The sequence below is a fragment of the Scyliorhinus canicula genome, chromosome 16 (genome assembly GCF_902713615.1).
Source record: "Scyliorhinus canicula chromosome 16, sScyCan1.1, whole genome shotgun sequence".
Lineage (NCBI taxonomy): Eukaryota > Metazoa > Chordata > Chondrichthyes > Carcharhiniformes > Scyliorhinidae > Scyliorhinus > Scyliorhinus canicula.
In genome coordinates this window covers 62,999,543-63,111,203 of record NC_052161.1, presented here as the reverse complement: position 1 = coordinate 63,111,203, position 111,661 = coordinate 62,999,543, and the positions used below count along the sequence as shown (strand labels likewise).

At 47.0% G+C, this 111,661-nt stretch overlaps 1 protein-coding gene across 4 annotated transcripts; it reads left to right on the top strand.

The window, feature by feature from the left end:
- The first annotated feature begins 2,276 nt into the window (after positions 1 to 2,276).
- On the top strand, positions 2,277 to 110,632 carry minpp1b (multiple inositol-polyphosphate phosphatase 1b). 4 transcript variants are annotated; one of them, XM_038773816.1, is made up of 5 exons: positions 2,277 to 3,225; positions 36,366 to 36,463; positions 38,663 to 38,796; positions 88,687 to 89,038; positions 97,860 to 98,648. In XM_038773816.1, exons 1-5 carry the CDS (start codon positions 2,439 to 2,441, stop codon positions 97,869 to 97,871), a joined length of 1,383 nt encoding a protein of 460 aa, XP_038629744.1. In that variant the 5' UTR covers positions 2,277 to 2,438; the 3' UTR covers positions 97,872 to 98,648. The 4 variants fall into 4 exon arrangements, with proteins under 4 accessions (XP_038629744.1, XP_038629745.1, XP_038629742.1 ...); XM_038773817.1 differs by having other exon boundaries at positions 88,687 to 89,042; XM_038773814.1 differs by lacking the exon at positions 97,860 to 98,648 and adding an exon at positions 107,122 to 110,632 and having other exon boundaries at positions 2,278 to 3,225.
- The last annotated feature ends 1,029 nt before the right edge of the window (positions 110,633 to 111,661 follow it).

Sequence of the window (111,661 nt, the reverse complement as noted above, 5' to 3'; positions counted from 1 at the left end):
ACCCAGTGTCTCTGTACCTCCCAGTATCACCCAGTGTCTCTGTATCTCCCAATGTCACCCAGTGTCTCTGTATCTCCCAGTGTCACGCAGTGTCTCTGTATCTCCCAGTGTTGTCCAGTGCCTCAGTATCTCCCAGTATCACCCAGTGTCTCTGTATCTCCCAGTATCACCCGGTGTCTCTGTTTCGCCCAATATCACCCAGTGTCTCTGTACCTCCCAGTGACTCTGTGTCTCCCAGTATCACCCGGTGTGTCTGTATCTCCCAGTATCACCCGGTGTCTCTGAATCTCCCAGTATCAGCCAGTGTCTCTGTATCTCCCAGTATCATCCGGTGCCTCTGTACCTCCCAGTAGAACCTTGTGTCTCTGTAACTCCTAGTGTCACCTGGTATCTCTGTATCTCCCAGTGTCTATGTATTTCCTAGTGTCACCCAGTGTATCTGTATCTCCCAGTGTTGTCCAGTGTCTCTGTATCTCCCAGTATCACCCGGTGTCTCTGTATCTCCAATAATCACCCAGTGTCTCTGTATCTCACAGTATCACCCGGTGTCTCTGTATCTTCCAGTATCACTGGTGTCTCTGTATCTCCCATAATCACCCAGTGTCTCTGTATCTCCCAATGTCACCCAGTGTCTCTGTATCTCCCAATGTCACCCAGTGTCTCTGTATCTCCCAGTATCACCCGGTGTCTCTGTATCTCCCAGGGTCACCCAGTGTCTCTGTATCTCCCAATATCACCCAGTGTGTCTGTATCGCCCAGTGTCTCTGTATCTCCCAGTGTCTCTGTATCTCCCAGTGTCACCCGGTGTCTCTGTATCACCCGGTGTCTCTGTATCTCCCAGTGTTTCTGTAGCTCCCAGTGTCACTGTATCTCCCAGTGTTTCTGTATCTCCCAGTGTCACTCGGTGTCTCTGTTTCTCCCAGGGTCACCCAGTGTCTCTGTATCTCCCAGTCTTTCTGTAGCTCCCAGTGTCACTGTATCTCCCAGTGTTTCTGTATCTCCCAGTGTCACCCAGTGTCTCTGTATCTCCCAGTGTCTCTGTATCTCCCAGTGTCACCCGGTGTCTCTGTATCTCCCAGTGTCACCCAGTGTCTCTGTATCTCCCAGGGTCACCCAGTGTCTCTGTATCTCCCAGGGTCTCTGTATCGTCCAGTGTTGTCCAGTGCCTCTGTATCTCCCAGTATCACCCGGTGTCTCTGTATCTCCCATAATCACCCGGTGTCTCTGTATCTCCCAGGGTCACCCAGTGTCTCTGTATCTCCCAGTGTTGTCCAGTGCCTCTGTATCTCCCAGTATCACCCGGTGTCTCTGTATCTCCAATAAGATACAGAGGTGTCTCTGTATCTCCCAGTGTCACCCGGTGTCTCTGTATCTCCCAGGGTCACCCAGTGTCTCTGTATCTCCCAGTGTCATCCGGTGTCTCAGTATCTCTCAGTGTCACCCGGTGTCTCTGTATCTCCCAGGGTCACCAGTGTCTCTGTATCTCCTAATATCACACAGTGTGTCTGTATCTCCCAGTGTCACCCAGTGTCTCTGTATCTCCCAGTGTCACTGTATCTCCCAGTATCACTCGGTGTCTCTGTATCTCCCAGTGTCACCCAGTGTCTCTGTATCTCCCAGTGTCACTGTATCTCCCAGTATCACCCGGTGTCTCTTTATCTCCCAGTATCTCTGTATCTCCCAATGTCACCCAGTGTCTCTGTATCTCCCAGTGTCTCTAGTATCTCCCAGTGTCACCAGTGTCTCTATCTATGTGTCACTGGTGTCTCTGTATCTCCCAGTGTCTCTGTATCTCCCAGTGTCACCAGTGTCTCTGTATCCATATCTCCTAGTGTCACTGGTGTCTCTGTATCTCCCAGTGTCTCTGTATCTCCCAGTGTCTCTGTATCCATATCTCCTAGTGTCACTGGTGTCTCTGTATCTCCCAGTGTCGCTTTGTCACCCAGTGTCTCTGTATCCATATCTCCTAGTGTCACTGGTGTCTCTGTATGTCCCAGTGTCTCTTTGTCACCCAGTTTTAATCGGTGCCAATTTGTATTTCTTAGTGTCTTGTATCTCAGTGCCTTCTTTCATCGGTATCGTATCTGTGTCGCTGCACCTCCCTGATTCACTAACGTCCCTTGTCTCACCCAATGTGTCTCCTTGTTTTAATTGGTGCCAATTTGTATCTCTCAATATGTCTGTATCACTCTGTGTCTCTGCACCCCCTCTGAAACACTAACTTCCCCTGTATATCCCAGTGTCTCTGTGTCCTCCTGTGTCCTCGTCCCCCAGTGTCTGCTGGTTCAGAGCTGCTTCCGGGTGTGCTCATTGTTTTGAGGTGCTGCTGAGCCGGGCTGATCATCCGTGTCCGGTTCGGGTTGTGCTGCTCCCCGGGCTGGGCTCGCTGTGTTCCGGCCCTGTTGTCGGGACTCTTCTCTCACAGCCTCGGAGCTGAAATGCTGCGGAATCTGTGGCTCCGGCTGAGCGGAGCGGCTCCAGCTCCGGGGCCCGGCAGAGCTGGCAGCCGGGGCTCGCTGCTCATACTGTGGGTTAGTATCAGACTGTGCGCCGCCTCTCTTGGCCGACCCCCCTGGGCTGAATATTACGGCACCAAGTCCAGGTATGAGGTTCTGAGCGGGGTCTCAGTGCCTGGCACTGACTGGCTGGCACCTGCCAACTGCACCGTCTTGCAGGTAAATGCCCTGATCCGCCATGGCACCAGGTACCCGACCAGGAAGAATGTGCCCCACATGGTGGAGATCCACCAGCTGATTAGGGAGCAGGGTGACCTGGGCAGCAGCCTGGTACAGGCTCTGGCAGGCTGGCATATGTGGTACAACGAGCGCATGGATGGAAACCTCCACCCGTTGGGCATCTCTGAAATGTTCAAGCTGGCCAAACGATTGTCCGCCAGGTTCCCGGCTCTCTTCGCTGTGCAGAGTTACAGAGAGAAGAGGCTCAAGTTTCTGACCAGCTCCAAACACAGGTGCGTCAACAGCACCAAGTCTTTTATCCAAGGGCTGGAGAGCTACCTGAACCTGTCAGACCAGGAGGGCGGGCAATGGGAGGTCAACGATGGGCTGATGCGCTTCTTTGACCACTGCGAAAAATTCAAGAACCTGGTGGAAAATAATAACACAGCTCTGCATCAAGTGGAAATATTCAAGAATGGTCCAGAGATGGAAAGAATAATGAGCAACATGGCAAAGAAGCTTGGCATCTCATCCTCGGCTATAAACACCAGTAAGTATAGGACTAACTAATCAATTTAAATAAACACTTTTAAATCTTTAGTTAATGCAACAGCAAACTGATGTGACATTACATTGAAGTGTGACTCCCAATCTGGTACCATAGTTCTCTGTGACTCCAACTTTTGTCTGATGGGCAGGTATCACAAAACTGCCATTCATCTTTAATCCAACTTTGAGGTTAAAATGAAAGCAAAATGTTCACATAAAATGAAATAAATAAGCATGTAAATTATGAAAACAAATTAACAGTTCACAATCTTCATTGAGAGCCTTTTTTAAAAAAAATGTAATTGGCAATTTATATTACTGCGCCATTTCAGCAATCGGCTCACACTCAGGTAACCTATTTAATTTCAACACCAACTGTCAGCCACATTGCATCGGGCATGCTAAAAACCCAGTCCAAGGCCTCAGGCCTATGTTTAATAGTCTCTTCGATATAATTTTAGCTCAAAAGCAAAACAAATTGGAGAAAAACAATTGAGCAACAGTTGGAATTGCCAAGGAATGTATGGTTACATATATCACTGTGTGATTGCGTTTATTTTACTTAAGTTTTGTTCACAGGCCTAGTCACAAGTTCTCTGTTGTTTCAACAATTTATCAGCCGAACATCTCTCTTGACTTAGTTATTCATATGGTCTTTACATGTACCCCTGCATATTCTCTTAACATGTAGTGCAGTATTCCTACAGTTAATTTTGTTGTGTTCATTTGTGCAGTTGAATGCATTTGAATAGAATTCATTCAAATGTGTAACTCAAGGTTCACAGCACATTGAAGTGCATCTGCTGTCTGACTATGTTGTCAAAACCTTCAGACATTTTCTTTTAAACACAAATTGTTTTCCTCACATGTCTCCTGGTTCAGTTGTAAGAATAATTTAGCTTCTGATCTGTGCCGATTACAATTTTCAAGTTGCAGAAGTGTCTCTCTTTAGTGGGGCTTTGACGCAGATCCAATTATGAAATGAAGCTCGTGGAACCTGGCAATCATTTTCCAGCCACCCAGGGTGGGTTGAAACTGCCAGCTCTACCGTGGAAGTAATCACAATGTTTAATTGCCCCTTAGGGGAATCACTTTTCAAAACCAAAACATTGAGGTGCATAACACCATCAAGGTTGAAAAGAATAAAAGAGGTGAGTCAGAAATAGTGATTTGGTGTTCTTAAGCTTAGGTTTGATAAGATTTTTAATTTGTCAGAGGCATGAAAGGGGTACTGGGTTTAGCAGGGTTTTTTTGCATCTTGAGAAAGAATAAGTTGGACAAGGGCAGATTACCATTCAGTCTTAAGTTTGGCACTTTGGAAGAACATTGGATGGGGTGTTTTGAGCTTTGACCATTACTGCTCCAAAGTATCGTGAAAAGCAGAACTAATCTAAAATGACTAATTATTGCTGCTTCTCCTGGCTCCATGTCCTGCAATTAAATGACTATTCCCTTCTATTGACAGAGATATAAACACTGATATATATGATATGTAGACAATGCTTATTCTCTTGCATCGTTTCAGAAGTTTGTTCTATATCAGTGAGAAGTATACACAGCACAGAAACAAGCTTTTAACCTAACTGGCAATGTCAGTGTTGATGTTCCACAGGAGCTATCTCCCACGTCTCATGATCTAATCCTATCAGCATTTTGTTCTATTATATTCTCCCTAGCATGTTTATCCAGCGTCACCTTCAGTGCATGTAGAGCGAGCAGCTCAGCCAACGTTTCCATGAAAAACCTGGAATTTAAAAATAAATAGTTATCACTTTCAGCAAGCTGAAACCAGGGCAACATCCTCAGCAAGGCTGCCTGTTTGGATTCATCAGCAGTACAAAAGACACTCATGTGCTGTAAATCTGACTCATGAAAAGCTTGAACAAATGGCATCCAAATAAAATAGAATCAAATGGCCCTCCAATCAAAGCCGAGTTCTGGTTATCAGTTGCACAATGACTCCAGGACTGTGAAGTGCTGCGACACAATACCCCATGTGACAGTACAGAGAAGCTACCAATGTGGATTAAAAAATAACCAGGGCATCCAAATAAATGCTGAATAGGATGCTGCTCTGCCATGTTTATTCTACAAGTGAAGAGGACTTGTGTAAGTTACTCCGACTGACTGTTTGCACAGGAGGCGGATGATGCGAACCATCATGCTTTCCTCCAGCTTGGGAGGGGGTAAACACACTCTGCTGAGAGAGCTGAATAGTTAATTAGATGAGCTGTTGAATCTGGTTCCTCCAGCCCCAGTTCAATTTTCTATGATTTCAGGGTCCTTTAGTACGGCCAAAGCAAACAAGTGCAGCTGAGGTACTGAGTGTTTGGTGAGTGAGAGAGTTTGGTGAGGGGTAAGGGGGTGGTAGTTTCCGTTTGCTTTTTCTACCATTCTTACCCTGTAGGAATTGGTTCTTACTCTACTGCAGGGAAATAGCTATTTGGTGAGTACCTGGTAAGTGGTAAGGCCCGTTCTAGTCCTGAGGTTTAAAATAGTATACATACTGGCGGTAAAGTTTAAAAAATGAATTTAAAAGCAACATAAATAAGTGAATAATATAATGAAGTAATTAATTAAAACATATTAAGGATGCAGGGGCAGGGCAGGTGACGGGCAGGGGTGGGGCTGCACTGTTGCTTCACAGCACCAGGGTCCCAGGTTCGATTCCCAACTTGGGTCCCTGTCTGTGTGGAGTCTGCACGTTCTCCCCGTGTCTGTGTGAATTTCCTCCGGGTGCTCAGGTTTCCTCCCACAAGTCCCAAAAGACATGCTGTTAGGTGAATTGGACGTTCTGAATTCTCCCTCTGTGTACCCGAACAGGTACTGGAATGTGACGACGAGGGGCTTTTCACAGTAATTTCATTGCAGTGTTAATGTAAGCCTACTTGTGACAATAAAGATTATTATTAAGTGTCAAGGCTGCAGCATGTGGGGGCTCTTGGATGCCAGTGTGATCAAGGACAAACACACCTGCAGTAGGTGCGTCTCAGAGTCATTCAGCTGGAGGTCCATCTGCAGGCACTGTGACACATTTGGGAGGGGGAAAATTACCTGGATGCTTTGCACCAGGAGGCAGTCATACCACTTAGCATAGAGACTTCTGATTTGGTCAGTGTTAGGGAAAGGAGGGTGTGAGTGTGGCAGGCAAGGGGACTTCAAACCTGGAGTGTGAGCCTCTGCAATTATCCAATAGATTTGTTGTTCTCTCAGCTTGAATGGATGAGAGTGAGGTCTGCAAGGGAGATGAGCAAAGTGATGCTTGGCACCGTGGTACAGGAAGCTATTCAAGTGGGGGGAGCAAAAATCTATATAATGGCAGTAGGGGACAGTCTTTCCCTGCAGCAAAGAGCCAGAGTCCAGATGGCTGCATTGCCTGCCCGGTTCCAGGGTTGGGGACACATGCTCAGGGCTGGAGAGGAACATGCATTGGGAGGAGAGGATCTAGTTGTCATGGTCCATGTAGGTGTCAATGACATATGTAGAACTAGGAAGGTGATTCTGCATAGAGTGAGGAGTTCACTAAATTAAAAAGCAGAACCTCAAAGGTTATAATGTCTGGATTACAACCTGAACCACGTGAAAATTGGCATCGGGTACATACAATGAGAGAGATGAATAAATGGCTCTTGGACTGTTGTGGGGGAAGTGAGTTCTAGTTTGTGGGGAACTGGCACCAATACTGGGGAAAGTGGGGGCTGTACTGTTGGGGTGATCTACACCCGAACCATGCTTGGGCCAGTGTTCTCGTGATCTGCGTAACTGGGGAAGTAGCGATGGTTTTAAACTAAATAATGGGGCAAGGGACCAAATGTTGGCAGATGTGGTATATCAAAGAGTAGAGACAAGGGAAGTGAGGAAGATATTCATATGGGAAATGATAAACAGAACATGACAGAAAAAGACAGTCTAAGAGTAAATTGATAGATAAGGACAGAGGTTACAGAAATAATAGGAGAAAACCTAATGTTCTGTATGTGAGCGCATGTAGCGTTCAAAACAAAGCTGATGAACTGATCGTGCAAATGGAGATTAATGAGTATGATCTAACAGCCATTACAGAGACATAGCTGCAGGATGGTATAGATTGGGGCCTGAATATTGAAGGGGAGGTGGCTTTAGGAAGGAATAGAAGTTAGGAAATGGGGAGAGGTGGTCTATTATGCAAATATGGCATTATCACAATATGGAGGAAACCAAGATATAGAAGGTGTTTGGCTAGAGATGAGGAATGATAAAGGCAAGAAGCCACTTGGACTGGTGTACAGGCCCGCTAAGAGTAATCGCACAATAGGACAGGGTATCAAAGAAGAAATAATGGGAGGTTGTCTGAAAGGTACAGCGATTATCTTTTTTTAAACTAAAATTTAGTGTACCAATTCTTTTCATTCCACTTAAGGGTAACAATTTAACGTGGCTAATCGGCCTACCCTGAACACCTTTGGGTTGTGGGGTGAGACCCACAAAGTAACGAGGAGAATGTGCAAACCCCACACGTACAGTGGCCCGGATCGAACCGGGGCCTGGATCGAACCCGCGTCCTCTGTGCCCTGAGGCAGTAGTGCTCAGCATTGCCACCATGCTGCCCCCGAGGTACAGCGATTATATGGGGGATTTCAATCTACACCGACTGGGACTGAAATAATCAGATGGGCAGAGGTAGTGTAGGTGAAGAATTCATAAAATATTTTCAGGATAATTTCTTAGACCACATTCTGAAGCCAACCAGGGAGCAGGCTATAACAGACCTGGTATTGTACAATGAGAGAGAATTAATTAATGACCTCATAGTGAAAATACCCATAGGTAGCAGTGATCGAACAGGATTGAATTTTACATTAAATTTGAGGGAGAAAAGAGTAGGTCTGAGACGAATATTTTAAACTTAAATTAGGGCAATTATGAGGGCATGAAAACAGAGCTAGCAAAAGTGAGACGATACAGTGGCACAGACGTTAGCACTACTGCCTCAGCACCAGGGACCCGTGTTTAATTCCAGCCTCAGGTGACTATGTGGAGTCTGCATATTCTCCCCATATCTGCATGGGTTTCCTCCGGGTGCTCTGGTTTCCTCCCACAGTTCAAAGATGTGCATGTGAGGTGGATTGGCGATGCTAAATTGCCCCCTAGTGTCCAAAGTGCGCAGGATGGGTGGGGTTACGGGGTATGATGGGTGACTGGGCTGAGGTAGGGTGCTCTTTCAACGGGTTAATGCAGACTCGATGGGCTGAATGGCCCCCTCCTGCACTGTAGGGATTTTATGAGCTGGCAATTTAGGTCCACAGAGATGCAGTGGCAGATATTTCAGGATATGCAGGATAGATACATTCTAACAAGAAAGTAAAATTCCAAGGGAGGACCCACCATCCGTGATTAACTAAAAAAGTTAAATATAGTATCAAACTTAAAGAAAAAGACATAAAATTGCACAAAGATGGGTGGGAAGATTAGAAAATTGGAAAGAATATAGAAAAAAGCAAAGAATGGCTAAAAGATTAATAAGGAGGAAAAATTACAGTACGAGGGAAAACTAGCTAGAAATATAAAGACAGACGGCAAGAGCTTCAATAGACATTTAAAAAACAGAAGTGTTAAAGTGAATGTTGGTCCCATAGCAAGTGAGGCTGAGGAATTAATAATGGAAAATAAGCACATGGCAGATGAATTGAACTGATATTTGCAGCAACTTTCACGATAGAGAATACAAGTAACATCCCAGAAATGGCTTTAAATCAAGATTGGGAGGGAGGAATTCAAGAAAATTATAATAAAGACTTAGCAAGTCGTTTGGAGCTGCAAGTTGGAACTGCGGGTTGATAAGTCCTTGGACCCTAATGGATTTCATCCTCGGGTCTTGATGGGCCAGTTTTAATTTTCCCAAATTCCCTGGATTTGCGGAAGGTTCCATTTGATTGGAAAATAGTAAATGTAATTATTTTATTCAAAAGGAAGGGAGACAGAAAGCATGAAACTATAGGCCAGTTAGCTTGACATCTATCATAAGAAAAATGTTAGAAGCTATTTTTAAAGACATTACACTAGGGCGCTTAGATCATTTCAAGGAATCAGGCAGAGTCGATGTGGTTTTGTGATCGGAAAACATGTTTAACCAATTTATTGGAATTCTTTTGAAGAAGTAACTAGTGCTGTGGATAAAGTGGGTCTTGTGGATGTACTATACTTAAATTTCCTGAAGGCACCTCATCAAAGGTTATTAGAGAGAAAAAAAGCTCATGGCGTCAGGAGTAACATATTGGCATGGATAGAAGATTGGCTCGCTAACAGGAAATAATGAATAGGCATAAATGGGCCACTTTCTGGCTGGCAGGAATAAATGAGTGGTTTGCCAGATGAGCCAATGGTGGAGCCTTTCCAATTTATAAGATAGATTTGGATGAAGGGACCAAAAACATTGTTGCTAAATCTGCTGGTGACACAAAGATAGGTCAAAAAGTAAGTTGTGAAGAGGAAGGACGTAAGGAGACGACAAAAGAATATAGATAGTTAAGTGAGTGGGCAAAGATCAGGCCAATGGACTACAACGTGGTAAATGTGAGGGTGGCCATTTTGGCAGCATAAATAAAAAAGAAGCATATTCTTTGAGTAGTGAGAGATTGCAGAGCTCTGTGATGCAGAGGGACCTGGGTGTCCGAGTGCCTGCACATGGCGGCAGCCTGCAGCGGCCATGCCGTGCTTCATGGCGGAGGCCACTCGTAGACCCGGCCCAATAAATTGTCCCCCCCACCGCAGCTGCCACGCACTGTTCCGAACGGATGAGACCACATGTGTCCCGCGCCGTTGGGAACTCGGCCAGTGGGGAGCGGAGCATCGGGTGGTTGGGCCTGAGGCTGTCGATATGGCGCGTGGCGTACTCTGAGTACGCTGATTTGGATGGAGCGGAGCATCGCAAAACTGGCGCTGCTCCCGATTCGGTCGGGAAATGTGATTCTCCGGCCGTTCGCAATTTCGGCATTGACGACCGGAGAATCCAGCCCAAGGGGTCGTGGGGGATCATGTGCAAAGGGCGAGAGAATAGCAGCTTTTCCATGGGCTCCGGCACTACTCCTCATTTAAACTATCATTTATCCTGTTAACGTGGTACAGGTGTGCCTAATCCGGGAGTTAATACTCCATAGTGTGTTCCTGGAAAATGTTTGTTGAGTATTTGTGAAAAAAAATGCTGAGGAATCTGAAGAAAGTTGGCGACGGGCGTGGAGTTGTCTTCTCAATATGGCGACCTGATCCTCGAGCAGGCTCTCGATCCGGCGATCTCAAAGGCGGTGCTGATGATGACTATAAGCATAATTAGACAGCAAACTCATATTATTGATGCAGAATATTAGTGTTCACGAGACTGGCCTGTAGAATACTAATAAAAGGCTCAATTAAATGGAGGAAAGAATCCTGAACGTCAAAAATGTTGCTTCCTGAGCTGAAGCTCGCATTCGATCTTTGGAAAACCTGCTGTGTGGCATATCAGAAATCTTGGAAGATCTGGAGAACTGAAGTTGGAGGAAGAATATCCAAGTCGTCGGTCTGCCAGAAGGTGTGCCGGACAAGAGCCCTTTTAAGTTTTTTGAGAGCTGGCTACCACGTTTCCTTGGGCTGAATGAGACGGTTGAGTGTATTTAAGTTGGAAAGGGCACATTGTATCCTGTCTTTGAGGCCTAGCGCCAATTAGTGTCCAGGCCCATAATCATTCACAATGCTTTCACAACTTTGTGGGTCACCATAAAGTTCTGGAGGCGGCGAGGCATGGCGGGATCTGGCTCCATGAGGGGCGAGGGTCTCATTTGTCCAGGATTTCTTGGCGGCAACACAGCAAAAGCATAGAGGCTTCGATGACGGTGGAAAAAAGCTCAAGGCAACTGGAGAGACTTGTGCTCTGCTTTATCCTGCGAACCTGAGGGAGAAATCTGGCAACTCCGTGAAGACATTCGATAATGCGGTTGGTGCCTTGGTTTTTGTGAAGTCCACAGAAGGCGATAGTCTGCAGCTTCTTGAAATACCCAGCCATTCTCCCTGTTACGATGCCTCTTGTTTGATCTTATGCTGTTTTATATCATTTTAGCAGAGAGATGTTAATAATTGAGCACTATACTGAATGATTTCTCCTTATGAATCCAAAGACCTCCATTTATTTGAATGGAAGACAAGCTTTAGCATGTTCCTTCTAGATAAGGGTTGCACTCTAAGCGGTATGGGCCGAGTGCTAATTATCTGTCTTTGCTTCTTTTAATCCATATCTTTATGATGGTAAATTGGCTGTTCAGTATCCTTAACTTAATCATTATAGATAAGAGTGGCGCCATTGCCGGGAAGTGGGTGAAAGGTTCAGGTCATCATGGGTGGGCTCAAAATGCGGGAGGAATATTTGGCTCCCATTCTCTTTCTGGCTCATCTATTCTCCTTTCTTCTGAGGTGTATGTCTCCTAATGTCGTCGCAAATTTGTACATTTTTTTGTGTTGGTGTGTTAAAATTGTTGACTGGATTCTGCAATGGTCCAGACAGGTCTCTTATCCAAGAAAAATATATTATATGGAGTTTATGATGTCTGGTATGACTGGAGATGGGGGAGGTGTGTTTTGGTGCACGCCCAAATGTGGCACAAAATTCCTATAGGTTAAAGTGGGATTGGGTGTGGCAGGTTTTTTTTTCACCTTGTTCTTGACCAATAGTGGGGGTAGCAATTTAAGTCAATAAAAATGTTCCTGTCAAGGTAGAGAATTGTGTGAAGGACAAGGGGGGAGGGGGATGCTGCGTGTGTATATGTAATTGTTTAGGAACTTGTCTACGGAGAATCTGTTTTGTTAATGAATGTGTATGGCCCTCTAAATGATTCCCTAGAATTTGTTATTAAAGTCTTCATGGATTTTGCAGAGCTGGCATTGGCTATTTACTTCGTTGGTCAGGACTTTAATTGTCACCTGGTGGATGAACTCCCAGTAAATTGGGCGGCACGGTGGCACAGTTGCCTAATGGCGCCAAGGACCTGGGTTCGATTCCGGCCTTGGGTGACTCTGTGTGGAGTTTGTACGTTAGCCCCGTGTCTGTGTGGGTTTCCTTCGGGTGCTCCTGGTTTCTCCCATGGTCCAAATATGTGCATGTTAGGTGGATTGGCCATGCTAAATTGCCCCTAAGTGTCCAAAGGTTGGGTGGTGTTATGGGGATAAGGCGGGAGATTGGGCCTGGGTAGGATGCTGTTCCAAAGGGTCGATGCAGACTCGATGAACTGATTGGCTCCCTTCTGCACTGTTGGGACTCTATGATTCTATGAACCAGAAATTCTCCCACCCGACAGACAAGGGCATTAGCGTCAGCCTGTGAGGAGGTGGAGTATTTGGACCTGCGGAGAACACTGCGTCCTAAAGAGAAAGAATTCACTTTTTTCTCTGCTCTTCATCAATGTCATATTAGAATTGATTATTTCTTCATGTCAAGAACAATCTTACAGATCCTCCTTCTCAGGAAGATAGCATTGTGATCTCCGATCATGCTCCTGTTTTCCTTGAGTTTCTACGAGATTGTCTTTCCCCCAACCTGATCTAAGGTCTTGGTGATTTGATGCGTTCTTGTTCAGTGATAAATCCTTTACTATGTATCTGAAGGAGAAATTTGAGCTATTTTACTTGGTCAATTCCCATTCTCATTTAACCCCCTCCATTTTGTGGGAAACATGTAAAGCGAGGGGATTGGTTATTTCATATACAACCAACAAAAGGTGTAGAATGTTGGAAAGTCAGTGCTGGTTGGAAGTTCGATTGACTGAGATAGAGAGGGAGTATTGTAGGAAACCGAATTGCTTGTTGTGGAGGGAGATGAACGCAGTTTGGGTGGCGCTTGATTCCTTGCTGATCCAGTGGGCTGAGAGGTGTTTAAAGTGTGGGCAACAAAAATTGTACGGGTTCGGGAACAAGCTGAGTAAATTCTTGGCTTTCTTGGCAAAGAAGGGAGCCGGTTCTAGGGCTATTCCCTCTGTACGTGATTCCAGGGTTAATTGAGGTTAATTAAAACTGTGAACGTTAACAAGGCATTTATAGGTTTTTATGCTGCATTATAGAAGATGGGTCAGTCTGGAGATGTACTGACACGTATGGAGCACTTCTTTTCTTCCCTCAAGCTTCCTACAGCATCAGAGGGTCAACAGCTGGTCCTAAATGCTCCCATCTCCTAAATGGGAGGTGACTGTGGCCATTAGGGAGCTCCAACCGGGTAAGGTCCCGGGGCTAGAAAGCTTTGGGTGCGAGTTTTACAGGGAGTTTAAGGATTACTGATAATTGGTGTGTACTGCCATTCGTTCGAGGCAGGCTGCGACCACTAACACTCCACGAAGCAATTATTCCTTTGATTTTGAGGGCAGGCAAGTACCCAGAGCAGTGTGCTTCCTATAGGCCAATCTCCCTTCTGAATGTTGATTTGAAATCGCTGTCGCAAGTGTTGGCACGGCACTTAGATGGGAATTCTCCCATTGATCATCCGTGACGATCAGACTGGGTTCTTAAAAGGCTGAAATTCTTGCAATAATGTTAGAAGGTTATTGAATATTATTCAGGTCTTTCAAAAGCAGGCGTTAGAGGATTAGTGGTTTCCTTGGATGGGAAGAAAGCTTTTGATCAGGTGTTTTATATGCTGCCGAGATTTGGGTTGTGAGAGGAATATGTAAAGTGGATACTGCAGTTGCATCGAAGTCCTCTGGTGGGAATGGTTACGGTTGGTTATAGATCTGAGAATTTTAGCCTTCAGTGAGGGACTAGGCAGAGGTGCCCTTTACCCTCGTTTTTGTTTGCATTATTTATACGTAGAGCTTTGCAGAGGCAATTAGATGGATCCTTCGATTTTTGAGCTATACAGTGGAGGGAAGCAGCATAAGATCATGCTTTACACAGCTGACATGCTGCTGTTCATATCTAAGCTGGACGTCTCAGTTCCCACTATTATGGATGTGGTAGATAGATTTAGCATTTTCTCCAATTACAAAATCAATTTTACAAAGTATTAGGCTGAGAGGGAATCTCTCCTTTGCTACCTTTCCATTTAGGTGGTCGCCTTCGGGGTTTACTTACCTGTGTGTTGTAATTACCCCTTTCTTTAAGCAACTCTATGAGGCTAATTTTCTTCAGTTGATTGCATCCATGAGGTGACCCGTTGATCCCCCTACCAATATTGTGGCTGAGTAGGATCGCATTGATTAAGATGCATATGTTGCTGAGATATCCCTTGCAGATGTTGACAATCTTGTTGTCGTCTGGGGTCTTAAAGGAGATTAGTAGGGTGGCATGGTAGCACACTGGTTAGCACTATTGTTTCACAGCTCCAGGGTCCCAGGTTCAATTCCCGGCTTTGGTCACTGTCTGTGCGGAGTCTGCATGTTCTCCCCGTGTGTGCGTGGGTTTCCTCCAGGTGCTCCGGTTTCCTCCCACAGTCCAAAGATGTGCAGGTTAGGTGGATTGACCATGATAAATTACCCTTAATGTCCAAAAGGATTAGGTGGGGTTACCGGGTTATGGGGATAGGGTGGAGATGTGGGTTTAAGTGAGGTGCTCTTTCCAAGGGCCGGTGCAGAATAGATGGGCTGAATGGCCTCCTTCCGCACTGTAAATTCTATAAAATGCTTAGTTTCTTTATACGTAATGAAAAGAAACCACGTTTGAAGTTGACTAAGTTGCAGTTCCCAGGTTTCAAGGGAGGATTGCGGGTGCCGGATATTAAAATGTTTCAGTTAGCCTCTCATCTTCGGCTTATCAGGGATTGGGTCAGGGAGAACCCCTCCTCCATTTGGCTCGATATTGAAGCAGGCTAGTCAATGTATCCTTTACAGTCTTGTTCTTCTACAGGACTTCAAGATTGGGTCTGCTAAGTACAAGAATCCTACAATTAGCTTAGAGCTTGGAGGTAGGTCTGTCAATTGGAAGGAAGATTTAAACTGACTTCCGTGCTCTCTCCCATTCAGGGTAACCTAATTTCCTACCAGTCTTATGGACTGTGGATTCATTGTCTAGAGAAACAGAGCATTTGTAGGCTAGGAGATATGTGGTGCCTCCTTGTCATTCTTTGATCAGCTATCCAGTAATTTGACATCCCGAGACACTCCTTTTTCAGATATCTGTAACTTAGAGACTTTATTGTTAATTGTTTTTCTTTTTTTAATCAAAATTGAAAGTGCCCAATAATGTTTTTTCCCAAATAAGGGGTAATTTAGCGTGGCTAATCCACCTCCCCTGCGCATCTTTAGGTTGTGGGGGTGAGACCCACACAGACACTGGGAGAATGTGCAAACTCCACATGGACGGTGACCCGGGACTGGGATTGAACCTGGGATCTCGGCGCCGTGAGGCAACAGTGCTCGCCACCGTGCCGCCGACTTTATCGTTAATAAGACAACTATGCATCTTGACGTTTTAATCTCCCCGGTGGATAACGTCCTGACTTCTGCGGAATCTAAACAGTTAATTAGAAACTTTAATGACACTTTGTTCTAGATCTGTGTGAGTATATTGGAAACCTTGCATTCTTGGGAAAGAGACTTGGCAGTCAATATTGTTGAAGCGACGTGGCTAGTATATGGAAATATATGCCAGTAGAATTTTGGTATTTAACAGAATTAAGGAAACTTCAAAACATTGCACTGTTTGCACATTGCACAGAGTTTGAGACACAGGTTTGACCCTGCTATATCCTCGATGTGCCTAAAGTGCCAGGTAGTCAAGGGTGACGACTGTGTGCGACCTGTGCAAAAGTTCAATCCTATTGGTCTCATGTAGGTAAAGAACTTGAGAGAATATTTGGCACCGCCTTCGAATTTGATCCTAATTCTAGGCTCCCAGATGGGAGATTTATTGACGTGAATGAGAGAAGGCTGTATAACATCCTAACTTTTGCAGCTTGGAAAAATATCCTCCTCTTCTCCTTTAGTAGTGACAAATACCCTTTGATTCAGAATTGGCATCAAATAATAATGAAATTTATTGCGATGGAGTTCCTGAGTTCTGCACTTCTTTCCAAATCAGATACATTCTGAAAAGTGTGAGAACCCCTATCTTCAATTTATAGGCTCCGCTCCGTGTAACCGGATGCTCCCAAAGGTCTTTCCATAAGCCATGCTTCTTGAATGCCATATTGAATGCATTATACACAAAGGTGTGCCTCTTGTTATGTCATTTTACCATGTTCATATAATTATAGGTTTAGCTGAGTGGGCTAGACAGATGGTTTGTAACGCAGAACAAGGCCAGCAGCGTGTGTTCAATTCCCGTAACAGTTTACCAGAACAGGAGCCGGAATGTGGCGAAAAGGGGCTTTTCACACTAATTTCATACTTGTGACAATAAAAAGATTATTATTATTTTATCCTCTTCCCCCTACACTTTAGCTGATCCGTTGTATAGTTAAAGTCACTAAATTTTCAGAACCATTGTTCTGAAGTTCTCCTGTCTTTTTTTAAACATATTTTATTCCAAACATATTCAACATAGTAGCACAACCCTAACATACAACAGAGTATACAGTTTGCACTCTTTTTCCCCATTTACTCCACACCCCCACCTCCCCGTGACAAATGGCTCGCCAAATATAGCCATGAATGGCCTCCACCGTACCTCTAAGCCCTCCTGCCACCACCTTAGGGAAAATTTGATTTTCTCCAACCTGAAAAACTAGTACATATCTCCCAAGCATGCCGCATCCCATCCAGCAGCTCTGGCGCCTCCGACACCCCAAAGATCACTACCATAGGGTCCGGCTTCATCTCGACCCCTACAATCCTCGATAGGTGTCTGAACACCGCCTCCCAAATGTTTTCCAACTCCTCGCACCCCCGAACATACGTGCATGGTTCGCCGTCCCCCTCCTACACTTCTCACACCTACCTGCTATCTCCAGAAATAACCCACTCATCCAGGCCCGAGTCATGTGGACTCTGTGCACCACCGTAAATTGTATATGAGTCAGCCTTGCACAGGAGGAGGTTGCGTTTGCCCGCCGCACTAAGGCAGTGTCCTGCTCCCCTAACCACCCATTTTTATCCCCAATCCTACCATCCCCTGCCGTCAACCAGGAGCAACATTTTCTCCAAAAGCGTATACTCCTGCACCTGAAGGAACAAGGCAGCTCCTTGCGTGCAAAGTCCCTCACCTACCAACATCTAAACTCACTCCCCTTGGTAGCTTGGACCTCTCCTGCAGCTCCTCTAGCCCAGCAAACTTCCCCTCCGCAAATATGTCCCTGACCTCCTCTGACCCCTCCTCCCTCCGTCTCCTGGCCATCCCATCCACACGCCCCGTCCCCCCTTCTCCCTACCCGGCATAAACCTATGATTCCCACACAGTCATCACTGACATGTGACCCAGCTTAAAGTACCTCCTCAGCTTGTTCTAAATTTTTATGGACGACTCCACCACGAGACTCCTCGTACATTTCCTCAGGGTGAATGGAAGCGGGGCCGTCACCGGAGCCCTCAGGCTTCTACTCTTGCAAGACTCCTCGTCTCTCCTGACCCCAATCTGCCCCTTCCCTCACCCACCATCATCTCCCCTTCTCCACATTTGCTGCCCAATAGTAAGGCAAGAAGTTCGGCGGGAGCCCCAGCACCCCCCTTCTCGCCTCTGCCTTTGCAACAGAACCCTCTTCACCCTCGGCACCTTTCTTGCCCACACGCACCTCCCTATTTATTGTTTTATTGGTCAACCCCCCTCGACCTCAAGTCAAACCCTGAGTGGATCACTTGCCCCACCCACCACTTCCGCCACCTCACCTGATCATTCTGCCGGGACTGCTTAACTGGCCCATTTAGCCCATTGTCACGATTCTCACCAGATGTGGCAGCACGGTAGCATGGTGGTTAGCATAAATGCTTCACAGCTCCAGGGTCCCAGGTTCAATTCCCGGCTGGGTCACTGTCTGTGCGGAGTCTGCACGTCCTCCCCGTGTGTGCGTGGGTTTCCTCCGGGTGCTCCGGTTTCCTCCCACAGTCCAAAGATGTGCGGGTTAGGTGGATTGGGCATGCTAAATTGCCCGTAGTGTCCTAAAAAGTAAGGTTAAGGGGGGGATTGTTGGGTTACGGGTATATGGTGGATATGTGAGTTTGAGTAGGGTGATCATTGCTCGGCACAACATTGAGGGCCGAAGGGCCTGTTCTGTGCTGTACTGTTCTATGTTCTATGTTTCCGCATCCCCTTCCCCCCTTGAGTCCACCATCATCTGCCTCCCCAATCCCCACTCTGAATCGGGCCCACCCAAGATGGCCCCCCACCCCATCCATGACCTAACTCACCTTCCATAACTGCCACGTCGTCTTATCCTCGCCTCTGTCTTAAATGGGCAACATTCATGTTCCTCAGTCTTGGCCAGGAGGAGATGTCAGGTGGAGGTTAGACATTCCCTTTGAGAGAGGGACTATGACTAACATTTGAGTAATGCAAAGTCACTATCCTTAACCTGTTGATCACACAATTTACCATTTCCACTCAAGCAATCACTTATTTTTGAATAAGCTTGAACTGAGAGGATTTTTCTTGTAGTGCTTCATCCCAAACATGACGGCATTGTGCACGTCTGAACATTGCTTGACAATGTTTCAAGTTTGGTATCTATGATTACTCTTGTTGACAATAACAGAATGAGGAGGAGGAATCTGAGCTGATAATTTTTCACTTTCAAACAGAACACGGAGGCCAATTCAACCTGGGGCTGGATTCTCCCCTACCCGGCGGGGTGGGGGGTCCCGGCGGGATGGAGTGGCGTGAACCACTCCGGAGTTGGGCCGCCCCAAAACCGCACCTTTAGGGGCTAAGTCCTCACCTTGAGGGGCTAGGCTCGGCCGGCGTGGTTCCCATCCCACCAGCTGGCACGGAAGGCCTTTGGCACCACGCCATCCGGGGCTGAAGGGATTTTGCCGGCCGGCGGAAGTCCGCGCATACGCGGGAGCATCAGCGGCTGCTGACATCATCCCCATGCATGCGCAGGGGAGGGAGTCACTTCCGCTTTGGCCATCGCATAGTCTATGGCCGACGCGGAAGGAAAAGAGTGCCCCACGGCACAGGCCCGCCCGCGAATCGGTGGGCCCCGATCGCGGGCCAGGCCACCCCTCGGGGTCAGATCGCCCCCCCCCCAGGACCCCGGAGCCCGTCCGCGCCGCCAGTCCTGCCGGTAAGGGAGGTGGTTTGATTCAGGCTGGCGGGACCGGCATTACAGCAGCGGGACTTCGGCCCATCGCGGGCCGGAGATTCGCCAGGTGGGGGCCGCTGACCGGCGCGGTGTGATTCCTGCCCCTGCCGAATATCCAGTGCCGGAGACTTTGGGAGACGGCGGGGGCGGGATTCACACCGGCCCCCGGCGATTCTCCGACCTGGCGGGGGCTCGGAGAATCCAGCCCCTGACCTCTGACTTCCAAATAATTGCTCTGGGTTGGATCAGCTAACTGAGCAAAGATGTGAGATACTGTGTGCCTCCCTGGTCTTTATGGCCCAGTTGCTCTCTGTACAAACCCAGGGGAGCACTTTCCATTTTTCTCAGGTGAACATCAATCCAAAGTGCTGCTAAACAAAGTCATAAGAGCCATGGATCAAGCTGAGGAATACCAGGAATGGAGACTATCAGGCTGATATCTGTCATTGCCACTGTACCTTTTAATTCCGTACATCCTATTCAGCTTCTACCAGAGTGCAATGTGATTTTGTATTACTTTTTCATCATTACTTTGTAGTCCTGTCTGTACTTTTATTTGAATTCTATTCTATACAGGTACTCAATTTTTGTGGCAAATTATGGAAATGTTTTAAAGCTATCAGGAAGTTTGGTCTCCTGCTGAAATGCCTTTTAGTCATCGCCTCTGGTTTAGTAAATGCAGAGTGCTGTGCACAGGTGAAAATATGCAGAATGTATTCTCATCTCACACCACTTGCCCCACAGTTCAATGATATTCAAGCTTCTGAACACTCACTGCATAGAATCCTTACAGTACAGAAGGGGGCATTGAGTATTCACCAACTCTCAAAAGAACACCGTACCTAGGTCCACTCCCCCGCCCTATCCCCCGTGACCACCTAACCTGCACATCAGACACTAAGGAACAATTTAACACGGTCAATCCACCTAAGGTGTACAGCTTTGGACTGTGGGAGGAAACCGGAGCTCCCGGAGGAACAGACACCGGGGGAACGTGCAAACTCCACACAGACAGTCACCCAAGGCTGGAATTGAACCCGGGACCCTGGAGCTGTGAGGCAGCAGTGCTAACCACTGTGCCACCGTGCTGCCCCTGTGTAGTTTTGTGATCACTAAGGTTGACACATAGTATTCACACCACACAAGTTCCAGGCAATAACTCTCTCCAACAAGAGGGAATCCAACTATCTCCCCTTGATGTTCAATGGCATTGTCATCACTGTGAACATCCTGGGGGTTACCATTGGCCAGAAACTTAATTGGACTAGCCATAACAATACTGTGACTACAAGAGTAAGTCAGCGACTGGGAATTCTACATAATGTAACTCGCTTCCAGGCTCCCCAAAACCTGTCCACTATCTACAAGGCACAAGTCAGGAATGTGATGGAATACTCTCCCCTTGCCTGGATGAGTGCGGCTCCAACAACACTCAAGAAGCCCAACACCATCCAAGATGTTCAAGACCATCCAGGACAAAGCAGCCCACTTGTGTGGCACCACATCCATCATCTTCAATGTACTCCCTCCACCACCGACGCACAGTGGAAGCAGTGTGTCTCATTCACTCCCTCCACCACCAACGCACAGTGGAAGCAGTGTCTCATTCACTCCCTCCACCACCGACGCACAGTGGAAGCAGTGTGTCTCATTCACTCCCTCCACCACCGACGCACAGTGGAAGCAGTGTGTCTCATTCACTCCCTCCACCACCGACGCACAGTGGAAGCAGTGTGTACCACCTACAAGATGCATTGCAGCAACTCCCCAATGCTCCATCAACAGTACTGCGACCTCTACGACCGAGAAATACAAGGGCAGCAAACAAATGGGAACGCCATCACCTGCAACTTGCCCTCCAAGCGACACACCATCCTGACTTAGAATGCTATCGCTGTTCTTTCACTGATATTGGGTGAAAATCCTGGAACTCCCTCCCATACAGCATTCTCAAATGTACCTACACCACATGAATTTCAGCGATTCAAGAAGGTAGCTCCCCACCTGCTTCTAGAAGACATTTAGGGTTGGGCAATAAATGTTGGCCGAGCCACCGAAGCTTGCATCCCATGAAAGAATAAAAAAATTCTTGTTTTCTAATTCCCGGGATACAGCCGTTGCTTTCAAGGTTGGTGTTTATTATCCTTCCCTCGTTGCACCGTGAAAGGAGTGGTGGGTCATTTTCTAGAACTGCTGTGGCCGTGAGGTGAAAGTGTTCTCACAATGTGAGTTGGGTGTTCTTTGTAGAAGTTTGCCGTGCCTGAGTCGTTTGCTAGGTCACTTCAGAGGGTCGTTACGAGTCGCCAGTGTTGATGCGGCACTGGAGTTGTATATTGGCCTGTGATAGGTCTGGTCAGCTTGTCTCCTTCCCTAAAGCACCAAAGTGAAAAAGCTGGGTTTTCGCCACAACCTGACAGCCTCACATTCATTTTGCTGCTGCCTTATTTAAACTGCATTCAAGTTCTCAAACGACCATTGAATACAAACTCATGTTCTCCTGATATTGCTGTTAAAACGGGTTGTATTCATCTGCTGTATTGATCTCAAGAACTTGTTCCATTTACAGAGCGAATGGAAACTCAATGAGTTGTTTCACCCTGAATAACCCAGCTCTACCGTGTTCCATTTCCTTCTGTGATTATAAGACAGGAACAAGCTGCACGCCACTAGCTTACCCTCGTCTCAGCCTGCAGATTGTTTGTCGTCACAACCTTCTTGTCTTTTACCGTACTATTTTGAACATCGAACAAGTCCAGACTGGTTTGGAGTCCCATCCCACAGAATGGAAGAACAACTTGTATTAGTTTACAATGCTTTTCACACCCTCGGGCTGTGTAGTAATTGTTGCAATTCAGGACTCATGGGAGCAAAATAACACTCTGCTAGCTGTCACAAACAGAACTGTGGTACATGAACAGATAATCTATTGTGGGTGTCGGGTGAGAGATAAATACAGATTACAACACCAGGGATAGCTCCTCTGCTTTCTTTGAAATAGGCCCATGCAATTTTTATATCCATGGAACCATAGAATCTCTACTGTGTAGAAGGAGGCCATTTGGCCCATCGGGTCTGCACCGATTGTCTGAAAGAGCACTCTACCCAGGCCCATTCCCCGTCCCTGTCTGCATTGCCCCATCCAACCTGCACATCTTTGGACACTAAGGGGCATTTAGCATAGCCAATCCACCTAACCACATCTTTCGACTGTGGGAGGAAAGCAGAGCATCCGGAGGAAACCCAAACAGACATGGGAAGAATGTGCAGACTCTACACAGACAGTGACCCAAGACCAGAATTGAACCCGGGTCCCTGACACTGTGAGGCAGCAGTGCTAACCACTGTGTCACCCTTTAATGTCTAATTAAGAGACAACACCGCAGATAGTGCATTACTGCCTCATGGAATGTCAGCCTTGACCTTTGTGCTCAGGTCCTGGAGTGGGATTTGAACTCTCAGCTGTGTGATTCGGAATGAGAGTGCTACCACTGAGTCACGGCTGAAACCTCAGCATTCAGAATCTGCACGGAAGGGAACAATCAAATATATAAATGGATCCCACAATACCGGCACAATACGAGTAATGTCAGTTAGCAGGTTTGGGGTATTTAAGTAAAGCGCATAAGTTTTAAGTTTTTGACATTTTTATATGCAGGCCGTCAACATTTGGGATGGGCGGTCAGTTTGTTCACATCAGAATCAACCAATCAGGTAGGTCTTCAATAGCTGGAGCCGGGCGAAGGGTGATGCCTTGGTATCGCACCACACCGACAATCAAAGCAGACACCAGAAAATAAAAGAAGCAAAAAAACTTTATAATCGGAATCAATAAGGCAGAAGAGACGAATAAATACATTAAAAACATCACATTCAACCTCAGGGCAGCATGGTAGCATTGTGGATAGCACAATCGCTTCACAGCTCCAGGGTCCCAGGTTCGATTCCGGCTTGGGTCACTGTCTGTGTGGAGTCTGCACATCCTCCCCGTGTGTGCGTGGGTTTCCTCCGGGTGCTCCGGTTTCCTCCCACAGTCCAAAGATGTGCAGGTTAGGTGGATTGGCCATGATAAATTGCCCTTAGTGTCCAAAATTGCCCTTAGTGTTGAGTGGGGTTACTGGGTTATGGGGATAGGGTGGAGGTGTTAACCTTGGGTAGGGTGCTCTTTCCAGGAGTCGGTACAGACTCGATGGGCCGAATGGCCTCCTTCTGTACTGTAAATTCTATGAAAGCTTTGAGATTGTGCAAGGCTCGATGCACATTCAGCCTTATGTGAATAAGAGCGAAGACCAAAGTTAGGGAATAAGGTTAACACAGTCAGGGAACAGATACAGTTATAGAACAGTAGTAGTTTTAAAGTGACTGCTAAAAATTATGTAAGGAGAACAATGAATAAAAGATAAAATTGCCTGTCCTGCAATGTGCAGAGCGTATGACACAAAACGCTGGAGCTGTATCTTCATTTGTAGTGAAGAGTCAGATACAATGGGGATAACTGAAACATGGCCAGATAATGAACTGCTAAATATTACGGGAAGTGACATATTTATAAGAGGATCGAAGGAGAAGAAGAAGGTTGTGGAATAGACACACTAAGTAATGGCAACATAATGACAGCAGAATAAAACTAACATTAAGATAGAAACAGAATTGATTGAGATTAAGAGTAACAAGGGACATTAATAGGGCATCCTATGGACCACCAAATAATGAAAGTAAAGTGGAGGAAGAAATATGGGGACAAATCTATGAAACAAATAAAATAAAAGGGCGATCATTTGTCAACCTCCCTTCCTTTCCAGAGTGTATGAACATGCTGTTGCTTTCCAAATCCATGTGCATTCTTTCCAATGTTATGGTTCAATAGACTTCACAAAAGATAAATTAATTTCCCAGAGACTGAAGCAAAAGATCACAGGACAGGTATTCACAATTTAAGACTTTTACTGCAACAAGCGATCTAAAATTAATATTCACTAAACATTACTCTGTGATAATTAATACACTAAACTGCAGAAAAGGTCTCCCAATTAACTTCTTAACATAACTGAATATCCCACCCTATGGCTCTACGTTCCACTGCGTTCTCAGCTGAAATTCAGCCTTGTGTTTTAAGTCCCAAGCTCTTCCCAGCTTTAAATGGGTCACATTTCCCTGCCCCGCCAGGGTGACTCTTCATATTCTTTTAAACAAAGTCCTCTTCACACAATCTTCTGAGTATAATTGAATGGACTTCAGTGACAAGGCACCCACAGGTGACTCTTTGGTCACAAACTCTCTACAAACTTTATTTTTTTGAAGTGTTGATCCTTTTCATTTCCACCAGCACTCTGCTTCGTGGTTAACCCGAAAACAGTTCTTTTTTCCTGCTTGACCAAGCAAAAACTGTTGTGGTCTTCTTTTCCAAATCTCTCTGGCTGACTGACTCCATTGTGAGTTGGGCTCTTTGGGAGGGGAGGGGGGGAGAGTTCAGGGGTCACGTAGGAATGTGAAGAGATCAGGATGCCATTTTAAAAATGGCATCCTGATTTCCTCCTGCACTGAGGAGTTCTGGCAGGCGGAAACGCCCGACAAAATACGCTCATCAGGTGATTCTGTTCCAATTCGGTTAGATCACGCCCTAAGTCTTTGGCTGGGATGGGAATGGAGAGTTTCTCTCTGATGGAAATTCACAGGACCCTGGCTTTGTTGATTATATAGTCGAGGGTTTCCCAACATATTGCACACCAGGGCGGGCTGAGTGGTGCACGTCCTGCTGTCATATCTGGGTGCCATATTAAAAAGACACCTGGACAGCAACCCAACCAAAGTTGAAGATAAAAGATGGATCTCCTGGTAGATTCTGAGCATAGAAGATGAACCTCCTTGTAGATCCTGAGGATAGAAGATGGATCTCCTGCTAGATCCTGAGGATAGAAGATGGATCTCCTGATCTATCAGTCCAAAGATGGATCTCCTGATCCATCAGTCCAAAGACGTGCAAGTAGGTGGATTGGCCATGCTAAATTGCCCTTCGTGACCAAAAAAGATTAGGAAGGGTTATTGGGTTACGGGGATAGGGTGGAAGTGAGGGCTTAAGTGGGTCAGTGCAAAATCGATGGGTCGAATGGCCTTCTTCTGCACTATGTTCTATGATAGAAGATGGATCTCCTGCTAGATCCTGAGGATAGATGGACCTCTTGGTAGATCTTGAGGATAGTTGGTGGATCTCCAGGTAGATCCTTTTTTTAAAAAATAATTTTTATTAAGATTTTCACAAAATATAAACAACAAAACAATATTAACAAAACAACCGTGGTAAAAACCCAAGAACAACACCCACCCAACTACAAAAGCAACTATAAAATCAAAAAAAAAAGCAAACAACAAAAAGGAAAGAGATAACACCCGCCACATCCAACAAACCCATGTACACAATTCTCCCTCCCACCGAACCAAACCCCTCCCCCCGGGGTTGCTGCTACTGCCAGCCCATTTCCCTACCGTTCCGCCAGAAAGTCCAGGAAAGGCTGCCACTGCCTAAAGAACCCCGGTACTGATCCCCTCAGGGCAAATTTCACTTTCCAATTTGATGAACGCCGCCATATCATTGATCCCGGCCTCCACGCTTGGGAGCCTCGCATCCTTCCACTGAAGAAGAATCCTCCGCCGGGCTACTAGGGACGCAAAGGCCAGAACACCGGCCTCTTTTGCCTCCTGCACTCCCGGCTCCACTGCAACCCCAAAAATTGCGAGTCCCGAGCCTGGCTTGACCCTGGATCCCACCACCCTCGACACCGTCCTTGCTACCCCCTTCCAAAACTCCCCCAGCGCTGGGCACGCCCAAAACATATGGGTGTGGTTCGCTGGGCTCCCCGAGCACCTAGCACACCTGTCTTCGCCTCCGAAAAACCTACTCATCCTCATCCCAGTCATGTGGGCTCTATGCAGCACCTTGAACTGTATGAGGCTAAGCCTCGCACAGGAAGAGGAGGAATTCACTCTCTCCAGGAAATCCGCCCATGTCCCCTCCTCAATCTCCTCACCCAGCTCCTCTTCCCATTTACCCTTCAGTTCCTCCACCGAGGCCTCGTCTACCACCTGCATTACCCGGTATATGTCCGAAATCCTCCCTCCTCCAGCCCACACCCCCGAGAGCACCCTGTCCCGTACCCCACATGGAGGCAACAAGGGGAACCCCTCCACCTGCCGCCTGGCTATCGCCCTAACCAGCATGGACCGAAACATGTTCCCCGGGGGGAGCCCAAACTTCCCCTCTAACTCCCCCAAGCTCGCGAACCTCCCCTCCACAAACAGGTCCCTCAACCTCCTAACCCCTACCCTGTGCCAGCCCAGAAATCCTCCATCGATGCTCCCTGGGACAAACCGATGGTTCCCCCGTATCGGTGCCTCCATCGAGCCCCCCTCTTCTTCCCTATGCCGTCTCCATTGCCCCCAAATTTTGAGGGTAGCCGCCACCACCGGGCTCGTGGTATACCTCGTTGGAGGGAGCGGCAACGGCGCCGTTACCAGCGCCTCCAGGCTCGTGCCCACACATGACGCCGCCTCCATCCTCTTCCATGCTGCCCCTTCCTCGTCCATTACCCACTTAGCACCATCGCTGCGTTGGCAGCCCAATAGTACCCACAGAGGTTGGGCAATGCCAGCCCCCCCCTATCCCTGTCCCGTTTCAGGAACACCCTTCTCACCCTCGGAGTCCCATGCGCCCACACAAATCCCGTAATATTCCTGTTGACCCTCCTAAAAAAGGCCTTCGGGATAAGGATGGGGAGGCACTGGAACAGGAACAAAAACCTCGGGAGCACCATCATCTTAACGGACTGCACCCTCCCTGTCAGTGACAGCGGTAACATATCCCACCTTTTGAACTCTTCCTCCATCTGCTCCACCAACCTTGTGAGGTTGAGCTTGTGCAGGGCCCCCCAGCTCCCAGCCACCTGGACCCCTAGGTACCTGAAGCTCTTCCCTGCCTGCTTCAATGGGAGCCTACCAATCCCCTCCTCCTGATCCCCCGGGTGCACCATGAACAACTCGCTCTTGCCCAGGTTCAGCTTATACCCAGAGAAGCCCCCAAATTCACTAAGAATCCTCATCACCTCCGGCATCCACCCCACTGGGTCCGCCACATACGGCAACAGGTCGTCCGCATAAAGTGACACCCGATGCTCCTCCCCACCCCGCACCAGGCCCCTCCAGTTCCCTAACTCCCTCAACGCCATGGCCAGGGGCTCAATTGCCAATGCAAAGAGCAAGGGGGACAGGGGACACCCCTCTCTAGTCCCCCGGTACAACCAAAAGTACTCCGACCTCCTCCTATTCGTGGCTACACTCGCCATCGGGGCCTCAAAGAGCAACCTCACCCAACGGACAAACCCCTCTCCAAACCCAAACCTTTCCAACACCTCCCACAGATACCCCCACTCAACCCTATCAAAGGCCTTCTCCGCATCTAATGCCACCACTATCTCCGCATCCCCTTCCACAGCCGGCATCATAATAACGTTGAGGAGCCTTCGTACATTTGTATTCAACTGCGTTCCCTTCACAAACCCCATCTGGTCCTCATGAATGACCCCCGGCACACAATCTCTATTCTTGTGGCTAAGATCTTTGCCAGCAGCTTGGCGTCTACATTTAGCAGCGAGATCGGCCTATATGAGCCACACTGCAGAGGGTCCTTGTCCCGCTTCAGGATTAAGGAAATCAGCGCCCGTGACATAGTTGGGGGCAAAGCCCCCCCCCCCCTCCCTTGCCTCGTTAAAGGTCTGGACCAACAGGGGGCCCAACAGGTCCGCATACCTTTTATAAAATTCGGCCTGAAACCCATCCGGCCCCGGCGCCTTCCCGACTGCATGTTCCCTATCCCTTTGACCACCTCCTCCGGCTCAATCGACGCCCCCAGTCCTTCCACCTGCCCCTCCTCCACCCTCGGAAATCGCAGCTTGTCCAAGAAGCGCCCCATTCCACCCCCCTCCACCGGGGGTTCAGACCAGTACAGTTCCCCATAAAAGTTCCTAAAGACCCCATTAACGTCTACCCCCCTCCGCACCACCTTCCCAGCTCTATCCGTCACTCCCCCAATCTCCCTGGCCGCGTCCCGCTTTCGGAGCTGGTTTGCCAGCATCCTGCTCGCCTTCTCCCCATATTCATACACCGTCCCCTGTGCTCCCCTCCACTGAGCTTCCGCCTTTCTGGTAGTCAATAGGTCGAACCTGGCCTGAAGGCTACTCCTCTCGCCCAGCAATCCCTCCTCCGGAGCCTCCGCATATCTCCTATCCACCCTCACCATCTCCCCTGTCAGTCTCTCCCTCTCCCTCTGCTCCCCCCTCTCCCTGTGGGTTCGGATGGAAATCAACTCCCCTCTAATCACCGCCTTCAATGCCTCCCAGACCATCCCCACTCGGATCTCCCCGTTATCGTTGACCTCAAGGTACCTCTCAATACACCCCCGGACCCTCCCGGCCACCTCCTCATCTGCCAGCAGCCCCGCCTCCAAGCGCCAAGCGTTGGTCCCTCTCCTCCCCCAGCCTGAGGTCCACCCAGTGCGGGGCATGATCCGAAATGGCAATGGCAGAGTATTCCACATCCTCCACCCTCGAGACCAGCCCCCTGCTCAGGACAAAAAAAATCAATCCTCGAATAGGCCTTTTGCACGTGGGAGAAAAACGAGTATTCCTGGCCATTGGCCTCGCAAACCTCCAGGGATCCACCCCTCCCATCTGATCCATCAATCCCCTCAACACCTTAGCCGCCGCTGGCCTCATACCCGTCCGGGACTTGGATCGATCCAATGGGGGATCCAGTACCGTGTTGAAGTCCCCCCCCATGATCAGGCCCCCCACCTCCAGGTCCGGAATGCGGCCCAACATGCGCCGCATAAACCCCGCATCGTCCCAATTTGGGGCGTAAACATTCACCAACACCACCCGCTCCCCCTGCAGCTTACCACTCACCATCACATACCTCCCGCCACTGTCAGCCACCACATTTAACGCCTCAAACGACACCCTCTTTCCCACCAGGATCGCCACCCCCCCAATTCTTCTCATCCAGCCCTGAGTGAAATACTTGGCCCACCCATCCCTTCCTCAGCCGAACCTGGTCCGCCACTTTCAGGTGTGTCTCTTGGAGCATGGCCACATCCACCTTCAGCCCCTTCAAGTGCGCAAACACCCGGGCCCGTTTGACCGGCCCATTCAGCCCCCTCACATTCCAGGTTATCAGCCGGATCAGAGGGCTCCCTGCCCCCCTCCCCTGCCGATTAGCCATAACCCATCCCCTGCCCACCACTGGCCAGCGCCCCCCCCCGCTCGGCCAGTTCCCCACGGCGGCAACTCCCCCCGCACCCCTGCAACCTCCAGCTCCTTCCTGGCCATTTCACCAGCAACCCGGTGAACTCCAGATACCCCCACTCAGCCCTGACTCCGCCCCCATCATCCCACAGCGCGGGAAACCAGAGAAAAGCCCGCGCTTTCGCCCTGCCCAACCCCGCCTCCTCTAGGGCAACTACCATTGCCAGTCCGCACCACCAGCTCCCTGCACTCCCAGTTTACCTCCCTGCCTGAACCCGTCCACCAGACCCATACAAAAAGACATAACGACATAGCCCCACCCACCCTAAAGCCAACCCACATCTTGCATTAAACAGAGAACCCCCCCTCCAGAGCAAAAATCAAACACAATTACATTATCATACAAAATCCCCCATCTTGGACCCTCAGTCTGAGTCCAGTTTCTCGGCCTGCACAAAGGCCCACGCCTCCTCCGGGGACTCAAAATAATGGTGCCTGGCCTTGTAGGTGACCCACAGACGCGCCGGCTGCAATATGCCAAACTTCACACTCCGTCTGTGGAGCACTGCCTTCGTCCGGTTGAACCCGGCCCTCCGCTTAGCCACCTCCGCACTCCAGTCCTGGAAGACCCGCACCTCCGTGTTCTCCCACTTGCTGCTCCGCTCCTTCTCGGCCCACCGGAGCACGCACTCACAATCAACGAACCGGTGAAACCGTACCAACACCGCCCGCGGCGGCTCGATCTGCTTGGGCCTCCTAGCCAGAATTCTGTGGGCCCCCTCCAACTCCAGGGGCCCCTGGAAGGACCCAGCTCCCATCAACGAGTTCAGCATAACGACCACATAGGCCGCCAGGTCAGACCCCTCCAGCCCCTCCGTGAGGCCCAAGATACGCAAATTCTTCCGCCCTGACCGGTTGTCCAGCTCCTCGAACTTCTCCTGCCACCTTTTATGGAGCACCGTGTGCATCTCCACCTTCCCCGCGACGGCCACGGCCTCATCCTCCCTTTCGGAGGCCTGCTGCTGCAGCTCCCGGATCGCGGCCCCCTGGGCTGTCTGAGTCTCCATCAGCTCTCTGGTGGTAGCCTTCAGCAACTCCAGCAGCTCCACCTTAAGCTCCTGGAAGCAGCGCAGCAGAGTCTCCTGCTGCTCCTGCACCCACTGCCTCAGCTCCTCGAGGGCTTTGCCGGCCGCCATTTTGTTTCTCTGCCCCCGCTTTTCCATAGGTACTTCCACTGTTTTTCTTCTTACCCCACTCCTGGTCCGGACCATAGGACCTTAGGGATCTACTCCAGACCCCTTCCCACATCGGGATTCGTCGACGAAGTTCCGTTGGGGGCCCTGAAAAGAGCCCCAAAGTCCGTTATTAGCGGGAGCTGCCAAACGTGTGGCTTAGCTCCGCATTGCCGCCACCGGAAGTCCGATCTCCAGGTAGATCCTGAGGATAGAAGGTGGATCTCCTGGTAGATCATGAGGATAGTTGGTGGATCTCCTGGTAGATCTTGAGGATAGAACGTGGATCTCCTGGTAGATCTTGAGGATAGAACGTGGATGACCTGGTAGATCTTGAGGATAGGTGGTGGACCTCCAGGTAGATTCTGAGGATAGTTGGTGGATCTCCTGGTAGATCCTGAAGGTAGAAGATGGATCTCCTGATAGATCCTGAGGATAGAATTTGGATCTCCTGGTAGATCCTGAGGATAGAAGGTGGATATCCTAGTAGCTCCTGAGGATAGAAGATGACCTCCTGGTAGATTCTGAGAATAGAAGATGGATCTCCTGGTAGATCTTGAGAATAGAAGATGGATCTCCTGGTACATCCTGAGGATAGAAGCTGGACCTCCTGCTAGATCCTGAAGATAGCAGAGGACCTACTGGTAGATCCTGAAGTCAGAGGATCCACATGGTTGATGCTCCCCTCACCCACTGCTCCACGTTGTGTTCTGGGGTCCAGTTGCAGGAGACCTCCACCTTCTCTTTGATTACCCACAAGCTGCCCCAGGCCTTCTTGAGGTAAGTGCTGACATGCACTTGCCACATTGGTACATACATGTTCTACACCGGCATTCTTTCCCACTGGTAGCGTGGACAATCGGGCAGTGGAGAGTGATTCCGGTTGGGCCTTCAGGTGCATCCCATTAACGGGATGCAAATTGGTTTGACACGAGCCTCTGGCAGGGAATGGTGACCTACGGGAACATAGGTCGACATCAGTTTGTGATGGCGGAAAACCGATTTTTCAGCTCCTGCTCATTGTTCCCCCATCCATCCTTAAACCCACCGTGGTTGGGGGGGGGGGGGGGGGGGACTGGAAAATTCCACCAGCTGTATTTTCTATCTAAAGCAACTGAGTAAGGAACAAAGAACAAAGAAACCATACAGGAACAGGCCCTTCGGCCCTCCAAGCCTATGCTGATCATGATGCCCTAACTAAAAATAAAACCTTCTGCCCTTACTTGGTCCATATCCCTTTATTTCTCCCTTATTCATCCAGATGCCTCTTAAATGTTTCTAATGTGCCCCCTTCCAACCTTGGAAAAAGCCTCTAACTATCCACTCTATCTATGCCTCTCATAATTTTGTAGACCTCTATCAGGTCTCCCCTCAGCCTCCGTCTTTCCAGTGAAAATAATCCTAGTTTATTCAAGTTTACTAACTTGTATTACAGCATTTTAGAACTGAGAGACTGGCATCTCTTTCAGTCAAATGTGTCACATTTTTACCTCTGGAAAATCATTGCTGAGTTTCCACCTGGAATTATAAGTCATTACTTATAAATGAAAGTCCGGATTAAATATTTGCCCTTGTTTCTTAAAGCAGTGGTCAACTGGAATTATACTGAAGGAGAAGATTGCGCCCCATTATGCCTATTTTGCATATTTGCTGTCATGTGTGGTATGAGCCACTAGGCGGTGGTAAACTGATGCTCTCATTCTGGTTCCTTTATCTGTGCAATATTTCAGATTGTTCAATGGTTTGAGAATCTCTAAAGGCAGTAGTGCAGGGTGGTGGGTGGGGGAGGGAGGGAGGGGGAATGATCTCATACAAGGCACAGATGGACAGGGAAGTGAGCGAGGAACACCAATGGCTCGTGGACAAAATTTTGGCGGTGGATGGGAAGAATGCGGAGAAACCCACACCGGAGTTATTGATCAGCAGGAAGGAGCTTCAAATGAAGTTTGATTTACTATCGACGAGAAAAGCATTACGTCAGTTAAGGTGGGCTAGAGGGGCAGTGTATGAATATGGGGACGAGGCAGGTTGGATGTTGGTAGGCCACTTTAGGCATCAAGCGGACTCGAGGGAGATTATACAGGTCCGGGGTCATAGAATTCCTACAGTGCAGAAGGAGGCCATTCGGCTCATTGATTCTATGCCAACCCTCCGAAACAGCACCCTACCTCGGACCACTCCCCCGCTCAATCCCTGTAACCCCATAACCTCACCTAACCTTTAGGTAACGAAGGGGCAATTTAACATGGCTAATCCACCTAACCTGCACATTTTTGGACTGTGGAAGGAAACCGGAGCACCCGGAGGAAACCCACGCAGACACGGGGAGAAAGTACAAACTCCACACAGACAATCACCCAAGGCTGGAATTGAACCCGGGTCCCTGACGCTGTGAGGCAGCAGTGCTAACCACTGTGCCTCTGTTCCTCCCCGTTGTGCCACAGGATGAAAGAGGAGATTGGTGTCAGCTCCAGAATAGGTGAATAAGGTGTTTGAGAAATTTTATTGGAATTTGTATAGATCAGAGCCCCCAGGGGCTGAGTGGGATACACAACAGTTCTTTGAGGAATTAAAATTTCCAATGCTAGATGAAGAAGATTGGAGAGACCTATAGGGGTGGAGGCAGTACAGACTGTAATGGGGAAGATGGCGGCGAGGAAAGCAGCAGGTTCGGATGGATACCCGGTGGAGCTCTACAAGAAAATTATGGATAAGCTGGCTCCACTGCTGGTAATGATGTTTGAAGATGCAGTGAAAAGGGCAGCTCTCCCAGAGACAATGGGGCAAGCTTCAATTTCACTATTGTTGAAGAAATATAAAGATCTGATGGAGTGTGGGTCATATTGGCCGATATCATTATTAAACATAGACGATAAGGTTTTGGCAAAGGTGTTGGCTCTTAGATTAGAGAAGTTCCTGCTGCGGATAGTGATGGAAGACCAGCGGGATTCATAAAGGGAAGCGGTTAGCTTTGAATGTACGACGCCTGTTAAACATGGTTTTGACTCCGGCAATGGGGAAGGAGCATTAGATGCAGAGAAGGTGTTCGATAGCGTTGAATACAAGTATTTGTTTGCAGTATTAGAACAGCTTGAAATTGGGCCTAAATTCATAGCATGGGTCAAGCATACGCATATCTGAGCGCGAGTGTACGGATTAACAAAATGTGCTCAGCGCACTTTGGGTTACAGAGGGGAGCGAGACAGGTGTGCCCCATGTCGCTTCCAGTATTTACTTTAGCAATAGAGCCCTTGGCCATTGTGCTGAGGATCCCGAATAAATGGAGGGGGAAAATGAGGGGGTGGAACACGGGGTATCATTATACGCTGATGATTTACTTTTATGTATATCTAACCCGATGCTTACGATTGGAGACATTATGTGGCTACTAAAAAGGTTTGGAGCCTTCTCAGGCTACAAGTAAAATTTTGGAAAAAGCGAGTTCTTTTCAATTTCAACACAGAAGGAAGGACAAAGCATGGGCGAGATGCTGTTTCGGGCATAAACCAACGACTTTAGGTACTTGAGGGCACAAGTGGCTTGAGACTGGGCTCAGATCCGTAAATTAAACTTTTCAAGCCGAACAGCAAGGGTTAAGGAAGACTGACAAAGTTGGGGGAGTCTGCCCCTATCTCCCACGGGCCGAGTGCAAGTGGCAAAAATAAACGTTCTACCAATGTCTCCAGGTTTTTTTATCCAAAGCGTTTTTTGTGGTGGTGGAACGATTGATCTCTTTGTTTATGTGAGCTGGGAAGATCACTAGGATTCGTAAATCATAGCTTCAGAGGGGGTGACTATTGGGAAGCCGAGCTTTACTGAATCTAATTCACTATTACTGGGCGGTGAATGCTGAGAAAGTTTAGTGCTGGGGTAGAGAACCAGATAAAGTGTGGGTGGAAATGGAGGAAATGGGCAAATAAGGGATCAAGGCTATGGGCGCTAGCTACAGCACCTCTCCCATTGGCGCCACAGAACAACTCAAAGAGCCCAGTTGCGGTGTCAATACTGAAGATGTAGATGTAGTTTTTCAAACATTTTAAGTTAGGGGCAGGGTCGAAACTATCGCCAGTCCAAGAAAACCATTTATTTGAACCGGCAAAAATAAACGCTTGGTTCCAAGACTGGAAGAAAAAGGTGTGATCGCTTTGAAAGACTTGTTTCTGGAGGGTCGTTTTATGACATTTGAAGAATTGAGGGAGAAATTCGATCTCCTGAGTAGGGAGGCCTTTCGATATACACAGATACGGGCTTTCGTAAAGGAGGTCTTCCCTTCGTTCCCAGTGTTACCCCGTTCTTTGCTGGAAGAGGTGTTGATGGTGTTGGAGATACCATGGCGTTGGAGATGGGGGGAGTTACCTCAGCTATTTATGGGAAAATTATGGAAGCGGGATCAGAATGCCTGGATGGATTGAAGGCCAAATGGGAGGAGGAATTGAGGGAGATGTTGGAGGAAGGGCGGTGGTGCGAAATTTTACGGGGTAAATATATCAACTTTGTGCGAGAGGTTGGTGCTAATACAATTGAAGGTGGTTCACAGAACACATTTGACGAGGTTGAGAACGAGTAGCCTGTTCGAAGGGGTTGAGGACATTTGTGAAAGGTGCAGGAGGAGGCCGGCCAATCATGTACACATGTTTTGGTCATGCCTAAAACTGAGGAAGATCTGGGGCACCTTCTTTGGCACCATGTCGACAGTTTTACAGTTGGACCTAGAACCCAGCCCCCGGGGGGCCATATTCGGGGTGTCGGGCTTGCCAGAGCTCCAGACAGGGGTTAGGGGCAGCCTTTGCCTCGCTGGTGGCGAGGAGGCAGATCCCATTGGGTTGGAGGTCAGTTTCTCCACCCTATGCCTCAATATGGCTGGGAGACATAATGGAGTTTCTCAGCCTAACGAAGGTTAAATTTAGCTGAAGAGGGAATGAGGATGGGCTTCATAAGAGATGGTGTCTGTTCATATCTCACTTCACGGAATTAGCCTCAGTCAGCAGCTAAAAGGAGAGGGGATAGTTAGTTAGTTGATGAAATGTTTTGGGGTTGAGGGAGGGATTGTTAAATGTTAGTTAAATATGTGTTATATAAATTATGTTAAATTTGAAAAGCTAATAAAAATATGTATTTAAAAATCTATATTTCAGATTGCTGAGCGAGGGAGTGGGACGGCAATGTCAGTTATGTGCTTCTATTAGCATTTCTCCAAATTAACTGCTAGGAATCGAGAACAGCACGAATTAATGCTTATGCGTATTTTCAATCAGATTGATTACATTCTTTGTTAATTTTCTTGAATAAGCATCACGTTTTGTGTATTCGTGACTTTTTAATAAAAAGAGCTCAACTCCTTTGACTTAAGCTCAGTAGAGTATGACTGATCTGATCCCTCAGCAACATTAGAACATTATTTAATGGACGTGTGGAGATTTGTGATTTAGATCTGCTTGTCTTTGTTTTTGTATCACAGATATGGTGGAAGCAACATTTTACCTCTGCACCTATGAGTTCATCCTTAAAGGCGTAATTTCCCCTTGGTGTGACCTTTTGGATAAGGAAGATGTGGAGGTAAAAACAGAAAGTAAAACTCAGCAATATCTTCCTCTGAGTGCCCTTCTAAATTAATGTTTGGAAAATATTAATTCTTATTTAAGCAGCAGGCTCCCGATCTATCAGTGACTGGAGGCAATAAAAACAGGAAATGCTAAAAAAAAAACTCAGCAGGTCTCGGCAGCATCTATGGAGAGAGAAAGAGAGTTAACGTTTTGAGTCTGTATAACTTCATCAGAGCTCTGTCAAAGAGCCAGATGGACTCGAAACGTGGACTCATTCTCTCTCCACAGATGCTGCCGGGCCTGTTGAGTTTTTCCAGCATTTTCTGCTTTTATTTTGGATTTCCAGCATCCGCAGTCTTTTGCTTTTATTTTAGTGAATGAAGGCACTTTGTCTACTTAACCCACAAGGTTTAAATGGGCAGCAGTATTCAGACCCATTCGTATTATTTTGGAAGTAGACTCGAGACTGAAGCAGGTCGACTGGGCACCTAAAGAAAATGTGACATATTAAGTCTTTTTGAAGGAAAGGTTAAAATTGCAAATGAGAAGATTTTCTTTTCTTAATTTCTGTATCCGTAAGGAAAGAAAGAGCATCTTTCATCACTTCCAGAAGTGTTTCCCAACCAACGATGTGCCTTTGAAGTGTGGTCCTGGTTGTAAAGTGGGAAATGTGGCATTCAGTTTGCACACATCAAGATCCCAAAAGTAGCAATGTGATAATCACCAAATAATTGTTTTGTTTAGTAATGTTTATTGAGGGATAAATATTTGCCAGGATACTGGGGATACCTCTCCTGCTCTTCTTCAGAATAGTGCCCCATGATCTTTACTGACTTTCTCAGTATTGAACACCGTTCCCGCTGCATTATTTTAGCCTTTGGAACATACCGTTATTGCAGAGAGAACAGCACATTTGGTTTCTGCTGTCTGATTTACGGTTATTCTGGAACAGTGCTGCAGACCAAACCAACAGTCTGATCAGAAATCATATGCTTGTCAGCTAAACAAAGAATTCCCTCGGTCTCAATCCCGTCTGAGAGACATTCTGAAATGCACCTGCTGAATCCTTGTGGGTACATTTTTTACATTTTGTTCTTGGGGTGTGAGCAATGCTGGCACGGCCACATTTTTTGACAACATCTCGTTACCCTTGAGAAGGTGGTGGCAGGCCTTCCTGAACCACGTGGCGAAGGTCATGGGTCACTGACATGAGTAAACCGTGGATAAGTTTCTGGCTGTCTTCACCCACCTCTTTTGCTAATTTTTCTTCCCTCCCCTCCTGAAGGCAGTGTTCTAGCCATTATTCATTTGTGTGCCTTGTACAATGAGGGCCATCAATAATGAGGAGGGGTGGTGGTGTAGTGGTATTGTCACTGGACTAGTACACTAGAGACCCAGGGTAATGTTCCAGGGACCGGCATTCAAATCCCACTACGTTCAGATGGTGAAATTTGAATTCAATAAAACAAATCTGGATTTAACAGTCTAATGATGACCATTAGACCATTGTCAATTGGTGTAAACATCCATCTGGTTTATTAATGTCCTGAGGAAAGGAAATCTGTCGTCCTTACCTGGTGTGGCCTATACGTGACTCCAGACCCACAGCAATGTGGTCTTAAATGCCCTCAGTTCAAGGGCAATAGATTCTGGCCTAGGCAGCGACACCCATATCCCAGGAATGAGGGTCAGCAGACAGAAAGAATACAGCTAAATCTTAATTCACACCACATCCAGATGCAGCACCTCCAGCAAGGATCATTGAAATGACCTTAGCTCCAGCAGGGATTATTGGAATGACCACCCATCTGAAAACAAAGCCGACTTTGTCTGGACCCAGTGAATTGTTTAATACAAGGTTTAACACTAGTACAATATACCAAACAGCACAGCTGCAAGATTAAGGGTGACGTTTACACCATGTTTTACAGTTTAAGATTGTCACGCGGGTACTTCCCCTCTCACTGGGAAAAAGGTGTGTGTACAGAGTCACTGCACATTGTAAAAGGGCAATGAGATGACATGGTAGGAAATGTTTGTTTGGTTACAGCTTGACATTTGCAGGCTTTAATTGCAAGGCCCGTTCATTTGCATTTAATTCTTTACTCAATATGGATTAGATAGCACCAAACAATGTTTTCACTGTGAAGTACAGTAAAAAAAAAACATAACTCTTTCAATTAACTGTTCCAATAATCTATTTGTCTCTCAGGTGTTGGAATATTTAGGTGATCTGAAGCAATACTGGAAGAGAAGCTATGGATACAAAATTAATGGCCTCTCCAGCTACAAGCTATTTCAAGACCTATTCCAGTATATGGACCAGACCATTGAGGAGAGTGAGAGGTAAAGATCAGAATCTCTGAAGCGTGCCTCAATAATGTATTCAGTGTCAGTGCAACAGCCTCATCAGAATCCCTCAGTACTTGTGCACATTTATCACAGTGAATGAACATGGCTCTATCACTTACAGCTTCTTTATATTCTGATTAATTTGTTTTGCAATTTGTTTCTGTTCAGCTTTTGAAACATATTTTGTGGAATGTGGGCTCCACTGGCTAGGCCAGCATTTATTATCCATCCTTGATTGCCTTTGAGAAGGTAATGGGGTGCACCATCTTAAACGGCTGCAGTCATGTGGTGTAGGCGCAATGCTGTTTGGAAGGAACTCCTGGAATACACTTAATCCCAGAGTTGACTGGAGCACTGGATCTTGCCCTGATAAACCTGGATTAAAATGCAACGGGTAATCTGTGTGGAAAGGTCTAAATGATGCTCTGTCTCCATTATCCTAGCCCATTTACTTCAAACCAGTAAATTTGGACCTGAACCATGTGGCTACCCTTTCCAGTACCAGCCTTCCCGAACAGGCACCGGAATGTGGCGACTAGGGGCTTTTCACAGTAACTTCATTTGAAGCCTACTCGTGACAATAAGCGATTTTCATTTCATTTTCATTTCAGTGAGCTTTGGTCTATTCCAAAGTACATCTAGGTGAGAAGCCCTGAAGTAGGTAGCCTCATCCCACTTTGGTTCAACGTCACATGGACTATAAACTAGTCGATAGAGCACTCAAGGAGCCCATTGGACAGATGATGGTTTTCAGCGAGGCCCAACCAAGCACTGCATTCTCTGGTCTCGGAGTGAAAACAGCTGTATAAACGGGCATCTTTTGGAAGGCAGAGAAAAAGATGGAGGCCAGGTAGAATTAAAGTGTTCCCACTCAATTTTCTGCCTTAGCAGGGGTAACCTGCCTAGTTGGAATTGAAACAAAGCTTGGCTGTTAACTGTCAGTCATCAGTTAACTGATGTATTCTCCATAACAACACCTCTATCAACCAGAGTCCATTTGCCAACCAATCAGCACCCTCTTTTCATGCACTATAAATTGTTGTTCACTTTACATTTGGTGTTTATGCAAATTGTTCTGATGAGTGCAAGATGCAAAGCTTTGACAACCTGTGTCGTTTCTCAGCAATACCCGGGTTCTCTCCCACCTCAGTGGGAGGATGCCTGCTCACCTTTTGAGTGAGGGCAGAAATAACCAGGTTGATCTGAATATAGGTGACCAAAATAGCCATACAGGGGATTCAATGAAGAGGTTGAGCTTAGCTGTCTCAAAGGGCAATTCCAAAGAATGGGAAATTAGTGATTCATGGAAAAAGATATCAAGGTCTTCAAAAGAGGCTTTGAAAAAGTATAGAACCTCCACTCCTATTCAAGGGGCATTCTTTTCGATTTAACTTGGTCAAACTCAAGACTTATTGCTGTTGATGCTGTACAGTATTTCCGTCAGTAGATGGCGATATGGCACCACCTGTGCAGCCATTCTGATTTCCATTTGACATTATGGAGAGGTCGACGTGTCCAAAATGGATTTTTTTGTGAAAGGGGTGCTTTTACAAAGCTCTTTTTTGGTCTCTAGGAAATTAATTTAGTTCTGTATAAGCAACGCTCGAACCACTGACTAGCTCAGGCCAATTCTGGAAGATAAAATTCCTTAAGACGGTTTTCACAATCTTCTCCGTGAACTCCATGCCAAAGCCAATGTTCAGTCAGATTTGAGCACTTAGGCACAGTACTGACGAGGGAGCTTTGAGCAGTAATGGCATCTTGTTGCAGAGATTTCTACTGCAACTTTAGTTCGGTGATGCAAATCGTGAATGTAATATGGGTTCCACTACTCATACTCTCTGTGTGTCCCATAAAGTACAACAACAACGTGCCTTGATAAGACACCTTCAATGCCATTAAATGTGGTAAGGTGTTTCACAGACGTATTGCCAAACAACATTTGAAACCTAATCACATAATATTTTTGCACATTAGGGCCAGTGACCAAAATCTAGATCAAAGAAATAGCTTTTTAAGGAAAGCCTTGAAGGAGAAATGGGAGATATTGACACAGAAAGGTTTAGGGAAGGAATTCCAAAGCTTTGGTCCAGGCATCTGAGGGCCTGATGAAAATTACCAGCGATGAAAATTAGGGTTATGCAAGAGGACAGAAGGGCTTGAGGAGTTAGGGAGGTAGAAAGAGCACTTTCAGCCTGATCGCTTGTCATCTGTCATTCGGCCGAGGTTCACAGACGTTTATCAGCTGTCAGCCGTCGCTAGGATCCTAGCTTGGTGTGTATGCAGTGTCCTAGAAGTATGCTGAGCTATCAGCAGATGTGCTAAGACATTTAAATTGTTCTGGCAGTGCATGCCCATATTCGGAAAATAATGCTGATAGTGGATAATTTATATTAAACAAATATTGCTCAACAGGCTTGGAATCTTGAACCCTGGTTTAATCAGTACTGCAAGATAAATAAAAAGAACATGTTATCTTGTAACTTTTTACCTAGTTTGTTTTGAACTGTGGAACATCGTTTAGTAATGCAGACTTTCAATTTGTACAGGCATTCCAGATGAAATTAATTGCATATTTTATTTTATTTTTTTTTAAATAATTTTTATTGAAAGAATTTTTTACATGAAGATATTTACCCCAACTAACTATGAAATATTACAAAATATTCCCTCTTAACAAATATCCCCCCCCCGCCCGAACTCGCGCGCGCGTTGTCCCTCCCCCTCCCCCCCCAAAAACAAACAAATCAACAATCAACATCAAACATGAACTGCGAGCAAATTTGCCCGCATTTCAACCGTAAATAACCCACCACAACCGTTGTTGCCACCCCCCCCCCCCCCTCCCCTCCCCCCCGGGTTGCTGCTGCTGCGACCTCTGTACCCTATCTCTGAGCCAAAAAGTCGAGGAAAGGCTGCCACCGCCTGAAGAACCCTTGTACCGACCCTCTCAGGGCGAATTTGACCCTTTCCAACTGGATAAAGCTTGCCATGTCATTAATCCAATTTTCCACGCTTGGAGGTCTCGCGTCCTTCCACTGTATTAGTATCCTTCTTCGAGCAACTAGGGACGCAAAGGCCAGTACTCCGGCCTCTCTCGCCTCCTGTACCCCCGGCTCCACCCCAACCCCAAAGATTGCAAGTCCCCATCCTGGTTTGACCCTGGATCCCACCACCCTCGACACCGTCCTTGCCACCCCCTTCCAGAACTCCTCCAGTGCCGGACATGCCCAAAACATATGGACATGGTTCGCTGGATTTCCCGAACACCTGACACATCTGTCCTCACCCCCAAAGAACCGACTCATCCTTGTCCCCGTCATATGGGCTCTATGTAGCACCTTAAATTGAATGAGGCTAAGCCTCGCACACGAGGAGGAAGTATTAACCCTCTCCAGGGCATCAGCCCATGTCCCATCCTCTATCTGTTCTCCCAGCTCCCCCTCCCACTTGGCTTTCAGCTCCTCTACTGATGCCTCCTCCGCCTCCTGCATTACTTTGTAGATGTCCGATATCCTCCCCCCTCCGACCCAGACCCCCGAGAGCACCCTATCACTCGCCCCCCTACTGGGGAGCAAGGGAAACCCTTCCACCTGGCGTCTAGCAAATGTCTTCACCTGCAAATGTCTAAACATGTTTCCCGGGGGGAGCCCGAATTTCTCCTCCAGCTCTCTCAGGCTCGCAAACCTCCCATCTACAAACAGATCCTTCAGCTGCCTGATGCCCACCCTGTGCCAGCTCTGAAATCCCCCGTCCATGTTCCCCGGGATGAATCTATGGTTCCCTCTTAACGGTGCCTCCATCAGACCTCCCACTTCCCCCCTGTGTCGCCTCCACTGCCCCCAGATCTTGAGGGTGGCTGCCACCACCGGGCTCGTGGTGTACCTCGTGGGAGGGAGCGGCCATGGCGCCGTTACTAGGGCCCCCAGGCTTATGTTGCCACAGGACGCCCTCTCCATTCGTTTCCAAGCTGCCCCCTCCCCTTCCATCATCCACTTGCGTACCATCGATACATTTGCCGCCCAGTAATACCCCGAAAGATTGGGTAATGCCAGCCCTCCACTATCCCTACTCCGCTCCAAGAAGGCCCTCCTCACCCTTGGGGTGCCGTGCGCCCACACGTAGCTCATAATGCTACTCGTCACCTTCTTGAAAAAGGCCCTAGGGAGGAAGATGGGCAAGCACTGAAATAAAAACAAAAACCTCGGGAGGACCGTCATTTTAACGGACTGCACTCTGCCCGCCAGCGACAGCGGCACCATGTCCCACCTTTTAAATTCCTCCTCCATCTGTTCCACCAGCCTGGAGAAGTTCAGCTTGTGGAGAGTCCCCCAGTTCCTTGCCACCTGCACCCCTAAATATCTAAAACTCTTTCCTGCTCTCTTAAACGGGAGTCTCCCGATTCCCTCTTCCTGGTCCCCTGGGTGTATCACAAATACCTCACTCTTGCCCAAGTTTAGCTTGTACCCCGAAAAGTCCCCAAATTCTGCTAGCAGTTCCATCACCTCCGGCATTCCCCCTTCTGGGTCTGCCACGTATAGCAGCAGGTCGTCCGCGTACAGCGATACCCGGTGCTCCTCCCCGCCCCTTGTCAACCCTCTCCACCCCCCTGAGCCCCTCAGTGCCATCGCCAACGGTTCAATTGCCAGTGCGAAGAGCAGGGGGGACAAGGGGCACCCCTGTCTGGTCCCCCGGTGGAGCCCAAAATACTCCGATCTCCTACCATTCGTCACTACACTTGCCGTCGGGGCCGAATAAAGCAGCTTCACCCATTTAATAAATACCTCCCCAAATCCAAACCGTTCCAGCGTCTCCCACAGGTACTTCCACTCCACCCTATCAAATGCTTTCTCCGCGTCCAATGCCACCACTATCTCCGCCTCACCCTCCACTGCCGGCATCATGATGACGTTTAGCAGTCTCCGCACGTTCGTATTTAGCTGCCGCCCTTTCACAAAACCCGTCTGGTTCTCGTGTATCACCCCTGGCACACAATCCTCTATCCTGGTAGCCAGGATCTTTGCCAGCAACTTGGCGTCCACATTCAGGAGCGAGATAGGCCTATGTGACCCACACTGCACGGGGTCCTTGTTCCGCTTCAAGATCAGAGAGATCAGTGCCTGCGACATTGTCGGGGGCAGAGCCCCCCCCCTCCCATGCCTCGTTGAAGGCTCGTACCAGCACAGGGCCCACCAAATCCGCATATTTTTTGTAAAATTCCACCGGGAACCCGTCTGGCCCCGGCGCCTTCCCCGTCTGCATATGCCCAATCCCCTTGACTAGCTCCTCTAACCCTATCGGCGCCCCCAGCCCCTCTACCAGCTCCTCTTGGACCTTGGGGAACCTCAATTTGTTCAAAAAGCCCTCCATCCCCCCTCCCCTCGTCGGCGGCTCTGACCTATACAGCTCCTTATAGAAGTCTCTGAAGACCCCATTTACTTCTGGCCCCTTCTGCACTACGTTCCCACCCCTCTCCCTCACTCCCCCAATTTCTCTAGCCGCATCCCGCTTGCGGAGCTGATGCGCCAACATCCTACTCGCCTTCTCCCCATATTCATAAATCGCGCCCTGCGCCCTTCTCCACTGTGTCTCTGCCTTTCTGGTGGTCAACAGGTCGAACTTAGCCTGCAAACTGCGCCGTTCCCCCAACAGCCCCTCCTCTGGTGCCTCCGCATATCTCCTATCCACGTCCAAAAGCTCCCCCACCAGCCTCTCCCTCTCCTGTCTCTCCCTCCTTTCCCTATGTGCCCGTATGGAGATCAGCTCCCCCCCGGATCACCGCCTTCAGGGCCTCCCATACCATCCCCACCTGCACCTCCCCTGTGTCATTAATGTCCAGATATCTTTCAATGCTCTTACACACCTCCTCATCCGCCAGCAACCCCACATCCAGGCGCCACAGCGGACGCTGGTCACGCGCCTCCCCCATTTCCAAATCTACCCAGTGTGGCGCATGGTCTGAGACCGCTATGGCCAAGTACTCCACTTCCCGTACTTTCGGGATCAGTCCCCTGCTCAATACAAAGAAGTCAATTCTAGAATAGACTCTGTGGACATGGGAGAAAAAGGAATACTCCCTCGCCCTCGGCCTCCCAAACCTCCAGGGATCTACCCCTCCCATCTGCTCCATAAACCTCTTTAACACTTCTGCCGCTGCCGGCCTCCTACTCGTCCTTGAACTCGATCTGTCCAGCACGGGGTCCAGCACTGTGTTGAAGTCCCCCCCATGATCAGGCCCCCTGCCTCCAGGTCCGGAATGAGGCCCAGTAGGCGCCTCATGAAGCCAGCGTCGTCCCAATTCGGGGCATACACATTAACCATCACCACTTTCTCCCCCTGTAGCCTACCCTTCACCATGACATATCTACCCTCTTTATCCGCCACCACCTCCGCCGCCACGAACGACACCCTCTTCCCTACCAGGATCGCCACCCCCCGGTTCTTTGCGTCCAGTCCTGAGTGGAACACCTGTCCCACCCACCCCCTTCTCAGGCGGACCTGGTCCGCCACCTTCAAATGGGTCTCTTGTAGCATTGCTACATCCGCCTTCAGTCCCTTCAAATGCGAGATTACTCTCGTTCTCTTGACCGGCCCATTCAGCCCCCTCACATTCCAAGTGATCAGCCGGGTCGAAGGGCCGCCCGCCCCTCTCCCCCGCCGACTAGCCATATCCTGTCACCTGCTCGCCCCGAGTCAGCCCTCCCCTTCTGACCCGCTCCCCATGGCGATGGCGCCCTCCCCCCACCCCTCCGGTCCTCAACTTCTCCTCCCTGGCCTTTTCAGCAGCAACCCGGTAGCCCCCCCCTTCCCCCCCCCCCCCCCCCCCCCCCCAGGCTAGGACCCCTCCTAGCCGCGATGCACCCTCCATAGTACTTCCGTAAGTCAGCTGGTTTACGCTGACCTACCACAAAAACCACATACCCCCGGTACTCCCCCCCCCCCCCCCCCCCCACCCCGCCCCCCCCCCAACATAACATTATAAATGACAGAAAAAAGAAGAAAAAAGCTGGTAAAGAGAAAAAAAGGGGTCCAAAAATACCGCCAAGTAAAAATCCAACCAAAAGAAAGCCACGTGTCCAGCTTAAAGTACCAGAGCGGCAACGACCGCCAAGTATACCCTGGTTCTAGTTCGAGTCCAGCTTTTCTTCCTGGACAAAGGCCCACGCCTCCTCCGGGGACTCGAAATAGTGGTGCTGGTCCTTATAGGTCACCCACAAGCGCGCTGGCTGCAGCATCCCGAATCTGATTCTCTTGGCATGCAGCACCGCCTTCGTCCGGTTGAACCGGGCCCGCCGCTTTGCCACCTCCGCACTCCAGTCCTGGTAGATCCTCACCGTCGAGTTCTCCCATTTGCTGCTCCTCTCTCTCTTGGCCCACCTCAGCACCCTCTCCCAGTCACTGAGTTGCTGGAACCGAACCAGCACCGCCCTCGGGGGTTCATTTGCTCTTGGCTTCCTGGCCATTACTCTGTAGGCCTCCTCCAGTTCCAGGGGCGAAGGGACGGTCCCTGCCCCCATCAGTGAGCCCAGCATTTCTGCCACGTACCTCGGGAGGTCCGACCCCTCCAGCCCTTCTGCCAGGCCCAGGATCCTCAGGTTTTTCCGCCTCATGCGGGTATCCATCGCCTCCAGTTGGTTTTGCCATTTCAGGTGGAGTGCCTCGTGCACCTCCACCTTTCCCACGAGGACCGTGGCCTCTTCCTCCCTCACAGCCATCTCCTGCTGCAGCTCCCGAATTGACGCCTCTTGGGTCGCCTGGGCTCCCATCAGCCTGGTGGTCGTCGCATTCATCGACTCCAGCAGCTCCACTTTCAGCTCCGTGAAGAAGCGCAGGAGAACGGCCTGCTGCTCTTCCGCCCATTTCCTCCAGTCCTCGGGTGCGCCGCCGGCCGCCATTTTGGATTTCTTCCCCCGCTTTTTTCGGGGAGCTGCTGCCGCTTTTTTTTCTGCCCCACTTCGGGTGACGACCATAAATTTTACAGGGTTCTCCTCTGGGAACCTTCCCCCACCAGGAATCGTCGTATCAGCGCCGTTAGGGGCCCTCCAATCGGCCCGAAAACACCTTCCTCGCAGGAGCAGCCAAACGTGCGACTTAGCTGGTCATAGCCGCAACCGGAAGTCAATCTTAATTGCATATTTTATTGATGATCATTTTCTTGCAGACACATTGGCCATTTATTGTAGGTCACCAATCCTCCAGAATTATGTTGTGGTTTGCAGGAAGTTTAAGGTGTTTTCATTTGTTCTTGGGATGTGGGTATCGCTGGCTCGGCCAGCATTTATTATCCATCAGTAATTGCCTTTGCGAAGGTGGTGGTGAGCCGTCTTCTTGAATCACTGCAGACCATGTGGTGCACCCATAATGCTGTTGTTGGAAGGGATTTTGACCCAATGACAGTGATGGAACAGCAATATGTTTCCAAGTCAGGATGACATGTGGCTTGGAGGGAAGCTTCCAGATGCTGGTGTTCCCATGCATCTGCTGAGCTTGTCCTGGCCTTCTCCTTCTTGATGGTAGAGATCGCAGGTTTGGAAAGTACTGCCGAAGAAAAGGTGAGTTGCTGCAGTGTATCTTGCACATAGCTGCCACTGTGCACTGAAATAGAGGGAGTGAATGTTTAAGGTGGTGAATGGGGTGCCAGTCCTACAAAATACTTTATCCTGGATGGTGTTGAAGTTTCTTGAGTCTCATTGGAGCTTCACTCTGTGCTGTAAGGATTCTATGATTAAGGCGGCTGATCCTCTGTCTGAGGTGTCAGATGAGGATCTCTAGAAGAAAGGAATTCACTTCGTAGTTTCAGGAATGCCACACCTCGTTATGTCCAAAGAGCTTCTACCAGACACCTGGATGCAGCCTAACATTCAACGAGAGCTACTGGAAAGCTATTTGCATTTGACAAACCGCACTTGTGGGCAGAGTCTGTGTGTCTACAGAGAAAGTGACTTCACAAGCCCGCAACAAATAGCAACTCGCAACCCAGCATGGCTCAGATGTTATCAGCCTGGAATACAAAGCCAATTCTCAGACATTGGATCAACATCCTTTGAAGACATTGTACAGGGTTTACAGTCACATGACCGCAGGCTCTGGCTTGTTGAATAGGTTAATGTTGCCTTCCTGGGCTGTAAGCTCCAGTCTGATGTTTAACATCTGATTGGCAGGCCACACTGAAGCAAGCCCTGGCCAAGTTAGAGAATAGGCACCCATCCAACTGACTGCTGCAAACTGAGTACCATCGCCTATAGACCGATACAATCTCTGTGTGCCTGCTTCATCATGTGACATAACAACACCAGAAAAGCACATTTTCAAATATCCTCTTTTCAGCCGCGGGTATAAAGGACACAGAACAAAGAAAAATTACAGCACACGAACAGGCCCTTCGGCCCTCCAAGCCTGCGCTGATCCAGATCCTCTATCTAAAACTGTCGCCTATTTTCTAAGGATCTGTATACCTCTGCTCCCTGCCCATTCATGTATCTGTCTAGATCAGGGGTGGGCAAACTACGGCCCGCGGGCCGCATGCGGCCCGCCAAAGGTATTTCTGCGGCCCACCAAGTCATTTAAAAAAAAAAAAAAAAAATTTTTTTTTTTTTTTTTAATTTTTAAAAAAAAAATTTTTTTTTTAAAGGTTAATGGGTGGGGGGGCTGTTGGGTTACTTACTGGCATAGGGTGGATACGTTGACTTGAGTAGGGTGATCATTGCTTGGCACAACATCGAGGGCCGAAGGGCCTGTTCTGTGCTGTACTGTTCTATGTTCTATATGAGGCGCCCAGAATCATAACCGGGTGAAGTAATTATTTACTTAATATACTATGCGGCCCTTTGTGAATTGTGAATTTCTGAATGCGGCCCTTGCACGGAAAAGTTTGCCCACCCCTGGTCTAGATACATCTTAAATGATGCTATCGTGCCTGCCTCTACCACCTCCACCGGCAATCTGTTCCAGGCACCCACCACCCTCTGCGTAAAGAACTTTCCACTCATATCTCGCGTAAACTTTTCCCCTCTCACCTTGAACTTGTGACCCCTAGTAATTGAGTCCCCCACTCTGGGAAAAAGCTTCTTGCTATCCACCCTGTCTATACCTCTCATGATTTTGCAGACCTCAATGAGGTCCCCACTCAACCTCTGCCATTCTAATGAAAATAATCCTAATCTATTCAACCTCTCTTCATAGCTAGCGCCCTCCATACCAGGCAAGATCCTGGTGAACATCCTCTGCACCTTCTCCAAAGCATCCACTTCCTTTTGGTAATGTGGCGAACAGAACTGTACGCAGTATTCCAAATGTGGCTGAACCAAAGTCTTATACAACTGTAACATGACCTGCCAACTCTTGTACTCAATACCCCTTCCGATGAAGGAAAGCATGCATTTTGCCTTCTTGACCACTCGATCGACCTGCGTTGCCACCTGCAGGGTACAATGGACCTGAACTCCCAGATCTCTCTGTACATCAATTTTCCCCAGGGCTTTTTCATTTACCGTATAGTTCACTCTTGAATTGGATCTTCCAAATTGCATCACCTCGCATTTGCCCGGATTGAACTCCATCTGCCATTTCTCCGCCCAACTCTCCAATCTATCTATATTCTGCTGTATTCTCTGACAGTCCCCTTCACCATCTGCTACTCCATCAATCTTAGTGTCATCTGCAAATTTGCTAATCAGACCACCTATACCTTCCTCCAAATTATTTATGTATATCACAGACAACAGTGGTCCCAGCACGGATCCCTGTGGAACACCACAGGTCACAGTTCACCATTTTGATAAACTCCCTTCCACCACTACTCTCTGTCTCCTGTTGCCCAGCCAGTTCTTTATCCATCTAGCTAGGACACCCTGGACCCCATGAGACTTCACTTTCTCCATCAGCCTACCATGGGGAACCTTATCAAATGCCTTACTGAAGTTCATATATATGACATCTACGGCCCTTCCCTCATAAATCAACTTTGTCACTTCCTCAAACAATTCTATTAAGTTGGTAAGACATGACCTTCCCTGCACAAAACCATGTTGCCTATCACTGATAAGCCCACTTTCTTCCAAATGAGAATAGATCCTATCCCTCAGTATCTTCTCCAGCAGCTTCCCTACCACTGACACTATCTAGCGAGAATATCACTACCTATATCTGCAAAAGAATTCCTCATTGGACTTTTATTCTGGACTCTGGAACTCATGTGAACCAATATTTATTTTTCTTTGCGTCTCTACTGTGGAACCTTTATTTCTCTCTCCTCTCCTTTATTTCTTGCTCCTCTCCTTTATTTCTCTCTCCTGTCCTTTATTTCTCTCTCCTCTCCTTTACTGTATGAATGCGGAGGAGGAAATTGCGGACCTTCCGTGTTTTGTTTGGAGATGTGCAAGACCTGTTGAGTTAATTGAGTTAATCCTACCTCGGATTTGCTGTGGGGGGGGGGGGGTTACTAGAAACCAGACGTACATCAAAACCGAGGGGCTGGGAAATACGCCATCGCTCATTCAAAAGTAACAATTCTGAAACACCTTTCTGTTTATGGAGGGTAGTGAATAGAAAAAACAGTGGTCTTTGAACTGACACTACCCCTGCCCCACCGCTTGTCCAGAACAACATACACCTCGCATACAAATCATATCAATCGTAGGCAGTAAGTAACCACATAAAACTCTGACTGTGAGACATCAAAGGCCCAGTGCCTACGAAGAAAGGGCACAAAGATTGACTGTATATTGGAACGTATATTGGAAAAGAAATTTGATTTTGACCTTTTGGTACCCGTGCACTTCAGAGTTACTTGACCATGAAGGAAGATGAATGAAGTAAGGCTGACAGCTGTGGGTGTGGAAGCTGTCAATCACAGCCCAGTGAGGGAAAGAAATGAATGGCTTACAGCTCAAGGACCTGAGGGGTTTAAACACAACTGACTGATTTTCTCATTCCAGTAATTGACAGGTGCTGCTTCCCGAGTCTGAGCCAGAAGGTGTATTGCCCAAGGGAGTGTTAGAACAGTAATGTTATTCACTATCTCTGTCTACTGGAGAATATGGTGCTCGGCCTGCTAAGTGGATGCAAATGGGCCTTAATGACCCATTTGAAACCTCCCGCTGGCACACAGGTGTGACCTTTGATCCCAATGCCAGCAGAGTGCCGGAGCATCAGAACCAATCCCATTTTCTCCCTACCGCTGAATTCTCCACCTCACCGGAAACTCTACCACCGGAGCGCGAGGCAGAGAAATTCACCCAAGGTGTGATATTAAGTCTTTTTCAATGTCTAGATGGTTCAGCCATTTAATAGGTAATTATTTAGTGTGCAGCACGCTTTGCACTTCCTAGCAATTGGAACCACACCTGCGAATGATGAGCAAATCAAATACCCATTGGCAATCAGAGGATTACTGACAAGCCCTTGTTAACCCTGATCAGTGCACCTACACGCTGGCTACTTAAATTGTGGATAGGGTCAGCAAAGATTCACTGGAGTTACTTCAGGAATGAAATTATGGCTTTTTCACTGGTCAAGGAAATCTCAGAGAGAATAAACCAGGGATTTACGGATTATTGAACAGTTTGGAAAAGACAAACTTGGTTTCTGTGGGTTGATGGAACAATGACAAGGAGGTACATACAAACTGCGAATCTTCACTAGAAAATTAAAGTGGGAGCTGAGGTAAATCTTTTCACTCGGAAGGTATTTAATACGGGGCAAGCTCTACTGAAAGTGGCAATTGAAGCATAGATGATACAACTTTTTAGGGAACATAAGAACTTGGAGTAGGCCATCTGGTCCCTCGAGCCTGCTCCGCCATTCCACGAGATCATGGCTGATCTTTTTGTGGACTCAGCTCCACTTCCCTGCCCACTCACGGTAACCTTTTATTCATTTACTGTTCAAAAATCTATCAACCTTTGCCTTAAAAACATTTTAGGAGGTAGCCTCAACTGCTTCACTGAGCAGGGAATTGCACAGATTCACAACCCTTTGAGTGAATAAGTTCCTCCTCAGCCCAGCCCTAAATCTGCTCCCCTTACTTTGAGGCTATGCCCCATAGTTCTAGTTTCACCCGTTCACCCACCAGGGAAAACAACCTCCCTGCTTCTGTCCTATCTATTCTCTTCATAATTGTATATGTTTCTATAAGATCCCCCCTCATTCTCCTAAATTCCAATGAGTATAGTCCCAGTTTACCTGGTTTCTCTTCATAAACTAATCCTTTTAATTTGGAATCATTCTGGTGAATCACCTCTGCGCCCCCTCGAGTGCCAGTACATCCTTTCTCAAGTACTCTGTGCAAAGTACTCTAGGTGTGGCCTCACTAGCACCCTCTACAGCTGCAACATAACCTCCCTGCTTTAAAACTCCAGAAGATAATAAAAAAATAAGAACTGATAAAGAGGATTAAAGTTATAGTCGATGAGTAAGCACAAGCCCAAGTCTAGTGATACATGTCGCTTGCTCCTCCGCTGTAATCTCTAGGATTCCTATTCAATGACTCATGCAATTACAACAAAAGAAATATGCTCTCTATAGTTGGATTCATAACTGGATTGCGTCTGTACTTGTTTTAAAGGACAGATTGATGACTTCAGACATGTCAAAACATCACACTGCTGAAAGTGGCACCATCTCGCCAACGTTCTTAAATCTGTCTCAGAAATCAAAATGGCGTCCTTACGTTATGCCTGGGGCCAAGGTCGCAAATAACCTTTCCTACTTCCAGAAGATTGAATTATACATCGTCACCACATCCAGAAAGACGACGGGAACTGCTTTTTGAGACGATTGTTGTACGTGGTGCATCTTTTCAGTTGAAGTAAAATAGAGGATGAAATGATGGCATCACCAACAGCTTTGCTGTGTAGGCCCACTTGCGTGCCTTCAAAATCAATAATAAAGAAAAATAGTTTTCCCTGCGCTGTCTTACACAATGGCGGTATGGGGTTAGAGGGGTCACATACAAACAGCCTGAGTCAAAGATGAAGGGCTCAGATTTAACCGGTTGGAATGCTGAGTGATGATCCAAACAGGGAGGTTAAAGAAGCAAAAAATGCCAGTGTTGAGAAGCTCCCAAGAACCCAGTGACGTCCGTTGTTAACTACTGCATATTTTTTTGTGTGCGGTAGGATAAAGGTGTCTGCGACGAATGTCAAAAAACAATCGATTGCTTCTTTAACATTAGATGCTGGTTTTAACTGTTAATGCATGAATTTCAGGCGCTGTCTGGAACTTTGGCAAGTTAAACAAGGTGAGAGGATTGTGGGGATTGGCAGGGCTGAGAAATTGGACATTAGAAAGTCTTCAAACACCGAGATATGACACCTGCTACTCTGCCTCACTGAAAGGTTTTGGCTCCTTTGCAACCTATATCAATAACCTGGATGAGGGAATCAAGTGTAATGCATCCACGTTTGCGAGCAATACAACATTAGGTGGGAAGGTAAACTGTGAAAGGATATAGCAGGCTAAGTGTATGACCAAGAAAAAATATCAGGTGGGGAAAAGTGGTTGTGTAGTTTTGTTAGGGAAAATAGAAAAACATCAGAATGTTGTGAGAAGGATAAGAAAGTGAAAAATGTTACGCTGAGAGTCCAGGATGTCCTTGTGCATGAATCACAACAAGCTAATATGCAAGTGTAGCAAACAATTAAATTAGCAAAGGCTATGTTAGTCTTTATTACGAAGGGGTTGGAGTATAAGAGTCAAGAAGTCTTAACTGCCATTGTATTATCAAGGTCACACCCGGAGTACTGTGTACGATATTGGTCTCCTTACCTAAGAGATGGGGGCCGGTTTAGCTCAGTTGCCTGGCAGCTGGTTTCTGATGCAGAGCGAGGCCAACAGCATGGGTTCAATCCCCGTACTGGCTGAGATTATCCATGAATCTCTCAACCTTTCCCCTCGCCTGAGGTGTGGTGTACCTCAGGTTAAGCTCTACCCCTCAAAGGGGAAAGCAGCCTATGGCCATCTGGGACTATGGTGACTTTACTTACCTCAGTGAGTGGAAGGATCACCTGACTGATTGCTGGGATGAGGGGTTTCTGCTATGAGGAGGGACTGAGTAGACTAGGCCTATATTCCCTAGCTTTTAGAAAAATGAGAGGTAACCTAATTGAAACATATGACATTTTTGAGGGGCTTTTTAGTGTAGATACGTGGATGCTCTTTTTCCCCATCTGGTAACTCTAGAACTAGGGCCCACAGTTTCAAAATAAACGGGTCAGCCATTGGGACTGAGTTGAAGAAAATATTCTCCACTCAAAAGGTTGTCAACATTTGGGGAGGGCTGTGAACATTCAAATTTAAGACTGAGACTGATACACATTTGGATGCTAAGAGTTACTGAAATGAAATGGTGCACAACCCTTTGCCTTCTGCTGCACCCGGCTCCAGAATTCTTGTGGGCTCTAGATTTAATATTCGTCAACACCCACTGGAGTTTAGAACGACCGGAAATCGAGTGCTGTGTTTGAGGAAGGAAGATGTTTTTGTTCTCTGACATCTTTCCTATTTCCAGAGAAATATTGCTCTACTTGTCCCTTTCTGTCAAAAATCGAGAAGAGGGGATTATTCAAAATTTGACTCGGGGGAAATGACATCTCTCCTTGTTGAGGGGACCGCAGGAGTCCACATCGCTGTTTCCAAAATCAGGAACATAAACTACACTAAACCCTAAAAGTCGATGGGAGAGGGGTCAGGATGGGAATGGAGTTGTACTGAAGGCAAAAGGTACAACAAACTCCATGTGCATTGAGATTTACTGTCCGTTGGTCAATACAAAAGGAGCTCACGGTGCCTTGCTTCAATGTAAGGGTCAGTTTTGTTAAATACTTTATTTCCCAAAACAGAGCTTTCCTGGCGAGTGCAACATAGGGAATTCAGACTCATTAAATTACCATTTATATCTTCATGCTAAATCATTCATTTGTATTGTGCTGCAAATTAATTGTTGAAACACATTAAGGTTAAACCATTGTGACAATTTGTGATTTGTGCCTGTATGAAGCTGACCAGAAAGAGCTGGCCCACATTTGTAAACGTTAGGTCATGTTTGATGAAGAGCAGCAAAAGTAGTTGGCATGGAAATGTCAATAATGTTATTTATACGGACTTGGCGGAGATTTAGTAATCTCCCTTATCAGAGACTGTTAGCTAAAGTTGCAACTCATGGAATTGAAGGCAACTTGTTGCCCTGGTTAGGAATTTGGCTGATTTTCAGTTGAGTCGGGATAACGGGCAGGTACTCTAATTGACTAGAGAGGCCAAATCTTCAATAGAGCGTCGGGAGTACAAGACCTGGATGAATTCTGGGTTCCGACCCTACACACAAGCTGTGTCATGCTGGCAATACAGTCTTCAAATTCAAATTACCTCATGAAATGAAAATGAAATGAAAATCGCTTATTGTCACGAGTAGGCTTCAATGAAGTTACTGTGAAAAGCCCCTAGTCGCCACATTCCGGCGCCTGTTCGGGGAGGCTGGTCCGGGAATTGAACCGTGCTGCTGGCCTGCCTTGGTCTGCTTTAAAAGCCAACGATTTAGCCCAGTGTGCTAAACCAGCCCCATTGTCCAGGAGACTGATTTGCCTGCCTTGCGCTAGTGATAAAGGCAGGTGGGGGCCATGTTGGAGTTTGCTGCTGCCTTGCTGATTTGAGCAGGTAGCTCCTCGGAAGGCCAGGTGGTTAAACAAGGTGGACAACAGTCTTTCACAACAAAGTAAGGACCAGCACTCCTGCTGGTGCTGGTTAACCCCACCAATTCCTCTCATAGTCATCTCCAAAGCAATATATTCAGGCGCTGCGGCAAATCTAGTAACCATGCACTGACATGTACAAGATGTTTGGGCATAGAACATAGAACAGTACAGCACAGAACAGGCCCTTCGGCCCTCAATGTTGTGCCGAGCCATGATCACCCTACTCAACCCCACCCTATACCCGTAACCCAACAACCCCCCCCCCCCCCCCTCCCACCCTTAACCTTACTTTTATTAGGACACTACGGGCAATTTAGCATGGCCAATCCACCTGGAGAAACTTTGAAAATTTCATTCCATTCCAGACAGGCCCCTTAAGTAATTCCTTAAGAGATTAAGGGGCCATTAATTGAAGCAGAGAACATTACTCGTTCCCTCCACATCACCAGGCCATTGAAAATTCAGTTCTGTCCCTGAGACACGGGGATGCCGGCATCGCCTACTAGCCCGCTACACTCATGGACTCTATGCCCTCTTATAGAAGGCAGTAGCCTTCTGTTGTACCACTCTTGCCATTCTTCATGGAGCCCATTAAGACACATGTGACTCTTATGAGCAACAATCTCAATGCCCAATCCTACTCTTTCAGTGACCTTCCCACCCACCTTGCCCACTGGGCGCTAATTTGTCAATCTCTTTCAGTCTCCCAGTGGTGGCCATGTGGACAATGCCAGCTGATCAGCTGTCACTATCATTCTCTGCATCTCCCTCCAGAATAATTGTTCTCTTGTGAATAAGTGAATGAGGCCCTTGCCCTCATGAGCTTATTGCAGATGATTACATTGATGCCACGGCATTGATAGAGATGTGGCTGAGGGCTGATGACAACCCACCCTGAAACTAAGTCCCCTCTTCCCCCCTCCCCCCTCCACCCTATTCCCCTCTCCCTCCGTCATGTTGTCTCCCCTGTAAATTCACTGCCCTCCTAATGTCCCTTAATCATACCCTCAGGGGAAGCAGCCGTGTAGTGGGATTATCACTGGACTAGTAATCTAGGGAGCCAGGGTACTGCTTTGGAGACCCGGGTTCAAATTCCACCATGGCAGATGATGAAATTTGAATTCAGTAATAATCCGGAATTTAAAGTCTAATGATGACCGTGGGGGCTTTTTACTGCCTGTGTTCACCATCAGAAAGAACAGTGACAGGGGCGGAAAATCCAAGGAGAATCAGGAAACACGATTCCCCCTGGAGAGATCGTGGTTCCCTATTTACCCCGCCTGTCACCGGTGACGTCACGAAGTTCATACCCATAATGGCGGGAACCTTATTTAAATGGATTTGAATAAATTTAAATATCAATAACCAGCCCCCCCCCCCCCCCCCCCCCCCTAGCCCCGACACGATCCATACTGACTGAATATTCAAACCTTGCCGACATGCCATCATGTTGGCAAGGTTCGGAATAGGTCTGAAAGACGAGAATCAGTCGGAACGGATGCCTCCTCGGGCACAAAGGTAAGTATTTCCCCTGGGGGAGGGCACAGGGCAGGCCCTCATGGGAGCCACGTTGGGGGGGGAATAGGTTTCCAGTTGTGTGGTGGGGGGAGCAGACAGTGAAGGGGGGAACGTGCAGGCACGGGGGGAGCAGACACTGCGAGAAGGGAACTTCCTGGTATGGGGGAGCAGACACTGAGAGGGAGAGCATGCTGGCACGGGGGTGGGAGCAGACACGGAGAGGGGGAACTTCCTGGCACACCGGGGGGGGGGGGGAGAGCGGACACAGAGAGGGGGAACTTCCTGGCACACAGGGGGGGAGCGGTCAATAAGAGGGGGGGGAACTTGCGGGCATGGGGGGGAGCGGACACTGAGAGGGGGAATTTGCTGGCATGGGGAGCGGACAATAAGAGGGGGGGGGGAACTTGCTGGCACAGGGGGAGTGTACACTGAGAGGGGGAACTTGCTCGCATGGGGGACGGGGAGCAGGCACTGAGAGAGGGAAATCACCCGCGATAGGTTTAGAGTGGTAGGTTGGGGATGGGTGATTGTCCCCGATCCATCCCTGGTTTGGGGGGTGGGCGGCAGAGGGAGGTGGGAGCTCCCCTTTAATGATGACGTCCCAATCTCTGAAGTCGGGTGCCAGCTCTATCAGGCCCCCGTCCCTCCAGAGTGATGGCGTAAACAATGGCCACTCATTTTTTTCATATACAGTCGCATATCACACTGTATGTGACTGTGACAAAGGTAAACATTTCCTCCTCCTCGACCTGCTTGCAGCCTTTCACACTGTTGACAGCACCATCTTCCTCCGATGCCTTCCCACCGTCGTCCAACTAGGAGGCCACTTCTCTCTTGTTCCGTTTTTATATATTTGTAGCCGGCGAATCACCTCCAGTGGCTTCTTATCCCCTTCTTGCAGCATTATGGTTGAGATACCACAAAGATTTAACCTCCCATTTCCTATCTAGATGCTTTGCTCGGTGACATCACCTAAAAATACATTCATAGAATCCCAACAGTGCAGGAGGAGGCCATTTGGCCCATCGAGTCTGCATCAACCCTCTGAAAGTGCAGCCCTCCCAGGCCCACCTCCTCGCCCTATCCCCATAACCCAGTAACCAACCTAATCTTTTGGACACTAAGGGGCAATTTAGCATGGCCAATCCTCCCAACCTGCCCATCCTCGGACTGTGGGAGAAAACCGGAGCACCCGGAGGAAACCCACGCAGACACGGGAAGAACATGCAAACACAGACAGTCAGCCAAGGCTGGAATTGAACTCGAGTCCCTGGCACTGTGAGACAGCAGTGATAACCACTGTGCTGCCTTGCTGCCCAATCTGTTTTCACATATCTGCTGGCAACATCCGGCTGCCACCAGTCCATTGTCTCTAAATTGTCATTGTTCATCTGACATCCAGTACTGGTTGAGCATATGTATGCTCCAATTAAATATTACAAAACCCAAAGCCATTTTTCTAATGTGATGTGTGTTGGAATTTCAGTTATATTAAATTTGGTGCAGTAAGGCCTGGGTTAGTGCGTGTGTGACTGCTTGCAGTCATGTTTTTAAAAACAATCCGAGTTTGAAGGATAAGTACATTTTAGGAGCCAGGGGTGCAATTAAGCTATCGTAAAAGGCTTGGGTTAATGCAGTTTTGTTTGGTTTAAGGGGATTCCCTGTGGAGTTAATTAGATTTCAGCTTGGTAAGATGATGTCGTTACTGGGTGGAGCTACGGTATCAGGCGTTTTGCAGGGAAAGTACGTCAGTGGACTTCTAGGTGAAGCTGTGACCAGATATCAAGCAGATTGCCCTCTGCCGTTCAGCTAAAAGATATGTCTGCATACAGAAGAGCAGTGTGGTTGGCATGGTGAATAAACTAGCTGAAACAGCTTCTGAGGCATACAGCGAGAGTTTCTGCACAGTTCTGATGGGGCTCAGAGCTTTTCTTTACAGCAGTGGCACAATATCTCTTTCTCAAAGAACATCTCTGTGCAGCGGGTGGTTAAAGTGGATTGAGAGCATTGATGGCATTTCTTGTTGTTTGAGTGGGAATAATGATAACAATTAAGGGTATTGTATTCACTGTATTGAGTAGCATTGTTTAAGGGATATTTGTAAGCTATGTTCTCATATGATGGTAAATATATTATCATCTGTGTTAGTAATAAAGTTTCTCTTAATATACCATAACCCTATTTCATTGTGAATTCGCTGCTGAAGAGAGGTATCCTTTCCTCACAGTCTTACAAAATTAAAATACAATATTGGGGTTGCATCCCACCCACTGTTGGGGTCTGGTCTGGGATCATAATAGTCATATCCTGCTACCATTTCCACTCCTTAGCCACTGATTTCGCCTCTCTCCTTGATAACTATCTGAGCCTAAACTAGACTTTTTGAAACCTTGATGTCACATTTGACCCTGAGATGAGCTTTTAACCACATATCCATGCCATCTCCAAGATAGGTACCACTTCCACCACTGTAACATTGCACATCTCCTTTCCTCAGCTCACCTGCTACTGAAACCCTCATCCGTGCCTTTGTTGCCTGTAGACGTGTTCATTCCAGTGTTCTCCGGGCCAGCATCCCATCACAGAATCTATATAGTGCAGAAGGAGGCCATTCGACCCATCAGGTCTGCACTGGCTTTCTTAAGTTGCATGTCAAATACAATATTGGAGCCTGGTTCTCCTTTCCTCAGCTTTATTGTCTCCTGTGTCTTACCTCTGTCTTCTTCCCTTACTGGGAACTTTGTGGGGTTTGTTCCACTTCTCTCTGTCTTCTGAACTGTTTTCTTTTCAACCTCTCCCTGTCTCTCTCGCTTCTCCCAAGGTTTTGCGCCCTGTTTGTGTTTTTGCTTTTTGCGCAGACGGACTGGGCTTTTGTCTCCAGCTCTGTGGTCGGCATCTCCAATTCCCGAAAAACCTGGCATCTCCTGTGCACGCGTCCGCCAGAAAAAGGCTGCACGTGCGCAGTTCAGAATGCTAGCAATCTAAACTGCATGATTAGGCCTGGAGTGGGCCACACGTGCACAGTTCTGATTTTTTACATCAGTCAGCCCTATGCACATGCGCCTGAACAATGTAAAAAATCCGAGCGACGCATGTGCTGCGTTTTCCCAGTCGACACATGCGTTGAAGATCCAAGGTTTATCGGGACTTGGAGATTCCGACCACAGAGATGAAAATGAAGATTCCATTTAGTTTGTTTACATTAATATTTAATCATCGTTTCATCTCATTTTTCGGCACACTTGTGGAGCCTTCACGGCACATCAGTTGGGGATCTTTGATCTAAGATATCTGTGCTGTTGGAATTCAGGATTCTTTGAATATCACCGAGTTTAAATGGACCACCATTGGTGACCATGCCCTCAATTGCCAAGAACCTAAGTTTGGGAATTTCGGCCTCATACCAGACTGCCTTCTAAAAGACATCCCTTAAATAAGAACATAAGAACTAGGAGCAGGAGTAGGCCATCTGGCCCCTCGAGCCTGCTCCGCCATTCAATGAGATCATGGCTGATCTTTTGTAGACTCAGCTCCACTTTCCAGCCCGAACACAATAACCCTTAATCCCTTTATTCTTCACAAAACTATCTATCTTTATCTTAAAAATATTTAATGAAGGAGCCTCAACTACTTCACTGGGAAAGGAATTCCATAGATTCACAACCCTTTGGGTGAAGAAGTTCCTCCTAAACTCAGTCCTAAATCTACTTCCCCTTATTTTGAGGCTATGCCCCTAGTTCTGCTTTCTCCCGCCAGTGGAAACAACCTACCTGCATCTATCCTATCTATTCCCTTCATACTTTTATATGTTTCTATAAGATCCGCCTGCATCTTTCTAAATTCCAACGAGTACAGTCCCAGTCTACTCAACCTCTCCTCATAATCCAACCCCTTCAGCTCTGGGATTAACCTAGTGAATCTCCTCTGCACACCCTCCAGTGCCAGTATGTCCTTTCTCAGGTAAGGAGACCAAAATTGAACACCAGGTGTGGCCTCACTAACACCTTATACAATTGCAGAATAACCTCCCTAGTCTTAAACTCCATCCCTCTAGCAATGAAGGACAAAACTCCATTTGCCTTCTTAATCACCTGTAAACCAACACTTTGCGACTCATGTACAAGTACACCCAGGTCTCTGCACAGCACCACGTTTTAATATTTTATCATTTACATAATAATCCCTTTTGCTGTTATTCCTACCAAAGTGGATAACCTCACATTTGGCAACATTGTATTCCATATATACCTCTTAGATGAAGCATTAGACACCTGCCCTCATATTCGTAGGTGAGGGCTCAGTCTTTTAATTTGTTTTATAGCTAATATTCCTGCAAAACACTTTGGGATACTTTACCACATTAAAAGCAGAATATAAATACAATTATGTTGTTGTTTGCTAATCGGGTGGCAGATTGGGGGAAGAGGTGCTCAATTGAAGTACTTTGTTGCCATCATTGTTTTTTGTTGTCCAACAGGACGATTAGCTATAAACTGACTTTTCACCTTTCCGACACTTTATCGGGTGATGCCTTTCCAGCAGATTGCTTTACGATGTGTGATTGTAAAACAGGGGAAGATTGTTTCTACGGTTAAAGAGGCAGAATTGGTGACCCTTTTGCAATTGTCGAATTACAATAGTGTTGCACTTTTTAATTTATTTTGTAATTTTTCCAATTAAGGGGCAATTTAACGTGGCCAATCCACCTGCCCTGCACATCTTTGGGTTGTGGGGGTGAGACCCACGCAGACAAGGAGAGAATGTGCAAACTCCATACGGACAGTGACCCGGGGCCGGGATTGAACCCAGGTCCTCGGCACCGTGTGGAATTGGGAAACATCCTGGGTGGGATTCTCCGCCAGTGGGATTCTCCGTTTTGCCGGCACCCAGGGATTTGCCGACGGCATGGGGCTGCCCCACAATGGGAAACCCCATTGACCGGCCGGCGTAACAGAGAATCCTGCCGGTGGGTCGAGGCAGAAATGTGGAGTGGTGGGGCGGAGAATCCAGCCTCCTGACTTTATTCTCCCACCATGATGCATGTCATCTTCAAATGTAAAGTTGTACCAAGTAGGCAGGGACAATTAACAAAAGAAAATATGTATTTAATAAAGTATTCAAGAGGTGTTGCTCCACCTGAATTATCAATGTCCACATTAAACCTCTATCACAGCATTGATATCCATTTTAATCTCTGTGAGTATAGTTTTAGGGAGGGTGAAGTGTTTGTTTTCTGTGCAACCGTATTTAAGTTCAATTGTTTACTTGTACAGTATTTGAATTTGGGGAGGATTGAAAGAACCCAGGAAAATCTCAAGTCGCAGATTATTTCACAGCAAATCTGTCATCCAAGTTTAGCTCAGTTGGCTGGACAGCTGGTTCATCATGCAGCACAAGGCTAAACAAGCATGGGGTTGTATTCCGTATCGGCTGAGGTTATTCATGAAGGCCCCACCTTTTCAACCTTGCCTCCCACCTGAGGTGTGGTGATCCTCAGGTTAAATCACCACCAGTCAGCTCTCTCCCTCAAGGGGACAGCAGCCTATGGTCATCTGGAATGATGGCGACTTTACTATTTTCCACGTCACAATGCATAGAAAGAGGCCAGTGTGTGCAATTTTCTTTCTTGCAAAGCTTGTAGCTTGTTTATCTAATGCATCCATGCAGAAAAATAAACATATATGTTTGTGAATTTTGTTATGACTGCGATGGGAGAAGTGAACTGTTTATAATACTTTACTCATGATGAATTGTGCCCAATTTTTTACACCTGCACTATTCACAATCCTGATATTCTTTGATTTGATTTATTATTGTCACGTGTATTAGTGTTCAGTGAAAAGTATTGTTTCTTGCATGCTGTACAAACAATGCATCCTGTACATAGGGAAGGAAGGAGAGACTGCAGAATATAGGGCGGTATTCTCCGCTCCCGGGACTAAGTGCCCGCGCCATTGTGAATGCCGTCGCGTTTCACGACGGCGCGAACAGGTCCTGGGCACGACCTATTCTGACCCCCACAGGTGGCCAGCACGGCGCTGAAGCGGTTCATGCCGCTCCAGCCTCCTTATACGGTGCCAAATGGGTGCCGTGCCAACCCGCGCATGCGCATTTGGTCTGCGCCACCCTGCGCGTGTGCGGGGAACTTCTTACGTGCGCCGGCCCCTCACCAACATGGCGCCGGTGTTCTGGGGCCGGCAGCGGAAGGAGGTAGGGCCGGGGGGGGTGATGGGGGTGGGGGGGGGGGGGGGGGGAGAGAGGGGGGAGGAGAGGCCGATCGCGGGCCAGACCCCCCCCCCCCCCCCGGTGAAGGAGCACACTCCCACCCCCCCCCACCACCCACCCCCCCCCACAGGCCGTTCCCCCAGCGTTCCCGCCGGCAGCGACCAGGGGTGGACGGTGCTGGCGGGAACCTGTCGTCGTGTCATCGCAGCCGTGCTGGAGAATCGCCCCTCGCCGTTTGCGCCGATTCTCCGAGCAGCCCAGCGCGACTCACGTGGCGCTCATTTCGGGGGGTGGGTGAATCGTGTGCGGGGGTCGGGGTGGCGTGGCATGATTTGCATGGCGCCCCGGCGATTCTCCCACCCAGCGTGGAGGGGGGGAGAATCCCGCCCTTCATGTTACAGTTATAGCAAGGTGTAGAGAAAAGATCAACTTAATACGAGGTAGGTCCATTCAAAAGTCTGATGGCAGTAGGGACGAAGTGGTTCTTGAGTCGGTTGGTACGTGACCTCAAACGTTAGTACCTTCTTCCTGACGGAAGAAGGTGGAAGCGAGTATATCCGGGATGTGTGAGGTCCTTAATTATGCTGGCTGCCTTTCTGAGGCAGCGGGAATTATAGATAGAGTCAATGGATGGGAGGCTGGTTTGCGTGATGGACTGCGCTACATTCACAACCTTTTGTAGTTTCCTGCGGTCTTGGGCAGAGCAGGCTCCATACCAAGCTGTGATACAACCAGAAAGAATGCTTTCTATGGTGCATCTGTAGAAGTTGGTGAGGGGTGTAGCTGACATGCCAAATTTCCTTCGTTTTCTGAGAAAGTAGAGTCGTTAGTGGGCTTTCTTAACTATAGGGTCGGCATGGGGGGACCAGGACAGGCTGTTGGTGATCTGTACAACTAAAAACTTGAAGCTCTCGACCATCCTACTTCGTTCCCATTCATGTAGACAGGGGCATTTTCTTCACTGCGCTTCCTGAAGTCGATGACCACCTGCTTTGTTTTGTTGACATTGAGGGAGCGATTATTGTCGTCGCACCAGTTCACCAGATTCTCTATCGCATTCCTGTACTCTGTCTCATCATTGTTTGAAATACGACCCACTACGGTGGTGTCATCAGCAAATTTGAAAATCGAGTTGGAGGGGAATTTGGCCACACAGTCATAGGTGTATAAGGAGTATAGCAGGGGCCTGAGTACAGAGCCTTGTGGGGCACCGGTGTTGAGGATGATCGTGGAGGAGGTGTTGTTGCCTATCTTTACTGATTGTGGCCTGTGGGTTAGAAAGTTCAGGATCCAGTCGCAGAGGGAGGAGCCGAGGCCAAGGCCACAGAGTTTGGAGATGAGTTTTGTAGGAATGATTGTGTTGAAGGCTGAGCTGTAGTCGATAAATAGGAGTCTGATATAGGTGTGTTTGTTATCTAGGTGTTCCAGGGTAGAGTGCAGGGCCATGGAGATGGCGTCTGCTGTGGATCTGTTGCAGCGGTAGGCGAACTGCAGTAGATCAAGGCAATCCGGGAGGCTGGAGTTGATTCGTACCATGACTAACCTTTCGAAGCACTTCATGATGATGGATGTCAGAGCCACTGGACGATAGCCTTTAAGGCACGCTGCTTGACATTTTTTTGGTACAGGGATGATGGTCATCTTCTTGAAGCAGATAGGGACCTCAGATTGTTGTAAAGAGAGGTTGAAGATGTCTGCGAATACCCCCGCCAGCTGATCTGCGCAAGACCTGAGTGCTCGTCCGGGTACCCCATCCAGGCCTGTGGCTTTCCGTGGATTGACCTTCGAGAAGACTGCTGTGACGTCTGCAGTGGTGATCTCAGATACAAGTTCATCCGATATTCATTGAAGTTTACCAAATTTATTGCTCTTAAGTAAACATAGAGGTATGGTCAGCAGGATATCAATTTGCACATTGAAAGACAATGCACAAATTTCCTGTTTTTGTTTGTGAGCATTTACCCCCCCCCCATTGCTCTTGATAGGGTGGTGGTGAGATGCCTTCTTGAACCGCCGCAGGCTGTATGCTGTAGGTACGCCCACAGTGCTGTTCGGAAGGATATTTCACGGTTTTGGCTGGGTGTCTATTAAAGAAGCTGTGATCTGGTTCCATGTCAGATTGGTGTGTGACTTGGTGGGAAACCTCCTGCATCTTTTGACCTTGTCCATCTTGGTGATAGAGGTTGTGGGTTTGGATGGTCCTGTCAAAGAGCCCTGGTGAGTTGTAGATAGTACATACTGATGCCACTGTTTGCCAATGGTGGAGGAAATTAATGTTGAAGGTGGTGGATAGGATGCCAATCTAACGGGCTGATATGATCTGGATGGTGACTAGCTTATTTAGTGTAGTTGGAGCCGCACTTATCCAAGCAAGTGGATATTCCATCACACTCCTGACTTGTGCCTTACAGATGGTGGACCGGCTTTGGGAGGTTTGGGAAATAGGCTACTCATTGCAGAATTACCAGCCTGTGATCAGACTCTCCAAGCTACAGTTCAATTTCTGATCAATGGTCAGCCCCAGGATGTTGATAGTGGGGGATTCAGCAATGGCAATGCCATTAAATGTTGAGGACAGATGTGAGATTCTCCCTTGTTGGTGATGTCATTGCTTGATACTTGTGATGCATAAATGTTACTTGCCACTTATCAGCCCAAGCCTGAATCTTATCCAGGTCTTGCTGCATTTCAACATGGACAGCTTCATCATCTGAGAAATTGAGAAGGGTGCTGAACATTGTGCAATCATCAGCGAACATTCCCACTTCTGACCCTATGCTGCAAGGAAGGTCATTGATGGAGCAGCTGCAGATAACTGGGCCTAAGATATCAACCTGAGGAACTCCTGTTGTAATGTCCTGGGCTTGAAATGATTGGCCCACAACCATCTTCCTTTGTGCTAGGTGCACAACTAATGCCGAGTGTTTCCTCATCCCCATTGACTTCACCTTTCCAGGAATGCTTGAAAATGAAAAAAATGAAAATCGTTTATTGTCATGAGTAGGCTTCAATTAAGTTACTGTGAAAATCCTCTAGTTGCCACATTCCGGCGCCTGTCTGGGGAGGCTGGTACAGGAATCGAACCGTGCTGCTGGCCTGCTTGGTCTGCTTTAAAAGCCAGCGATTTAGCCCAGTGAGCTAAACCAGCCCCTTGATACCATACTCAGTCAACAGCTGCTTAGATGGTAAGGAAAGTCACTCTCACCTCAGGCCTGGAATTCAGCTGTGTTGCTTATGTTTGGACCAAGGCTTTAATGAAGCTCCTTGAGCTCCATGGCCCATGTAAAACCCAAACTGAACCTCAGGGGGCAGGTTATTTCTAATCATACTGTCAACGAGATCGTCCACCACTTTGCTGAGGGTGGCGAGTAGACTGATGGAGTGGTAATTGCCAGATTAGATTTGTCCAGGGCAACTTTCCACAATGTTGGATAATTGGGAGTGTTGTAGCTGTACTAGCTTGGCTAGAGGCGCATTTAGTTTTGAAGCTCAAGTCTTCGGTACTATAGCCAGGATGTTGACTTGGCTTTGCTGTGTTCAGTGTTCTCGACTATTTTGAGATGTCACACTGAGTGAATCAAATTGGCGGAAGACTGGCATCTGTGATCCGGTGGAGGCTGGGGTGGATCATCCACTTGGCACTTCTAGCTGAAGGTGCCTGTGAATGTTTCAGCCTGATCTCCTGCAGTGGCCTGCTGGGCTCTTCCACCATTGATGTTGAGAATGTCTGTGGAGCCTGCTCCTCCCATTAGTTATTAAACTGCGCACCACCACCCATGACTATATTTTTACGTTGTCTTGCAACTGTGGTGTCTGTGGATACTGGTGAATTATTCTTAATTTATTACAGAGACACATTCCTGTACAAAAAATCATTTTAAATCCAAGATTGCTGGGAAGTCCAGTGTAATCATAGAAACCCTACTGTGCAGAGGGAGGCCATTTGGTCCATTGAGTCTGCACTGACCCATCCAGTTGTTGGGGAAAAAAAGGGTCATTTTAGCATGGTCAATCCAACTAACCTGCGCGTCTTTGGACTGTGGGAGGAAACCGGAGTACCCGGAGGAAGTCCACGCAGACACGGAGAGAATGTGCAGACTCCACACAGACTGTCACCCAAGGCCGGAATTGAACTCTGGTCCCTTGCACCATGGGACAGCAGTGTTAACCACTGAAATGAAATGAAAATCGCTTATTGTCACGAGTAGGCTTCAAATGAAGTTACTGTGAAAAGCCCCTAGTCGCCACATTCCGGCGCCTGTTCGGGGAGGTTGTTACGGGAATCGAACCGTGCTGCTGGCTTGGTCTGCTTTCAAAGCCAGCGATTAGCCCTGTGAGCTAAACAGCCCCTGTGCCACCGGGCCGTCCATTGTATATTCAGTTCTATATGTTACTGGAACTGTTGTAGATCATATGTTGGTGATAGGAGCTTGCTACCTGAGGATCAGTTTGTTTATGTATCCTCGGTTTTATATGTTGGTATTGCTGGCTGTTGGATATTTCGATTTTGGTGGAATTGGCACCCCCAGGGCGGGATTCTCCGGCTGCGTTCGCCTGGTGATCAGAGAATCCCACCCAAGGTCAGTGGGTTTTTCCATTATCGGCATCTCGCCCGTGGCATTCTTACGGCGGGCGGAATAATCTTGCTCCCAGTGAAACAACGCATAATGCAAAGCAACAGACAATAGTGGAGGAGGCTTGTACGATTTCAAACTGTTGGATATATTGAGGCGACCTGGATTAGCCATAAAATCCTCGTAAGATACGTGAGCTTTCGAATAAAAAGCAGATCATAGAAACCGAGAAAACATTGCACCCACGTTTAATTACAGTAAATGTTGGTCTCAACTTGGGATCACTATTTTTGCAATGTAAGCTGGCTCAGGAAACCTTGAGCCCAAGGAACGACAGATTTAGCTGTTTCTTCAGAATTGAATGAAAATGCGCTTATGAATTGCAACAAAACAAATTGTGCTCCGTAGCTGAAGCTTATGTGATTTAAAAACCTGCAACCAAGAGGGTTAATTGGGATGTTTCGATTCCAAATGGGACAAAACAGGAAAGTTATAAAACAAAAGTAATGCCATGGCGAGTCATGCACGTTCAATCCTCATAGAGTGCCTGGCATCTGCTTTCCTTAAACATACGAAAGCACGTCTGTGATCCCTCAATCATTAAGACCCCCACTGTTTCAGAGCTGGATACCTAATGCTGCTATAGATATTTAAAGGTTTTGACGGGAGATACATTTTGATAAAGTGAAAACTTCCAGTTACGAGAATGGCAGTGAAGAAATGTATGTCTGACATTCAAGGACAGTAGCAGCATGGCTGTGGCAGGCACCGAGGAAGTCGCTAAAACCGATACAACTTCCCTCCAAATGGTGAACGGTCTCCCAGAAAGTTGACAGTACGAGGCAGCCAGTGCAGAATTTGGATGCGCGTGCTCCAAGTGGAGGGCCATCCCATATCTCCAGACACAGAGTTACAGTGGCATTAATCCCAAGAGGCTTCTAGACATCTTCCCTAACCAATCACTTCACTTACTCTTGAAATTAAGGAAGTAGCATAAAGGGTCACTAGATCAGGCGAGGGAGATATGAACAGGAACAGAACATAGAACTTGTTTGGCCAATCAGTTAGATCATGGCTGATTCATACCTCAAATCAATTCACCCTATCATGGTTGGATGTCCTTTAATATCTTTACCTAAAATGTGGATAGATAGAGAACAGAAAAAAGATACACTAACACCAAGGCTGAAAGCACTGAGCATTTGTAGGCTATAATTTTTTTGTTGCCACTTTTTCCAGAGGGTTTCTTTCTAACAACATAAAAAGGGTGCTAGCAAGCAGTCCCCTACATCACTCTGCACTAAAAAGATGAAAATCCGCCATTGGACCATTTTCAATTTAAGTTTACATTAGGCCTCAAACAGCACTGGTCTTCAATATTCTAATACTGTACTCGCTTAGTTGTAGAGTAAGCGGATGTGAGACCATAAGGCATAGGAGATTAACTAGGCCATTCAGCCCATTTAATCTGCTCTGCCATTCAATTGGATCATGACTGATCTGATATGATCATCCTGAACTTCACATCCCCACCTTATCCTCATAACCCTTGATTCACTTACTGATTAAAAGGGTGTCCATCTCAGCCTTGAACATACTTAATGACGCAGCTTCTACAGCTCCCTGCGGTAAAGAATTCCGCAGATTCACCATCCTCTGGGAGAAGATATTTCTCCTCGCCTCTGCCTTCAATGGCTGACACCGTAATCTGAGATTATGTCCTCTGGTCCTAGACTCTCCCACAAGGGGAAACAACCTCTCAGCATCTATCCTACAAATAATCCTATATGTTTCAATTAGATCATCACTCATTCTTCTAAACTTCAATGAGTACAGACCCAACCTACTCAACCAATCCATTCCCAAGATCAACCTAGAGAACCTTCTCTGGACTGCCTCCAATGCCAATATAAATTTTCTTAGAAAAGGAGACCAAAACAGTTCACAGTATTCCATGTGTGGTCTAACTAGTGCCTTGTATAGTTTCAGCAAGACTTCCCTATTTTTTTACCCCATTCCTTGTGTATTTGGCTGTCTGCTACTCATAAATTCCTTGAGTCTAGAAATTTCTCTGTCATCTAGGTAAACAGTTTCTACTAACAGGATTATTTACATCTGATTCTGTCTAGCTGCCTGCTAATCCTGTTCCTGGTAAAATCACATCACACCATGCCTTTTGAATGCTGGCTACTGCTGTTGCTGGGCAGATTTATACCTGTTGCTGGGAAGCTCGCATCCTATCATGCCTTGTTAAATTTGTTTTACTGCTGTTACTAGGCAGATCCACGACAGCAGCACTGGCCAACCCCATATCCATGATACTACCTGTTGAGGATACCCCTGAGGGCTGCTATCCTTAATTGGATAGTGGTTCTGTACCCCCCCAACCCCCTGCTTTCCGATGGTTCCTGCTGACCGCCAGTGCGGGGTCAGCACCTACTTTTGTTTCTGGCAGGGGTACTTCTCACCGGCTGACATAATTCATATTCTGTGTGTAAATTTTGCATTGTTCCCTTTAGTTTCTTATGCCCCTTGACAATGTACACCAAATTATTATTGCTGAGTGGGTAAACATACAAATTAGAGTATTGTTCCCTAGCCTCACGTAACCTTTCTCGGATGTTTTTAATTCTGAGCTGTGGTTGACAATATTTTTGAAGTGGCACTTAAAAATTCCCCTGGATTCCCAACTTGAATAACTGAATTATTTCTGGAAAATCGGTTTAATCGCCTCTACTGCTTCCTGGGCAAAGATCTCTATTCAATAATGTTAGTTATCATTAAGTAACTCGTGCATGCTGTTTGACAGTCGATGACTCAAACTACTAGGTGCCAAAAGAAAGGATCAATATTGATGTGGTGCAGGTTCTCTTGGGATTTTGAGTCACAGAGCTTGCAGAGTTTAGGAAGAAGAAAAATGGATGCCGCAGTGAAATGCCATTAATGTCCATTCTGAAATATCTTCCAAAATCACTAGGTTCTCCCACAGTTCAAAAGATGGCGCACACAATAATGAAGTAAAACGTGATATGAACTATTTACAAACGAAATTTAAGTTTGGAAAATACCCATGCCACCTTCGTGCTCTCGATCAGTCTTACATTAATGGATTGGTGTTGGATAGAAAAGCTGTGCCCAAACATAGACCCTCCCTGCTTATCCAAGAGACTCTTTTACAGCCCTCCACACCTGCGACACTGTCAGCTGACGGCGATTTCCACCCCTCAACAGATTCCCCCACCGTGGAATTGCAACGTGACTCCTTTTAATATCGTGTGGCAAAAATAGAGGCAACATTTGCCACGGAAAGCATGGTAAATCAGAAGAGGGACCAAAGAAAGATGGAAGGGTCACCAAGCCATCTATTAAGAATTGGGTTTCTGTGTGTGCACACACAAGACAGATAAACACAGAGGGGTGGAATGGGGTTATAAATCATAAGTAAAAGGAAAAAGAGTCTTTGTTTCGGATGGTGGGTTTTAGCACCTTACTCATCCTCAAGTCTTTATTGTAGATTCATTCAGACCTGTGTACAGTAGTTTCAGAAATACAGCACTCACAGGCACTCCAGAGAGTGATAGCAGGCTCTGATTTTGTTTGCAGCCTGTAACGGTTTTCCAGTAGATTGATTCATTCAGGTTTCCTGCAAGTTCAGAAATACAGCACTCACAGCTTTTCTGGAGGAGAGAGTGGTCGGACCTTGTCTCCGTGCTGTTAGGATCAAATCTGAAATCCTTGGGACTCTGAAAATCATTCCACTGGGATAGGACCCAATCACCACCTGTTACCAGGCAAAGTACTGCCTCTTGGGCCAATTCATTGGCCACCAGCCAATCAATCAAACCGAGCCGAACCCCGCCCCTCCCTCTGCTGCCCACAAGTCTGCAGCTCATGTTCAAACCATCAGAGTGTTCCCTCCTATAACTTCTGAATTCTGCTGCTTGCCTTAAAAGATACATATCCATTAATGATCCATGGATCAAACATAATCACGGCAAAATAAAAGGGAGAAATGAAGGAATAAACAGAATGACCCTTACAGATAGTAAAAATAAATTATTTTTTAAAAAAATGTTGAATGGTAATTAAATTCTGAAGGAATGAGACGCCACGCTTGTAAAATTGAATTTTCAACACCAGAAGTTGTTTGGTAGTAATTGAGACTTATCACGCAACCCTAACTTTTTCTGCAATTACTAGTGGTTTACAAGTAAGTAAGGATGGAAACTTCACGACGTTACATGGAGTTTGATGCCAAGTTTATCAGAAATATACTGGTGTGGAGGAATAGTGGAAATCAGGCAATCGTATCCGGGTTTCCATGTTTAACTATACTGCGCAGATACCAAAAGTGGCTGTCAGATCTATTTCATATAATGTGGCACTGCTGGCCTCACCACTATTCATGTCACAATATCTGGGTCATTATATTGTTTCCTACAGCTAAAAGTTTGAGAAGACATAGTGGCACTGTTGCCCTTTTTAATGAGTGGAATACTATCCCACCAGCATCACAAATAATGTTGCCAATCGGTACCAGAGACACCAATAATATTGCTCTTCCTGGGGTGTCTACTTTAGTCAGATATTAGTCTGACTGTTATTAATGAGGATATTGCTTTCAGAGTCGCCAGGTATCAAATGATACCACCACAAGGTTCAACCGCATATCGATCAAAGACCCAACAACCAGTCAGTTAGTTCAAGTTAAATAATAGTTTATTTACAAACAGGATTAACTCACACATGCAACATAAAAACGCTACAAGCTAAATTATATCTAACACTACAACAACCTGTACTTAACTTCAAGCACCCGGCTTTGGCAGAGGAACAAGGCCTTCGTTCGGATCTGGAGTGGCTGGGTCTGGAGAAGTAACTTTGGTTCTGCTGGGCTCATCCGTCTGGTAGCGATTGTTGATCTTGAACTTGCTTCTGGTCGTGGTTCTGCAGTTGGCTTCAGGTATAGGCCCGGTCGAAGAGTGCCGGTGTGCCAGGGCCAAAAGAGATCGAACACATGGCAGTGTCTCTCTTTATCCTTTGGGGTTTTGCGCTCTTTTGGGTGGTCCTTAGTTTTGGACCCAAGAATTTGGCAGGCTTCGATTACTGCCTTCGATTTGAGCCAATAAAAGGGCTGGTGTCTTGATGGCTTGACCTTGGCTGTTTGGGCTTCCTGGGTGAAGGGAGTGGCGCCGATGTGTCTGGAATTGTATCTGATACCTGAGTTTCAGTCCTTTGTCCTGGGGAAATGGGTCATTAGAATGCAAATCGGACAGGGGTTTCGATACTGTCTGGTTCTCTGTTAGCAAATATACATTTAGGCTCTGAGTTAGCCTGAATCCTGTATTGGCCATATTTCCCTTGAGTCTTTGCAAGTGTCCATGTTTCCTTTGTAAGTAGCCATCCCAAATGGCTACAGCCCCAATTCATTTTTTGGCCCGTTCTCATTTTCTCATTTAATTTCACACCTGCCAGCACATATCACCTTTCACTTTTCAAACACCTCAGCTACCAGGTTGTTGCAATTTGAACTCTTTCCTGACACTCTTCATCCATGTTCATAACAAAAGGCACTCTCTAGAAACAGAACCATGTCCCCTGGAACTTGGAAAATTAGAAGGAAATAACAGAATTAACAGTTACATTTATTGTGTAGGTTGTTTTGCATCAGAGATTGTGCAGGCTGCCGGCCGTAATGTTTTTCTTATCTTCATTTGGGTGATTTGGACCTGCATTTATTGCCAAGTGTAAATGGCTTGCTCGGCCATTTCAGAACTTGCTCGGCCATTTCAGAACTTGCTCGGCCATTTCAGAACTTGCTCGGCCATTTCAGAACTTGCTCAGCCATTTCAGAACTTGCTAGGCCATTTCAGAACTTGCTCGGCCATTTCAGAACTTGCTCGGCCATTTCAGAACTTGCTCGGCCATTTCAGAACTTGCTCGGCCATTTCAGAACTTGCTCGGCCATTTCAGAGGGCATTTAAGAGTCAAAACACATTGCTGAAGGTTCTGGAGTCACCTGTAGGCCAGACCAGGTAAGAACAGCAGATTCCCTTCCCTAAAGGGGAACTAGACAGGTTGACAATCATCATTAGATTTTTAACAGATTTGTATTGAATTCAAATTTCACCATCTGCTATGGTGGGATTCGAACCTGGATTACTATTCCGGGTACCACTACACTACTGCCTACCATGTGTTCTGCTCCTTCCAAAAGACAAACTGTCACATTCAGGCTGAAGTAAGAATTGAAGATGTTGTTAAGAATAATAATGCAGAAGCAAAATAATACAGCAAATAATAGTTGGTGTGTATAATACTTTAAGCTGCCCTGAGCATAATATGCTCGTAGTAATAGGCAGTGTGTCATATGTCCAGCGCTGCTGATGCTGTCCTGGTACAGGTTCACCTCTGATATTCCCAGATGAGAGAAATTGTCACATTCAGGCTGAAGTAAGAATTGAAGATGTTGTTAAGAATAATAATGCAGAAGCAAAATAATACAGCAAATAATAGTTGGTGTGTATAATACTTTAAGCTGCCCTGAGCATAATATGCTCATAGTAATGGACAATGTGACATATGTCCAGCGTGCTGATGCTGTCCATAGAATCATAGAATCAAAGAATTTACAGTGCAGAAAGAGGCCATTCGGTCCATCGAGTCTCCACCGGCCTTTACAAAGAGCACCCGACTCAAGCCCACCTATCAACCCTCACCCTGTAACCCAGTAGCCCCCACTCAACCTTTATTTTGGACACTAAGGGCAATTTAGCATGGCCAACCCACCTAACCTACCCATCTGTGGACTGTGGGAGGAAACCGGAGCACCCGGAGGAAACCCATGCAGGCACGGGGAGACATGCAGACTCCGCACAGACAGTGAGCCGGGAATCGAACCTGGGACCCTGGAGCTGTGAGGCAATTGTGCGAACCACTATGCTACTGTGCTGTCCATGTACAGGTCTCTGATATTCCCAGATGAAAGAAATTAGGATTGTTCTCCTTAGAACAGAGAAGGTTAAAGGGAGATTTAGTAGATCTGCTCAAAATAAAGAGGGTTCTTGTGGTAAATGGGGAGAAGCCATTTACACTGATAAGGATAATCAAAGAAGAGATTTAAGGCCTTTAGCAAAGGAACCAGTTTGAGGGAGGTGAGAAGACAATTTTTTTGGGAAACAATTTCTGATAATCTGCAATGCACTACCAGAAGAGGCCATGGAAGCTGTTTTAATCATAACTTTCAGAAGGGAAATATTTGAAGGGGAGAAAATGATGGGAGGAGAGAGGAAGAGCAGGGGAGTAGGATCAGTTGGATACCACTTTCAATGAGTGGACACGGGCAAAATGGACCAAATGGTCTCTAACTGCGCTGTACGATTGTCAGGTCAGGTTACACAATCACCTGAATGAGCCCAGTGCTGCCAAATAACACAGGGTTGACTCATTTACATACTTTACCGGTAAACCAGTTATGTCACTTACGATAAGCTTGGGAGTGTGAGGGATGAAAACCCTGCTGCCCATTTCTATGCCAAGTGATCTTTCAGCATGGGAACTCTTTGTCCATCTCATTTTCATTTTCCTTCTGCCACTGGATTTGCACATCAAGTGGTTTGGATTTAAGACCACCTCTTTATGATATCCATCTGCAAGTGTCACATTAATTCTAAACCTCACAGGCGTGAGCAAATTTCTGATGCATTAACTTGTGTACAAGCAAAGCCTTTCCTCTGGGAATCGCGGTTAAACTCTGGACAAACTAATTTCATGTCCTACCACCCCTTTGTATCTGTCAGATCTACCTCTCTCCACCCCCCTCCCCCGCCAAACCTCTTCCACCCTCACCTCAGGAGGCCAGCATTCTAATAAATAACCAGCCCAACTCAGTTGCGAATGTTTTGATATGGTCTGGATGCTTGACTTGCAACCCAGGTGAGCCCCACAGTGATTGGCATTCTATCTGGCTGTCTGATCATTAGAAAATTCTGAAGGCAGCTCAATTGAAAGTGGCTGAGCCTCTTGGCCTGACATAGTCCCAAATTTTACATGCATGAAGCAGAATGAACCAAACTCCTGGTGAATATACTTTGTTTTACTGGCACACCTACTCCTCTTCATTGCCAGACGAATGTTCGCAATCTGCTGAAGACTACATTTGCTTTGGAAATTTTTGCATTTGTTCGATCACCAATATGGACAACTGGAGATAGAGCAACCCAAACTCCAACTGCAATTTTTTTCTACTTGCAAGTAGTCCCGGTGTCAAACTAACCAAATATTGGCAATCCACCTCCAATATCTGCCTCTTCACCTTTCACTCCTTTCCTGATGTACATTGTAAGACCTGGGGCGGATTCTTCGGAAACTGGCTGGCCGGGCAACTCCGGCGCGCAAGAGTGGCGTGAACCACTCCGGCGTTGGGACGCCCCAAAGGTGCGGAATCCTCCACACCTTCAGGGGCCAGGCCAGCGTCAAGAGTGGTTTGTGCCGGCCGGCGCGGAAGGGGCTTGGTGCCACACCCATCGGCACCGAAGGGCCTCCTTCGGACGGCGCGAGTTGGCACATGTGCAGGAGCGCTAGCGTGTGCTGGCATCACCCCAGCACATGCGCAGGGCGGTTCACTCTGCGTCGACCACCGCGGACTGTTACAGCGGCCGGCGCGGAGGAATAGAGTGCCCCCACGGCAGAGATCAGTCCTCGGATCGGTGGGCTCCGATCGCGGGCCAGGCCACCATGGGGGCACCCCCCGGGGGCCAGATTCCCCGCGCCCCCCCGAGACCCCGGAGGCTGCCCGTGGAGCCAGGTCCCGCCGGTAAGTACCTGTCGTAACATATGCCGGCGGGACCGGCCTTAAACGAGCGGCCACTCCGCCTATTGCGGGCAGGAGAATTGTCGTGGAGGCCGCTGCTAGCGGCCACTGACCAGCGCGGCGCGATGCCAGCGCCCGCCAAATCCCCGGCTCCGGAGAATTCAGCAGCCGGCAGGGGCGCGAAGAAACCCGCTCCCGATCTCTTCTCTAACAACCACCTTCAAAGCTTTCAAAAATGTGGAAGGCAAAATCTCCTCACTTCTGTTAAACCCCAAATACTCCTTCATGGTGGGGAAAACCCCCTCACAGAATCCCTTGTCCACCAACAACAACGTCAGGCTATCGATCGGGGGCCACCGATCCGTGGGCACGTGCAATCTGGATGGCTATCTTCTTGGTACCGGTCCGCGATGTGGGTTGGCCATGTCGCGCGGGGCGGCCGACACAGGCTGCCGCCGTGCGCATGCGCGGACCTCCAACCGGAACTGGACTTTCTCCAGGATGATTTTCATCGGCATGGGTACATAGCCCCATTATTGGAGAATCCCGCCCCCTAGATCTCTTTACCGGGCCATATTCCCTCATATTCTATGTGACCAGCCGAATTGGGGGGGAGGTCATCTGCACAAAACTCCGCAGCCCCCCCATCACCAGAGTCAGCCATTCCTACCCTGTGCGGCAGTCCAGCAATCTCTCAAGGAGAGCCGACAACAGGCCCACTTAAGATGACCGCCAAATCCCCCCTCAACACTGAACAAATAAAGGTTCCCAGCCACCATCAGAAAACTAGCCCACCACTCCCAGCGACACTGCGCCCAGCCAACAGCGACCAAACTCCCCTCTTCACCCCTCCCCCCAAACACCACCCAACATGAAAACAAAACCCCTAAGCTCCTACCTTTATAAAAAAAAACAACCCGCATGAGCTGCAGATAACCATCCCTTCGTTCCAGTTAACTCACTATTTTAGTTGGCGGGATGGCCCCCACACAAAGTACTACATAATACCTAAATTCTGAGACACTAAGCCCCCTCCCACTGCCCAAGTCCAACTTTATTACTTCCAGGAAAGAGAGAGAAAAAAAATAAGCATGAACAATACACAGGACCCATCCCTCCAACCCCACAACAAAAAGCTACAAAACTGCCCAATAAACACTCCATCAAATACCACAAATCATCGACCTGCCTCCACCCAACCAATACAAAACACATTTAGCTCAACACCAGTCCATTACATCGCATGAATGCTTCAACCTCCTCTGGAGTCTCAAAGTATTAGGGCGGGATTCTCCAACCCTCCGCGCCGAAATCGCGCCCGACGCGGGGGAGGAGAATAGCCGTTCATGCCAGAAATCCAGCACGACGGCGCTTCCGCAATTCTTGCGGACCGGCCAGTCCCGCGCGCGCGGTCTACTCTCCGCCGGTCAGGGGCTGTTGGAACAGGCCCCGCGGCGATTCTCCGCGGTCAACCGATGAACTCCCGCCAGCGTGGTTCACATGTGGTACCACCCGGAGGGAGCTGGGACCCGCGGTGGCGGTCCTGGTGGGGGGCAGGGGTATCTGATTCCAGGGAAGTATCAGCGGTGGCCAGGCACGCGATCGAGGGCCACTGATTGGCGGGCCATCGCGATCTGGGAGGGACCTACCTTCCTTGGCGCGGGCCCGCTATGTGGCTCCACCATGTCAGCAGCGCCCGCGCTGAGGTAGGCAGCCGCACGCATGATCAGTCCTGCTTGCGGTTGTTGTGCGCATGTGCGGCCGCACGGTGTGGCTAGCAGGGCTCCGCTGGCAGCCAGAGCTGCGGGACGCACGCCGGGACTCTGCGAGTCCCCTGGAAAACGGAGAATCACCCCGGACGTTCGAGGAAAAAGTCCGGAGTGATTCTCGGCCGTTTTCTGGCGGGAATGGGGGCTTAGTCCCCAGAAGGGAGAATCCCGCCCATAGTCTCTATTTTTGTAAGTCACATGGAATCGCAAGGGGTAAACCACGTTAAATTGAACCTTATTGCGATAAACAGCAGCCTTGACCGTGTTCATACTGCATGCCTCTTGGCCAGCTGTGCCCCAACTTCTTGATACACTCTCACCGCATGGCCCTCGCATCCGCAATTACGATGATCCTTTCCCCACGGTAAAACTCTTTCTCACACTCAGTGCTCATCTGCACGGGGCTTCTGCCTCCACGGCCTCTGGGCTCGATCCAGTTCAGGAAGGGTCATCATTTACCCCTTCACCACAATCTTCTCAAACAATTGGGATATGAACTTTGTCGGCCCTGGGCCCTCCAAACCCTCCGGCACACCAACTACCCTCAAGTTCAGTCTTCTAGACCAATTTTCCAAGTCGTCAACTTTGACCTTTAATATTTTGTTGTTGGCCATCAGCCGTGCCATCTCCACTTCCAGGGATGTGATCTGATTGCTCTGCCTCGACAGAGCTACCCCCACCTCTTTCAGCTTCATTCCCTGCAACTTCACCACCTCATCCTACTTAGCCAAGGCCTCTTGAATCGAGGGTATTGTCGCCTCAATCACTTTCTCGTGGTCCTCCGAGACCTCCTGGCATAATTTCTAAAGTTCCACCGCTAAGATGCGTGCAAGTATCTCAGCAGTTAGCGGAGTGGACCCTGATACCTCAGCAGCCTCCGCCGTTTTTATTGCAGACAAGGCTCTCGAAGCTTCCAAGTTCGATGATAATTCCTTCTTTTTCTGCTGCCTGGTCCTGTATCTAATGGACATCCTCTTGATGTGAGATACTTAACCAATCAATACGAACAATTTTCTTTCTTTTAAATTTAAAGTACCCCATGCTTTTTTTTCTAATTAAGAGGCAATTTTAGCGTGGCCAATCCACCTACCTTGCACCTCTTTGAATTATGGAGGTGAGACACAAACATGGGAGAATGTGTAAACTCCACCCGGACAGTGACCTGTGGCCAAGAATGAATCCGGGTCCTTGGCACTGTGAAGCAGCAGTGCTAACCACTGCCCCACTGTGCCCCCTAATACGAATGAATTTCGGCCCAAATTTCATCAAAAATCGGAAGAAAGGGGCTCAAATAAAGTTTTCTGGCGAGCGCCACCTCATGTGCGACTACTCCCCTACATGTCGCCACTGGAAGTCCAGAACGATTTACCTATTCACTGCAGTTTGTTTGTTACCCAAGCTGAGAGAGTTTACATGTGGCTCTCTGCCTAAAATCATGGTGGGATTGTTGAGGGCAACTGGCCAGCTCTCCATAATCTTTGTTGTAATTTATTTTGCGTTTCTCCCTCCCACTGCATTTAAAAGACCACAAAGCCACACCTTTGTTTCCTTCTTGTACCTAATCTACAGAGCAGTAGCATTGTGATTAGCTGGGCTAGCCTGGTCTGCAAGAAACACGGAATAAGAAAAGGATTTGCATTCAATTCAATTCATTAAGTTCTGTAAATGGAGTTACGTTGTTAACGTTGCAGTGCTTTCTTTGAATGGTTTCTCTGAACTGCAGCAGGAATCATTCAGCTGCCTAACAACTTTTTAAAAAATATTTGTTCAACCTCAATTCTGTGGACGTTGTTGCATGTTTTCAGTATTTAATCTTCCATCATCTGTTAATCACAGGAACATCTGTATTTGTTGCACAATTCTCATTGGAAACCTCTCACACTCCTTTCCTACAACGTTTTAAAACAATAGTATTCCTCCTCCCAATGGCTGTATGAAACCAGTCAACAACCTTACATTTATAACCAGGATGCAGGATGTCCTGAGTCATTCCATTTCTCTTCACAGACTAATAGGTTATTTTGTTTTTTGAAAATCTTTTTATTGCCTTTTCTCTTATTCATTAACAGTTGTTGTGGGTATGCATTACATTTTTCTTGCCTGCGCTAATTTACTTTATTGTACAGAGAGGTTTATATTGTCCTTCATTTAACTAATTCTATGTACATCTTGTTGCCCTCTGGATTGGTCTATAATCCCCCCCTCCCCCCCATTCCCCGTCAAACTCAGCAAGTTTGGGACAAGCCCAAAACATGTGGGTGTGGTTGGCCGGGCCACTCTGGCACCGCTCACATTTGTCCTCCACCTCCGGGAAGAACCTTCTCATTCTGGTTCTGGTCAGGTGCGCTCTGTGCACCGCTTTGAGCTGCATGAGGCTTAGCCTTGAGCAGGAGGAGGTGGAGTTCACCCTGCTCAGTGCTTCGTTTCAGAGTCCCCAACCTACCTCTGTCCCCAGTTCACCCTGCCATTTTTGTCCGGTCTCGTCCAGTAGCTGTCCATATATTTTCCCACATAGCCCCCCCCCCCCACCCCACGCGCGCTCGCTGCTTGTACCTATCAGGTCCTCTAGTAGTGTGCTTTCTGGGGCCCCGGGGGTACCCTACTTTCCCTTTGCGGAGGAAGTGTTTTATTTGGAGGTGTCTCAATTGCTGTCCTTTTGCTGGTTTCCACTTCTTCGTCAGTTCGTCCAGTGTCACCAGTCTACGCCCTACGTAGAAGTCCCCGACCGTCAATGTGCCCCCGTCCCGCCTCCATCTTTTGAAGGTGGTATCTAGCATGGCTGGGGGGAATCTGTGATTGCTGCAGATGGGGGCCATGGGGGACATTTTAGTTATCCTGAAGTGTTGTCTCAGCTGGGTCCACGTTCTCAGCGTGGCCGCTACCACTGGGCTCGTTGTTTAACTTGTTGAGGAGGATGGGAGTGCTGCTGTAGCCAAGGCCCAGAGAGTCATTCCTTTACAGAATGCCTCCTCCATTTGTACCCAATCTGTGTCGGGTTCTTGTACCCATCCCCTCACTATTTCTGCCGTTGCTGCCCAGTGATAGCATTGTAGGTTTGGTAAGGCCAGGCACTCTTTGATTTTTCTTCTTTGCAGTACCAGTTTGGGAATCCCCCCCCCCCCCCCCCCCCCCCCCCCACACACACACACGCACGCACGCACACGCCCACACCCACACACCACACACCCCACACACCACACACAAATACCATGATTAGACTGTCTATGTTTTGGAAAAAGGCCTTGGAGATGAAGATCGGAATGGATTTAAATGGGAAGAGGAACCTTGGCACTACGTTCATCGTGATCATCTGCACTCTCCCCGCCAGGGAGAGTGGGAGTGAGCCCCACCGTTGAAGATCTTTTCTTACTTCCTCCACCAGTCTGGTCAGGTTCCACTTGTGGATCTGTGTCCAGTCTCTGGCTATCTGGATCCCCAGGTAACGGAATCTGTTCTGTGCCGTTATGAACGGGAGCCCCTCCAGCTCTGTCCCTCCCCTATTTGGGTTCACTGGGAATGCCTCGCTTTTGCCCAGGATTGAGTTTGTAGCCCGAGAAGGTTCCAAACTCTTTCAGTATTTGCAGTAGTGCCTTCAGTCCCTCCTGTGACTTCGAGATATAGAGGAGCAGTTCATCTGCATAAAGTGAAACTCTGTGCTGCCCGTCTCCTCTCCGGATTCCCTTCCAGCTTTTCGCGTCCCGCAGGGCTATCGTCAGGGGTTCGATCGCTGGCGCGAACAAGAGTGGGGACAGGGAGCAGCACAGTCTTTTTCCTCCCACGGCTGGAAGTATTCTAAGACGTTATTTCTGCTGTTCTATCTGAATAAAACACATTCTCTGCTTTGTTGTGTTAACCTGCAATGCCTTCTGGAAGTTAGAATATGCCTCCGCAGTCTTTCAGGGGCTGTAAGCCATTGGTCTACAGTACCAATGATGCCAGATTTCTTTGGTGTTGTTCAACTCCTGGCTCTGATTAAATAAAACATTATTCTAGTAATATATTACAATTCAGCCTCATGATTGACATTATGTATAGGTGGGGGGGGGGGGGGGGACTGCTGGATAGGGTCTCTGTGGAGAGAATAAACACGGTTAATCTTTTTGTCAGTGAGCTTTCATCAGAATTAGAGTAGTTTAGTTTGGCAGTTTCTAATCAAGTACCCAGTCAAGGGAAAAGCAAGAATTTGCTACATTTGAGTTCCATTACTTTCTGTGAGCCAAATTGGTGTCGAGTTGAAAAGACTTCAGATACTTGAGGTGATTATGGAAATTGGGATCACGAACGCCAAATCCAAGAAGAACAAGTCCTGTTTTACTTGCTGCTTTCAACCCTGTAACAAGAATTTAACCACAAGCAAATTGACATTGAATGAAGCAGGGTTCCTACCAGCCCTTTCTGTGAGGTCCCGAGTAAACAGGCCACTCGCTGTGTGCAGAGTAAGCAGACCTAAACCTGCTTATTGCTTCACCCATTACAATTTTCAGTGTTTTATACATATCTGACACAGTGCCTCTTAGCTCTCTTCCAAAACAGGCAAATTGTTGAGCATTCAAATTATTCTGCGTTAAGCATTTGAACAACTTGAGCCATTCTGATCTTCCATGGAACGCACATATTTCGCAAGGATGGAACAGTGGTACGGAGGTTGGCACTGTTACCTCACAGCTCCAGGGACCCAGGTTCAATTCCGGCCTTGGGTCTGTGTGGAGTCTACACGTTCTCCCCGTGTCTGCGTGGGTTTCTTCCCGGTACTCTAGTTTTCTACCACAGTCCAAAGATGTGCAGGTTAGCTGGATTAGCTATGCTAAATTGCCCCTTAGTGTCCAAAGGTTAAGTGGTTTCGAGGATAGGGTGGTGGAGTGGGCCAAGGTAGGATGCTCTTTCAGAAGGTCAGTGCACGCTCCTTGGGCCGAATTACCTCCTTCTGCACTGTAGGGATTCTATGATTCTATAACAATCCTCGTCAGTTTACCAGTAGAAATTGGTCAGTGCTGGCAGCTCCCTCGTTGCTGTCATGAAAGTGGTGCAGTGCCAGTTTCTCTAGAATTTCAGTACCCTGACACTGGCTATTTGGTACCTAATAGGCCATCCACTCCACAGGTTGTGACTTTGATGGTGAAAATGATTTGCAGGTGGCTGCACTCCACCTTCCTCTTACACGATGTCTATAACGGAAGCATTAATGCCTAGACATTAGCAATCGTAATCTTTGTGGATAAATGCTTAATTCACATCATAACATTCACTCCCTGCTTTTCAGCAGGAATCATTAACCCATGTGAAATAAGCAGGTTGACAATTGTACGAAAATAACAGTCTTGAGGAATGTCATATTAACTGATTTCTTGGCCAGCAAGTAATAATTCGCATTTATCTTGTCTACTGATTGGCAGTAAACAACACCCAATGTTGGCTTCCTCGTGATCTTGAAAACTATTAAGCAGTCTGTTTCTGACAGTGAGGGCTCACACACTTAGTCATCTGAGTGTCAAACATCATATCGAACATGTTTCAGGCCACCCACAGTCTTTAATTGTTGAATTTCACTGGGTTGAAGCCCATCTCACAATAATGAAAAGATAAAATAATGCAGCCGAAATGGTGCTGACCTCAGTGTAAATAAATGTCTCCTTTGTCTTGATTTTTTTTTTTTGAATCAACATTATTTTAAATGTATTAGTTCCTAGAAATCAATAATGAAGTATCAACAGAGAATGGTGCCATTTCCACCTTTGTGAAAAGACTAGAGCTCGTAATCAATGAATACCTGTTACAGAGTGGAGAACCATCGTGAATGCTGAGGCTTCCTTGTGGAAGGCTCTCAAGGCTACAGGAATCTTCTATGAGCTGTGAGAAATAGATAGTTTACATAGATTACATAGAACATACAGTGCAGAAGGAGGCCATTCGGCCCATCGAGTCTGCACCGACCCACTTAAGTCCTCACTTCCACCCTATCCCCGTAACCCAACAACCCTGCTGAACTTTTTTGGTTACCAAGGGCAATTTAGCATGGCCAGTCCACCTAACTTGCACGACTTTGGAATTACCTAACAAGCACGTCTTTCAGGACTTATGGGAAGAAACGGGAGCACCCGGAGGAAACCCACGCAGACACGGGGAGAATGTGCAGATTCCGCACAGACAGTGACCCAGCGGGGAATCGAACCTGGGACCCTGGCGCTGTGAAGCAACAATGCTATCCACTTGTGCTACCGTGCTGCCCAAGAGAGTGACTACCCAAGCTGAGATCCTTCACCTGAAAGAGCAGTGCAAAACCTTTCATTCACGCGAAACATATAGCTAATTATGAAGTTAAAGTCAACCATAAACTTAACTATTAAGAGGCAAATAAAATTCATGTAATTTTGGATTAGACTGGAATAGGTCAGGGGAGAACTGCAGACGGACTCCGTGAAAGTGAACAGAGATTTCTGTTAAAAACAAATTACTGCGGATGCTGGAATCTGAAAGCAAAGAGAAAATGCTGGAAAATCTCAGCAGGTCTGGCAGCATCTGTAGGGAGAGAAAAGAGCTAATGTTTCAAGTACAGATGACCTTTGACAGGGGCTGGTTTAGCACACTGGGCTAAATTGCTGGCTTTTAAAGCAGACCAAGGCAGGCCAGCAGCACGGTTCAATTCCCGTACCAGCCTCCCAGAACAGGCGCCGGAATGTGGCGACTAGGGACTTTTCACAGTAACTTCATTGAAGCCTACTCGTGACAATAAGCGATTTTCATTTCATTTTTCATTTTTAAACATTAGCTCTTTTCTCTCCCTATAGATGCTGCCAGACCTGCTGAGATTTTTCAGCATTTTCTCTCAGGGGTTTCTGTTAATAATGCAAACTTCTGCATCAATCATAATCTTATCTGTAGCCCTGTGATACAGCTCATTTTATGAAAGTCCTGCTGTCCACCCTAACACTTATCATAGTGCCCATTGAAGGGAGCTAAGGTACAAGAGGCAATAGGGGATATGTAAGGGCATATGTTATGCTTTATTAGGAGAGGAATTGAACATAAAAGTAAGGATGTTAAGCTTCAGTTATACAGGGCATTGGTGAGACTGCATGACAAATATTATGTTCCCTCTTGTGTCCGGAATTCTGGGGCACCGTAATAAAGTCAGGAGTCGCTGTTGAAATGAAATGAAATGAAAATTGCTTATTGTCACGAGTAGGCTTCAAATGAAGTTACTGTGAAAAGCCCCTAGTCGCCACATTCCAGCGCCTATTCGGGGAGGCTGTTACAGGAATCGAACCGTGCTGCTGGCCTGCTTGGTCTGCTTTCAAAGCCAACGATTTAGCCCTGTGCTAAACAGCCCCATCGGACAGTGATAAGGAGAATTTTTTTCTCCTCACTTTCCCGAGACTTTGGAACTCTCTGCCTCAGAAGGCAGTGGAAGGGCAGAAGTAGGTAGATTTTTGTTGGGCAAGGAAATCAAAGGTTATCGGAGATAGATGGGAATGTGGAACTAAATGCAAGCAGATCAGCAATTATCCTATCGAATGGCAGAGCAGGCTCGTGGGGCCTACTCCTGCTCTTATTTTGTGTGATTGTGTCACCAGGTGTGGGGATTACACCGGAGAGCTAGAAGTTGTGTAATGCAGCACGGGGGCACAGTGGTTAGAACTGCTGCAACACAGCTCCAGGGACCCAGGTTTAATTCTGGCCTCGGGTGACTGGTCGGAGTCTGCACTTTCTACCCACGTTTGCATGGGTTTCCTCCGGGTGCTCTGGTTTCCTCCCACAGTCTAAAGATGTGCAGGTTAGGTGGATTGGCCATGATAAATTTCCCCTCACTGTCCAAAAGGTGGGGGTTCTGGGTGTGGGGTTAGTGTGGAGGCCTGGTCTCAACTAGAGTGCTCTTTCCAAGGGCCGGTGCAGACATGATGGACCGTCTGGCCTCCTTCTGCACTGTAAACTCTATGATTCTATGAAGACCTTAGATGTAGAAAAAGGTGCTTCACTGATGGGGAAAAAAAGAGACAAACATTATTTGTTGGGAGGGTTCGAGCGAAAATATCTTGGTCAATGAAATTAGTTTTGAGAAAGCCTTTAAAGGCAAACAGGAAGCTAAAGAGGCAGAAGAGGTCAGGAAATGGGTTCAAGAAAGTAAAACAAAACCAGTGGAAGAGGCACAGCGATGGTCAAGTACCGGGGGTACAAGAGAACTCTGAAAACTGGAACCAGCCAGAACTGCACAAAGGGAGAAAGGACATTTGAAGTAAAAACAGAAAATGCTGGGGAAGCTCAGCAGGTTTGGCAGCGTCTGTAGAGATAAACAGAGTTAACACTTTGAGTCTACAGAACTGATAAACAAATGTGATCCATCAATGCTAGGAAAGTGGAAAAGTCCAACCAGATTTGGAAGGGATAAGAAAGATGCTCAGAACACAAGGCTGAGGGAGCTGACTTCATCTCGAGCTTAGAGAGCATGAAGGAGATATGATGACGAATGTGGGGATGGTTTCCTCTTGGTCTGTTTTTACCCTGTTTGTTTTTTATTTCAAGGGTTACTCAAAAAGAGGGGTTCTAAGGATTCTTTACAATAGATGTACCTTATTTGTGGTGTTGTTGTTTGAATGCTGAACTGGGTGTCAGCTAATGTTTGTTATTGTAGTATATGGTTCCATTTTATATTTATGGATCATAATGAGTAGGCCAATTAGCATCTATTGTTCCCAAAGGTGCTGCAAGGATCATCTCAACAAATGAAAAAGATTCTCAACCTCTGTACTTCTGAGGCCTCCCTCTCATCATATAAAAATTCTATAGACCTCCGTGAAACAAGCACCCTTTTCCTCAATTAAAGATATATATATATTTTTGTTTAATTTATTTAATGTGAAACTTGTTGTTGCTGGGAACTTGATCGAAGCTCAGGTATCCGTAAGCCGTCAGGCACCTGCCTGACCAGCGAAACTTAGTTCCCGACCATTAGCTGAATCAAAAGGGCGCAGTGCTCAAAATTGTGTTTAAAAATTCATTCGAGGGAGGGATGTAGGTGATGCACAGGGTGTGCTTTCTACACGTTATTTTTATACGGTCCCTGAAAACCTTCCGTCAGACCCCCTGTTGAGAACCCCTGATGTGACTCATCACAAACAGTTTTATTCCACCACGGTTACTGTGACAACCTCACTAGACTCAGCTTGTACGTTCACACCGTCCAACGTGGAAATGTAAGTTAGTAAAGCAGAAGATTGCCAAGTTCTTCCTCCTCTAAATCGGGAGCAGTCAAACACAGTAAAGCACAAATCCTTATATGAAAATGGTTAACAGTCACTCTGGTTAACATTGCCGTTTGGAGGAATCGTACTGATTGCGTGTGAAATTTTCATTCAACCCGACCTGAGCAACCTCACTCTCCTAACAATACTCAGGATCAATTATGTGAATCTAGAATGGAATTTTAATTCTAAGGTTCAGTTCCAATCCAGGCTGACAGGATCTTTCTTCACTGACATGTTTCTGGTAAACAAGTACAAATTGGACCTGGTCCCACAGGACGAAACTGATAGTAGTTTTGAGTGGCTTTTCAGCAAGAGGTGGAAAGCTGATGTTAGAAGTAGAAAAGATTACACAGGTGCAGTAAGAAATGTTTCTCTGGGGTAGGGTCCAGTGTACATTATGGGAGTTCCCCTGCCGCCTCCTGTTCCTCCTCCTACCTCTCACATACACACACACACAAGATAATTGTTAAACATGCACACCTCTTTAATGAGGTTATTATTTGTGTTTTTCCCACAATATTCGTCGCACTTTGTGAAACAGTTGATCCATTGTAGCCAGTGTGGGCAGATCTCTGCAGCTGGTTGACTGGGCACTTGCTCCGGTTCCTGGGGTTGGTGGAAAGAAATGATTCAGGGGTTAGCAGGTGATGAGGAGATCCAGCCAGCCTCCAAAGTGACTCTATCAGCATCTATTGAGCAAACACTCGACTGGAAGCACTGGGACTTCACATAACTGCTGACAGCCCACGTATAAGCACCAGATCTCTGTCAGCTTCCTTCAACTAAAGTGGTCTATAAAAAGCAAGAGTAACGAGGGATAGACAATAAATGCCAGCCTCATTTCTCACATCCTAAGAATGTAAGAAGTAACATCATAATGCTGGAGAGCACATTCATTGTAGAATTCCTGAAGCCTGGAATCCTAGTTGAAGGTCAATTCACCCCAGAGTACTGCCCTGACTGGCGGTATGAAAGTTCACTCTTTTTAGAAAAAGTGATTCTGGCAAATCCTCAGAGAAGTTTTTTGTTATTAATATTTTCTTTTTCTTCTTCACGCAGGAACCAGTCCATATCTCATACTGCTGTGTTACGCTTTGGACATGCAGAGACCCTCCTGCCAGTCCTGACTCTCATGGGGTATTTTAAGGATGATCACCCCTTATTAGCAAATAACTTTAAACAACAAAAACACCGTAAGTTCAAGAGCGGACGGATTTCACCCTTTGCTGCGAACCTCATTCTTGTGCTGTACCGGTTCAATGGAGCGAGGGGCCTCGGAGAGAAGTACAGGCTCCAGTTGTTCCTGAATGAAAGGCCACTGCCATTTCCTCACAGTGGAAATCTTATTGCCGACTACGAGGAAGTAAAGGAGTGCTATCAGCAGCTCATCGAATCGTTGAAATTCAGCAATGTATGTGAGTTTGCCACAAGGGAGGACTTAATTGCCTTAGACCACGATGAATTTTGAACTATCTGTGCGTCTTTTACCTGATGGGCTCCAAGTCACAGGAATTTAGAATTCTCCCCCCTGTTACTTGAAAGATTTCTTCAAGGGTATTTTCTTTTACATATTGTGTAGATGGTGCTGAATGTGCTTTGACAAGACTTGGGACAAATTACTTATTTTAAGATATGACTTTACACAATAGTTTTTGAATGTCACAAACCTCTTCAGTTGCAGTGAACTGACATTCTTTATAAGCAGCATCCTGTGTGTTTCACAATTCATGAGTCCTTAAAGAAGCACTTCAGTTATTGCAAGTTTTGAGTTGTTGCCGTACCTCCCAAAATCAGTAAGCCTAATTGGGCCACTCAGTACCTTTGACAATGAATCAATCAGGTTCTGGTGAAATAAAGGCAGAAATTTGCTGGAAACCCTGCAGGACAGGCAGCATTCTGTTGATAGAAAGGCAGAGTTAACGTTTCTGGTCAATGCCCTTTCATCAGATCTGGAAGATATTAGCGACGAACATCTGATGAAAGGTCATCGATGAAGGATCGGCGATGAACATGTTCTGGAATCTGCCGAATTTTGTTTTTCTGTTAGTTTTTCCAGTGAGTTTGTTCATTGAGGATTAATGTTTTCATTGCCGAAGTTTCACAAAATTATACGGCCAAGTATGTTTCCAAAGTAATTTTAAGTTTACAATGCAACATTTTGTTTGTTGATGTATTTGGGTAATCATTTACTGCATCAGTTGGTTCCCAAGGACTGTAGATGGTCAGTTTGAGCTGTACTGTTAAGACCAATATGTTAAACACTGGATAACGTTTCTCCGAGACTAGTGTGACAAACCTCGTTTGTCTATTTCTCACAACGATTTGGCCCCAAAGATTGCGAAAGCTTGAAGAAGACTTGTAATTCCTTCACACTAATGTAAGTTAGTGTAGCTCATGAGGAAGAGGGATAGAATTCTTTCATATGCTATCTCTTACATAAGGTTTCTACAGGCACATATACTGTATAAATGTAGCTATCACAGTATTCAAAATGTTTCAGCCTCTCATAACATACGTTTACGGGATCAGAGAACAAATCAGACAGGAAGAATGGAAACCAGTATTAATGAATCACAGAAGTTTTACGGCGCAAAAGGAGGCCATTCAGCCATCATATTTGCACCAACTCTCCAAACAAGCATTATGATTTAGTGCCATTCCCCTGCCTTTTCCCTGTACCACTGCACATTGTTTCTGTTCAAATTCTATCCCTGATTTCTATTATGGGTTGATTATAATGGCTGACATAATGTCTCATGATACTCTCATTGACTCTAAGAAAATGGGTAAGGGACTCAACCCCACCTCAACTTCAGCATTGTTCACAACAGCATAATCAGCAACGCTGTCACCAACATTCGTCCAATTTCCTCTGGCACATACATTCTGGTTTTCTGAAGAACCTCAAAGGCAAAAGACGTTAGGTCAGAATTTCCAGAAGCTAATTCACCTGTGAAGGTGCCTGATCACTAAAGTTTGTAAGACAATAGAAATTAAGGATACAGTTTTGTGGATCTGGTACTGAATGTATGGCTGATTTACTGGTGCGGAAAAAAGGAGTTCCAATTCATGGAACACAGGCACAAGGAAGAAACTCTACGACTTGGACAGGCTTCACCTGAACCAACATCATTGCTAAAAAGTTAAATAGAGTTTCAGCAAGGACTTTAAACGAACAAGGAATGGGGAAATGATGGTAAAGGTTCAGCTAGAAATCAGATAGCTTATCGGTGAACAAAAAGAATGGATGAGAGAAAAGCTCAGTGAATAATTGGGGTATAAATCGCAGAATTGCTACGGTGTAGAAGGAGGCCATTTGGCCCATCCTTTCTGCACCAGCTCTCCAAACAAACTTCATGATTTTGTGCCATTCCTCTGCCTTTCCCCCCTACCCCTGCACATTATTTCTATTCAAAAAATAATTTCATGCCCTCGTGAATGCTTCGGTTGAACCTGCCTCCACCACACTTCCAGGCAGTGCATTCCAGACCAAACCACTTGTGTGAAAAAGTTTTTTCTCACGTGACATTTGCTTCTTTTGCAAATCCCTTTACAATTCTCTTGCTCTTGATCGTTTTACAAGCGGGAACGGTTTCTCCCTATCAACTCTGTCCAGCCCCCTCATGATTTTGAGCATCTCTATCAAATCTCCTCTCAGCCTTCTTCTCTCTAAGAAGAACTGTCCAAACCTCTCCAATCGATGTTCAAAACTGAAGTTTCTCATCCTTACGACACTTCTTGTGAACCTCTTCAGCACTCTCTCCAGTGCGTTCACATCCTTCCTATAGTGCGGCACTCAGAACTGTACACAATATTCCAGCTGAGGTCTAACCAGTGCCCTGTGTAACTTTAGTGTCTTGCATGAATTCTGATAATAGTATAAAATCAATAATGTACCTCATGTAAATAATGCAAGATTATTGAAAAATTAGAAAACGTGATAATTTCCAAAAAGGTGAGACAAACACTCAAGAGTGGAGAATGTTAACCACATCAGACTTCCCTACACACATGCACACAGTGTAAGAAGTGAGACAAGCACAGCTAAATCGCTGGCTTTTAAAGCAGACCCAGCAGGCCAGCAGCACGGTTCGATTCCTGTACCAGCCTCCCCGGACAGGCGCCGGAATGTGGCGACTAGGGGATTTTCACAGTAACTTCATTGAAGCCTACTCGTGACAATAAGCAATTTTCATTTTCAAAAGCATTGATTCAGCTGAAAGGATGCAAAGCAGTAACCATTACAGACACCTGGCTACAAGATGGGCGTGCACAAGAGGTAAATATAGTAGACTATAAGATCCTTAGAATTGACAAGAAAATAAGGAACGGAGTAGGAACAGAAATATTACAGCAGTTAAAAGAATGGCTAGACAATGGAAACATGTCGGTTAGTTTTAAGAACCTGCAAAAAATGCCATACTCTAGTGGGAGTCAGAGACAAACCTCCTGACAACAGTGTTGTTATAGCATAATGCATAAATACAGAGATCTAAGAGAATATAGAGCAAGGTGAACTGATTATAATGGGAGAATTTAAGTTTCACAAAGATCGGAGAGTGCAAAAGAGCTCAAATCATAAAAGTAATTGATTTTGAGAGTGAATCCAGGACGGTTTTCATGAAACAAATGTCTGATTTCAACTCACTCAAATTCCATTCACTTAGCGAGTGAACATCAGGCGCATTGTGTTCTAAAACTGGCCAGGGAACAGATAATACTACTTTTTAGTCATGAGAAACAAGCCAAAATTAAAGAATGATCTGACAGTAAAGGAACATCTTGCAAATATATTACCAATAATATGACAGAATTTGGCATTATGTTTGAGAAGGGGCAAGATCACTGTTAAAGTCAGATTTTTTAAAAGACCAACTGTTCTGACTAAGTGGGAGAGTTATTCCCAGTTTGTTGGCAAATATTTAATCATCAATCAACATCATTAAAATATGCTATTTGATCACTATCTCATTGCTCTTTCTGGGATCTCTCTGTGCAAATAGGCTTTCAAGTATTTTGAGGTGCCTTAATATCATGAAATCTGTTTCATAAATGTAAGTGCTTTCTTTGATAAGGCACTGACAAACTACTATGCTTGGCAGGGTAATCAAGAATAAAGGGACAGCATCTTAAAATTAGACGAAGACCGTTCAGGAATGAAGTGAGGATTAAGAGGCCAATTAGCCTATAACGGATTTCTGAAAGTTTTTTTTATTCGTTCATGGGACATAGACGTCGCTGGCTTGGCCAACATTTATAGCCCACCTCTAACTGTTCAAGGGGCCAGTTAAGAGTCACCACATTGCTGTGAGTCCGGAGTCATATGTAGGCCAGACCAGGTAAGGATGGCGGATTTCCTTCCCTAAAGGACATTAGTGAACCAGATGGGCTTTTGTCGACAATCAATAATGGTTTTATGGGTATCATTAGACTTTTAGAGTGGGATTCTCCAGCCTCCCAGCGCGTGTTTCTTGGCAGTGGGATTCTGTTCTCGCCGCTGTCAATGGGAATTCCCACTGAAACCACCTCCCGCCACCGGGAAACCTGCAGGCAAAGGTGCACTACTGGTGGGCCCAGAGAATCCCGCCAGCGAACTCCAGATTGTTATTTGAATTAATTTCACATCTACATCATTGATTTAAAATCCGTGACTCCAGGAGGAATAGGTTTTCCTCAATCCAAACCTCTTGTCATCTTAAAAATCTTATGTAACTCTTTCTATTCCATACTGAACAATCCTAACTTTTCCAACTTCTGCCCATAATTTGAATCATAGAATTCCTACAGTCCAGAAGGAGGCCATTCAGCCCATCACGTCTGCACTGGCCCTTGGAAAGAGTACCCTGCTTAAGCTTAAGCCCACGCCTCCATCCTAACTCCGTAACCCCACCTAACCTTTTTGGACACTATGGGGCAATTTAGCATGGCCAATCCATCTATCCTGCACATCTTTGGACTGTGGGAGAAAACCCAAGCAGACACGGGGAGAAAGTGCAAACACCACGCAGACAGTCAACTGAGGCCGGAATTGATTCCCAGTCCTGGAGCTGTGAGGCTGCAGTGCTAACCAATGTGCCATCTTAGACGAGAGGTTATATCATATAGGGTGCATATGGAGAGGGAGGCAAGGGTGGAACAACAGAGGTTGGTGGATGATATCTTGGAGGTGGACCGCAGGTACATGTGTACCCTACCCCAGAGCTCCTGGCTAGCAGGAAGCTGCAACAGACAGTTTGATCTGTTGTCTACATGGAAGGTGGTGAGACAGTTGCAGTATTCAAGGGGTGGTCTTTTATGAGTATGAGGAGAAGATCAGCCATCTGTTAGCTCATCAACTGAGGTAATCTCCTGGGAGATTCTTCAGGTTTTGGACTCAAGTAATAGCTTGGTTTTGGTCCCAGATAAAATTAATGCTACGTTTAAGACTTTTATAAGCATCTTTATAGGTCGGTGCCCCGGTGGGCGGGCTGGACATATTGACATTTTTAGATGGGGTGGAATTTCAAGTTGGTGGGGGATGAGACACGGGAAGAGCTAGAGACGCTGTTAGGCATGGAGGAAATTTGATCGGGATTGGGCGGATGAAAATGGGTAAAGCTCCTGGGTCTGATGGGATTCTGGTGGAATTCTGCAAGAGGTTTATTGATCAGTTGGCCCCATTGCTGGTAGATATGTTTAATGATCCTTTGTCCCAGAGATCCTGCCTGCTATACTCTCACAGGCCTCTATTTCCCTTCTGTTGAAGAAGGACCAAATGGAGTGTGGTTCATACCGGCCTATCTCGCAGTTAAATGTGGACTGCACGATACTGGTTAAGGTGTTGGCGGTACAACTGGAGCCCGGTCTCCCTGAGGTGATTGTGGAAGGTCAGACCAGCTTTGTTAAGGGCCAGCAAGTGTCAGCCAATGTTTGAAGGCTGTTGAATGTCGTTCGCTCTCCGTCCAAGGGACCTGAGCCAGAGATGAATGTGTTTTAGACGCTGAGAAGGCATTTGACAGGAAGAGTCGAGGTACCTTTCGAAGCTCTGGAGAGGTTCAGTCTAAGGCCAAAATTGGTTTTATGGGTACGGTTGTTGTATAGGGCCTCCTCGGCTAGTGTTTGTACCAATTCCTTGAGTTGGGGTACTTCCATTTGAATAGGGGGACTAGACAGGGGTGTCCAATGTCCCACCTCCTATTTGCATTAGCGATTGAACTGTTAACCATAGCTTTGAGGGCTTCGGGTAAGTGGGAGGGGAGGGGTGGAACATAGGGCGTCCCTATATGATGATCTGTTGCTTTATGTTATGGATCCAGTCCCCACTGTGGGTGATATAATGGAGTTACTGAAGAGCTTTAAATTTTGAAGGAATGAGACACCATGCTTGTAAAATTGAATTTTCAGGGTCAGACAGTTGCTTGGCAGCAATTGAGACTTATTGCGCTGTTCCAATCTGAACAACCCTAACTATTTTTGAAATTACTGGTGGTTAATAAGAAAGTAAGGATAGAAACTTCACAATTACATGGATTTTCATGCCAAGTTATCAGAAATATACTGGTGCGGAGGAATAAAGGAAATCAGCCGACAGTATCTGGATTTCCATGTTTAACTATACTGCGCAGATACCGAAAGTGGCTGTCAGATTTATTTCATATAATGTGGCACTGCTGGCCTCGCCACTATTCATGACACAATATCTGGGTCATTATATTGTTTCCTACAGCTAAAAGTATGAGACGGAATAGTGGCACCAATTCTTTTTTTGGCCCCTTCTCATTTTCTCATTTAATTTCACACCTGCCAGCACATATCACCTTTCACTTTTCAAACACCTCAGCTACCAGGTTGCAATTTGAACTCTTTCCTGACACTCTTCATCCCTGTTCATAACAAAAGGCACTCTCTAGAAACAGAACCATGTCCCCTGGAACTTGGGACATTAGAAGGGATTAACGGGGGGGGGTGAATCCCACCCTTGCCGGCTGCCGAATTCTCTGGCGCCAGGGATTTGGCAGGGGGCGGGACTCGCACCGGTCGGCGGCCGCTGGCAGCAGCGATTCTCCGGCCCGTGATTGCCGACTGGCCGCCCGTTTTCGGCCATTCCCACCAGCGTATATTACACCAGTTATTTGCCGGCGGGACCTGGCTGCGCAAGCGGCCTCCGGGGTCCTCGGGGTGGGGGATCTGGCCCCGGAAGGTGCCCCCACGGTGGCCTGGCCCGCGATCGGCGCCCACCGATCCGCGGGTGGGCCTGTGCCGTGGCGGCACTCAATTCTTCTGTGTTGGCCTCTGTGGGCCTCCACAGTGGCCGATGCGGAGATGAACCCCCCCCCGTGCATGCGCTGGGATGAAGCCAGCACACGCTGGCGCTACTGCGCATGCGCCAACCCGCGCCGGCCGGCAGAGGCCCTTCGGCGCCAGTTGGCATGGCGCCAAGCCCCTTTCCCGCCGGCTGGCGTGGCGCAAACCACTCTGGCACCGGTCTAGCCCCTGAAGGTGCGGAGGGCCCAACGCCGGAGTAGTTCACGCCACTCTTTCGCACCGGAGTTGCCCGCCCCGCAGAATCCCGCCCCAGAGTTAACAGTTACATTTGTGTAGGTTGTTTTGTATCAGAGATTGTGCAGGCTGCCGGCGTTACTGTTTTTCTTATATTAATTCGGGTGATTTGGACCAGCATTTATTGTCAAGTGTAAGTGGCTTGCTAGGCCATTTCAGAACTTGCAAGGCCATTTCAAAGGGCATTTAAGAGTCAACCACATTGCTGATGGGTCTGGAGTCACATGTAGGCCAGATCAGATAGTCAACCAGACAGGTTCATTTTAGATTTTTAACAGATTATTATTGAATTCAAATTTCACCATCTGCCATGGTGGGATTTGAACCCAGGACCCTAGAGCATTAACCTGGATTACTATTCCGGGTACCACTACACTACTGCCTACCATGTGTTCTGCTCCTTCCAAAAGACAAACTGTCACATTCAGGCTGAAGTAAGAATTGAAGATATTGTTAAGAATAATAATGCAGAAGCAAAATAATACAGCAAATAATAGTTGGTGTGTATAATACTTTAAGCTGCCCTGAGCATAATATGCTCGTAGTAATGGGCAGTGTGTCATATGTCCAGCGCTGCTGATGCTGTCCTGGTACAGGTTCACCTCTGATATTCCCAGATGAGAGAAATTGGGATGCATCTCCTAGAACAGAGATGGTTAAAGGGAGATTTAGTAGATGTGCTCAAAATAAAATAATATAATAATCTTTATTGTCACAAGTAGGCTTGCATTAACACTGCAATGAAGTTACTGTGAAAAGCCCCTAGTCAACACATTCCGGCGCCAGTTCGGGTACACAGAGGAAGAATTCCGAATGTCCAATTAACCTAACAGCACAGGACTTGTGGGTGGAAGCCGGAACACCCGGAGGAAACTCCACGCAGACACGGGGAGAACGTGCAGACTCCGCACAGACAGTGACCCAAGCCGGAATCGAACCTGGGACCCTGGAGCTGTGAAGCAATTTTGCTATCCACAATGCTACCGTGCTGCCAAAAATGGACCAAATGGTCTCCAACTGTGCTGTACGATTGTCAGGTCAGGTTGCACAATCACCTGAATGAGCCCAGTGCTGCCAAATAACACAGGGTTGATTTTTCAGCATGGGAACTCTTTGTCCATCTCATTTTCCTTCTGCAACTGGATTTATATATCAAGTGGCTTGGATTTAAGACCATCTCCTTATGACATATATCCATCTGTAAATGTCACATTAATTCAAAACCTCAGAGGCGTGAGGAAATTTCTGATGCATTAACTTGTGTGTATAAGCAAAGGTTCAGGAAAGTGGATGACCACTCCTTTACAGACAATAAAAGCAGCCTTGAAAACAAATTATAATAAACATAACATCTAGATTTGAAGAAACAAATCTCCTCATCCTTCTCAAATAAGAGTGTGATGAACAGTATTAATAACTGCTGTAAACGGTACCTGACCTTTAATACCTTGCCCCTTTAAGATGCTTGGATCCCTGGAGGACTCCGCCTCTGGCTACGCCCCCAGGAAACGGTATATAGGATAAGGCTCCATGTGGGGAGCACACTTCTCTCGGATGCTGTGCAGTTCTCTGTAGATTAAAGCCTTTTGATTACCGACCTCGCTCTCGAGTCATAATTGAGGGTGCCTCAAAGAGGTTTCTGCTCAAACCTCATCTTTTTTAGGGGATTGACCATACTTCTCATCTTCTTTCAGGAACCTATCTGACAGCTACTCATCTTCTCCACACATGCTTGGAGTGGCAGTATTGTATAGCCTACAACTTATCACCATTATTATGGCTGCTCATTCAGGCTCAGACTGCAGAGCATGGACAAGCTTTGAAATTCTGCTTCAATAGGCCACTCTATTGCAGTTCTCCCCCTACAAATCGAGTATCCTTTAATGGGGCCAATTGCACTTTGGATTTCGGATAATTTTGGCTTTCAGATATCGCATAGAAACTGACATTACAAGCGTTGGCTAGCTATAGTTTAAGGGAAATAAAATGGCAGAAAAGTATAAGATCTATCGTATGAATAATAAATAAATGTTCACCACAATAATCACAAGGCAAAAAATGCAGACAAACAACTCGACTTGCCACGCTGAAAATCGAGGAGGTTCAAAAAATGTGTGGTTTCTTGATGTGTCCAGTTTGGGATTTGGAGATAAAAGTAAAAAGTTTTTTCCAAAGAACACCTGGGGTTCTTCTAGGATGTTGGTGAACAAGGTTCAAATAGGTGGAGCAGGAACACTGGGCTCATTTGCAATCTGTTGTGATATTAGAACACTTGATTCTTTTCATGTTGTGTGTATTACGGACCGCACCAAGAAAACAAACATTTTCATAATCTTACGACTTTGGTTGTCTACTATTTGTACGTTTGTTAAGGAGTGGCCTTTTTACTTCATAAAAGACACAATATTGTGGCAGAGTGCATTTATTGCTGTGTTGTACAGAGGTCAGTGCCACACACAATAAAATTGTTTTTTTAACCACTAGTGCTGAAACCTATGTGTGAAGAGGTTTACTGAAATTGGGCCTTTGTTACCTCTAAACTCCTTCCATTGTCTCCAACTTATGACCTGTTGAGGGTTAATGCATGGCTAAGCTTTCACTTTGACAGAGATCAACATTTGTTTATTGCTCCAAAGCTGTTGATGTGTTCCCAACTCAGGGATGGTTCCCTTTTCTCGGTGCGAGTTTCTCACAGGTAGCGAATGGGCATGTGGATTGTCAGAGAGTCATGGGTAGTACAGTACCAAGGTTAGGCTCACAGCTCTTTAGATCACTCAAAGACCATGGGCATGATGTACCAGCCGTGTTCCATCGGAATCAGGACGGGATGAAACCGGTAGATCCCGGGATACCCGATGGTCGGTCTCCCAAGATGTCACAATCTGGATCCCTCCACAATGGGCGGAACTCAAACTCCCATTGTTAATAGAGCTTAAAAGCTCACTTAGCTATGCTGCCACTGGATCCAGCCAGCACCCAGCATCTATCAGCCTTGCCATGGAGAGCCCAGACAGGCGCCATTTGTCACTAGTACCCACAAATGGGGACCAGGCGGGACGGCACTTCGGGGGGGGAACTCCAGGCAGGCAGAGGCTTCCAGGTGATTAGCCTCTGTCCAGGCTGGCACTGCTGGTGCTACCTGGGCACCTTGACACTTCCAGCCTGGCATCCTGACACTGTTGTCCTGGAACTGCCAGACTGGCAGTATACTGCCAGCCCAGCTGGTATTTTGCCCATGGTGGAGATCAGGCCCAAGGGTGCCCTGCCAGTATTTGGTAGGATGCGGGTGGGGAGGCTCGATGAGCCCCAACAGGTGAACTGGGAGGGCGATTGGGGCGCCATTTAAAAGTGATACCCGATCTCTTCCTGCATTGACGAGCTCTGCTCGTCGGAGCTACTCAGTGCAGGAAATGCGGCCTCGATGGGGCGTTCCCCTTTGAGGCCCAAAAAAAACCCAGAGTGATGTTAGATAGCTGGGTCATTCCTGCAATACAAGCCACATGTCTTTTCCTGTTCACACTCCTCGTCCCCTAATATATCCAGGACATTATGCTGCTCTTATGCTGATGTCAGTCAATGTGCATTGCCACTGAACTTGTTGTGTTTGCTTGCTCCTTCAACATTTTTTAAGAATGTATTCAAACAAATCAAGCTGGCTGCTGTATTCTTGAGAGGGATGTTAATTCCCTGTATTTTAATGCAAACTCACAAATTTGCCTCATTTCACCCATTAGCTACAGAGTGAATTAGCCCCAGTGATACAGGTGATAAACAGACATGTGGTAGATGCACCTGTCGTAGGAGGTTGGGCTGAGACATACAGAGTATCGACGCACCCTGGTGCTCATTCACCGAACTCGCAGCTATGGTCAAATACCCCATGCCATACATCAGTGATGCAATGAGGGGGCATGGAGAGTGGATGGGGCTGTGAGGGTGAGGGTTAGAGTACCTAAAACTAGGACCATCTAACCAGCCCGCATCGGCATTTGCCCATCCCATTGGCCACCTCCCATCTGCCTTCGCGCGTGGGAAGACGCGATGCTACACCACCCCTGCCTCCCGGAACGAAAATTGCATGTGACAATTTTACATCAAGACAGGTCTGCCTGACTCGAATTACCTGCATCCATCGTGAAAATCCAGCCATATGTTACCTCGTGAAATCATCCAACGTAAAGTTCTTGCACCTCTGACTGCTGGAATTTTTCTGTCCTCACTGTGATGTCAATAGGCGAATAGTGTGAAAGATAGCTTGATCCAATGGACCATGATCTCACTGCACAAAGCAGAACAGGTCATGAGGAGGGAAGGAGAGGGGATGTCTTCCTGAAGTAGGGCTTAATTGTGGTTTGCACCATGATTGAGAAAGCTTTACTCTGTAGTGAGCACGGTATCGCTCCCATGCTAGTGCTATTGAGTCATTAGAATATGATAATTATTCCATTCCATGTAAGAAGATAATTTGCCTTGTTGAATGTAAAAGATGCAACCTTAAACAATGAGTAAAATGGATGCAAATACTTCCATGCTTTAGGTCATATTACTGGAATTCCAAATGAGCCCAAGGTACATGTTTGCAGATATAAACTTTATTGGTTTGCATTTAGCAACCTGTGGGGGGAAACTCTTTAAGTGGGGGAAGTGTAACCTAAGTGAGATAAGAGGCCATAGTTAATCAAGTCAGGAAAGTAGATTAGGTTAACTGTCATTCAGTATGCTGGGGTGAAAAATTCATACCATCACAAGTATTTATTTATTTGTTTTCTAAAGAACAATTTTAATTATGTTGTATTATATTTCATGTATTAATTTGAAAATTGAAGTTTTACTTGTTAACACGCTAGATCTTTGCAACACACCTTAACGCCTGATGCAAAATGAATACAATTCCTTCTTACATAACAGCACACTGTAACATAACCCACCTGTAACATATTGACCCTACCTATATCATACATTTAGGAAGGCGGTTTTCTATAAAGTCAGTGTGGACTTGGTTTTAGTTTAGCACTCCACACCAAATAAAATCTCTTGAAAAAAGGCTACGGGGTGACTTTATAGAGGTCAGTAAAATTGTGAAAGGTTTTGACAGACTGGATACAGAGAGAACGTTTCCTCTTGTGGGGACGAGAGTAACCAGAGGCCATCAACATCAGATACTCACCAAGGCAATTTCAAAGAAACTTCTTTGCCCAAAGAGTGGCGAGAATGTGGAGCTGGCTACCAAGGGCAGTGGTTGAAGGGAATACTATAGATGCACTTAAGAGGGTAACTAGACAAGCCTATGAGGGAAAAATGAATAGAGGGTTACGATAGTAGATTTAGATGAGATGAAAGGAGACTTGAGTGGATCATAGACTCCAACTTGGACTAGATGGGCTGAATACTGTTTCTGTGCCATTATGTTATGTAATTCTACATCGATACTTTGAGTTATACACGCTATATTTTTAAATGATGGTTTCCTTGCACTCTAAAAATCTGCTCCCTCGACTTCCAGTGGCGGCTATGAGGGAGTAAGTCGTGCATTTGGTGGTTCCCGCTCTGGCCGGACTTTTGGACCTTTCCCCCAGACGTTTTTGCATTTTTGAGTGCTGGCTTTGAAGGCAAAGTCAATCTGGCACTGGTTCCACACATTGGTGTGTGGAACGAAGAACCCCAAGGGATTGAAAAGGAAGAAATAAGAAGACAAGCAAGGGCTGAGTGGAGGTTGCGGCAGAAGACAAAATGGCTGATGTTCGGACCCCTGCTGTGACGGCCCAACCATCAACGGCGGAGTTAATGCGGGTCATTCAAGAGGGCTTCGCTAGGCAGAAACTGGACTGTCTTGATCCGATAAAGGAATCGATTGATTGGCTGGAGCGCAGGCTGGATGCCCAGGATCAGACGATTCAAAGCTGGAGAAAGCGCAGGAGGACCAGGAGGAGGTGGGGATGCTGAGGAATCAGCAAAAAAATGCTACTGGAGAAGGTAGAAGGCTTGGAGAATATAATTCGGCGGCAGAACTTAAGAATTGTCGGTCTCCCTGAGGGGGCTGATGCTGGCGCATTTGTGGCGAGTATGTTTCAGAAGCTTTTGAGGGAGGGGGCTTTTCCCCGACCGCTGAAGGTGGACAGGGCGTACAGAGCACTGGCGAGGAAGCCGCGGCCGTGGGACCCCCCCAAGGGCGATGGCGGTCCAGTTCCTGGACATGGAGTGTGCTCTCCAGTGGGCCAAGCGTATGCGGAGCTGCAAATGGGACAACAGCACTTTGCGTGTTTACCAGGATCTGAGCATGGAGGTGGCTGGAAGGAGGGCAGGCTTTAACCACGTTAAGGCAATCCTGTTCAAGAAGTGGGTGAAATTTGGACTATTATATCCGGCGTGTCTTTGGGTTACGCACGAGGACCAGCACCATTATTTTGAGTCGCCCGAAGACACAATGGGCTTTGCCAAGAGGAAAGGACTGGTGCTGAACTGAGAACTTTTTGTTTGAAGTTGTAACTTTTTGAGTGATGTTTATATGTTTCTATGGTGTTTCTCTTCTGTATTTGAGTTTGGTTGAAGAAGGGGAAAGTAAAAGTTATTCGGTCTCTGCGGGTTTTTGGTGTTTTCATGGGGGTGGCTGGTGGGGCTTTTTACTTTGTATTACTTTGATTTACACTATGGGGGGGGGGTTTCTGTGTGTTTTTCTTTTTGGGTTGTCTCTTATGTTAATTGGGCAATTGTTTGGGGTCGGTTTGATGAGGGAAGTGGTTTAAATGGGCGGGGGGAGGAGAGTGAGGGAACAATAGGCGGGAGACTTCTTGGCGCCAGAGATAAGGGCCACCAGGCTGGGTGAGCTAATCTACGGAAGCAAAGGGTGGGGGGGGGGGGGGGGTGGGTGCATATGATTAATCTATGGCAGGGGTTAGGTTACAAAGTGTTGTTGCTGGGGGTAGTTACTCTGCTGACGAGGGAGGGACTTGGGTTTCGGGACAGAGAGGAGGTCGGTGGTGGGGGCTGCCAGGAAGCGGGCCGATGGCGGCGCGATGCATGGGCTGACAGCAGGCCCAGGAAAGGGGATGGTTGATCGGCGGAGGGGGGAGGCACAGTGCCCCCCAACTAAGCTGATCACCTGGAATGTTGTTGAACGGGCCGGTGAAGAGGGCACATGTGTTCACGCATCTGAGGGCTCTGAAGGTGGACGTGGTAATGTTGCAGGAGACACACCTGAAAGTGGCGGATCAAGTCACGCTATGGAAGGGTCAGATCTTTCATTCGGGGCTGGACACCAAGACTAGAGGGATTGTCATTTTGAAAAACAAGCGGAATTTCAGGAGGACGGTATAGTCTCGGACGGGGGGGGGGTGTTATGTCATGGTTAGCGATAAGCTGAAAGGGAGGAAGGTAGTCTTGGTTAATGTGTATGCGCCAAATTGGGATGACATGGAATTTATAAAGAGGTTGCTGGGGAAGATACCTGACTTGGACTCGCACAAGCTGGTTATGGGAGGGAATTTTAATACAGTCATCAACCCCGGCCTGGACCAGTCGTGTTCAAAAACAGGGAGGGTGCCAGCAATGGCAAAATAACTGATGGGGTTCATGGGGGGGGATTCGACCCATGGAGGTTAAGGTATCTGATGGGGGAAGGAGTTTTCTTTTTATTAGCATGTTCACAAGGTTTTTTCCTGGATAGACTTTTTCATTTTGAGCAGGGATTTACAGGCGGGTGTGGTGGACACGGTGTATTCGGCCATCACTATTCCAGATCATGCCCCACACTGGGTGGAACTGCAGGTTAGTGAGGAGAGCTTCCAGCGCCCGCAATGGAGGTTGGATGTGGTGTTGTTGGCGGACGAGGCGGTGTGCAAGAGGCTGAGGAAGTGTATGCAGAATTACCTGCAGGTTAATGACACGGGGGAAATCTCAGCAGCGGTCGTCTGGGAGGCGCTGACGGCAGTGGTGAGAGGGGAGCTGATTTTGATCCGGACTCGTAGGGACAGGACGGATAGGGCAGAAACGGACCGACTGGTTATGGAGATCTTACAGATAGATAGGAGGTATGCGGCAACCCCGGGGATGGAGCTCTTAAGGGAACATCGGAGGCTACAGGCTGAGTTTAGGGTGTTGTCCACAGGTAAGGCAGTGGAGCAGCTTAGAAAGGCGAGGAGTGCGTTTTACGAACATGGGAAGAAGGCCAACAGAATGCTTGCATGGCAGCTTAGGAAGAGGGAGGCGGCCAGGGAAATAGAGAGGGTTGTTGATGGGGATGGGAACTTGGTAAGGGAGTCGGCCAGGTTAAACAGGGTGTTCAGGGACTTTTACAGTAGGCTCTATTGCTCGGAACCCCCTAAAGGACTGGAGGTGATGAGATGCTTTATGGACGGACTGACCTTCCAAAGGAGCTGGTGGATGGGCTGGGGGCCCCAAATAGGTCCGAAGAAATAGTCGAGGGCTTGAAGGCAATGCAGTTGCAGTCGAGTGACGCCCCGGGGCCGAACGGGTACCCGGTGAAGTTCTATAAAAGGTTCTCGGGGATTTTAGGGCCATTGCTGGTCAAGGTTTTCATTGAGGCAGAGGACAGAGGGGTGCTGCCCCCGACGATGTCACAGGCTACTATTTTGTTGATATTGAAGCGGGACAATAACCCGGAGCTATGTGGGTCATATAGGTCCATTTCCCTGTTTATTGTGGATGCCAAGTTGCTGGCCAAAATTTTGGCCTCCAGGATTGAGGATTGTGTGCCGGATGTGATTATGGAGGATTAAACCAGGTTTGTCAAAGGCAGGCAGTTGGTGGCCAATGTAATCATAATGCCCCCAGAGAGTTGAGGTAGTTGTGGCAATGGATGTGGAAAAGGCATTCGACCGGGTGGAGTGGGACTATCTATGGAGGGCTTTATCGACTGGGTCAGGCTGTTGTACCAGGCCCCGGAGGCTGATGTAAAGACGAATAGGACGACCTTGGATTATTTTAGACTGTACCGGGGGACAAGACAGGGGTGCCCACTCTCCTCACTGTTGTTTGCGTTAGCTATAGAGCCACTGGCAATTGCTCTGAGAGTTTCAAGGGGCTCGTTCGGGGGAGGGGGGGGGGTGGAACATAGAGTCTCGCTATATGCGGACGATCTGCTCTTAAATGTATCGGATCCAAGGGCAGGATTGGGCGAAATTATGGTGATTTTGGGGGAATTTGGCTGGTTTTTGGGGTATAAACTGAATATGACAAAGAGTGAGATGTTTGTAGTCCAGGCGAGGGGTCAGGAGGGTCGGCTGAAGAAGCTGCCATTCAGATTAGTAGGGGACAGTTTCAGGTACTTAGGGATACAGGTGGCACGCGACTGGGGCCAGTTACACAAGTTGAACTTGTCCCGGTTGGTTCAACAGATGAGGGATGAGTTCCGGAGATGGGATGCGCTTCCGCTGTTGTTAGCTGGGAGAGTGCAGATGGTCAAAATGACGGTCCTACCGAGATTTCTGTTTGTATTTCAGTGTCTCCCAATTTTCATCTTTTGTTAAGAGGGTTAATAAAATCATCCTGGGCTTTGTGTAGACGGGTAAGTCCCCGCGAGTGAAGAAGGTGATGCTCGAGCGGAATCGGGGGAGAGGGGGGGGCTTGCACTACCGAATTTCAGTAATTATTACTGGGCAGCTAGCATAGCCATGATAAGGAAGTGGGTGGTGGGGGTGGAGTCAGTTTGGGAGCGGATGAAGGCAGCTTCGTGTAGGGACGTCGATAATGGCACCTCTGCCGTCCCCGCCGGCGAGGTACTCCACCAGCCCCGCCGTGGTGGCGGCCCTGAGAATCTGGGTTCAGTGGAGGAGGTACGCTGGAGCAGTGGGAGCATCGGTCTGGTCCCCAATATGTGACAATCACTGGTTTTCCCCGGGGAACTTGGATGGAGGGTTCCGAGTATTGCGGAGGGCGGGAATTGAGAAGATGGGAGACTTGTTTTTAGAGGGGAGCTTCCTTAGCTTGACGGCGCTGGAGGAGAAGTTTGGATTGGTAAGGGGGAACAAATTTAGATATTTACAGGTGCGGGACTTTCTGCACAGGCAGGTATCATCCTTCCCACTCCTGCCACTAAGGGGGATCCAGGATAGGGTAGTGTATAGGGATGGGTGAAAGAGGGGACATTTCGGACTTCTACAAAGAACTCATGGGGGCAGAAACGCAGACCAAGGAGCTGAAGCGTCAGTGGGAGGAGGAGCTTGGTGGTGAGATGGAGGATGGCTTATGGGCGGACGTGTTGAGCAGAGTCAATGCGACCGCAACATGTGCCAGGCTCAGCTTGATCCAATTCAAGATGATCCACCGGGCCTACATGACAGTGGCCCGGATAAGTAGATTCTTTGGGGTGGAGGACAGGTGTGTAACATGTGCGGGAGGACCAGTGAACCATGTTCACATGTTCTGGGCGTGTCCAAAATGTAAGGGATATTGGCAGGGGTTTGCGGACGTCATGTCCAGAGTATTGAAAACAAGGGTGGCAATGAGTCCAGGGATGGTGATTTTCAGGGTGTCGGAAGACCCGGGAATCCAGGAAGAGAAAGAGACAGATGTTCTGGCCTTTGCTTCCCTGGTAGCACGGAGACGGATGCAGCTAGCTTGGAGGGACTCAAAGCCCCCGAAGTCGGAGACCTGGCTAACTGACATGGCGAGCTTTCTCGGCCTAGAGAAGATTAAGTTCGACTTGAGAGGATCACTGTCAGGGTTCGCCCGGTGGCAACTATTCAGTGACTTTGTTGTGGAGAATTAATCGCTGTGGGGGGGGGGGGGGGGGGGGGGGAAGAGGAGAGGTGGGAGTGGGGATGGTGAGGGTAGTGTAGACTAGAGGGTCAATGAGGCGGCTCTTGGCAGGCTGGGCGTCGGTGATTGCACTGTGTCTATTGTTCTTTTTACATTGTTTTTATACTGATGCTGTTCGTCATGCCAAAACAACCTCATTAACATGATTTATTTTTTTTAAATCTGCTCTCTCTCCCGCAGGTGTGTGATGACCACAGTTACTTCCATTTCATTTTCTTTCTCTTCCTCCTCATATTGTTTATAGTTTATTATTAAAGTGGCCACCAACTTGCCATTCTTCACCTTTACGTTTATTTCATAGACTCATAATTTGTAATTCTGTATAGAATCATACCACACCGACACAGGCCATTTGGCCCGTCATGCTTTGAAAGAGCTGTCCAATTAGTCTCGCTCCCCTGCTCCTTCTGTGTGACCCCGCCTTTATTTCTCCTTTTCTAGTATTTATCCAGAATCCTTTCCAAAGGTATTACTGAATTTGCTTCCACCATTCTTTCAGGCAGTGCATTCCAGATCACTGTGCTGTATAAATACATGTTCCATCATCTTCCTGCTGTTTTGGCATAACAGGATGGAGGTTAGAAATCTGGGCCAGGACCTGATTTCTCTGGGAATAGAACAGCAGGGTTCATGATTTAGTCTTTAATTGCAGCCTTGACACTGAACGTAGGGATTTTTCAACCGTTTACATTCGACAGGCCCAATCTCCTTCTACACTTGTACCTAAACCAGGGGAGGAGGAAAGAGGATGGGGAAGGGGTAGAAATAAAGCAATTGAGAAGAAGAAGAGAAAGATTAAAACGAGGAGAGCAAAAACTGCAACCTCATTTCAATATCCAGAGTAATGATGAGCAATCGACTTCTAAACCAGCAAGAAACACAGATCTGAAGGGAGTACAATGGACAATATGTCGCAACGCTTGGATTGCAATCCACTCTTTCAAGGTGCCTGAACTTAAAGAAGAAATGTCAATTAAAGGGACTGTGACGACTGAGTGATACCTGACAAGACACCAAAAGGAAAAATCGTAATTACTATGACTGTTAATTGTTGGTAAATTATTCCTTTAAATCATGAAGGAGGATCACATCCACTGTGTACAGAATTTATTTTGCTGTGTATAGTGATAATCATGAAATACTAATTAAACAGTGCTGCACGAATCTATACCAGGCTGTGAATGAGATGACAAATGGAAAAACAGTGGTGTAGTGACGAGATAGCCAGAGTGTGGGGGTAGGGCAGTTGAAGACATTGGATGTGAATCAGTGGGTGCAGATCCGGGCGCAGTGGGTGAATCCCGCAAGAGCCCCAAATCGCGAGTCACCCAACTCGCTTTGCCCGGCGCCATCTGGATCTCACTGGGTGTTAAATTCTTACACAACGCAAAACAGAACCATATTCAGAATCATTTTTTGTTTTCTCTCACCATTGTTTTTTGCCCCTCTCTCTCTCCCTGCTTTTCTCCTGAAGCCATCCTCACCGTGATACACTTACCCTCTGAAAACTTGTATGACTTGCCATTATTCCAGGGCAAGTGTTAACAAGTTGCTTGATCCTTGGAGGATGTATTACAGCCACGTTCTATCTTGCCTGTACCTAATGTACATGTGGTCCCTTCAGCAATCACAAATACAGTGCTTTGTTCTACACTGAGGCAAACTGAGATCAGCTAATTCACCAGACACCAGGCTGCTGGGGTATTCTGGCAGTTGGTTTGGGAAATAGACACTTGGAATTTGATTAATATTGTGCTGAAGAACACCCAGGCACATCAGAGGGGCAGAAAGTTCCTGAGGAGATCAGAAAGCAAGGAAAATTGGAAGAGGAGAAAGCATAAAAAATGGGTTGAAAAATAGGAAAAGGCGTGCAGGAAAGAGGAAATCCGTTGAAGATATCAAACATGCAGTTTGATTAAGTTAGTAAAGTTCAGCGAAGATTGGCAAGATCGCAACTCACACCGTCTATGTGAGCAACTAAAACAAGACCAAGTCTCTCGATGCTCAATAAGCTGGTAAGCCATTTAATTTCTGGTGAACATGAGTAAAAACTGTGAAGAATCTTCTTCAGAGTTAGTGTTCAGTAGGGAGGTTGTCCCACATTCCAAGAGAGGCATGTAGATTGGGTCTCAAGCAGAATACATAAGAACAATGCAGCGTTAACTTGTCTCAACTGAAAAGCGATGGTCCGCTGAGAACTCGGGCAGGTATTTGTATAAATGTAGGGATGAGAGTAAAGAAGAGATTGAAAAAGTAGTATTTTAGTGATGAACTGCTCTGTGCATTTAAATCAGGTCCCAAATCTTAAATACCACATTTAGTTCATCAGTCTAATGCTGTCAGTCATGCCTAGTGCTTTAAGGCCATTTATGTGATAGTTGAGTAAATGTGACTTCTCTGACAAAGTGACAGTGATCGAGCAAGAGAAAACCAAAGAAAATTGTTCCCGAAACGTTTTCCATTAGTCACAAGATAACTTGTATTTATCTAAAATTGATTCAGAGACCATACGAGTAGCACAAATACATTATTATTTCAGTGGCTTGCTAAGAAAGAACTTGAGTCCAGCTAAAGAAAGAAACATACCAGATTTTCTCTGAAATTCGATTGGTAGTGTACAAGTGTAATCTCTGATTTCTTACTTAATAACTTTCCTTAAATTGACTTTAGTGGTCCTCTAATTTCATGTCCATAAACCAATTCAAAAGGACTTGATTATTCGATGCATCCCTAATGACAAATAATAACAATGGAATCCCTTTGCCCCAATCATGAAGATAATCTTGACTATACACTCTCATCATTGTTTTTTCAAGTTTGATGCCACCTGTTTCACTTTCAGGCTTTTTAATGACTTCAATAAATAATCCTGACATGAAATTTGACCTATGATCTGATTGGATCTCTTTTGGATCTGGTGGAGCTAGTGAGGTGGCAAGGCAGCATTTAAAGACAGCACATCATGGAATGAAAGCAACAGCTGATAGGGGAGCATAGACTCAGTTTTGTAGAAGAGGGGAGTGCTAGTGTTATTACTTGTGAGTAAACCATTGAACGCTAGATTTAGTGGATCATATCAGATTAAAAGACAACTGAGTGAATTGAATTATCTGGTAGCACACCAGATAGACATAAATAGAACCAAAGAAATGATGCAGCACAGAAGGGGACATTAAGCCCATCTTGTCTATGCTGTCCCAAAGACACCTAGATGAGCTTTCTAATCCCATCTACCTGCATATGCCCATAGCCCTGCACCTTACAGCACTTAAGGTGCACATCCAGGTACTTTTTTAAAGAGTTTAGCGTCTCTGGCTTCCACCACCAACTCAGGAAGTGAATTCCGGACTCCCATAATCCTCTGCATAAAAAAGGTTTGCCTCATGTTGCCTCTAATAAAGAACTTGGTTAATTCTTCTGCCACTCCGTTGATTGTCATGTTTCTTAATGGTATGGCTTCAAAACATCTAGCGGATATATCCATAATTGATTTCCACTTCGCATTTTTAAAGTGGTCCAACACAGTCGCTTAGAACTCTTGTCAAAAGGTTCGTGGAAATCTGGAAAAGAATTAAGGTGCTTGTTTTATTACAGCTTGTGGTTTCCCTATTACTTGGCACGTATGACATGTTCGACAAAATTTAACTACATCTTTATGTAGTCCCGGCCAATAAAACTATTTCTGTATCCTTGGTTGTGTTTTCTTTATTCATAAATGTCCTACGAGTGGGATTTCATAGCTATCCCTTGAACATCTTTCCTATACTCAGGAGGTAATAGTATTTGATGTATTTCTGCCCATTTTTCATCTGCACTAATATGCATGGGATGCCATTTTCCCATTAATACACAATCCTTTACATAATATCATTCAGGAATACACTGAGTTTCCAATTCCGAGAAAGCCATTTGATAAATTTGTTTTAATTTGGAATTGCCTTGCTGTAATTCTATTAATCTCTTTGAGCAAAGCACACCTGTTTCTTTTCCTTCATCTCTTTCATCTTCCTTCAGCTTACTAAAGATAGCCTCAGAGAACCTTATCTCACTTTTCTCATCCTATGCAGTTAACCCCCTCCTTCTTTTGCCTCATCTTATGTGCCCGTGATCTCATTACCACACACACAATCAGGAAACATCCCAGATTGGTCCATTTACAATTTTTCTGCAGCTTGACTTTCTATCGGCTATTCAACTACAATAGGCATTACTAGTATCTGTGATCCAGCAATATAATTCCCGAGAATATATTGAATACTTGCAATGGGCAATGTTTCACCATTCCTAAGACACTTCTCCTGTTAAGTTTACTTTCACCAGAGGAATTTTAAAAAATCTCCCCATGAATACTGCTAACCAAAACCTCTTCCTTCAATATCCTTTCTGAACAACAAAAATCTTCATCCCACAGTTAAGGATTAACTTGCTCCAGTATCTCTTAACTTTTTAATAGCTTTCCCCATTCCATTCTGTAAACATGAAGAGATTTTTTCCTTCACATACAAAATCCTTAAACAGATCAGCCGCCTACTATTCAAGCTGTGCACACAGTTTCACCCCTATTGTTCTTCTCTGTGTATGAGCCCTGCCAGTTCCTGTTGGTCTCCAGTTTCTGATTTAATATTTATTTTCTTAAGACTTGTAACTCCAACCAGCTTGCCAAATAAACCCCACCATATTGATATTGTATGGCCCAGTTTATTACAATGAAAGCACTTAA

Bases quoted from the DNA above. Each gene is read 5' to 3' on its own strand.
- minpp1b (XM_038773814.1), top strand. From the start codon at position 2,439: ATGCTGCGGAATCTGTGGCTCCGGCTGAGCGGAGCGGCTCCAGCTCCG. The intron at 36,464-38,662 runs GTAAAAACAGAA...TTTGTCTCTCAG, and splicing joins TGGATAAGGAAGATGTGGAG to GTGTTGGAATATTTAGGTGA. The intron at 38,797-88,686 runs GTAAAGATCAGA...TTCTTCACGCAG, and splicing joins ACCATTGAGGAGAGTGAGAG to GAACCAGTCCATATCTCATA.